A 123,760-nucleotide genomic window follows, 5' to 3' on the forward strand; every position below is an offset into this window, starting at 1 on the left:
GAGCCTCAGACATTTTAGTGGAGAAAGCTTCCACACCCCAACTAAAAAGTCAAAATGGTGGGCAAACAATATGGCGGACATAGGTGGTGCCAATGGCAAGTTGTAGAGCACGTTCAGATGCATATGTCGATGAAGTTTTGTGTTGATCTAACTTATGGTGTGGGAGTTATGGCCTTTTACGCAAGACCCTTTGTTATAGCGCCACCATCTGGCCGACATACGTGATTTTTAGTGCCTGAGTAGTGGGGGGCCATAGGAACCCACCTGCCAAATTTGGTTGCTCTAGGACTTATGGTTGCTGAGCCTCAGACACTTTTAGCGGAGAATAATAATAATAATAATAATAATAATCCAAACAGATACAATAGGGTTCCACCAGCTTCGCTGCTTGGACCCCTAATAATAATAATAATAATAATAATAAAATGCTATTTGATGCTAATAGGTACAGTCCTATTAGCACTGCCATGTTGTCAACGGTAGCACCACCCAGTGGGTAGCACTGTCGCCTCACAGCAAGAACATCCAGGGTTTGAATCCCAGCCTGTGTGGAGTATGCATGTTCTCCCTGTGACTGTGTGGGTTTCCATCAGGCACTCCGGTTTCCTCTCACAGTTCAAAGACATGCAGGTAGGCTAATTGGAGACTCTAAATTGCCCATAGGTATGAGTGTGTGAGTGAGTCATGTTGTTTGTTCAGTGATACATTGGCTACCTATCCACGGTGTATTCCTGCCTCTCACCCAATACATGCTGGAATAGGCTCCAGCAGCCCCCGCGACCCTGACCAGGATAAGCGGGTATAGATAATGGATGGATGGATAGTTGCGCAACTACACAGATATTGGGGAAAATAAAGTAATATGGTAATTATCTTGAAATGCATCTATAATATCTACAGGAATGGAAACACTTCAGGGGAAAGGGCAACCAATCCAGCCCCTATTTCATGTACTATTCAAAGTTACTCACATATACACAGCATTCACTCTATAGAATTGTAAAATAAATAAATGAATAAATAGACAACAAATTATTGATATAAATATGATGGCAAATTACTAAACTTTAATTATTGTTTCACAAGAACAAAACAATCCATATTCCCAAACAATGCTACCAGCCCTACATTTGTTCAAGTAACTTTGCCCTGTGTTTCATCGTCTAATCTTTCATTTGGTTTCTTAACATTTTGCCACCACAAAGACACAAAAAGATATGCAACTTCAGTAATATGAATTAAATATTCTAGAATAATAGGTTCAAAGTGAATAAGACATATGGCTATACGAAGGGCATACAAATCATGCAATTTGATGTTTGAAATTGATCTGATAAACAAAACCCTGTCTAGCCATGTACAGTACAATTCATCTTATATGGGAAAGATAATAGATGCAGGCCTTGTTAGCAACTTTGGTAGCCAAACAGCTCTCCCCGAAGACTGAGAGAGAAACTATAGGAGCTTTGGCCCCTAGTCATTAGACATTGAGGTGTTGGCTCTGGAATTTGCAAAACTGAATTCAATCTGTTCTGACCAGGCAATAAAGTGCAGTCCCGTGTCTTGATGACTTGAAAGAGTGTCCAAATAGAATTATGCTAGTATCAAATTCTGTAAGTTATTTTTTTGATTGCAGCACTTAAAATAGCTAAATTGTTCCTTTAGTAATATTCAACTTTACTACAGCTAATTGCCTGTCCAATGGGGACTATAACAGTAATAGGCTACTAATAGCAAGGACCGTTTTTTTAGAGCTGAAAAATGAAATAATATACCTGTGGTACCAGAATACACATGTATTTGTGAACTAACCTCAATATAAATAGCCTACACGTTAACTATGGAACTGTGAATTTAAGAACACTGGCTAGTGCAACTTTAATAGCAGCCTCCTTCGGGACAGAACCCGTGCTTTGCCTTTTAAGTGACGGAGAGAAGCTGTAATTTGAGAGTCGGAAAGGGGTATCATTAGCCAAAAACCAAGCGTGGTGCTTTTTGCAATCCAGATGTTGAAACAGACTCGCAAAAGACAGCCAAGGACACCACAACATCGGTCTACATTTGAACTGTTTACCCCCTTTGCCTGGAAACATCCTAAAGAACGGAATGACCTAAACTTAAAAAGAAGCTTCATTCTCAGAACCTGGGTACATGCAAACACTGGGATCTGTTGACTGGGAGCAATTCATGTAGGGATACCAACAACCACCGGAATTGGTACTTTACGCAGAGCTGAAATTTTACGCACCATTTTCGAAGTTTTGGAAATTGAATATCCTGTCATTCTTTCCACCGTTATGGCATCTTTGAAGTAGCTACATGTGATGGAACATATAAAGCGGGTTTTTATAAAATAAGATTATTTGACAGCACACTGGATTGTAGTAAATTATCTGTGTAATTTATTAATAGCGAAAAGTGGATATAATGGCTCTTAATTTGTTGCTGACAGCTCTAATGCTTTCATTCCCTGTTTGTGGTGCGATTTTTACTGGACCTTTGCAGCCGGAGATGTCCAATGGCACTTTCCATCACTACTTCGTTCCGGACGGCTATTACGAGGAAAACGACGACCCGGAAAAATGCCAAATGCTCTTTAAAATGACAGACGACAGAAAATGCGGAATGGATGAAAACCAGGATTCCGTCATCCGGGATGATTTCACAATCATTAAGCGACACATAGAAGACGCTGCAAGGGTTTTGGAAGGAGTTGGTAAAAGTATTTCTTACGACTTGGACGGAGAGGAAAGCTATGGGAAGTATCTCAGAAGGGAGACAACGCAAATCGGCGAAGCTTTCACCAACTCCGAGAAATCACTGCTGGAGCTGGAGGTAAAATTCAAGCAGAGCCAAGAGAATGAACTGAAAGAGGAGCACCGAATCAACGACGACTTTCTGAACATGATTGTTCACACCAGAGATGTGTTGAAGGAAACTTTAGACATCTCTATCGCGCTGAAAGACAAGCACGAGTTGCTCTCTCTCATTATCCGCAGTCATGGGACCCGACTAAGCCGACTAAAGAATGAGTACATGAAAGTGTAATGGGCTTTGCAATACGGCGACGTGGGGAAATACTTTGTTTTAACGTTGTATTTGCTATTTACCAAATGTATAAATCGCAATCAAAGGGAAATGTGCTCGCTGATTAACCGATAGCCATACAATAAATTCAAGAAATGAAGTCGACACTAACATGAAACATATAATTTATTAAGTAGCCTGTTCTGATTTGTGCTCGATTTCATATCTATGACCTAGATTTATATACCACGAATATATTTAGCTATGTGAACATTTTATTGTGTTAGTTATTGCAATTCGGGCTATTGCAATTGTTTGTGTGATTGTGTTTGTGAGGTCTATTGTAGCCTTTGGTTAACCACCATTTCAAGTTTACCGTCATGTGCGATAAAGCTTAGAGAGGTGCATTTTACCAAAACCTATTTGAGAACACAAGGGTTATTTATTTTAAAATATACAGTCGTATGACCGAACCTCTCGATACTATTTTGAAGACACCGGAATAAGTAAGATTAACCAATTCGCAGTTTTGACCAATGGGACTATAGACATGTTCAGGTGCTCACAACAACTTCCACACATAGTCAAAAATGTGCGTCAAAAACCGAAAGCACTGACTGTTTTTTTTTTTTTTTTTGTCATGTATGCAACTTAACATAAAGTCATTTGTAATGCAGTTACCTTGTAATGGCACATGAGGTAAGTTTTGAAGTTGTTCAAGATTTAAACTGCATTTATTATGTTTACTGGAAGTAAAAGTAATAATTCAGATTTATTTAGTTGCTTAATCGTAATTTACGCAATTGTAACTTTTAATTTTTTATACTTTTCACTTTTGAATGTTATGTTTCTTTATAATAAGTTTCCATCTGTGCTTTACGCCTTTTGGGGAATGCATACTGTATAATTGAGCTTATGAAAATTATTTAAAGCTGTGTGTTCATATATTTAAGGAAAAATGTGTAATTCCAATGTTGTATTATATGTTTTTCTCTTTACAGTGTATTCTTGAAATTATTCATTTTACTTGTAAAAACAAACAAAAGCAGACAGAGATTATCCTCTAGTCTAACAAGAAACTACTGCAGGCAGGAATATAGGAATGCATCAAAGGAGTAACTAGATACCTGAGTGTTGTTCATATGTAGGCAATGTTCATGGCTGTAATGTGATGTAAGCAGACTTTCACACTGTCTTTCCAAGATACTTGTTTAAAGCTAAACCAGTCAGTGACAGAACTCACTTGTTATTGTTTCCTTTTGCATTAGTTTGCATTAAAGACTATTGTTTTATTTCAAACATTTTGCCCATAACTTTCTCCCAAAATTTTTCAGTATTGTATGAAGACTAAGAAAGGTGTATAGGTATTCCCAATGACATTGGAAATTGGCTACCTTATAAATTTAGCTTGATTTGTTTTATGTTGCTAAATAATGTATTAAAGACATTTTTTCTTGTACTGTCTGTATCTTGTTTTGGAGCATTATACAAAGCAATAGTCTTTGAAGGCTGCTCTGCCTGTAAGCTCAGAAAATGAGTTTTAAGGTATTTAGAAATATGCAGAAAAGCTAGCGATATACCTTTATAATGCTTAATATGCCTTCTACAATGTGAATATTCTATTCCCAGACTACCTTGGCTGGCCGTGCACCAAATTACTATAACTAATACTCGGAGGCAGTACAATTGCCCTATTTAACATAACCTGTGAAGGTAGATGTGGCTTATATATGTCTGCACATGTAAAAGTAAAAGGAAGATTAGTAGGCAGTGTACAACTGTATAATGTGCATTAAAGGTTCATAAGGAAATGGAATGACCATAAAATCTCAAGAGTTTCTGAATCCACAGGTTAAAAGGTCCAGTGAAGCAACGGTTAGCTTAGCAGAGTTGCAGTTTAAATGTATTATGCGAAATAAGTCAGTTTTCACACATCTGAAACATGGTGTTTACCTGTATCTGGAATTTTGTGTTGTGTATGTTGGTTTTTCAATAGACATAATTTCCTTCATTGACCAGCAACTAATAATTTTTTTTGTTTGTGTTAAAACTTGTATTCCAGCAAGACACTTCCATTTACAATCAATGGCCACTTTATTTGGTACACCTATCTAGTACCGGGTAGGACCCCCTTTCACCTCCAGAACAGCCTGAATTCTTCACTGCATGGACTCAGCAAAGTGCTGGAAATATTCCTTAGGGATTTTGGTCCATGCTGACTCAATAGCATCATGCAGTTCCTGCAGATGTTTGAGGGACAAATTCATGCTGCAAACCTCCCGTTCCACCTCATCCTAAAGGTGCTGTATTGAGATTGAATGGATTGAGATCTGGGGATTGTGCCAGCCATTGAATTAAACTGACTCATGTTTGTAGAACCAGCTTGATGCGTGCTTTGTGTCAGGACACATTATCCTGCTGGATATATCCATTTAAAACAAGGTAGACTGTGGCCATAATGAGATGTACATTGTCATCAGCAACAATGCTTAGGTATGATGCGGCATTTCAAATGATTCTCAATTGGTAAAGGGCCGAATGTGTGCCAAGAAAACCATTACAACACCATCAGCAGCCTACACCATTGAGACAAGGAAGGATGGATTCATGGATCCATGTTTCTTTACACCACATGCTGACCCTATCATCTACATGTTGCAGCAGAAATCAAGATTTCTCAGATCAGGCAATGATTGTCCAAACTTTAATCAGGTTATTTGCATTAATGAGCAGGTGTACCTAATAAAGTGGCCACTGAATGTATAGTGACTTATGTACCCATTGAAAGTGTCTGTTTAACCCTGATTATAATATCAAAATAACACTAGAAACCTGGTTTTCTGAGATGACTTCCTCATTGAAAATGTAAGCATAGCCAATCTGTAAAAAAGCTCTTCAAGCATAGGTCATCTCCCAAGTCTCCAAACTGTTTGAATAGACAGCAATTTGCTTATAAGTATTTATGTGAAATTTGTTTTTGCTCTTAACTTGTGTGTGAATGCCAAAGAAGCAACTTAGAACTCAGGATTTCCCAAAAGAGCAGATATTTCAGACAGTTTTAGAAACACTTCACATGTAAGTTTGTAAAGTTCCTTTTTTCAATAAATGGAGAATGTTGGAATGCATTATACATTGTGCATTCTATTTCTACTACCACAGAAAACACTTCTGTTAACCAACAGCATTACCAGTACATTTTCCCACTGATAAAACTCACTGACACATTGAGATCTACACATACAGTAATTGTTGTTTACTGCTTGACACATGTGACTACATGGCTTTTTTCATATCTTTAAGTATTCTATAATGTTGGTGTACTAGTAATATTGATCCTTGAACAAGTTCATTTCTGAAGAAACTTTTGAGTTGAAGGGAATTTTTATCACTTGCTATCAACCTATAGTAAAACCTGCTTGCTTTGCAATCAATGCTTAACCATCTAGCACAGGTATTTAAAATGAAATACTGCAGTTAATGTCTGTTTCCTATATCTACTGTATGTTTAATCTTTTGTGTATGCATGTTTGTATTTTGACAATTTCTTCTCTGATGTTCCCAAGCCATATGAAGGTACACACCCAATTGACCATAATTTCAGAATGCTTCTTTTGCTGGTGCTGAGGTTTGTCAGCACTTTGAAGAGTACTTTCACTATAAATATTACAGCACATTACAGAGCTCACTGTATATCAGTTGACATTATGTTTATAAGTGAATAAGATGCTAAATATTAAGTAATGTGCCCTCAATATGAGTTTTTTCTAACATAAATAATGTTAATCTGACTGAAAAGGTTTTAGCAAGTTATTTATATAACAGTGTAAGTATAAGCCTAGACAGAAGCTAGAATGCCATTAACGATTGTAAATCCTGATGCAGCAGGTATTTGGTGTGTATTTGTTGTCCTCATATTCAAAGAAACACTGTTTAGAAACTACCACAAATTTAAAGGATTTCAAACATTTAAATAGCAGTCAACAAAGAAACGACTAAATGGCACGGAAGGCACTATCTGTTTATGAATTTTATGGCAATGTATGCTCCTATTTGTATAATTAGTCAAAACATTGAAGTAGGTCCCGGGAGACCCCCGTGTATGCTGATCCCTTGATCTATTTACTGTTGAACATGTTTAATTCCCCCCAATTTTTTCCATAAACATATCAACTGGTTTAAGCTCTGTTTTCCAAACTTCTAGCTGGTCTGTGGCTGGACAAAGCTGGTGTCTAGCTGGATAAACCTGGTTAAGCTGCTAGAGTGAGCTGGTGGTCAAACTGGTGGACTAGCTCAGAGGTTTCCAAACTCGGTCCTGGGCCCCCCCTGTGTATGCTTGCTTTTTGTTCCAACTACAATCGCAATCCCAAAATTTTAACAAGCTGCTAGTTTTTATTTAGATTATTTTCATGTTTAGAGAGATTATTTACAATCTTAAACCATTTTCCTATTATGTCTGAAATAGCTTTGCATGCCACGAAAAATAAAATTTCCATGTTGATATTGTGCTACATTGCAAACAATTACATAAAAAGAGGTGACTTGATCAAATGAAAGTGTAAATAAATAGGCTTCTAATTGAGTTGTTGAACTAGTGTTTAATTTATTTGATAATTTTCCCCCCCCTGATATCTATTAGCACAATTCGGCGGAGAGGGGGGAGACTAGCTGACTACATATGCTGGTCAGTGGCTGAAGCTGGTCAACAGCGTATCGAAAACACAGCTTCCAGTTTAGGCTGGTTTAAACTGGAATTTTCAAAAGGGAGATACACTTGCCAGAAATGAACGAAACATAGGAAGATATAATAAGTCCGACAAATACAACATGGCTCCGGCAGGTTCGCTGCTTGCCCCCTTAAATATGATCTCTGAGAAACACTTCTGAAATCCGTAGTAGCGCAGCCCAGACATCACGTAACCTTTCACCTACTTCCACTCAATGCATTGCTTTTTTTAGACTTCCGTGTGAATAAACCTTATTCAAGCAAAGGGCGATTCCAGCAGCTTTCAGAAATGTAAGTCAGCAAACCTAACAGCTTAAATTCCTAAATTAAATTTGATAATTGAACGTCTTTTGCCAGTAAGCCGAAGGTATTTTCATGTGTATTTAAAATGTGTGTTTTTAACAACGTTAACAGTTACCGTTGACTCGTCTTGCTTGGTGGTAATATCAGCTAAATTGCATCTGCACATATCTATCGACTAGACACTATTTGATTCCAGAGTTTTTTTGTTTAAATTCTTAACTAGCTGAATCTTGACATCATCTTGAGTTACTGTCACTCGTGGTTTCTGGTAAGAAGTGATGTATAGGACAACAACGGCACCTAGCTTGCGAAAACTAGAAGTTATTAAAAGCAGGGAATCGATTGTTGGCTGTTTAGATAGCTCTCCTTGCTTTATATTGCTTACGGTCGACACTGTGGTAATCGCAAGATTACCTGTACCTAGCCATGTAATCTAGAATTTAGTTGGTTATCTTGCTGTGGCAGTGTATCGAGGTTCCAGTTTACATACAACGGAGAGAGCAGAAACAATTGGAACGGGGCGAACGCAGGCATTTTTTCCCTCCAGATGTTCTACATTATTTTATCGGCATTATGATTGTTCATGCAATAAAAGTTTAGTATAAAGGCAGTTGTGTTTCTCTCGAAGGAGGAGCAAAATCAAAGGTATGACACCAATTACAATTGTGACTATGAATGCAACTGTGGCATTTGACAAAGTTAAATGGCATGTGTAGCCATTTATAAGCATTTATACGTCTCAATAAAATGATAATTTCTGGACGTAGTCTGGTCTAAGATAAAACACGTTGGATATAAGCAAGAAAATGGTACAGATGGCTTGATAAAAAATTAAAATAAAAAAACCTGATAGCGAGAATGTAGTAGTGATTATGTAAACGAGAAGAGCATGAGCCGGTTATCAGCGATTTGTGTGGCATCCTGGTCACAGCACAGTATGCTTTGCTTTACTTGGCTTCCTAGCAGCCTCAAAGTAGCTACTGTGCAGCCCACGCAACACGCCGTAGTAGGACGTAACCAATGAAAAACACGTTCCGAGGGTTGTGAAAAAAACGCAGAACCGTATAATTTGCGTTGAAGACAACTCGGAACTAGTGGAAAACGAGATCAGAATTGTGAAAAAACCAATAGGCTCTATGCACATTGTGACGTCACAGAAGCGGAAAACAGGCTTGTTTACTTTCGGTTACGGGGTGCTCTATTGTTCGCAGAGACATGACAGGATAATTTATATATTTTTAATAAGACATACAAATAATAATAATAATGAAATAGTTAAATGTATTACATTTAATAAAATGTATGATTAATTAAGTCAATTAAATAGGACAAATGTGAAAATGGCATTTTCAAAACCTTTCAAGTTCCAAAAAAACAGAGAGAACATACATAACGCCCATTGCTGCGTTCTGCAATGCATAATGTCAGGAACTTTCAACTTCTCCGCAAGTTTAATCTCTTTCCAATATGAACAGCTTAAAAGAATAGGATTCACAATGTGAGGCGAAAATTTCTAACGTAACAGCTACAATAAGAGGCAACAGCGTAGCCTTTTTTTTTTTTTTTTTTTACTAATCACTCAGCTAGCTAAGTAGTAACATAAATCATTAAAGGGTTGCCAACTTTGAGAGGTGACAGAGAGAGAGGCTTTTCCCCATTTGAAGTGAGATTGTTTGTTCTACCGGTGGAGCGGTAAGTTTGGGAAGAAAGTCACTCGCTTTACTTGCAACCACTTCTCTCGCATTAAGCCCGTCTGTACAGCGGGATGACAGGTGTGTGGAAACGGGAACTATACGGAATTAGGTTCAATAACCAAATTTCAATTAACCCATCAAATGAATTTCTAGTGAGCTAGAAACAGCTCAAACAAAAACATACTTGCACATTTTAAGTGATATCACTGCGACAGCATGGGAGTTATGCCCTCCCGATTTAGCCATATAGTGAAAGGGTTAAAGGTGCAGTGTGTAGAATTTAGTGGCATCTAGCAGACTTGACAGAAATGGAATATAATATTCATAAGTATGTTTTAATTAGTGTATAATCCCATGAAAATAAGAATTGTTGTGTTTTTGTTACTTTAGAATGAGCCCTTTATATCTACATAGGGAGCGGGTCCTCTTCCACGGAGGCCGCTATGTTGCACCGCCATGTTTCTACAATAGCCCAGAAGGGACAAATGGCTCTAGAGAGGGCCTTCCGCGTTTTTTTCTTCGCGTTTTTAATTTTGGTGGGTGGCGCGAATGCACCGGGTGGAAGATGAAGAAGAAGAAAGAAGAGACTGTCTTGGACAATCCGTTTGTGAAATATGCACGCATTTGTGATGCCTGGGTACCTTCCAAAATAGCTGTGCGTAATATCACACGTGTTGTTTATGGCGTTGTCGCCCTTTTTAGTACAGTCTGGCTTGATTTACAATACATTCATTCAGTAGGTGAGATAATAAGCTTTCTAACAATGTAGGCCTATAACATGTCTATTTTTGCTTTTGGAATAGCTTTTTATTGGTCAGCGTAATCGAAAGTTTTGTTATCATCACATTCACTTACGCATTCACTCTGTGGTAGCAGTAAAAGACGCTGCACCTAACGAAACGTCGTCAATGATTTTTCGTAATTTCTTGGAAAATACTAGTATTATTGAGGACTTCTGGGCATAGCTAAGCCATATGTTTGCTGATAGACCTAGCTGACATTGTTTTCTGGTGTAAGACAGAAGCGGATAGAACTATATCATTGATTTACTGTCTCTGTCTCTATCTATTGAAAACAGATAAGATTTCATCATTGCTATGTAAGTATTACTGCTCAAAATATTTCGGTTATATACGTTATTTTTGAAATTGAGTGTCTTTAAATAGGTTAGTGGTATTTTATAATGAGGATATTTCACACTGTAATGTAAGCGTTGGTTAGTAGTGTAATAGTTTTTGTGACGCATCATGTCTTTCTATGATTTACCATGCAAAGCAGCTAACGTTAGCAATAAAACTCTACTACAATGCGGAACAATTGAACAATTAACAATCATAATCGCTATCTTACTTGTAAGCTATGACCTATAGTTTTGCAGACTTTTACTGTTTTTCTCAGAAACAAATGCTGCAAATGGCATAACGAAACACCTGACAGTGACGTCATAAGTTGGAAATTTCCCACTCGAAATGTCCAAGTTCCGAGTTGTCTTGAACACAGCATAAGAACTAGAAGGGAAACATGATCATGTGGTTCCATTCAATCCTATTCAATTCAATACTTCTGCATGTGGCACCACTGCAAGATGGCTGCCATTGCCAAGAAATAGTGTAACTGATGTGTCTGCCATGTATTTCCTGTGAGTGTTGTAGAAATTCATCAAACTCACTCCAGTGCAAATTTTGTGCCAAAATCCCACATTGTGGTAATCAATAGAAGCAGGCAATGGCATTTTACATTTTCCTGGATAAAAAAATGTTGTAGGCTGAATAGAATAGAGAAAAAATGACCAAATACCACTGTTCCATTGTGTTGACAAAGCGCACTGATCTCTGATTGGTTAAGAAAAAAAGAAAACAAACGAAAGAAACAATGAGATTTGTAACAGGGTCCCAAGGCAGCCACAGAACTGTGGGTAAATTTCTTGCTAGCTACTTGTTAGCTAACAGTTATGACATATTATTGCCTTTGTGTTGTTATCTTGTGCATAATAAAATGGTTTCAAATTGGGTGTTGTCAGACTTTGTAGAATATGAAATGTATCAGTATATTAAGGGTTACAGCATCTAGCTTCTTGGCTACATGGTAGTTTACAAATAGCCTAAGCTCACTAGATAAATATTAACTAACTGTTATAAAGTTTGCCAGCTTAGCTAGGTAGCGGCAATTCCGTTGATATCTTGTACATAATATTATGGTTTCATATCTCAGGTTGTGTTGTTAAAATATAGCCTATCACATGCAATAATGAAAAGTATCACACCAGTAATAGCCTATTTAGACTACTTTTGGGAGTAGCCTACAACATTTGTGTGTTGTTGGCTAAATAGGTTAAGCCTTTGTTCACACTGCAACAATGTAGTCTAATGCCGAGCCATGTGACCAAATCTCTAAACTAAACAGCTCGCTAAGTTAGCAAGTTAAGTAAATGGCTAACAAGTTATTTTAGCAACTGCTCACAGCTCATTTCTCCAGTGATGGTATTTTGGAATAAAGACTGTATTGAAAACAAATTTTTATCGTAAGAATGCTTACTGCCTCAGATAGTCAGTCAGAAAAATCTGCCAATTCTCGCCCGGCCACAGAACTGTTCTGTGGGCCAGGCAGTGTTGACTTTGGGGCAGAAGAGTCCACAGATCTTGTCTGTAGTTGCTGGCTATCTGGCCCCTGTCTCTGACCATTTCAATTGAAAAATATTGCAATGTCCGGGTTAGGCTATCACCAAAACGTGCATGTCAGTTAATACTGAATTGAAAAACTAAATAGTTGGCTCCTGAGGCGATTTCCAAATAGGCTAGCCTTGGATATAAATCCAATCTATATAAGCTACTTGAAGACAGTTTATTCTGTCAATATATTTGAACAGTGACATTCCAAATTTGAGCTGTAAAATAAACTTATTTTTCAGTCTGGGCATTCACATTGTGATTTCCCATTATTTAGGCCTATACAGCACAAGCCTGATTGAAAAGCCTGAGACAGTGGTGGTCGACTACTGCCTGGTCTACTAAAGGCGGCCGGTGAATTGAGAAAAATGTACAAGCGTGTGGCCTAATAACAGTACATCTGAAAATTGACAGTATTCATTTACACTAATTTAAAGTGACTTATGAAAGGTTCATGTTGACTAGTGTTAAAGATTGCAGTTAGCCTTGATAGGCGTGGTGGTGGGTTGGCTCATTTAAGTGACTGGTGAAAACCTAGTGACAGCTAACCAGCTAAAATGAGTCAAAAAACATCTGTAAACATCTGTGATTGATTGACCTTTAGTGTAGTTGGTGGTACTCATAGCGTTAACCAACATTCGTCCCTGTGCTGTGGTTCTAGTGTGGGAACTAGCTGACTTAGCTAGCTAAGAAATGTAGCAAAGTTTATCATAAATTAGCTGTTGTCCTTAGCTAAAAATTGCTGCAGCAGCCATTACACGGTGTGAAAAGGGACAAAATTACAGTGTTCACATGACATGTAACGTTGGCCAATCAGAGGATAAACTATGGGCCGTTTTGAGAGGACAGTTTCCCTTTTGAACCAAATTTAACGTGGCTGTATCATCTCGCAAGTTAGCAGCAAACTAGATAGCTACAGGGCCTTCTTAGCTGTCTTCATAGTTAATAAAGCTACACACTGAAGTGCAAACAATGTTCCGAAGTACACAATCATAGCCTTAAATCCAATAAGGGGTCAATCTGTCCAAATGACACCTGAACCGGAAACGGATGGACGCCTGTGACAAAGTTTTAACTTTCTAGCTTGAGGTGTGGCTTCAGTATTTCTAGATAATCCTCCTTCTTCGTGATGCCATCTATTTTCTGAAGTGCAGCAGTCCCTTTTCCAGCAAAACACCCCCACAACATGATGCTGCCACCCCCATGATTCACAGTTGGGATGGTGTCCTTCAAATTAACAGCCTCACCCTTTTTTCCTCCATATATAGTGCTGATCATTATGGCTAAACAGTTCATGTTTCGTCAGGGAACACTCCTCCAAAAGGCTAGGTCTTCGTCCTGGTGATCACCTGAAAACTTAATTCTGGCTTTTTTTTTAAAACTTTGTTTATTGGGTTTTGCAAGAACATACAATTGTGTCATCAGAGCATTTATAAAAAGTAAAAAGGTATACGTATATTCCCTATAAAAAGACATTATAAAAAAGTGACAATTGCCATATTGCTAAACACCAAAACAGCTTACAGACTGAGAAAACTGAAATAAAAATACATATATAAAAATATATATATGTATATAAAAATACAAAAAAAAAAAACATCAGTCAGCTAATAGTAAACCGTGTCAGTAATAGACACTAATAGTCAGTACAGCAGCATATCACCCACGCCACAACAAACACAATATTGATACCCCTCCAAACCGCAAAAGTTGCTTCAATCAGGAATGATTGGGAAATTTATCCTCTTTACAAATTGGAAGAGTGGACTCCATATTTTCCCAAATTTATTGGAGGAGCCACTTAATAAAAGCCTGATTTTTTCCAATCTAAGAAAATACAGGATGTCTCTTATCAAGTGGGTATGAGAAGGAGATATTGTTGATTTCCAATTGGTCAATATTAATCTTCTAGCCAGTAGGGTGGCAAAAGCTAAGACATCTTTTTTGGATGTAGAGAGGGAAGGTAATGAGGGAAAGACCCCAAACAATGCACGGAGAGCATTTGGTTCTACTTTTCCTCCAGTTATCTCTGATAGGGTATTAAAAATCTCTGTCCAATAATTATGTAGGGATGGGCAAAGCCAGAACATGTGTATGAGGTTTGCAGGAGATTGCTGACACCTATCACAGGCTGGTGATACACCGTCATAGATCTTAGACAACCGAGCCTTAGTGTAGTAGGTACTGCATACCACTTTACATTGAATAAGACCATGTCTTGCAAAAATTGAAGATTTGTGTACATGTTCTAAAATCTCCGCCCAAACTTCCTCTGGTGTTACCTCCCCCAGATCCTCCTCCCAAAGGGTCTTAATAACAGAGTTTAATAACTCTGGAGTTAAAAGATTCATTTGGTTGTAGATATATGAAATTGAGTCTTTCAGAGTTGGGATTGGTATCAGGAAACCATCTAAAATTGAATCATTAGGTAGGTTGGGAAACATGGGGAACGTGTTATGGGCAAGGCTATGGACCTGTAAATATCTGAAAAAATGTTGCCTGGGAAGTCACTGGCTTCCGGTCGCTGCCAGGATCCGATTCAAAGCCCTGACCCTTGCCTACACTGCCGCCAACAGGACAGCCCCCATCTACTTGCAGGACATGACTCAATTCTATGTGCCTGCTCGACCACTCCGCTCTGCAGCAGCAGGGCGTCTTGTAACCCCTCCCACCCGCCCAAAGGGATCACAGAGCTTCTCCACCCTAGCTCCCCAGTGGTGGAACAAACTCCCCGTCCCTCTCCGAACCTCCCCCTCACTATCCATCTTCCGCCGTGGCCTGAAGACTCATCTCTTCAGACTATACCTAGAATAACCACCACCATGCTGTGTGTATATATATATATAAAAAAAAAAAATAAAAAAAAAACCCTTTTTCCTTGTCACTTGTTACATGTTGCCCCATCCCTGCACTTCTTGGTAAATTGTATTTGTCCTAATACTCTAGCTTAATCTTCTGCCTAGTTTGGCTTTGCAGATGTTAGACCAGGATAGTGTTCATTGTTCTCAGCTAGAAATAGCTGTACAAAATAAGTAATTGTACCTTACTGAACCCGTGTTCAGCAGTTGTCTACGATCATGAAAATGCACTTCTTGTACGTCGCTTTGGATAAAAGCGTCTGCCAAATGAATGTAATGTAATGTAATGGAAGTGAAAATCTGTCTCAGAGTTGCTGAAAGGATGCAAAAACATTATCAATATACAAGTCTTTAAAAATATTGATACCAAGATTTGGTGAAATTAAGAAAACAGTCTGCTAGGGAAGGAGGAAAAACATGATTAGCAGCTAGTGGGGCACAAGTAGAAAATGATTGTAGTCCAAAATAGTGCTTAAACTAAACTCAGATCCTAAGAGAGTTTTTAACAATCACATTCTTAGTATAGGGGGGAAGTGGAAGAATGAATAGGAGAGTGTACTAGAGCCTTCAGTGATACAGGTTTGGTGGAGTTTGCCTCTATAACCAGCCATGTCGGGGGATGATCAAAGACCTTATATTGAAGCCAGTATTTAACAATCCTGATATTGGCAGCCCAATAATAAAACCTGAGATTTGGTAAAGCCATCCTTCCAAGTGGCCTAGGCCTTTGCAAGTATTGTTTACGCAGCCTAGGAACCTTCTTATTCCAGATTAACTTCAAGATGAGACTTTGAAGGCATACAGACATTGGAGGAAGAACAATCCAACTGAGGTTTAAGCCAGCAGTTAAAGTCTCCTCCTAATATTAAGTAGTATGACGACATATCAGGGAGAGTTAAGAAAAGACGTTTAAAAAAGACTTCATCACAGTTGGGAGCATAAACATAAGCCAAAACCACATGAGTATTATGAATCTGGCCAGTTACTATAATGAATCTACCATTAGGATCAGAAATAACATTTGAATGTACAAAGGGAACAGACTTATGTGGCAGAATACCCTCACCTCTTGATTTGCCCAGAAATGAGGAATGGTAAGTCTGACCTACCCATCCCCTCTTCAATTTTAAATGATCTGAGGCTTTAAGATTAGTCTTTTGTAGAAAGATTATATGGGCACCCATGTGGTGGAGATGATGTAATACCGTGCTATGCTTTATAGGGTTATTGAGCCCTTTACAGTTAAAACTGGTGAATTTAATGTCTCCCCCGTTAGACAATGCTGTTAAATTAGGTTGGGTCATAGCTAGGAATTGGGAGTGTTATATAAGAACAAGAGTGATGGTCTGCAGCAGCACTCAAAACAGATACCTGACTGATGGAAAGAGAAAAAACAAAACAAAAAAAACCACAAAAACACACATATATATATACCCCCCCACCTACCCACACACAGACTCTGGCAGAAGCATCCCGCCAAACGGGATGCGCTCAACCCTTCCCCCAATAATACAAACAAACTGTCACGCCTCTTAGTAGCTCTAATATCAACCTACCTACAACTACTTTGACGTCCCCTAAGGAAATGTGACTCAATAAAAGTGCACAACAAAAAGCATTAAGTATGCTTATAACTGAACCAGATATACGCAGTTAAACATCTAAAGTGCATATAAACAATCTTATTAAACAGCAAAGGAACAAGCAGCACGAACTTGCAGCATCAAGAAATCGACTATGTCGTTTAGGAGTGGCACCTGCGGTATTATAATTTTTGTAACTGAGGTAATTATAACCATTTAATCATCAAAGGTGCATTCAAGTAATCACAGTAAACAATTTTAGAGAAATAAAAAAACAATAGCAACATCACCTTGCAGCCGTAGACCACTGACAACGTTACCAGAGCAAGGCACCTGCGGTGAATAGGAAATGTAGTCCTTGTAGCTAGCAACAACGGCTAACTAGCCAGTTAGCATATCCGCTAAACAATGTCTGGAGTGACTACTTTTTTATATTTTTCTCAACAAAGTCCAATGCCAATGCCAGATCTTCAAACCTGTGAGTTTGTCCGCCGGGTAAGGTGATGCGTAGCGTTGCCGGTTAGAGACGTCTAAACTTAATGTTCGGGCAGGAGTGGAGCTCCTTCTTCACTTCAGCAAAGGCGGCCCGTTTCCTAGCCACCGTTGGGGTGAAGTCGGGGAAAATTAAGATCCTCCTACCCATGTGGGCAAGAGGAGAGGTTTCCCCAACTCGGCGCAGGATTTGGTTCCGAATTTTAAATAGGTTTACTCGAATGACAAGCGTACAGGGGGGTTACCCATCCTTGGGCCTGGAGCGTAGGGTACAATGGGCCCGGTCCAATACGGGTTCATCGTCAAGTCCAAGTAGGTCTTGTAGGAGTTGGGGCGTAAACTCGGTGGGGCGCGGGCCCTTTGAACCCTCAGGCAAGCCCACCAGATGAACATTATTCCACCTTGAACATCCCTCCAGATCCTTACATTTCTCGGAAAGAGAATCGACCAGGGTGGTTAGCATGCTAACATTAGATTGAAAGTCGGTTAGCTTGCTATCATGGTCGTTAGCCAAGCGCTCGAGGTCTGCAATAGTCTCGCCATGTGAGACAATTTCGGTCTCGAAAGGGTCCAGAGCCACTGTTATCTCTCTTTTAACAGCCTCCGAGATGATGGAATCAAATTTACTGATAATGTCAGAGCGCATTTCTTCCATCATCTGCCTCATGTTCAGCAACAGAGTCTCATTAGCATCTAGCTGCTGTTGAAGTTCTGGCTCAGGAGATAGCGAGGCTTGTTGCGGCCTACTTTACAAGTATCGGATTTCCCTCGACCTGCCATCATATATTGTCCTCGATTGGAAAATAAATTAACTAAAGTAAATAGCTGCAATATTAAAGCTTGATATCGACAAAAGTGCAAATAAAGTATATAAGAAGTCACATTCCAGAGGAGCTACTGCAAAACACATCCTACATCTTCCTTGCTCAGCAGCGCCCCCCCATTCTGGCTTTTTTATGCCGGTCTTAGAGTAGGGGCTTCTTCCTTGCGCAACAGCCTTTCAGGCCATGGTGATATAGGATTCTCTTAATGGTGGATGTAGATACTTTGGTACCTGATGCCTCCAACTCCTTCGCTAGTTCCTTTGTTGTTGTCTTTTCGAACCAAAGTTCGTTCAGCCATGGGAGTTAATTTGTGCCTCCTTTCTGAACGATGCAGTGTCTGTATGGTCCCAAGATTTTTATATTTTCATACAATTGTTTGTACAGATGCTTGTGGTACCTTCACTTGTTTTGAAATTGCTCCTAAGTAGGAACTGGACTTGTGGAGGTCCACTGTTTTTTTTTTTCTGAGGTCTTGGCAGAGTTGCTTGGATTTTCCCATGGTATCAAGGGCAAAAAGGCAGTGGATCTAAAGGTTAGCCCTTAAATACAGCCACAGGTGCCAATTATCTCCCAATTAACTCCTAATTATGACAATTGGCCAATCAGAAGCTTCTAAAATGTAATTACATCAATTTCTGGAAACTGCCAGACTGTTTAAAGAGACAGTCAACTTGGTGTGTGTAAACGTTTGACCCACTGGAATTCTGATATAGGGAATTAAAACTGAAATAAATCTGTCTCTAATCGATTGTTTTAAAATTACCTCTGATGTGAACAAAGTAGATGCCCTAATTGACTTGCCAAAAGAAATGTATGGTAACATGAAATGTGCAGAGTTGTGAAACTGAGTTTGAATATCTTTAGCCTAGGTGTATGTAAACTTTTGACCTCAACTGTATGGAAATGGTGACAGCTTCAGGCAACCAAAGCAAGGCTTCTAATTATCAGCAAATGATCCATATGTAGTTTTTTATGACTTTAAAAAAAAAAATTTTTTTTAAAGGTCATGGTTACGTGAGAACAGTCAGTTTTTTTTGTGTACTAATACGACTATAATGACGTTATCCATCCTTCGCATTTGTGTGGAGGAATAATTTGCACTTCATGCAAGTGTGCATTAATAATAACACTGTTCATCCGTTATTGCTATTTTGTGTGTGGGTGATATTTCATTATAATAATATGTTTGGTTTTAGTTTAATGTAGTGTCATGTACAGATACATTTACCTGTGGAAGTTTGTTCGGGGGAAATTTTCCCGGTAATTTCATATGAGACCAGCACTGATGCACAGTTTGCTCCCTGTTTTTCAGTAATCTCTGCTTTGGTGATAAATCTAACCACTTTGCTACTTATTTGTTTCAGCTTACATGGCAATCGGTTCTGTAACAGGTTGTTTTGGAAGGCCTTTGATGAATATGTGGACGAGTCTACTTGGCCGTTTTTCACTTGGGAGGCTGAGCCGAGGTGGTGTCAGGGCTCTGCAGAGGCAAGGAGAAGGGTGGAGACCCTGGATGCCAATGGGGTGTCGCTGGCGCCAGACACTCACGGCAGCACCCCTTCCTCAGGGTGTTGGCTCTAGTATCAGGCAAGTTCAGGTAATGGATGTAGAGCGGCTGGTTCAGGTGAACTGGGAAGATGGCAGCCACAGCTTTTACCCCTTCGTCTGGCTACGGGACAACTGCCAGTGCCCGGTCTGCACACTCCACTCGGCCAAGGCGCGTAGCCTTCTCCTGTCCCAATTGGACATTAACACCACGGTGGATCGAGTCACACTAATGGAGCCCTCCACGGTAGGCAGCTGCACATGCTGGACATGCTGACGAGATTTCAGTATGGGTTATTTCCTTAAACAAAACCCATTACCAAACCTTATTTTGAGACCTCGGGCACTTTTTCTGCATTTGGTTGATGTTGAATCGGAATGGGACCTTGGCTTTGCCTCTATGTTTCATTTCAGTATGTCTTGGTTTATTTCTTTCTTATGTTTTGTCTGTCTGTTTTTCAGGAAAATGTGGTATGAAGTGCAGTGTCATGTAGCCTATATTATGTAGCCTAAGTTGAAAATGCATATGCCTAAGACAAAGGAAAAAATTATATTTGTGATTTGTGATTTGTAATTCTTAGGATTCCATACTACTTGTTCAGGATCTTTATTTTTTAAAGATATTGTTGGTAAACATGGATTTATCACTTGTACAGTCCATTTAAACATGTGTTTGGGAATGTATTTGGGAATCAGATTTTTATGTTTCATACCCCTAGGTTTCTATTGTGTGGCCTGACCAGCACACAAGTGAATATGATGCAGACTGGCTCAAGAAAAGATGCTTTTCACCTGAAGCAAGACGGGCACAGCAAGAGGAACTCTTTCTTAACAGTAAGAACTTTTTCTTGGTGTGTGCCTTTGGGTTTTAAGCCTGGTTCTGATTTTGTGTATACATCTGAACATGCTTTCTGCAGATTTTTCCCCTGGTGTCAGTGCTATGAAAAACTATTTGCCCCCTTCCTGACTTCCTCCATTATTGCATATTTGTCACACTGAATGTTGTCAGATCTTTAGACAAAATTTAATATTAGACAAATGAAAACTGTGTAAACACAAAACACATTTTAAAAATAATTCAATGCAAAAAGTTATCAAACACCCATATTACCCATTGCCCCCGTTAGTTACTCGATAAACCAATTAACCAAAATTAATTATATAGATAATTAGATTCAGCTGATTGAACACCATCAGGCTTGATTGCAGCTAGCTCTGTTGAATCTAAACCTCACTCATATTGAACCTTACCATCAACGTGAAGTAGTCAACACAAAGTTTCTACAAGCATATTATGCCACAATTAAAGGAAATTCCAGAAGAGATGGGAAAAAGTTGTTAAAATATATCAGTCTGGAAAGGGTTACAAAGTCATTTCTAAGGCTCTGAGACTCCAGAGAACTACAGTGCGAGCCATTATCTCCAAATGGAGAACACTTGGAACAGCGGCGAACCGTCACAGGAGTGGTCAGTCTACCAAAATTTGACCAAGGGTGCAGCAAAACCTCATCCAGGAAGTCACTAAAGATCCCAGACGAACATCCAAAGAACTGCTGGCCTCTCTAGCCTCAGCTAAGGTCAGGTATTCATGGCTCCACAATATGAAAGAAACTTGGCAAAAATGTGAGAATATCAAGTGGAAACCACTACGAACTACGAAAGAGAAACATCAATGCTTGTCTCATGTTTGCTAAGAAGCACCTCGATGATCTCCAAGCTTTTTGGTATAATGTTCCATGGACAGATGAGTCAAAAGCTGAACTTTTTGGACGACACGGGTCCCATTACAGTATGTCTGGCATAAAGCAAATATAGCATTTCACTGTAAGAATATCATATCAACATTCAAATGTGATGGTAGTGTTATAGTGTGAGGATGCTTTTCTGCCTTGGGACCTGGATGATTTGCCGTTATTGAAGGAACCATGAATTCTGCTCTGTACCAGAAAATTCTTAAGGAGAATGTCCCATCATCTGAGCTGAACCATAATTGGGGTTTGTACCAAGATAATGAAGCAAAACACAAGTGTACATCTGAATTACTTAAAAGAATCAAAATTAAAGTTTTGGAGTGGCCTAGTCAAAGTCCTCACTTGAACCATCTAGAGATGCTGTGAGAGGACCTGAAATTACCAGTTCATGCTTGGAAACATAAGAATTTGTCTGAATTAAAGTTCTGCAAAGAAAAGTGGGATAAAATTCCTCCACGGTGATGTGAAAGACTGATATTAAATTTTATCAAGCATTTGGTTGCAATTATTGCTGCTAAAGGAGGTGTAACCAGTTATTAAGTGTAAGAAGACCCAACAACGGCTCCACCCGCTCAGGAGGCTGAAGAAGGCAAGTCTCCCCACTCCGGCCCTCACCACCTTCTACAGGGGCACCATTGAGAGCGTCCTAAGCTACTGCATCACTGCCTGGTTCGGGAACTGTAAAGTGTCTGAACAAAAACAACTTGATAGGATAGTGAAGACAGCTGGGAAGATCATTGGCACCCCTCTCTTCTCCTTGCTAGACATCTATCACCAGCGCTGCACCCGCAGAACCTCCAATATCATAACGGACCCCTCCCACCCCTCCCTCAGTCTGTTCTGCCGTCTGGGAAGAGGTACAGGAGCATCTGTGCTAACACCACCAGGCTGCTCGACAGCTTCTTTCCGCAGGCTGTCCAGACTAGGAACACACTGGGCCCCCCCCCCACAAGCACGCCCACCCCCTTTACTCACCCCTGATCCCCCTCAGCATAGTCACTCACTCCGGTGACTATGCCAGCTGTCCAGACTATGAACACACTGGGGATTCACTCTTGTGTATATGTGCAATTTTAATACACTTTTTAAAAGAAAGGACAATAGTTTGCTATCTTTTTAACCCTATATTTTTTTAGTTAATTAAGACTTTTATAGTAGATTGTATATTTATTAGAGCCTGACCGATATATCGGTTTGGCCGATATATCGGCCATTATTTGACTTTTTTGACGACATCGGGATCGGCAGTTATGCCGCCAATGTGCCCCGATTTTTTAATAAGTATAATAAACAAAAAAACAATGATTATTTATCTGTACTTGTCTGTTTGAATGTTGTAATTGCTATTTACTAGAATTATCCAGTAGAGGGAGCTCTAATACAAGTGTGAACTGCAGCAGCTGACGCGCTACTTCTCTAATAAGACGATTGCCGCAATAAATGTATGTATATTTAGTGAAAGTTTTTAATTAAATGCGTTTATACGACCACTATGTTTATCAATCCTCATTATCAAGCGAGAGAGCTAGCTAACATATTTGGTTCACTTTCGCAAGCTAGCTGGCTAGCAAGCCTTTATGAAGTGGCAGTGAGCACATAAGCAGCGTAGGATCTACATCGCTGTATTCTCAAATAAATAACCAGCCAAAATAAAATGGTGATTGAATGTATCACACATTTGTTTTTTTTTAAATCTGAGATAATGATATTAGCTACTATATGATGCTGTGTAAATAGCCGACGCGTGATTGCAAGCGAGTATGTCATCTAGTCACGCGTCATCGTAGCAAGCTAACCAGACAGTAAAAACGCAGATAAAACACTTCTAACATGGATCATTTTAAGCCATGTTATCTAGCTTTGTCGTGATAACATGAGAGAAGGATTGCTGTTGGAGAAGTGAATCAACCAACAGTTAGTGCGGGTAACCTGCACGAAAGCGCATTGTAGTTTTTTTCACATATTTCATCCAGTCAATTTAATTTAATCTAACGTTACACTTGATTCACTCTTTAGCTCCGCTAGATAATGTCTTACCTTTTGAGATCATGTAGTAGAAATAAAATAAGAAAATATAATTCATTTAACTTACTGAGAATATATAATAAGAAATAATGAGGCTGTGTCAATAGCTAATACGTTATTGCGAGCGAGTGTGTCATCTAGTCACGCGTCAGAGCACATTGTAGTTATTTTCACCGCCTAGTTCTTATGGATAGGGAAGCTCGCTAGATAGTCTTACTCTTTGAGATCATGTAGTAGGAATAAAATAAGAAAATATAATTAATATACTGAGAAGAGATACTAATAAATAATAATAACAAATTAATAACAACAACAACAAAAATAATAATATTCATAAAAATATATGTTTGAAACTGGAAAACTGATTTTTTTTTTAATTAAATTTTTATAGAGATGGCTGGAAAAGAAAGGAGTAAAAGCAAGGTATGGAGTTATTTTGATTTCACACACTTGGTGTTAATATATATATTTAATTTAATATCATCTTTTACTTTTTTTATCTAAAAAGTTCTTTGTGTGTTTTTATTTTTATTTGTTTGCTTATAAGTTAAATGTCCTTAAATATAGAAACTTTAATAAAATATAATATTTTTTTAATGTCGTTTGAGTTCCCTTTGTCTAATATTTCATTTTGCCTAAAGATCTGAAACCATTCAGTGTGACAGATATGCAATAATAGGGGAAATCAGGAAGGGGCCGAAAAAACATTTCTTACAGCACTGTAAATTTTGGTACTAATAAAGCTATTCAAAGGTGTTTAATCCAAAACACTTTAAAATGGCTATGGGCCAAGCAATGTTGGAGATGGAAGAACCTGCCATGAGCATTGCAGCATTGTAAAACAATGTTTTTAATTTTTCCATTGTTGTTTGAATATAACAACGTAATGAATAGGAGAACATTTCAGTGTTTATAATAAGTAAACAATACCAAAGCACAATGACAGGCTTGTTTCTCTGGCTTCAGTCCTTTTGACATTTCCATTTCAACAATGTAAGTTAAAATAAATAGGCTATTAATAATTTAACTGTGACGGGGCTCGGTCTGGTGGAAGGATTTGGAGAAGTCTGGGCCATGTCTACTGGTTGAGTGGGCACACAAACCTGGGTTGCGTTGAAGAATTAGCCCAGAGCTTAAAGGTTTTCTTCTTTCCACCGTTTGTGGCTGAGACCAGGAATCCACACCCTGAGATAAAGAAAGTGAGAAAAGTAGAACCGAGTAGAAAAGCTTGAAAAGCTTTTGCTGTGTTTGGTATATCTTAATGACTTTGTTATTTTAATTTATTATTTTTACCTGGAACCTGCGAGGAGGAAAAGAGATTTGAGCTAAAAACCTGAAAAGCTTTAATTTTTAGTTTATTTTAATTAATTATTTTTACCCTGATCCCATGAGAGGGAAAGGAAATTTTGGTTTATTTGTTCGTTTTAGTGAACACACATTATCTCTATCAACAAATAAAACAATAGTAAAAATCAGGGGTGTCACCCGGTATTTGACCATAATATAACGAGCTCTTTCTAGTTTTTGGCTCTTGAACCTTTTTATGAACTTAATGAAGTATTCAGTTAACTTTTTTACTGGTTTCTCGGCCTATTAACTTAAAAGAAACCACACCCATTATGACCCGATTCTTTTTCAGGAAAGAAAAGTATATAATGAAAAAAATGGTTCAGTTGGAGCACTGGACTTCACGGCTGTTGAAATTACTTCATTAAATTTTATCAGGTATTAAAGTGTACAGCAGTATTGTTTTCAAGATATTCCTTGCCCATTCAGACTCAGTTCTGTCACTATATTGAGGTTAATGAGGCTGCTGCTCTTCAGATTCCCATTCTGGTTTTACTAAGATGGCTTTGTCTAACACATCTACTCCATATGTTCGCAGAAAGCTGGATCTTTTATTTGCCTTTTAAAAAATATTGTATAGAGCTGTGAGAAGGGGTGGGATCGGTGGTGTGTTTTGAATAAGTCATTGGTTTATGTTTCCATTGGCATAATTTGTACAAAGGTCATGGATCATACCTGCACTCGTCAGTGGAGGCTTAATGTTTTTCTCTCCTCCTTACTGTTTATAACAGCTGTAGCAGACAAAGACTAATGGTTTACTCCTTCATTTCTGACTATGAATGCAAGCCAGAAACTGTAACAAGAGCCATATGGCTCTAGCCCTGTTAATGTATCACATTTTCTCCTAACCACTAAACCAAAAGTAAAATAAGTGAATCTGTGTCAATGCTAATGAGCTGTTGCACAAAATCCATTAATAAGAATTGGTTTGGTTAATGTAGTGTTGAATATACTCACTCAGACACAAAATGTACACAATTTTTGGGGCTGTATTGGCTGGATGTTAAAAAAAAGATCTTTTTAGAGTTGTATGTAACATTTTAGAATGTGCAATGACAGCAAGGCCAGATGGTTTAGGCATGTACAAAGTTAGAATTTAGGCCTTCTGTATTTCTACATTGTGGTTTTCAAAACTAGTAATTCTGTCTTCTTTCGGACATACTTGTTTTTGGTTTTCTGCTTTGCCCATATTTTGCCCGAATTAGAATCCACAATTAGTTTTCCTACCCATTGCTATAACCTCCTCAGTTCAGGAGAATGCAGACAAGCATACTATTTTCCAAAACATGAGGCCAGCCGCTGCTTCTTTTGGTTCAGCAGTCCATCAGTCAAACTCCCACTGAAATGCGCTGCTTTTGCAGGCAGATTTTGGGCACCTGATTTACCAGCGGGAGTTGCTGAAACTTAATAAGAAACAGATGTCCTGCTGATTTTAATCCCTCCTCTCTGGGTGACGTGATGGTCAAATGTGCCATTCTGCTGTGGTTGCAGCCACAGTCTGTACTGGCACAGTATGAATTTGATTGTTTCCCACCCTCAAGGTCTCCCTTTGCCAGTCTGGGGGTTCATCCACAGCTTGGAACAGTGCCTCCAATTGGCCTCTTGCTGCATAGCTCCAACATTCACTGATGTAGTTATTATTTTTATCTTACAACCCCTGGCAAAAATTATGGAATTAGAGGATGTTCACCTGGCTTTTTTTTTACTTCGTAGCAAATAAAGAAATCACAGATATGACACAAAACATTTTTTGTTTAATAGCTGGACATTCTGGCTTTGTGGAACATACCTCAAACAAATTAAATTAAATTATTTTAATTAATGGCACATTTTTTTCCAGATCAAGTAGAAGAAAAAAATTTAGAATCACTCAATGTTGAGGAACAAAAATTATGTAATCATCAACAACAAAAAAATCACAATTAATACTTTGTTGCTCCTCCTCGGGCTTTTATGACGGCCTGAATTCTTTGAGGCATGGGCTTCACTAATGAAAAACAATATTCTCCATCAAGCTGGTTCCAACTTTCTCGAATATAGGTTGACAGATCAGCTTTGCAGGATTGGAGCCTTGTCATGGACCAATTTTTTCTAAATTTCCACCATAAATCGGATTGAGATCCGGACTGCTTGCTGGCCATGTCATTGAGTTGATATGCCTTTCCTGAAGAAAAGCTTTAACAATCTTTTCTCTGTGGCAATATGCATTATCATCCTGAAAAATGACTTCATCATCACCAAACCTATTTTCTATCGATGGAATGAGAAAAGTGTTCAAGATTTCAATGTACACCTGTGCAGTGACTGTTGAGGTAATGATTGCCATCTCCCCAGGCCCTTTACCTGACATGCAACCCCATATCATATAAATAAGTGGGGAAATTTGATTGTTTTATTCAAGCAGTCATCTTTCTATGTTTCATTTGAACGGCACCAGACAAAAGTTCCAGTATCATCTTGGCCAATGCAGATTCGTGATTCATCACTGAATATCACTTTCATCCAATCAGCCACACTCCCTGATTGCTTCTCTTTAGCCCACTGTAACTTCTAACTACTAACTAACTGTTTTCTTCTGTTTAGGTGTTAGTGCTGGTTTTCGTTTGGCTTTTCTACATGTAAATCCCATTTCATTCAGCCAATTTCTTACAGTTCTGTCACAAACATTGACTCCTGTTTCCGCCCATTTGTTTTTCATTTGTTTTGTTGTGCATTTTCTATTTTCAAGGCATATTGCTTTGCGTTTTCTATCCTGACGCTTTGACGTCTTCCTTGGTCTACCCATATGTTTTCCTTTTATAACCTTCCCATTTTGTTTAAACTTGCACCAAATTTAAGACACAGCTGACTGGGAACAACCAACATCTTTTGCCACATTCCATGTTGGATTTCCTTCTTGAAGGAGTTTTATAATCCTTTCCATTGTTTCAATTGACAACTCTCTTGTTGGGGCCATGTTTCCTTTCAATTAGCTAAGTCCAACAGCTCGTTAAGGTCTGTAAGCACTCTCTTTTTTTTTGCCATTTTCTCCCATTTTATTCCCAATTTAGTTGTTATACAAATTCCCCGTGTGTATCACAGTCCTGGTCGATGCACTATCCTCTGTCAGTCTGGGGAGGGTGTAGACTACCACATGCCAGCCTCCGATACATGTGGAGTCGCCAGCCGCTTCTTTTCATCTGACAGCGAGGAGTTTCACTGGGAGAGCGTAACGCGTGCGGAGGTTCACGTTGTCTCCCCCAGATTCCCTCCCTGCTGAACAGGCGCCCCGACCAACCAGTAGGAGCCGCTAATGCAACGATCAGGACTCATACCCTCACCGGCTTCCCACCCCCAAACACCAAGCCGGAAGTACCGCTGCCGGGGATTGAACCCAGGCCTCTGCGGTGGTAGGCGAGTGCTTATGCCTCTATACTACTCAGACGGCCCAGTACTCTCTTTTAACTGCAGACTAACATTTGAGTTCAACATTGAGTGATTCCATAATTTTTTCCTCTACTTGATCTGGAAAAAATTAGTGTGCCGTTAATTCAAATAATTTTATTTAATTTGTTTGAGGTATGTTTTATGAAGCCAGAATGTTCAGATATTAAACAAAAATTGTTTTGTGTCATATCTGTGATCTGTTTATTTGCTATGAAGTAAAAAAGCTGGGTGAACATCTACTAAGTGTGGTGATTCCATAATTTTTGCCAGGGGTTGTAGGCCATACAAATGTATTACTAATTTAAAAGATTGTTTTTCAGAAATGTGAGAAGGTCAAGGTTGGGGGTGGGGGGGTTGATGGGGTAAGCTGACCCCTGTGAAAATATGGATTTAGACTGCTGGTATACCCAAGACTGGTATAGAAAAGCCCCTCTAATTGAATTTGTGTAGAGAGGAGTCCATATTATCAGAGTGCTTTTGACAACTGGTTAACAAATGTCCAGCCTGAATTGATGCATATTAAATGTTACATCTCAACTTACTTGATAACCCCTTCTGCATCGCCCCTTTTTTAACACAAGCCTGAAAATGACATACCCAAAATAAAACAGTTGATTTCCCCATACCAGTCACACCACCGTCTCCTTGTTCTCCCTTTGCCACTTCTGGCAGCAGCAGGTGGAAGACTGTAAAAAAAAAAAAAGAAAAAAAAACTACATTAGCTATTCAGTTAACTAATTCATTGATTGAGGACCATTGATTGAAATTTTTATCAAATACCCCACCCCATCAACATGTCAGACATACTCCAAAATTTCACATGCCACATTTGTTATTCAAAATCAGCCCTACTTCTTATTTATAAGCATACTGAATAATGATAAACATATTTTGAGAATGTATTTAGATGCTCATCAATATAAAATGGGATCAAGTCCTTTATTAAACATGCCCTCTCCTGTGGAGTCAAAGCTGTTTTCGCTGTCCTCATCAGAAATATTCACTCAGACAAGTTATTTCTTCCAAGGCCTCCAAATTTTGAGTCTTCTGTTTAGACTTAGGCATTGCAAATAGTTTTTTGTTTTAAAACAACAACCTTTTTAGGTATAAAGCCTCAAGAACTTTTCTTGCCAGTGTGTAACATTTTTAGCATGCTTACTAAAAACATATGATTTGTTTGTGCAGGAGAATTAATACATGTCCTTTCATGCAAGCCTAACAAACTATACACCTTGAGAGATCCAAGGCACTCTTTATGGTAAAGTTAGCCTTTAAAGGAAGCCTTTATTGAAACATGGCAAGAAAAATCAAAATGTGCTGGTCCTACACATTGCGGCCTCACACTTACTTCATCAGGGGTTCCAAAAGCATATCAAGAGGGCCTTGAATTGAAAAATGAAGGGCGATACATTGATTAGAAGGACAATATCAGTCATGAGAATGAAAAATGATAAGTCTAACGTGGAGTTTGATGTTGAATGGGCTTCTATTGGATGGGGCAAAGGGGGGGGGGGTTTGCTTACACGGGTATATCTAAATATCTAAATATTGAAGCAAGCAACCTAAAAACTGTTTGGGGTGTACACAAAAGCCTGGGTAGGTGTGAAAATTACGCCAGAAGTGTTATAAAGTGAAATTCCCCTTTAATCCCAGTCTCTCCTTGGACAAGCTCCGAGATTGAGGATAATGAGAACATTCTTGAATTCTTTCTTTCTCTCTGGTTTGGCCTCTTCATCCTTGGTCTCTCCCTCTGCTCCTGCCTCATCTGGGCATGATACGTTGGTCTAAAATATCAGATAGAGTCGTATCCTTGGTGCGATATTCCTTGTCGCTACTAGGTAGATGGAACGATACGAACCGAATTCTATTGTGGCCGTGTGGATTATGGGAAGTAAAGTGAAGTAAATAAACCTTATTTACTTTATAATAATTTGCTCCTGTTTAAATTTTTACAACTTCTCACGTTTGAGGAAGTTTGAAAAATATAGCTGACTGAGCCGTCTCTGTCTCTTCTTGCAAAATGGCTTTTTGCTTTTTAGCATCTTCAATAAAGAGTTGTATTAAATCTAAGCAACACTTGTTTAGAATGGCTTCTTTTTCTTGCCATGTTTCAATACAGGCTTCCTTTAAAGGCTAACTTTACCATAAAGAGTGCCTTGGATCTCTACCTGTTTGCCACTTGTATTTTTTCACCATTTTGACTGGCAAACTAAACCCTTTTTGATTCATTGATTATTTTCTCCTTTTTCCAACAAGCACCTTTTTGGCTATTATCTTTGTCCATGAAGCGCTCCTTCTCTAACCTTTTTGTCAAAAGCTCAATTGACATATTAATAATATTTTTATTTCCTGAATATGATAAATGTGTTTTTTCCAAGCCATCCAAGAAGTAAATTATACGTGTGTGCTGGAAAATGACCCACTGCACAGCATACAACACTGGATGTGCCCCACGAGTGACTTCACCAAACAAGGGATTCAGGGATTTTCCCTAAGCAGAGCTAGCATCTGTTTTCATAGCAAGTTGATAATATTTGAGATCACAAATGAGTTAAAATTGTGTTAGCATTTGTTCTGTGGTGTGAAATTTGGATTTAAGACGAACGCTTTCAGGCAGTGGGATGCGATTTCTACTACTTCTTGGCTGTTATTGTCTATTTCCAGTATAGCAAAATAAATTGGGGGTGGGATACTGGTGCTATGCATAAATGTTTTAGCTGAGTGTTAGTCCACTTAAAGACATTTCACAAACCCTACATTTCTCTTGTGGAACGGCATGTCGCATAGGGCTGCTTGGAAAAAGTGGGCTCAGCTTCCTCTCACAGACTGATTTAGGGTGGGGAGAGCCACAGAGGGATCATGTGGTGAGGGACCAGCGGCTGACCTCGAGGCTCACGCCACTCTAATTCATACCCAAGATATCTGCCTCTCTTTCTGAGGCTCATTTCCACACACTTGCTCCCTTGCTCTCCTTCCACCCCAAACCCCATCCTTCCACCTCTTTCACATCAGAGAAAAACTGCTTTCCTTCCTGTTTTTCTTTTCCTTTCAGAGGCGTTTTGTAGTGAATTACATAAGGGGCCAGTGGTGCCTGGTTTCTCTCTGTTGTTTTGCTTAACCCGCCAAAGGGGCATGGTTCTCCGTTCATATGTGAAGCAATTTCCACCAGGAGTTCCCTTGTGCCTTCAGACGGTACATTCAACAAGTTGAGGAAGAAACGGGCTAGTTTTCCTACGCAATTTGTTAGTAATGGCTCAATGATCCTGCAGTTCTGGTTTGCCTGCATTCCACCATACATCTGGAGTTGGTTTTGGTTTGAGTGTGTAATCCTATTTTTCAAATTTCATGGTGTATCAAAGGAAAGTTGTTCAAATGCCAGGATTGGTAATTTTCCAAAATCCATGTACAAGATTTGTTTTTGATGTTTTTTGATTTGTGAATATTGCATAGTTTTGAGAAGATGTGTTGTCAAGATGCTTTGGTCAGTATTCTAGTGGTTAAAGCAATGCTTTTGCATGATTAGACGCCTCCCTTTATTTGAGAAATTTTTGAAAGCTGTAATTTATGACTAGAGGCTTGAAGACTGCATGTTTCAAACTCTACTGACCCATATTATTTGAAAGAGTGTGACTATTTCTATTGGTCCAAAGTACATAGCCTGTTTCTCCAGTGAAGCAGGCTATATATTGCTAGAAATATCACATAAATGTAAATAGATTTTTCTACCATCTGCAGGTAATGCCTACAGTGAAAAGAGATATTTTATTATTCTGTAGTAGCCAGAGCTACCAAATCAAAAGCTCCCTTTTAATGCTATTTTTCTCACAGTCTTACAAAGTGACTGCGTCCAATCACAGCTTCTGAGGAACTCTGCTCTTAGGAACACCTTAGGTTAAGCAAACCGTGATGGCACGCTAGGTTGACAGTTGACCCTTAGCAGCTGCCTCTCTGCTATTGTGGATCACCACTGATGAGTGATATATATATTTTTGTTTTCCCTCCCTTTGGCTTCTAATGGGGCCAGCGCCCTTTTGACCTCTCCTACGCGAGCCGATGACGAACGAGACCGTGCTCAGGTCAGAATACTCTGCAGTCCATACATCATACCGTACTAATAAACGTCAGCACCAAAGTAGAATTCCCTTATTTTGTTTGTCTTGTAGGGTATTTTTACAGGAGGAATTGTGCAGAACATTACTACATGGCTAATGCATCATATCACCTGTGTCTCAGATATACTACTTGAGTTATTCCCCATAAATATCCATGACTCTCCAAGTCAGTCCCTGTGACATTTTCCCCCTCCAGATTTTTGTAGCCTTGAGATTGCAGTCCATTTCACATTTTTGCATAGTGTGTAAATGGAGTGCTTTTCTTAAGAAAGCACAACAAAATTGAATTCTTTAAAAAAGGTTTGGAAACACATGGCATATTGCTTTTGCTATGTTCAGCAGGCCAAGAGGTGCAGAATCTCTGAGGAAAAGACATTCCTGTCTTTTTTTCCCTTCTTTCTGAATGCCACATGGAAAAGGAAAACTTCTGGAAATTCAGTAGTATTTACTGAACTGCATTACTGAGATCAGGGATCAACGATACAGGGGCGACATAGCTCAGGAGGTAAGACCGATTGTCTGGCAGTCGGAGGGTTGCCGGTTCAAACCCTAACCCTGGGCGTGTCGAAGTGTCCTTGAGCAAGACACCTAATCCCTAACTGCTCTGGCGAATGAGAGGCATCAATTGTAAAGCGCTTTGGATAAAAGCGCTATATAAATGCAGTCCATTTACCATCCATTTACGATCCTCTGTTGCTCAGTTTGAAGAGCAAAAGCTTGTTCATTAGCACCTGTTCAACCCTTTCTCCTGAAGCATTTATAAAGGCAATTTTCACATCGGTGTACTACTCTTAAATAAAGCCTTACAACTTTGTGGCAACAGACAGCAGAGAACTTATGGCATGATTTGAAGGGCACTTGTGTGCCATCAAGAATATGTATCAAAATTTAGGAAATGCATGAAGAATTATTCTATTATTGAGCCAGTGTCAAAATTATTATATAGAATTCACCCCCAACCTCTTCCCCACAACAGCAAAAAAGAAAATTGTGTAGATAATTAAGAGCAGTGAAATTTTGAAAGGGTTTCTCAAAGATGTCAGAAACCTCTCCAAATTGCACATTTTGGATAATGTTTTCTTCACTCAAAATCACATATTTTGGACAGATAAGAGAGGAGAATCAATTCTAACATGTTTTAACTGTCAATAACTTTAATTATTAACTTTACTATGTTCAATGCTGATATACGTGCATTAGCTATCAGGGATTATAACTGAAAACTAATATAAGTTTGGGTCGAATGTGCATTGCTGTTGCTAACGTTACTGCTGCAAACGTCACCCACCTATTGCCTATTGAGAATGTGTCCGTTAGAAGCTTTGTAAAAGAGAGAGATGGTCTGTATGTATGGCAGCGGGAGTGACCGATTGTAGCTTACATCTGCAAGGATGTTGTTCACATTCCGAACGTGTTAAGCAATGGGAAATTATCCAATGTGAAATCGTAAACATCTTAGAAAAAATGTCTGTGCTATTTGCACAAATAGCACAAGCAACTTGATGAACTACTTGCCAAACTTGATAGATCTTGCTGAAAAGCTGTTGGACGAGTGGCATACAGAATGTTGATGTGGAATAAGAAGAAATAATAAGGAGGACACTAAACTCTCTTTTTCAGTGAACTTAAATGCCCTCCTGTGGGGCCATAACTTTTGTCTAGGATGCCATCTTCATAGTACCCTGTAAATTTGTAAATATACTATGTTTATTTCTTTTTTTTTTTTCTTCTTTCCTATATCACTTTTTATACCGAAAATGTAACTTGTACGTGTAGCTATCTTGTACCCAGTATTAACATCTCTCACCTGCTAAGGGACTACAGATGAAAATTAGCTCTTGAGCTAACTCTGGCACTGTACCATTTGACGCAACTGCGGAAATGTTGATTACCGTGTGTTGTCCCTTTTAAATACATAATAAATCTTTGAGCAAACCTCCACTTTATAAACAATTAATTAATTTCTTTGAATGTGAAATGTCAAAAATATCCATAACAGAAATGGCTGTTCATTTTATCAGGCTGTCTTGGTATATTATTCAAAGTAAAACAAATCTTTGAGAATTAAATACTTACCAATGTGAATGGATGGAACATGGAACACCACACCACCGCATTTTCTTGGTCTCCACTGGTATGCACAAATTTGGCACTGGCGTGCAAATTTAAAAGAAGCATGAAAAGGCCTCCTCTGTTTTTACATTTTGAAGGGTACACCCCAAGAAAGTCTTGCCCACATTTTGTGGGAAAAAATTCTGGACTCTAGACAAATGTTCAGCTCCATGACAAAACCTGTCTTTCAATATGACCTACCATGAAGGTGGTGTCCCTGTTCTTATTCAGTGTAATTGTGCTGATTTTTTCTGTGTAATTGTGATTTACTAAACAGAGGCAGTGATTGATAGATCCCCTGTAATTAATGTATATCCTTGTGACATTTTAGAAGTAGGTCTGTTAATGTTGCCAACTGAATAACATGATATTGCAGAGAACATAACCGTATTAGTCGCTGTTTGGGGGTAAAAGGTAGACCTGTCTTGTTTTGAATACCTTGCTATACATTCCACTGATTCTGTCTCCTTTTCATTTTATGTAAACAACTCTTCAAGCCAACCTTCAGTTTGCTACATTCCTAATATCTCAATCTTAGCTCCTTCGTCCATCGTCGATCTGTCTGCTTTTTTGTTGCTCCTCCCTATCCCAGGAGGAAAAGCCTCTCGTTCCCGAAGGAATCTGTGTGCGCCATTGTTGTCAGGCTGTGGGATCTCTTTTTCTTCAAACAAACGTTTCCTGGAATAGCAGCCGCAGCCCATCACGAGACATCCACCCCCACACTCGTCCAGTGAGGGAGGGGCCAAGCCTAGCTTGATCAGAGACTGGCTGCTCCCCCAGAGAGGCTTCCTAAAGTTGTTGTGCTTCCACCGCTGGTCCCTCACCAGCACGCCCGCCAACTGCTGCGCATGCAGCCGCGCAAACAGTCCACTGTCCCGGAAAGAGGGCGCCTTTTTACTATATTCTGGCAAGTTTTTGTAGGGCTGTTGAGATGGTCCACATACTCAATATTACATAGGGGCTCATGGAGACACCATAAAGGATAAATTCTATGATGTTGTGCAGCTTGTACACTTTATAACAAGCATATATTTCTGTTGTACACGGTATAGGCTGTGCATACAGTACACATTTGTTTTCATATGAGAAAAATGTACTTATGTTTCTATTCACAGTGTACCAACTGCATGGCTGTACATCAGCAAGATAAAGATACACAAACATCTTTTTTTATTCTTTGGGGCTCAGCCCTTGCAGTTGATTTTGCAGATGGGCAATTTATTTCTCTACTTTGAGATATTAAAAATAAGTCAAGCATGATCAAATCTCAAAAATTCATAAAATTAAATAGCCTTTCCAGTACTCCCTTGTGATTTATGGCGTTCTTGTGGTTTGACCCGAGTTAAACTGCCAAGGCTCTGGGCAGCACTGCACAGTTTGATATCAATCACTCTGAATTAAGAATAAAGCAGTCAAAAATACTGAGAGAGCAGAATAAATGGTAGCTGGGTTTGCCAAGAAAGTCTGGTTAATGCTATCGCTGTAGATGTTTTTCTCATTTAATTTAGATTTTTGTTACTCCTCTGTCTGCATTTTGAATGGCTACCTGTATTTTTGTCTTTGCCAGGCAGATATGTAAACCCCAAGTTAACAGCTCAGAAGGTAATCTACAGAACTGTGCTCGCACATAATAAAATAACTTGAGCTGTTTTCTTTTGAACTGCTTTTCAAGACAGTCTGAAGCTAGCAACTGTCCCAGGAAAGGGGTTATTTGCAGTCATTTTCCAGTTTACAGTTTATGTCGGCACCAAGACAAAAAAAAAATAGTTCAGATTCAGAATGTTCCTGCTGTTTTTGGCTGCAGTGCACAGTGGCTGAGCGGTGGGTTTGGGTGGGTGGGTGGGTGGGCCGGGATTTCATCTGCTCCATGAACCCAGCAACCAAACAACTGAACATCCCATGGAAGTACATGCACCATTTACATTTTGATGTGTGCGTGCATGTGTGTGTGTGTGTGTGTGTGTGTGTGTGTGTGTGTACACACATGTAAAAAATAAGGGAAACACAGACCTGAGACATTCTATATGTGAGAGATTAGTGGACAACGTGGACTGTTCATGAAAGTAAGGCATCAAAGTGCACTGTTCAATTTACCATAAAAGCACATAAACACATTTGTTGGCAAAAAAAGAAATGAATAAATGAAAGATCGGCAAGGCTATTGAAGTATACGAATGTTTGAAAATATAATGCACTGCACTTATTTTGTCAAGTTATGCACCATTATTATTTATACTTACATGTCCCATTTTATTACTACTCTAGCTTTATTCACAACTTATTTTGCCCTCAGTTTTTAACTCATGGTATAATACAAGAGCACATAAGCCTCAGTCATATTGACACAATGCGATGGATTATGATCCAGCTAAAGTCATTCATTTGAAATGGAGAGGCTGCAGTACTGGACAGTCATGCTGTTGGATTGTGGTCTCGCCGTGGCGGTTTTTCCTACTACTGTGGTGTGCGGCTGGGGAGGCATGGTGGCTGTGCCAGTTCTATTGAGGGTAGAGATGGTCTGGTATTTATGCACCCAGATGGCTTTGATAGGCTAGCCTAATTATTTGTGTTATAAAGCAATATTGTAGGTTAAAATGCAAGCATTGTAGTCCAGTAAAAAGTGTTTATGTGTTGCTTATTTTACCTTTTTTCTTTTGATACTTTAAAATGGTGTTTTTTTTTCCCAACACCAACACCAACAACTCATGATTTACATGAGGAGCAGACCAGATGCCATGCAGCGTCTGCTTACTTTCGTCGCCCATGTCAGCGGATTAGAACTATTGTTACAGCCATGTGTCAGACTGCAGCTGGTATAAAAGCTCAAATCGATAATGGAATGGAAGCAGATGCTGCATTGCCTTTGCTGTGCTCCTGCGGTATATCGGGCCAAAGGCTAGGCAAGCCACATCTCTTTTTGTTAAAGAAAAAACATGTGAACTAACTGGAGTGAAGTCATCACAGTTCTTCTCTGCAAAATGTATTTCTTTTTGGAGGTAACTGTTAGCTATATAAACATGAAAACCTCACAGCTAACTAGTTAACTATATCTGTGGCTACTGTCAAGTTGGCTAGCTAGCTTGATTTATGATAGTGTTGGCTTGCTGTATGTCTAGAGAGGGAGACGACTAATAAAGTGTGTGTGTGTGGTCTGTCTATATACAGTGTGTCCTCAGTTTACCTTTGCTTGATCATCGGACTCCAGGTTTAAACAACCATAAGAAAATTGAAAGTTTGGAGGCCGGTGCCTCTGTCTCATTGCTTGTTTTGGAATATGGTTTGGGGGTTATGCTCGTGAAAGAATTCAGAAATTAATGAATCAAGAAACAAGTACAGAAATAAAGGCAGAAATATTATGTCAGATTTTATCTATTAAATATACTGTGTACATTCATTTATTTTTGCATTTTTCTTGCATTTATTTATTTATTTATTTTAAATTCTCACATTTTTTGTTCCTCCATTGTCACCTTCAAGGAAAAGCAATTTCATGGTTTTTTGAACAAGCCCTGTCATCTTGTCGCTTCGCTTTGCTGTACATGTGCTGATCCCACCCCACAGGCTCTGTAACCTCCTGCACAACTCCCCACACAAAGAGAATCGCGCTCAGAAACACCCGAACACTTCTTAGAAGAAATACAGGCAGTGGAGCACAGAGTTGGCAAATGTGCTCAAAGAGATTGGCAGAGCATCATAGATATGACTGAGCATATATTACTCTGAAGGTAAAAATCATGCATAATATCAGCCTTTAACATAAGATGTTTAAAAAAATGTACCACTGTATATTTTTATGAGAGGTATTATATTTAAATGGGTACCAGTGCAAGATGACAAAAACAGAGGTTTGCCATATGACCACTTAAATGATTTAATAAATTATTTAATCGTGGGGGGTTCTGGGATAGGCTCCAGGATCCCCCGCGACCCTGCCCAGGATAAGCAGGTATAGGTAATTGATGGATATTTTGGCAATTACAAATAATTTGATGTTAAACCACAATGTAGTTTAATATACACAATGTAGTTTAACCACTCTGTCATTTGCTTTTTCATTAATCCATCTTGAAATTTTACAGCATTTGTACAAAATGCAGATTCACAAGATTACAGGCGCCTTTGGACCAACAACAAATTAGTTGCTGTGACCAGCAAATGTCAATGCGATGCTGAAGGTTCAAGCAGCACGTAACATTGAATCTATTTATAATAATTGGTTCGAATTGGTTGGTTGTTTTCCCCATTACTTTTAACTGTGACAACAACCCCCTTATGTAGTACATTTTTCTGAATGCAAATAAACATGTATGACAGACCGTACCCCAAAATGGATACTCTATGAATGGAAAACCATGTCTGCTGTCCTTTTTTTGTCTTTCTAATGCTGAAGTCTTGAAAAATACCATTTCCTGTCTTAAAAACAGAATTCCTCTCCAAATCCATCTATTCAAGTATTGCTGTTTGCTTATTGTCGGGTTATGTTTCTCTTCGTTTTACTGAAATCTTACCTGGTGTAAACAGCAGAAGGAAATCACAAGGTTTAAAGTCCCATGTTAATTGGCATACTGATTTTAATTCCACTTGAGCATATAATTTTTTAGGACCATTAAATCTTTACTAATTGCTATGGGCCATTCTTATAATAGCCCAACTCCTAAACAGGAGGGTTTAGGAGTTGGGCTGAAGCCTACCATATGCATATCATTTTATATCCGGATTTTAGGTTATTTATTGCTCCGCTGTCGTTCTTTTTTATTTATTTATTTAACCTTTAATTACCCAGGGTAGGTTTATTTGACCAGAGGGAAGATTGCCCCCTGCTGGCCCACCAACACCGCTTCCAGCAGCAACTCAGTATTCCCTGGTGGTCTCCCATCCAAGTACTAAACAAGCCCACACTTGCTTAGCTTCAGCCACTCAGCAGGAGCAGAGTACATGGTGGTATGGCTTCTTGTCTCTGGGTGGAAAAGCCACAAGAACTAAGCTTGTTCATACTGTGAAATGGGAAAAAATTCACGGACTGCAATAAAAAGCACCATTGAAACTTGATATTGTGTCTGTGTAACCCAAGTGCCATCGCAAGGTGAAGGGGATGTGATAATACATCGCACTGCTTTGTTTGATAGTGCACATCTTTACTCTCACAACCAACTCAGGTAGAACTCATTGCATCATATTTTGTATAGATTAGGTCTTGTAATTAGGTCTTCAGATTAGGTCTTCAGACAGTGATAACTTAAGATGTTTAATTCAGTAAATCTAAGAGGGTTAATGCTTGGTTAATCTATTTTTTTTTATTAATGTTGGTTTTGGAGATGCCATCAGTATTCAAAAAGGGTGGCTTAATTTTGCATTAACCCCATGTTAAAAAAGGAGGAAGTTTCATTTGTTTTTGCATTTTTTTGTAAAGACAATACATTTTTATATTATTGTTTCTGACTTGTGCTCACACACACCACCTGGCAGTGATAACTTCAATGCAGACACAATTATGAAAATAGGAAATCTGAGGTCAAGCATTTTTTTAAAAATGAATGATAGGTATGGTCCAACATGGCATGCTCACTGAACAATGGAATGACATTTTTTCAGTAACATTTGTGTACAATAGATTGTTTTTCGTGATCTACCCAGAAACCAATCATCTAGTACTTCTGGTTCAGTGGATATTTATTTTAAGTTGATCAAAGTTCTGATTTAAACTGTGCTTGCATTTAGTCTGACTCTTCATGGGCAGAATTGGAAAATGGGGGATTTATACACAGAAACTGCTTGGTGTGTCATAGCTTTCTCGAGTATGAAAATAAAGAGCTTCTGGAACGTATTATATGCCCACTGTCGAGGTCCCTGGAGGCCCAGTCATACGGCTAATTTTGTGGGTCCGCCCACATGCTGTACTTTATTCTGGTTAACATAGATCAGCTGTGTGACGGTTTTCTGGGCAGTGGACCAATTCAGCACTTCCTTTGCCCCATAATAGTTGTTGGCTGTTGGCGAGGCAGACAAGGCTGTGTTTTGCCTATGTGGCACACAACCTGGAAGCTGGCTTGGTTTCTTGAGTGTTTGTGACAAATTAACAAATAACAAATTAATTCTGGTAAATGGACTGCATTTATATAGCGCTTTTATCCAAAGCGCTTTACAATTGATGCCTCTCATTCACCCATTCACGCACACACTCACACACCAACAGGTGTGAAAGGCTGCCATGCAAGGTACCAATCAGCTTGTTGGGAGCAATTTGGGGTTAGGTGTCTTACTCAGGGACACTTTGACACGACCAGGGCGGGGGATCGAACCGACAACCCTCCGACTGTCAGACAACCGCTCTTACCTCCTGAGATATGTCTATGTCTGTCTGAGTTGTGCACCAACCTCCTTTGAGATACCATGTGAGGCTGAGGCAGATGAACAAACACCCAAACGGGACACCAGCCCACAGGATGTGTCTTTTTAAGCTTCCGTACCAGAATTTCCAATAATGTTGCAGTTAAATTGTGAAATGGTTGATCTCAGGACTTATCTTAGCACCTTAAAACCCTCTTTAAACCCAGGGCTTTTTGTAAGAATCTTAAATAAACCCCATTATCTCAAAAGCTATATACAGTACAGATATGGTTCAAAGCTTGAAATAAAGAGCACATTTGTACCAAAATGACCAAATCTCACACAGGAGTCTCATTCAGTAAACATACAGGACATATTTATTATTATTATTATTATTATTATTATTATTATTATTTTCAAGATTACCATGAAATTAATTAAATGCAGTCCAGTGTAATGTACCTGGGAGTTTCTTGATTAACAAGGGGATAGTCTGTATGAAGTCTGTACAAATACAAGTGAATATAACTGATAGGTCCTCTCAGTGGGTTTTCTACCAACTTATTGTTGCTAATTGACAGAATTAGCAGCAATAACTAAGGAGTGCGGTACTTGGGAGGGGCATGACAATGGGTCAGTACAACTGAAATACAGGGCAAAGGGTCAATTTTTCCACAAGAGTAGACTATTTACATAATCTCTCACAAACAAGAACAACTTGTTTTGATGCATGGAAACCTAAAATCCAGGTGAAAATCGGTTTAAACTAATCAGCTCCTTTTTTAAAATCCAGGTATTTTTCTGTGAAAATTGGTAAAAACTGTAAACAGTGACCTTTTTCTATGTACTAAGAGTCGATTCACTTGTTTTGACTGAGGGTGTAATTTGTTTACATAAGTAACAGTAGAGAAGGATTATCAACTGTCTTGTTGCAGACATTTTTTGGATTATGAAATGTCGTAATCATCCATCTGGGGTGAGGGGACTGCCTTGTTTTTTTCTGTTATCTCCAGTGGTTTTACTGATCAAGACAGGGTTTTTTTTGCAGCAGAGTGTATGCTTTACAATGGTATGTGGATTATTGTGCAGTACAGTGCAGATAAAAGCAATCATTTAAGACAATGTTATTTTAAATGCTGGCGTCTAATTTCATGGCCATTGTGCTTTAAGGGTTTTCAACTCTGAACAAAAAGAACAGTCTTGTCAGTCATGTAATGTCATCCAGATTGTTTGACGTAAGGACTGACGACAGTAGAACAAAATTTGAAAGCCTTGACTATTGTTACTATTTGTAGGACATTGGGTGAGGTAAATGAACACCGTTTTGGAAGGGTGAGTGGAGTATTTCAGTGTTTAGCCTGCATGCTGTTTATTTAGTTTAACCTGAATGTACTGTACAGCAGTGTTCACTCTGGTGCTCCTGGATGGCATAGCATGGACAGGCCTCCCATTTTGCTCTGCTTTTGGAGAAAAAGGGTTGGTTGTGCTGCATCATCACATAAACACTGGAGCTTTGTGAATGATTGGCACACGGTTTTCATTAGAAAGCTTCTAAAATCAAACTTCCATGCAGCTGATTGGCTATACAGGCAGCCAGTGAAAGGCTTGCTTGTGAAAGCTGAATGTGCTCTGTTTTAAAGATTTAAACCATCAGCCTGGGTGCCCCTTTCCTGTTGGAAAGACAGGAGGAGGAACTGAAGAGCACTGTCTTGTTCTTGTGTGTGTGTGTGTGTGTGTGTGTGTGGGCGAGACGCCTCTCTCCTGCACACGTCTCCAGTTCATGCAAGATCAGTCTTGATGTAAATGGAAGGATTGGTTACACGGTGCAATTCCAAGTGTTCCTAAGAGATCCTGATTACTGTACTCCCTTTGACATAAAATGTAAATCTCTAGGATACCGCCAGAATGGAGCTTTAAAAAAATGCTTGGGTGGACAATTTATTTTTGGAATGAAAAGGAGATGGGGGGATGGCCAGCACAACTGCCTCAGGCTAGACAGAACAGGAGTCTGATTTCCTGTGTCTGGCTCGCCCGCACACCCCTCTTCCCCTCAGAGACCCGAGGTTCCGTGCTCTCCGCACTCTGAAAACTCTCGCCAGCTGCCTGCCAACAGCAGGAGCTCTGCGGGTCGGGTTTCCCGGTCGAAAAAACCCCAAGAAACAGAGATGGAGGGGGAGATGGAGAAAGTGTGCATTTTTACTGCTGTGAAAAATCCATAGAAACAGATGAAGTGAGGGACCAATGTAGAGAGTGCGCACTTTTAATGGTCTGAAAAACGTAAAGAAAAGGCCAGAGAGAGGAAAGTATTTTCATGCACGCATTGGTCATGGTACTGTCTCCCAGACTCTCTGACAGAAAATGAGAAAGCTGTAAATATGTGGTGCAGGACTGCCGTTACATGCTAGGAAATCATTATAGTGGACTTTCCATCTTGAAGAAAATGAATAAAAAGCATTACATGGCTGAAAAGATGTGACAGACGAGCCCATAGCATCTGGTATGACAGATTCTGCGGGTTTCACAACAGGAGTCTTTCCACATGAATGAGCACATCCTAGAGCAACTCTGCATCCACTTCCTAGAAGACCTAAAATGTGAATAGCACAATTTGTAATTTGGCCAGGATCCATCAACATTTGCCCTGACTCCAAATTATTCTTTTTTCTTAGTAACTCCTTAAATCACATGTATAAAAAAATAAAAAAAAAACTTGCATTTTTTGTTGAGTTCAGGAATGTTCATTAAAATGCAGACCTTTGGCAGAAATGGGTGACGTAAGTTGATTGATTAGTGGTTGTTTTCCAAAGGAGGTGCATTAATTTGTTGTACGTATGTCTTAAGGGTTGATGCAGAAAGTCTGGCCTTCTTATATATGAATAATGGGGTCAGAAACAGCAATCCACCTTCAGAGAGAGTGTTTGTGTCTGACTTTCCATTAATGACAGCACGGTCTTGTATGTCAGCAGTTCACCACACGTGGGTTGTCTACAGTTTACAGTGGTCATGCCATCTTCAACAAGGAAGGGCCAAGTGTGAAGGGAGATGCACATTTCCAGAGGATTCCAACAGATGTCTTCCACCTTCAGTGGAGATGCCACAGATCCATGTGTGGAAATCCCTCGCTGCGCTCCACTTAACTAATGACCAGGCAATCGATCACAGCCCCCCTTCTCTGGATCCCAGCCCCTGGCACCTTGCACTGCCAGAATCTTTGTTTTTTTTTTTTTAGCCCAAACATATTGCTGATTATTGGAACAACTGCTTGATGTTGGCGAGACTTCAGCTGCCTTTCACCAGATTGAAAAATGAGACTTATTCTGCGAAACCGAATGGAACACTGCGCTGAAATGTTTGTCCTTCCTATTCCTGCTGTGGATCATTCTTCTGTTTCCAAGAATCCTCTGAACAACCTTGCTCCATTTTCACATCACGTCTTTATTTCTTCATTCTTGGTGAAGTTGATAAGGGTATACCCCCTCCGCCCCTCACAGCCAGGTTTTAACCTGCGTAAGATTACATTATTCAATGAGCCAGCTCCTGTGGCACATTAGTTCGTATGAAATAGCCTAAGTAGTGTTGACACATTGATCACAATTCCATAATTGTAATGTAATCGTTGTCTTGATTACTGAGTCTCTGCTACTTTGGCCTTCAGTCCCCATTACTGAATATCTTTGAGAGTCTCGCTGTTTTTTTCTCCTGCTTTGTTTTCTCTAGTCAAGATTCCCATGTGCTTATTACAAAGTGATATTTTCCTGACACTGCATCTCTGTCCTCTGCTCTCACCTTTTGATATATTGTTGTTATTCAAGACATTTGATGCTGTGATAGTGTTACCTCAGGAAACTTGGTCAACTCTTCTGAAAGAAATGCCTTGGCCCAATACTTTTCTAATGGTAGATTCATATAAAAACTATCTATCTATCAAAAAATATAATTAGATAGTGACCTTCAACTTTTCTTGTGTATAAATTCCTGATGTAAATGAAAAAATAAACACTTAATGCCAGTGAAGATAGTTTTATTTTACTTGTGCACGTCTGCAGCATAACAGTGATGACATATGCATTACATCAACTTTAGACATGAGATACAATGATCCGATACAATGATCCGAAAAATGCTTTTTCTCATTTTCACAAAATGATAGATGTTTTTGTATTGTAGACAGGTATAGAACAAATGCATGGGATATTGTCGGTGAATGACTTTGTATTTTACATTATTTTAAATATTTATCATTTTGTAAAATTAGTCTGTATACTGTTTAATTATCATAATTAATAATTAATGTGAACATACATACCCTTATAGGAATAAGATGCTCTAATGTGACCCAGCTGTACCTGAATTTCAGGTGGACAAAACACAACTGCTTTTTGTGGGTGTTTTGAAGCCATGTAGTAACATTTGGCAAAGAGCCTTGATTTCAATCATTGCTAGAATAATGCTGAGTAACTGCACAGTAATCATCTACTTTTTTAAAATTTGAGTATAAAACATACTCATGATTGTCATTGTTAAGTTAAGTTTAAGTTTATTGTCATTCCTTCTCTTTACAGGTTATGCAAAAAGCATGAAAGAGATATAGTGCCCCCGGGGCCATAGTGCAACACATAAAAACAGAAAATTCAACAAGCAATAAAAACAAAGCAATAAAAACAGAACGTACAACAATAAGAGCAGTAAACTTAAAACTTCACTGAAGATGAAGTGTAAAACAGCAGAGTGTCCGACTGTTAAAGTGCTGAAGTGCTTATGTAAATCTAAAACCGTCAGGTAGGACAGTTCAGGAGACCAACAGCCTGTGGAAAAAAGCTGTTTTTGAACCTGGTGGTTCTGGTCTTGATACTCCTCAGCCTTCTTCCAGAAGGCAGCGGGTCAAACAGTCCTTGAAAGGGGTGAGAGGAATCCTTCATGATGCTGCGGGCTTTTCTTTTACACTTTTCTGTGTAAATGTCCTTGATGGCAGGAAAACTAGTTCCGGTGATGTACTGGGCCGATTTCACAACCCGCTGCAGGGCCTTCCTGTCTGCAGCTGAACAGTTCCCATGCCAAACAGTAATGCAGCAAGGCAGTATGGACTCTATGGTACACCTGTAGAACCTGGAGAGAATGGATGTGCACAGCCTAGCTCTCTTTAGCCGTCTTAAGAAGTACAGGCATTGTTGTGCCTTCTTCACTAAGGAGGAGGTGTGCTGGCTCCAAGAGAGATTGTCTGTGATGTGCACCCCCTAGAACTTAAAACTGTGTACTGTCTCCACAGCTGTACCATCGACCTGTAGGGGGGAGTGAGTCACTCCGGCCCTCCTGAAATCGACAATCATCTCCTTCGTCTTGTCAACATTCAGAGAGAGGTTGTTGTCTCAGCACCAGATCTCAAACTGTCTCACCTCGTCCCTGTAGGCAGATTCGTCGTTGTTGGTGATGAGCCCCACAACTGTGGTAGCATCAGCATACTTGATGATGTGATTGCTCTGGTGTATAGGGGCACAGTCGTGGGTTAACAGTGTGTACAACAGTAGGCTCAGCACACAGCCCTGGGGGGCTCTAGTGTTCACAGTAGTGGTAGTGATTGTGCAAATAAACTAAACTCAACACCAGGAAAGTGCAACATTAGTTCTCCATTACTTTTTCATTTTTGCAGGATGTTGTGATTACTCTATATTCTGTGTAATTACTGCCACATGTCCATTTAGATAAGAGGTCTGCTACATTACATGATCATAACAATGCTGCAATTATTTAAGAAATATGCAGGGTAAAATGCATCTTATGGAACTTGGGAAGGCTGGTAGATAAACACACCGAGGCCCCGAATGGTAGTTCTATAAAAGTACTGTTATGTTTTATTTGGAGAGTGTAGTTATGCTATTCATTTACAACATGGGTTCAGTGTCATATTTATGGGATATGTATCTAATCTCCATTCAGTTAAAATGTGCTCTTTAAATTCACATTGATCCCTTTTGGTTATACCAAGAACAGCTGATCACTTATTTGCAAAGGTCTTCACATTGATGTGTATAGACTAGACTTTCAGTCTTCTGTAGCAAAGCATTAATTTTGAAAATATGGAGAGAACTTTGGAAGAAAAACAATCCCAAAATGTGCAAAGCAGCTGTGTTTGAAAGAAACACTAAGAGGGAGACTATGGCAAAGTAATTACAGCTAAATCCAGAGAGTCTTTTTCCACTGGTGCGAGTGGAGCAATGCGGTTCCCCCTTACGCAGCGTTAAGACCCAGGTGCTCTATTAGTCTAGGCAGAAAGAGGCTGATTGAAAACACACGTTCGTTATATAAAGATGTCCTGGCTGCGTGTGGGATCCCTCCAAATGTTTTTGTTATGATTGGTTGTTTGTCTTTTCAGCTCATCCTTCACCTTAGCCTTTCTTTGGTATTCATTTCAAATATGGTTGTGAATTTCGTTTAGTGGTACTGGGAAGTTAGAGGGAATAGGTACAGGGAACTGTAGAAGAATAATAAACAGCAGAATGTTGCAGACAAATCCATGTAGGGATTGCAGAGCAAAGACCCTCTAAATCAGGGCTACCTGAGACACTCAGGGACAGCCACTGGCCAATAGATTTCCCAACTCTCTGTAGGCCACTAATATTCTCAGAATACTCTGAGAAATGGGGAATGGAAACTGAGTTGTTTCAAAAATGCTGAACTCTAGAAACATTATTCCTGGAAAGGGACGTTCCATCTTGTGGGATGTGTTTCATGAAATATGATTTTTATTGCACGTTTTTGCTAGCAGTATGTGATAGGTTAATGTTTCAGTTGGCTTGAATTGTCGCCTCCACTTGGAACCCTGCCTACAGAAGTCTGTGATTCGTCATAAAAAGTAACTGACCAGCACTTCCTGGGAAGTGAGATGTGCTTATCTTGCATGAAATGATCTACCTAATAAAGTTTGTAGTACCACAAAGTTTTGAGAATGACATGAGGCTACTTCAAAACAAGGCATTCAAGCATTCTGTCTGCTGGGTGAATGCTTGCATACACCGGTGGTTCCAAACCCTGTTCCTGGAGATTTGCCATCCTGAAGGTTTTTATTTCAACCCTAATTTGCCACACCTCATTCTGCTAATTAGCAGCTCAATGAGATCTCTAAGTGCTGAATGAGATGTGCTTTATTAGAGTTGGAGTGAAAACCTACTGTAGTTCTAAAGGAACAGGCTGTCTCTCTGGCCATTGTGCCACATGTATTGAAACATACTTTTTTACGTGAGCTGATTTTTTTTGTCCTTTTTGGTGTGAAAGTCCAATAGCATTGTCTTAATTGCAACACAACTATTTACTGCAGATAAATATTTTGAATTGCATGTGTAGCTCTGCTTAGACTGCTTAGGTTTTGTTTACCTCCTGTTTCAATATTCAGTCACGCCACGGTGTTTAGAGATTAAAACGTGGTGGTGCTTATTGTAATGAAAACAGTATTGACTCTGCTGTAGGTGTCTCTTCAGGGAATCACCGTGCCTGTCTGCCTTTTTATTCTTTGCAATTTTGTCACATTCAGTGCACTGATGATGGTCCATTAATAGAAATGTGAAATCGTGTGCACATTTTTAGCCCCAGTCTTGGCAAGATGTTCAGTGTTTTTCATTTCAGAAGTTACTTTAATCACATGCACTGTCAGTTCTCTTTTTCACACAGCAGTATCTGAGGTGGGTCGAGCCTACTTAAAGTGTAGTGTGAATTCAGGTGTGAATAGCATACTTGCGGTTGTGTGATGCATTATGTGTACTGGTGAGTAGAGCAACACAGTGCTAGTACTCGGGCTTGGTCCTATCCGTTGCTCAAAAAATATTTGCTGCCCTTCATTAGTTGCTCAAACCGCTTGTCATATATGGTTCCTTTGAACGTTGCACCTTTGGGTTCTTAAAGCTTAATATAGGACTGATCTGCTGTTTCTGCTCAGCCATACCACAAGGTATACTTACATTTTCTGAACTTGAAATATTTTCAGTTGGTGTTGTTGCACATTACACTGATGTCCCAAAGTCAGAGAATAATTCCGCCTGTTTGTGTTGTGGAAAATTCCTGCAGCAGGCCAGTGTAGGAGAGCCTGACATTAGCAAGAGCCAACAGGAGTTCACTGAACTCAGCAAACCATTAAATGTGTTTGCAATGGTCAAAATGCTGGGTTTCAGTAAGATGTGCCCTATAGTCTGGCATCACAGGGCTGTGCATAATTGGCCATGCTGTAACAATACCTGGGAGGGAGGCAGGCAATTTTCAGGCAGCTGACTCCTTTGGTCCACTGGATACCTGCTGTCCACCTGCACCAGTTACACATGAAATGTGCTCCTCTAGCAAAATGACTTGGCAGACTACAGATTTAAAGGAAGCACTGGCTGGAAACTTGTACTTCGAAGGAGAGCATATGCCGAGTACATCGCAGCAACGTGGTGGGTCTACAAAAGTGAGGGGAATTTAGAATGCTAAATAAGACATATTTACTTAAAACAGACACTGTGGAGGAAAAAAGATGAATGCAATGCAATGTGAATGGCACCACAATCTGTTAGCATTTTGACATCTGATGTTAAGGGTGACCAGAGGGTAAATCCCACTTTTTGCTTCGTAAATGGAGTTTTATGTGAAAGAGATTTGTAAAGCACTAATCACATTAAAACTACCCCATCATGGATTTAGTAGAACATTCCTGTTCAGTTTTTTTTTGTTTTGACTACATTGGATTTTTTTTTTTTTTATGAACATGAGCTTAAAGTGCAGACTGTCAGCTTTAATTTGAGGGTATTTACAGCCAAAATACTAGGTGTGTCAAAATCTGCTGTTTCATACATTGTTAAGGAACCAAGATCGCACTGGTGAGATTAGTCATAGCAATAGCAAAAGACCTGGTTGCCTATAGAAGACCATGGAAGTGGAAGACTGAAGAATACTTTCAGTTGTGAGGAAAAAACACTTTTTAACTGTCAAACGGATCAAGAACATTTTTCAGGACATAGATGTGTCCGACTACCATAAAGAGAAGACTGCATCAACATAACCTCAGAGGGTTCATCACACGTTGTGAACTACTGGTAGGCCTCAAGAACACAATGGACAGAATAGAGTACATTAAAAATCTGTAGAGTCCTAGAATAGACTTTTGGACAGCTGAGACAAGTGTTAACCTGTACCAAAGTGATGGAAAGAGGAAAGTGTCGAAGAAGAAATTAACTGCTCATAATCCAAAGCACCTCACCTTATCTGTGAAGCATGGTGGAGGTAGTGTTATGGCTTGGGTGTGTTTAGCTGCTACTCAAACTGGCTTCTCTTTATTGATGAGTTGACTGCTGCCAGCCACAAATTCTGAATAGTACGCAAACATCTTATCTGCTTAGATCCAATTAAAGGCCTCAAAACTTTTTGGACAGCTCTTCATCCTGCTGAAAAGCAACCATGGAGTTTTTCAGGGCTAAAAAGTGGAATGTTCTTGACTAAATAAGTCAATTGTCTGACCTGAATCCATTTGAACATATGGTTCACTGAAGACAAGACTGAAGGAAAAAGTCTCCCAAATGAAACAGAAATTGAAAATGGCTGCAGTACAGGCCCGGGAGAGCATCATCTTGGTGTCTGGTGATGTCTTTGCATCCAAAAATTCAGGCAGTCATTGTATGGTAAGGCTCATGTTCAGGATTGTTCTACTTCCTACTCCCCAGGTACATTTTGGCCTATTTGCCAAAATAAATATAACCACTTTTTTAAGGAGATTATGCAGACGGTTTGTATTAAAAACAGTCAAAATGGCAATCTACAGCTCTGGTAAAAATAAAATGAAATCCTTTATTAAATCTGCCAGTCATCGCTGCCAAATTATGGACAAGCTTTATCTGAATGCATTCGACCAATCACAGGTGTGAAATATTCTTTTAAACTGTTATTTCTTTTTTCAGTTTTCTGTCATTTTCAACAACTCTGCCATGACTGTTCCACAACTTCAGCCAATATTTCCTGTTACAAACACCAGCCTCAATTATATATCATATTATAAGACTTTTATATTATCTTCTGGTCAAACCTTTAATGGCCTTTGTGTCTTGTGCTCCATACATTTCTTATTCTTAAGTTTTCTTTTGCAAATTAAACCAATTTGGGTGGCTTCTTGAATTTGTTTTAGGCTATGGACATCCTGCTTCGATGCCAGTGCTATGTCACACAACCGATTTAAGCAGCAGAGGCCCTGAAAGGCAAGGTTTAAAAAAAGTGTGAAGTTGTCCAAAACAGTAAATGTTTATCATGTACATGACTGACTTCTGCAAAAAAACAATTTACACCTTGCCTTTCAGGGCTTCCATACTACACTGAAAAAAATAAAAAATAAAGTTATCTCATACGCATGGGATAATAACTCATACATAAAACATATCTTGTATGTATGACAGATTGACTTTTTTTGGCCACTTTTTTTTTTTAACCACAAAAAGTTTTTTTGCCTTTCAGGGCTTCCGTAGTGTAGTCTTTGCCTGGTGTAGAAAATCAGTTAATGCTGATGTGTCTACTTCTTTTTCTTCCTTTCTACATTTTAGATCGTGTTTACTGGGGCTCGGATCTTCAGATCCCCACTGCCAGCTTTGAGGAGGTGCTTCATGATGACAAAGCTGCCCTGGACTGGCTGATGGAACTGCGAAAAGTGGGCATCGTTCTCCTGAAGGGGGCGCAGTTGAAGCAGGGGCAGGTAGCCAGATTGAGCCAGAGGATCGGCTACCTGAGACTGACATTCTATGGGTGAGTTCTATTTCTTTCTTATCTGTTCCGTTGGAAAGTTGAAATATCTGTCTAATATCTTTCATGTGTTCTAATATCTTTAGTGTGTTCTCTGCTATATACCAAGTTCAGCAGATGATTCATTATTGGTGCTTAGAAATTTGAATGGATTGTCTGTATCTTCTGTTTTATGTAGGATGTTTGACAATTGAGATAATTGAATTGTTTAACTGTACAGTTTCTGCCAGAAATACAGTCAATATATACTGAAAAACATGCACTGTCGCACTTCAACTCCCAGCCAACACCGAGAAAGGGCACTGTAGGTTGATGCTGCTTACCTTCAAGCAAACAAAACACACACACACAGCTCCTGGGGGTGCTGATGAATGTCCTGAGAAAAGAGAAATGAGACGGAGGCCATTAGCTGGAATGTGAGTTAACTACCAGTATTATGATACTGGATGTATAGTATGTCAACTCACAGTTGTTGGTGCTATGATGAGATGTTGCTCCAGTCGAATTTTAGTAATTTATTAACTAATAAATAGCATAAGCTGGATAGGTTGCTAAAAATATTGCGCTAAAGCTAACTGAAGCAGCAACCTGAAAACTAGCTCAAATGTCAGTGTCAGTATTGGATAAAAGCAATAGGAGCCTGTAACAAATGGCCTCAAAAGCAAAAATTATAACTACATTTGGCTATGTGCTAGCATTGACATTAGTTTTTATGTTACATCACACTAAATTAATTCAAAGAAATTAAGGCTAATAAATCATTATTGTTTACGTAGTTATACTTTCAGCAATTTACCATAACATTAACAGTCAGTAAGTTGTGCAGGAGTGAGCAGTCAGAAGACTGCCCAACTAAGAGAGAACATGTAAACTTCTTGTCTTAGATATTTTATGGAACAGTACACTCTCCAAATGAGAGAGAACTTTATGAAAACTTTGTGGCTTAGAACCCTTTATCTTTTATGGAACATTAGGACATAACATTTTATTTATCATTTCCCTTTTTTCAAGGTCTGAGCCATCGCTTGAATATTGTTTTTAATGTTGTTATGAAAGATACAGTATATACTGTTTGAATAATAACAAGAATTTTTAATTAATTCAAGCTTATCGTTTTGTGTTTGTTAAAAGCTATTTCAAAAATTTCTATTTAATTTGGATATAGGGATTATTAAAAAAAATTATAACAATATTGAAATGGGGACATAACTGCTCAGTGCTACAATATAACATCCTTTCAATGATTCACAGGTTGTGCATTTGTCATGTCCTGAATCTATATACAGTCATTGCATATCAAGTATAGACAGTACCTTCAAAGACCCCCAGGGGTCTACAGGCCTCCTGTTGAAAACCCTAGAAAACTTATGTGAGTCATAACTGGACAAAACACTGCAACTTTAACAATTTAATATTGTTCCCATTGCAAAATGCTGTGTTCGTTCACTGATAAATGGAACTTTGACATTAGTTCCATTTAGGCCTACATTATCTGCTCGTCAATTTAATTTTTTTTCTCAACCCTACGTTCCACTTACGTTCCCTTACACCTTTCCCTGAGCTGTTTTTTTATCATAATTCTTTTTCACAACCCTTAGTGTATAGTTCTTCTCTACCCTGCCTTGACTGTGCTTTCTGTTGTTTTACTCCCATAAAAAATGTAGAAAAAAGAAAAGGTGGTCGTTTATGTCTGTGGTAGAATTTTCCGTGCTAGACATTGCAAGACTGTTTATTTGAAAATAGTGACATGCCATTTGTACGAGCCGCAAAATAATGATTAAACAAAAGAACAATCTGCATTGCGTAATCGCTAATGTGAAATACAGATGTTGTTTGTAGTTGTACTGACTGTGGTAGCGCATTGACAGCAAGCCAGCTAAACTGCACTTGAATCTCGTATTACATCTGAAGTAGAAAGTATCACTTTCTTGCTTATATTATGAGGTTTTAACTTTATTGACTTTTTTGGGTTTCACAGTGGTGAAACACGGCTGCCCATTTGCAGGCCTAAAGTTATACCCTTGACTTGGTCATTTGTCCATCAGATCAACATTGCATTTCCCCATCAACAGAGACTGATGTTCCATTGAAGATAAAACATTGGGAGAAACAGCAAGACATCTGATGACATCATTTAGTATTTTTGAGTGCACAAACTGACAATATTGAGTGAAAGTACATCCAAAATGCTCGCCAACATGTTGATTCTTTGGAGGTAGTTATATGTCTTCTGTAGTTTTCTGCCAAGGATGAACTAATGAGAAAGAATCACCGATTGTAACGTGGAATACATTTGCTATAGCTGCAATTGGTAAAATACAATAATCAGAAAAATGGCGAACTTACAAACTGACATTCATAGTTACAGCCTGCATAGCTTGCAAGCCACACCTACCACACCTACTGCCTTCCTCACATTATTACAGATGTGATATAGAATATGTAAGGAGTGACGTCCACCCTGTGTTGGTTCAGAAGCAAGACAATAATGGATAGGCCAGTGGTGCTCAATAAAGTGCCATGGAGGGCTGAGAGTATGCAGTTTTTCATTCCTACCAATCACTTCCTGCTGATTTCACTAATTAGTTCCCTCCTCTGGTTGAAGGTGACTAAAATCAGCAGGTGTAGCGATTGGTTGAAATGAAAACCTACAAACTCTCAGCCCTCCATGGCACATGATTGGGCACCACCAGGATAGGCAATCACTGTAGGTAGTTGAGTGCATGGTTGATAAAATTGCCATCCAGTAAGTAATGCTGTCTGGTGAGATCGAGTGACAGCCTGGGTTAGAGTCCATTCAGTTTTCTGTTCAGGCAATTCACAAAATGAATTGCAATTAAATTTTCTATAAATTGAAAAATCCTCACAAAATATATTCATTTTTCAATTCATGTATTGAACTTCAGTTGCTTTTGTGGATTGACCGATGTGAAAGAGGACATTGCGGAATGTAAAGCAAAAGCAGATGTAGCCTGGGTCCACATGGACACTTAACTGTTTTGAAGGGTTTTGAAAGTAGAGGCCACCTGACAAACAACTGAGTTGGTGCAAACCTAGATCTTCTCAAAGTTACAGCCATTTCAAGACAGTTATGTAATTTTATGCATCCATCCTATATTTATTTTATTTATGTATCCTTTATTTTACCAGGAAAGCCCCAATGAGATCTCATTTTCAAGGGCGACCTGACACACTACACAAAACAATATCACAAGGACAAGGCAGATACACAGGCGATAAGACAGGTTGTAAAGATATGCAGTGGTTAAACAAAATTAAAAGCAAGTGCACTCCTCAGTTACTGTGTAGTTATTGTGTTAAGAATTAAACATTTAAAACCAGAGAGTATTAAGAGGGTATTAAGATTGACAGGTCAAGTTGATTCTGGAGGTTATTCCCGCTTTTGGGTGCATAGTAATTAAGAGCCTACTTCCCAAATCAAGGAATCTTAAAAAGCAACAAATACCTGGGACAAAGCTCATAGGTACTCAAATTTAGTAGATAGCTTAGCTTAGAAGGGAGCTTCCATACGTTGGCTTGATGAATAAAAGAGATGGGAGTGAATGGGCCTAAATAAATTAAGTAAAGTTAAACCATTCATAGAGTACAGTGATGGTTTAGCGATTTGGCATTTGTGTTGACATGCAATGCGCTGTGATGCACTCTTGTCAAAGGCCTGTAAAGAAGTGTAAGGAACATGCATGTACATTATGCCACCATAACCAATAATGGGTAAAAGTGTAGATAAAACCAACCTTCTCTTGGCTTCAAACTACACAAGATTTATTTCTAAAGTAGAAGCCCAGTTTCTTAATCAAATTGTTATTGTGGGTTTTCAAACAGTGCCATCCAACCAGAAACCTAAATACATATGACACTCGTTCAGTTTATGTATTACTATGTAATACGCCAATTTGCATCTCCTCTGCATTTGGAGTATTGGACCTAGCAAACTACTTCTTAATTTAGTTTGATACATTGAAGACCAGATGACGTTCATTAAAAGCAGTCTGAATAGAATTAAAATCAGATTGCAGGTCTTGTATGGCTCGAGCTAGTGAGGAGGCACGGCAATAAAGAATAGAATAAGCCTATTGTTTAAATAAATTGTGAAAAGAGCTGGTTCCAGGACCAATCCATGAGGGACACCTTTAGTATACAAAATGTTTGTCCTGTAGAGGACTGTAACCTATCACCTGTTTTCTTTGTGCCAGAGGGCCTCAACCTGCAGAGGACTAGTTTGCAAATTTGCATCAAGGAATGTGAAGGGAGAATGAAAAGTGGGAGTTTTGGGAACAACTGGAGCTTTATTACCATTACCAAGGTCACATTCCAGTTATAATCCATTGAGTCCACTAAAGCATCTTGATTGAGTGGACAGGAGAATAGGGGACCGCTTTGAACCCTCAGGAATCGGATAAAAACGGCATTGCATAAAATCCTATTCATTATGGCAGCTTTATTGTTTGTACACACTTGGCATAGCTGTGATATTGTGGAATTACAGTAGCTGCTATTGTAGATGAATTGCATGTGAATTTGAATCGATTTAGATACAGTCTGCATTCCAAATTGGCTGTCCTGTTCCTCCAAATGAATTTTTAATGATTTTTGCCATTGTGGTAATTGTATTCCCATGGCCAGAGGTATTTCTCCACATTGCTGGAGGGATGGTGTATTTATGGATCCAGGGAGAGATTCCTCCCTCAAGCTCAGGAGTGCATGAGGGAGCCCAGGCTGGCTCCAGGGAAACGTCCCCAACAAGCATGACGGAGCACAGCTCGGCTGACAGAGACCAGATGTGAAGGTTGGAACAGAGATGAAAAAAGGCTCACGATTGCACCCGAATAATAGATAAATCTTGAGCCGTAGAACATACTCACGCATTCCTCTGCAACATACTTTGTTGGAAAGCAGGTCTATGGATTTTGCAGATGTACCAATTGCTCAAATGGGCCTCTTGAGACAACCTGAAATATGAGGAGTTATTTTTAAAATAAGTTAGAACACAATCGTGACATCTCCTTCCAGTGAGTGACTTGAGTCTGCGCCAGGTGGCACGCTCACGATAAGAGGTCCTTAGATAAAAAGGGCAGTTACGAAGGACCTTTCCAAACACAACGGTCCTAATTGACGTTCACAACTTCCTTTTATCAGCCTTGCATTTGCACGGTCTGATGATAAGCGAGCGTGTGAGGAAGTGAAAGAGTGGAGAGCTGGAAGAGAATGCCATTGGCTGGCTGAGCGCATTCTTTCCAGATTAGAGCATGACTTAAAGTGTATGTGGGCTATCCTGCAGCCAGAGGGGAAGCACTGACTGACTTACTTCAACAGAGACTATGGAGCGACAATGGGGTGGCTGCAGAGGAATTACTGTGGATGGAAAAATATACGAGAGCCAATACTTTATGTAGTCAATGCAGGTTCTGGAACAAAAGGCATCTATCGCTGAACTGATATTGGAAGCACACTGACGTTGTTAAAAAATTGTTTGGTGCAGAAATGCGTAATATATCTAATGTAGCAAAACGCAGTGATTAATTTTTAACATTTATCTAATTGGATAAATGAGATATTGTATCCATCATCTAAAATCATAGTTTATGTGGTGTTGAAGCATGAGTCATACTGTAGCAAAATTGAATGTAAATTAGGTAAATGTCTGCATTTTTATTTACGATATATCACAATCATCCACTCAAAACACCTTGTTTTAACTGGTCATTTTTAAATGCTGTGTTTCTGCAAACATCGAGGCTCTCAAACCTTTTCTCACTAATTTTTTTGGCCTTATACTGTTTTCTGTTTAAAACATCCTCATTTCCCTGTGATTTGTGTTTGATGGCCTGTCTTATCGTCAATTTTTAAGCATGAGGGCATTAAAATGAGATGTCTTTATTGCCTCAGTCACTGTGGCTCTGTTGTTATCCCATTTACCCTTTGATGTCGTACGTGATGAAAAATCTTACAGTGCTCCAGACACTGCTGCATAAAGCACTTTTCCAAAATGTGTGCTCCGTTAGGCAAGTGGTCACGTAATGTGCAAGTCCTGGAAAGAAGTGCACAGCCTGCTAAGCCAAAAGATCCTGGGAGACAGTAACTATTCTAACTGATTCAAGTGTTTGAAACCGCTATCCATAGCAGAATTATATCATCCCATTGTTCTTATTTAAAATATTTACTGATGTCAACAGAGTAGTTATAGCTTTTTAAATGAGATCGAGACCCTGAAGCGTGAGACTGAATGATGTGGATAGTCAACCTCACCAGTACATTCTCACAGTTAGCCTTGTAAAGTGACCTCCCTATCCCCCCAGTGAGAGCTTTTGGGTTTGTTTTAAGTGGCAATTTCCCTGTCTTCTTTATATTGTAAAAGAGATGGTTTGGGTCATCCTCAGCTTTTTGGACATCTTCTCCTAGAGAAACCACATTACATGTATCCTGGACATGCATACATTTTTGGGTAACTTAAAAGGTTTATGTAACTTAACATTGGATTGCAAAATGTCAAGTGACATGAGAAACCCAGATACAGTGGGCAACAAATACGGATGCTTTCTGACAGCGGTGTATTGTTCTGTATTTCTGACAGTTTGTACATCCCCTGGGACAGTGGACCTTCCAGCTACCTCAACTTTCCATGTGCTTTCCTTTGACACTTTATGGGGTAAAACAGTCAGTCGCACTTTGCTCAAGTCCCACAGGATCACAAGGGTTTCTGGTTTTTGTTTCAGCACTGTGTGGGAAAGCATGCCAAGTCAGTTAACCGCACAGACAACTGCCCTGCTCCCTCTGTTGTTCAAAAAGCATACTAAAATGCTCACCAGAATATGTAAAGTGCATGCAGGCAACTTTTCGGCTGTTTTATCTGATCCTGTGTTAAATGCCATTTTCAGAAAATCAGTTCACCTTGGATTGGAATGGATTGAACCTGACCATTTCGAGAGTTGCTGAATTATTAGATTGGTTGCTCCATCGACTAATGATTCAGTGTTCAAAAAACAGGCTTATTTAGATCAAATTCTTAACAATTCCCATTTTAAATTGCATGGTGCAGTGTACATTAGAAACATATGCATAAACCTTTGGTTTCTGACCCTGATAGCTTTTGTGTATTTCGTCATTTCTAAGGCAAAATAATGACATTCATCTTATTAATGCACATGATATGAACATCTTTAACTTTGCTATCTGAGGTTTATTGCCTGTAATCTGTCTGCTGCAAGTACAGCCTCATGGAATTGATGTTTACAAATGATTAATTGAATAAACAAACTAAATGTATCAAAGTAATCTGTCATTGTAATAAGCCAAGACAGAAGCCATGTTTTTCTAGCATTCCGAGTTGCATGGTGGTGCGAGGCTAAGCCATATAATTTAAAATATAGTGATGAAGTCAATGATTACTTGAAGTTCATGACACAGAACATTTCATTATTTTACCTTTCAGGACTACAAACAGGTGGGAAACATTAGACAATGCAGTGGGTTCAATAGAACCACATGATATTCATATTGTTTGCTTAGCAAATCAAATTCATAGACTAAGGCCTATTCTCTTGCATTTTGGCCTATTATAAATAAAACAGACAGTGGCCAGTCACAAAATATTAAACGGATATCTCCCTAATTTAAACAAAATAGACGTTTAAATTAGTCAATTACAGACGTGGCAGATGGGGAAAGGTGGGTCTACAGGTCAATCATTTATATGTCACGTGTTCTGAAATAAATACTTCCACAAAGGATGAACTTGTGTTTCTTTGCTCAAGCATCATTTGGGAGCCTCCTAACTCTTTCAAGGGACATTTTACAGGTTGGAATGTCTTTAAAGATGGCTGTCCTCAATCGATTTCAGGGTCAGGCAAGGACTAAGAAGACTAGGACAGATAAAATAAGCAATTGGACTGAGCCCTAGTAGTAGTAACTCGCTTCCTTGACTAGCTAGCCAGCATTGACCTGGTAGCTCTTTGCATGCAATATTTTACGAACGGCACCCCATATTTTTCATGTTCTTCTGTTGTTCAGGCACACATGGCAAGTCCAGGACAAGCTGGGGGCGAATAATGTGGCCTACACCTCTGGGAACCTGTCTCTGCATACAGACTACCCTGCTCTGCACCACCCACCAGGGGTGAGTCTCACTCCACTACACTCATACACACAAGCACATGCATGCACAAGCACATGCACACATACACACACCGACGCACACACTCACTTACTCTCACACACACACATTTTCTGTGGCCCACACACATACAGACTACATGATATGTGCCTTTTTTTTCTTTTTTTGCTGCTCTTATCCAGAGTGACTTTCATTATATGGCTTTCATACAAACCATTAATGCAGTAGTGCTATACCATTCTACACTTCTAGACTATCCTATTCCTGTCTTTAACTATTTTATTTCACTTCTCTATCCCTCTTAGAGTAATACATCTCCACCTTAGTAGAAAACCAGATCAGAAAATCTGAAATTTCTTTCAGTTTTAGCTATTTTCATTCTTTTAGCTACCACAAAGCAACATGGCCATCATTTGCACTGTACAGGTAACAACAGCCTCTCATTGAGCACAATGAGGTAGCCAAAAGCGAGGTTTTTAGGAAGCGAAATAATGTGACTTTTAGATATGTTTGTACCATGGTTATTATTGTTGGCAAACAATACCGTCATAAGACCATGATATGTGTGTTTTTAGTATATTCATGTGCATTTTCAAACTGTAGGCCTAGGCCATTTCTGATAGTTCAGCTACCTTTAACTGGGAGTAACCATTATTGGTAATCACTTGTTCAGTAGGTCAAGATGAATTTAGATCTGTGAAAATAATCATAATTTGGTAACTCTTGATCCTAATCATTTTCTTCCAGACATCTGTAGCATTACAATCCAAGTCACCCCAACTTCCAAGGGGTAGCAATTCTTAAAACGAATAGAATCATAGAACAGATCCACCAACTAAATAAATATAAGTGTAACTCACGCAAGTTGCTGTGGGTTTTTCTTTAAGCCAATTTTTAGTGACCTTTTTTGGATTTTTCTGCGTTTTCCACTTTTTAGGCCTTCCGTGCATTGATTCTTATCTTTTTTTAATTAGCTTTCTTTCTGTGCATTTTTATTTTTCTTTCTTTATGGTCTGGGTATGGTTTTCTGATTTGCCTTCTGGTTTTCGGTCTACCTTGCTGTAGCGCCACCTTTCCCAACTTTGAAATTTTCCTTTTAAATTATAATCACTGTCCAGCCTCTGGTGTATTTGCATTATAGCGGTGTTCGGTCTAATATACTCACACCCTCAGACCTGTTTGATTTGAATTTGCCACCCTGAAATTTGTCAGCTGGTGGAAACCCTCCCCTTCTCACCTTACTCTTCCTTCCCTGCCTCCCTTTCTTCATTATTTCATTAAGTTACACATGGGCTATTACAAACTTTTTCATATTATTATTTTAATATTATTCATTGGTTAAGTGTGCCTCCTGTTCTTTTGTGTATTTATATTTGTAACCTACCATTCATTGTATTGTCCTTATTGTTATTATTATTTATTATTCCTGCTTTTAGCTTGTTGGTAATTTCCGCCCCCTAGGTCCAGTTCCTGCACTGCCTCACCCAAGCGCACCAGGGTGGTGAGAGTGAGGTGGTGGATGGCTTCCATGTGGCCAATCAGTTGCACTGGGAGAATCCAGAGGCTTTCCACACCCTCTCCACACTCCTGGTCGACTTCACCGATAGTGGAGCTGACTACTGTGACTTTGCTGTGCAATCCAAGAACCATATCATTGAGTAAGTAAAGCCATTCAATCTTTAATCTGAACATTATGCAAGGGCAATGACTGTTAGACCTCATGGGTACAGAAAGTAATCATATTTTACTGAGTCCTCACTTTTCCAGGCACACACATATACACTCACCGGCCACTTCATTAGGTACACCTATTCAACTGTAAATTGCACCTTTTAACGCAAATATCTAATCAGCCAATCACGTGGCAGCAACTCAATGCATTTAGGCATGTAGACATGGTCAAGACGATCTGCTGAAGTTCAAACCAAGCATCAGAAAGGGGAAAAAAGGTGAGTTAAGTGACTTTGAACGTGGCATGGTTGTTGGTGCCAGATGGGCTGGTTTGAGTATTTCAGAAACTGCTGATCTAGTGGGATTTTCACGCACAACCATCTCTAGGGTTTACAGAGAATTGTCCGAAAAAGAGAAAATATCCAGTGAGCGGCAGTTCTCTGGGCGAAAATGCCTTGTTGATGGCAGAGGTCAGAGGAGAATGGCCAGACTGGTTCGAGCTGATAGAAAGGCAACAGTAACTCAAATAACCACTCGTTACAACCAAGGTGTGCAGAAGAACATCTCTGAACGCATACCACGTCAAACCTTGAAGTAGATGGGCAACAGCAGCAGAAGACCACACCGGGTGCCACTCCTGTCACCTAATGAAGTGACCGGTGAATGTATATATATATATATATACACTACCGGTCAAAAGTTTGAGAACACAACCGTTTTTCCAGTTTTATTAAAATTTGAGCAGTTCAAGCCCAGTGAATGACCTGAAATGGTACAAAGGTAAGCGGTAGACTGCCAGAGGTTTTAAAAAAAAGTTTAGGTTACCAAAAACTGAAAATTATGTAAATTTCAGAGGCCTTATAAAGGAGGCCTTTTTCAGGGAGCAAGTAATGGGTTAACAACTTACAGCTTTTCTGCAGCAACGGAAGTAAATTAAGCCTTGAAAGTTTATGCAAACAATTACAACAGGTATCCCAACTTTTGTTGACTACTTACAAACCCTCTGTCTGTATAAAATCAGTGTTGGAACAGGCTGATTAATTTTCATTTCTGAGCTTTATGACGGTCAGCTTAATTTGCATCAACACTGCTGTCTTCCTCATGTTGTCACACCCCAACAACAATCTTCAAAGGCAATTGCAAAGTCTAGAATCAAAACTAGACATCAACAGCTCTCTTCTGCATTCACTAACGACACAAATGAATACACCTGCCTAACGAAACATATCTGTGAAGCCAATTCAACAAATACTTGTTGTACCTTAAAATCCGATATGTATGAAAATACCCTCAAATTAAAGATGACAGTCTGCACTTCAACCTCATTGTCATTGTATCCTTTCAAACTCAAAGTGCTAGAGTACAGAACCAAAATAACAAAAAAAGTATCACTGTCCAATGAATTATGGTGCTATATATTGCTATTATAATGGCGAGAAAAAGACAATTAACAAAGGAAGATAGACAGGCCATTATAGCCCTTAAAAGTGTAGGTCTTTCCTTTAGAGAAATTGCAAAGAAAGCCAAGGTGTCAGTGAGTATGGTTTCCTACACCATCAAAAGGCATTTGGAAACTGGAGGAAACTGACAGGAAGAGGTCTGGCAGACCCAAAGTCACAACAGAATCAGAAGACAAGTTTCTGAGAGTCAACAGCTTGCGTGATAGGCGACTCACAGGACAACAGCTTCAAGCACAGCTTAACAGTGGTTGAAATAAGCAAGTCTCAGTTTCAACTGTGAAGAGAAGACTTCGAGCTGCAGGATTGACAGGTCAAGTGGCAGTGTGAAAGCCATTGCTAAAATGGCAAAATAAGAAAAGGGGGCTTGCCTGGGCCATGAAGCACTGGCAGTGGACTACTAAAGACTGGAAGAAGGTCTTATGGACTGATGAATAAAATCTTCGGTTCATCACGCAGGGTTTTGTAGGCCGTCGAGTAGGTGAAAGTATGGTTCCTCAGTGTGTGACACCAACTGTCAAACATGGAGGAGGAAGCGTGATGGTCTGGGGCTCTTTTGCTGGATTCAGAGTTGGCGACTTTCACAGAGTGACTGGCACCCTGAACCAAAAGGGCTACCACAGCATTTTGCAGCGCTATGCAATACCCTCTTGTCTACGCCTAGTTGGTCAGGGGTTCATCAAAAATTGTGGTTGAAAGCGCATATTTGATGACCATGATGCTCGTGCATTAGTGCGATATGTAAAACAGAAGAGCAACTCTTGAGGGTTCAGTGGTGCAAAAAATATAGGCACTGCTCGACAGAGATGTGGAAAAAAGTGATATGGTAAGATGAGTCATCAATCACCATATTCTAGACAAGTGGGCGAGTACATGTGTGGCATACACAAAGAGAACAGTACAGGCCTGAATGCTTGACCCCTACAATGAGGGGGTCCGGTGGCTCTGTTATGCTGTGGGGGGCATTTTCCTGGCTTTGTATCCACTTGTCCCCTTAGAGGGAAGGGTCACTGCAAATCAATACAAAATTATTCTGAGTGATCATCTTTATCCTATGATGAAACATTTCTGTCTTGATTGGAGTGGTCTCTCAGGATGGCAATGCCCCCATTCACAGGGCATGAAGGGTCACTGAATGGGTTATGAAAGTGACCCTTGAATCATATGCTATGACCTTCGCAGTCCCCAAATCTCAACCCAGTTGAACACCTTATTATATTTAGTAAAATCTTATCTACCTTAAGTTTTTTAAAACCCCAGGTGGCCTAATACCTTTAGCATGTAGAGCAAGTACAGTACAATAGGCACCAAATTTGCAAGAAATAAGAAGATTTAGATGTGCGGGGCAAAGGAAACATTGTGGAAAGAAGGTTATTTTCTGTGAGAAGGTGCAAAGACGCTTATGATTTCCAGGTGCAGTGTTAAGTACATACTCAGAAAGCGCCTGCTGATGGGCAGTAATGTTAACAGGAGAAGACCAGGAAGATCAAGAGCCAGTAGACAAATATCTTGTGTTTTCTAGCATGAAAAACCATCCTAAAAGTGCACCACAAGTAGAAGAACTCAATGCAACTAGAGAGAAACCAGTTCCCCTGACTACAGTGAAACAGCAAGGATGATCTGCTAGTGTTAGAGGATGTGCATCAGCAAAAAAGCCTTGGTTAGTGCTGTTAAAAATAATAGGCTCCAGTGGGCCAAGCACCATCTGCACTAGACCACAAAAGATTGTGAAAAGGCAGATGCACATCCTTTTAGATGTAGAGGGATGTCCTCCCCAAGCCTCTGGTTTTTTTGACCATCTGTACCGATTTGTGCCGTGTTGTGGAATTTTGAGGTGGACCAACTGGAATGTAGGCCTTTGTAAAATGATAAGATGAAAAAACACAGGGCCAAGTTACTTGAAATAATTTAGGAAACATTGGGTAGCATTGCTTTGGAATACAGCTTGTTTAATCTGTACAAGCTAAAAATGTTCTAGTAACTTGGCTTCATTTTCATATCAATACTTTCAATGGCAGGCATGTTTGATTTTGCTAGTTTGAATTCATAACTTATAGACAGTGCTTTGTATGTGTGAGTAACTTTCCATTTTTGTATGCTGAAAACGTGCTTCTCTTCAGATTATAATTTAGCGTGGTCTTTTATGTTAATGAAACATTCAAAGAACAGCTTAGTAGCTACTAGTTAAGCAGGCAACTAGTTAGCTGTCCAGCTAAACTAGCTACACCTCAGTAACGTTAGATTGATTTTTTTTTCTGAAATGAGCTGAAGCCACCTATGCAGATGCTTTAATAAAGCTGTGTAGCTAAATAGTCAGCCAGCCAGCTGTATGAATGAAAGAAACATGGCTATGTAGCCAGCTACACTCTTCTTTGGTTCAAAAGTAATGATTCCAAATTCCAGTCTGAGGTTTACTGCCCTACCTTGGTCATGTAGCTATCTGAATCAATATTATGAGGGGTCTGCATGTGAAATGATAGATAATGCATTTAAATGAAAAATGAAGGAGCTTCCTACAAACATTATTCACCTGTTAAAGCAACACTTTATTTTTTTGGCAATTATTCATTTGCAAGCAAGCTCGCTTCCAAATAAAACCAAAATGGTGACAAGTTCCTACAATGTCCTTTTGCCTGATATCGATTATCCAGTAATTGGCTCATTTCAAGATGAGATTTTCATTGGCGGTTGTAGTTAAATGTCCAATGGGGTGAATTATTGATAGTGGTAGTGGAACATTTGTAATGATGTAATTGGCTCTCTGTGCTTTGCAGTGACGTCCTAGTTCCTAGCTGGATTTTTAATTAATTTATTTTTTTTTTAACCAGACCTTGGATACGAGCTAACTCTAAACAAAATTTCAACTATATACTGAGACCAATGGAGCTTTCTTGGTTCGGATTCTGGTTTGGAGCCATTCTCTGTGAAACGCTTCTTTACTTCACTCCATCTGCCACACTGTTGCTTTTCACTCTTTTTCTGTTTGCTAGCCGCATCTGCATTTCATTCTGCCACCTGCAGTGATGGTTATGATCTGCACAGTGACTCACGTGGAATTCCATGGTAACAACATCTCTGCTTTGGTGCTGTTCTAACCAACAGCAGTGGAATCACTGAAAAGTTTCCAGTCATTTTTTTCAACAGTTTTTAGTAAATAATGCATGATTATTTTTTACACTTTTGACTTGTATTTGAAGGCCAGTTTGATTGGTTTATTACCTCTAAGGAGGTTAATAAACCAATCAAAGTGGTCTTATATTAGCATATGGATATGCACAGGATTTATGTAGCGTGTAGGTGTTCCGAGATACCCTGCATTATTTTACATATTCGCTCGGTGAAAGTTTTTATAGACAGAGTAGCTGAAGTGACTGTAGAAGAGTAGGGAACAATGCAGATCCTGTGACTTTCTTTTTGGCAAAGGCTGAATCTTTCTGCATTTTGAGCATTTTAAGAAATGTTGAGGATATTGCCATCTATTGGCCGAATAGTAAACAGACCATTAGTACATGTGTAGAACTATTTACAGGAGTAAAAATGATGCCTCCACAACTGTGTGTGTATCTTTTACAGGCAAATCAAGGCTTTCAGGCTCTTCAAAGATCACAGTGCCTATTATAGAGTGCTAATAGTTCTGCGGAGTTAGTATTTGCAAAGAAGGGGAAATCACCGGGTGGTTATTAATGTAGGTGGCAGAATAATGTGCCGATGGCCTATGGTTTGAAAGGACAGGTTCAATGATTCGTATGTAAATTAGTTTTAAGGAATTCTTTTTAAAATGGTTTGTTTTATCAGTGATGTGAACTTGTCAACAAAAATGAAAATCAAAGCACTTTACAGTGATAAGGGGGAAACTCTCCTCAGCCACCACCAATGTCTAGCACCCACGTGTTTGGTGCATGGCAGGCATTTCATGTCAGATCACTCACAACACATCAGTTTAGCCAAATAAATTGAGTAAGATTAGGTGGCAGGACCAGGTTGGGATTTTAGTCAGGACACCCCCTCCTCTTTCCAAAGAATGTCATTGGAATGGCCAATGTGATCTGCAAGAGTGTGTCTCCTACATCGTACTGCACTGCACTGCACAGTATGGAGTTTATTTGACCATAGGGAACGTTGCCCCCTATTGTCCCACCATCGCCATGTCAAGCAGAAGCTTATTTTTCCCGGAAGTCCAGACCTGCATAGCTTCAGGCATTTAGCAGTAATATGGTACATGGTGGTGTTACAGTTCTCTTCTGAATTGACAGCAACTGTCTTACCGTTAATGAGTAAAAAAGTTTGGCAAGTAAGATAAGGTGAACCTTTCGTGAACCTGTACTATGGGGTCCTTCGTAGAAGATTTGAGCTGTTTTTTGATTCATGCAGTGTGGACTGCGACGGACAGGTGGTGAGAATCAACTACAACAATGCTACCAGGGACTCGATACTGGACATACCTCTGGAGCAGGTCCAACCCTTCTACTCCTCTCTGAAAGCCTTTGTGGATCTCATGTACCAACCTAAAAATATCTTCACCTATAAAATGGAACTAGGTCAGTGTTTTTTTTATTTTTTATTTTTATTTAATTTTGATTCTGTTAAGTAGAAATTCTAAAACCCATAGCAAAATGGGGTTTAAAGTAGCTTTATGTATTCACATGGTAATTTTGTTACCATGTCAATTTATTCAAATATGGCTGTAGCAATACAATAGGTAGCCATAAGGACTTTCAGTACATGACTTATCAGATAATTGAAGCTGAATTGTGACTATGAACCTGTGAGGGTTTCTAGCTCTGAAATTCTCCCAAAATGTTATTGATTCCATTGGCAGTTTGCCGGAATCAAATGGTGATTCTAAATTCCAGATGTTGTTTTTTGTGTGAATGTGATTGGCAGGTGATGTGGCCACCTTTGATAACTGGCGCTTGCTCCACGGGCGAAAGAGCTATGTTTCCCACACAGAGAACCTGAGGCATCTGGAAGGAGCGTACCTAGACTGGGACGAGGTGATGTCTCGTCTGCGGATCCTCCGTAAGGCTATTCGTGGGGAGACCTAAACATTCAAACCATCGAGTCTCTTTCTTTTGGTCTGAGTCCTTTAAATTGGCATATGGAGCATCTGAATTTCTGTCCTGTTTTGAAAAAATCCTTAATAATAAATGAAACGTGACAGATATGTTTAGCCCAGTTATTCTCCTTTCCTCGTTATTTCCCAGAACAACTAGTTCATTTTTAATTACAGTGCAATTTTTGGAGTGTCCTTTGCATGTAGTCTTGGGTAACTCCATTGGGAGTATAGAAATTGGCTTTCAACATCATTCTTTTCTTGAACAGCTAAAATATCTTTCATCCCTGGTATCTTATAATGTTTGGTTAGCGGGCTCCTTACTTATTCTATTTACTTGTGTTGCACAACACACTTTCTACTCCAGAATGTTCATTGCAGAAGGGTTTTGATTAGCCTATAACTGGGGAACTATTATATAGTAGGCATAAGAGCCATATTGTGATAGAACAATTGAACACTGTACACCCGCACATCCTCATATCTAAGGATTCCATTACAGAAGCCAGCTGGAATGCAAAGAGAACACATTTTAATAATCTCCATCGCTAATATTAAAATGTACATAAATATGCAAAATAAAAATTGGTTTTTTATCCTCATTTGATGAAGTATGAAATGGTACCAAAGCCTGAAAATGAAACTCTTTGGAGCCTTTAAAAAAGGACACAAACAATATATGGACAAATCTTATATTTAAGATCTTAATTTTGTGTATTTTTTTCTGCTGGCCTATTTGTTACTATGGTGTTTAAATTCATTTCATGCCCAGTTGTAGGTTTTAAGTCCTCAATTTGGTAAATTATTATGCCCTGTAATGGGTAGCCAGCCATATTCAAGTGTTTAAGGTAACTTGCCATTTAGCTTGGTAAGAAAATATAGCAGTTGAAACTTATCATGCACACTGCTGTTGAGGGCGGCATGATGGTGCAGTGGTTACTCCAGTTTCCTCCCGCTGTCCATAGACATGCAGGTTATGTTAATTTGAGTCTAAATTGTCCTAGGTTTGAGTGTGTGATGACTTTGTCAGTGAAGGATGTGTGTGCCCTGTGATGGACTGGTGAACTGTCCTGGGTATATTCCTTCCTCTCACTCAATGCATGCTGGGACAGGCTCCAGCACCTCCCGCGACCCTGACCAGGAATAAGTGAGTATAGATAATGGATGGACAATGCTGTAACTGGAGCTTTAAATTGATTATTCCATCTCTTATCCTTAAATATCTCAGAAGGATAACCATAATTGTGGAAATCCAATACAGACTTTCATGGCTGCAATCTAATTTGTATGTTACACTGCCAAAACATTGCTGCAATATTTAATATGGCTGTTTTTAATGTGACAGTAGTTCTGTAGTTATTCATTGCCTGAAAGAAAGAAAGAAAGAAAGAAAGAAAGAAAGAAAGGCACCTAATGCAGCAATAATTTAATACCCTTTTTAAAAATATAATTGACTATAAAAAGGGACAATAATATGTAATATGGATGTGAATTAAATTGAAAGCATTGAAAGTGGAGTGCTGCAAATGCGCTTCAGATGTCTGGATAAGTGACATGGAACATTACAATACAACCCTCAAAACACAAAGATTATATTTTAAATTACAGTGACCAGGTTTCCATGCTTTCACCAATTACAACCCTGCTGATTTCCCGTTATTCCATAACTGAACAAAATTATATTAAAGAGCTTTAGTTGAACCCTACTGTTGCCATATATTCTCTGCTCCGATGCTTTAAACTTGTGTCTGTTTCCTCAGCAATAAATCTTTCCTTTCACAGTCTTACTACATCCGCGATTATAATAGCAATCCACCAAGATGCAAATGCAGGTGGCTTTAAAGGGAATGGGAGATGACACTCTGATTGGTTTATCGCATGTTATGTTTAAGTGCCCATTTGAACCTGGCACTTTACTTTGCACTCAATTATCTGCCATTAAACTAGCAAAAGTGGATTTTGACACACATTAAAATTATGCTGTCAAACAATGGGTTCATATGCTGTTTGAATTGTAAAAATGGCCAATCGAGCATAAAAATTTATTTTTTAAATGTGAAAGAAAAAAGCACTTTATTCTTTAATTATCCATCAGGATAAAATTTTCTTTTAGATTTCAAAAAGATGTCAAAAGTTCATGTAAACAGTGCAAGTTTTTCAGCTTGACTGCTTTCATGTTTGTGTTCCATAAAATGCATCTATGCTAGTTATGTCTCTCGTTGTACTGGTTAGCCGCCTTTTGGACATGCAATTAACACAGCCTGAAAGTTAGTCAAATTCTGACATGTAATTCAACACTTAAATATTTGAACTTTTTTAAAGGAATATTTGAATGTAATTTTTGGCCAATGTTGACAGCCCTGCCCTAAATGCACTTGCGCCATGCACTCTTGACCATGTGCTAAGATTGTTACAACGGAACCCTTGCGTTTACTGATCATCTGACTTAACCCTCCTGTTCTGTTCATTTTTTAGGTACAGCAAAAATGTTCCCGGGTCAATCCCCATACAGGGGGGGTTTGCAAATACATGAAATGAACCATTTTCATTTAAAATGTTGATTACACTAATTAAGGCCAGTAGAAGAAGTTTCATACTGAAAAAATAATTTTAAGTATTTTTCCTAGATTTTCAAACTTTAAAAAGGGTCAATTTGACCCGCAACATAACAGGAGGGTTAAAATCTGCAACATTGTGGGCTCCACCCTCTGTCATTGGAGGGAATAGCATACCTGGAAATTGAGCACACCTGAGGTTAATCAGGCAATTAGAACCGCTATGTAAAGAGCCTGCTTGAATGCACCAGTCTGGAGAGATTTGTTGGAATTCCTTGTTTTGTGATGTTTATTTACCTACTGTAATTTTGCATGGTAAAAAATGTGCAAAATTATGATACTAACTCAACTTCAAGTTAGACATGAAACAAGTCAAGTTTTTCGTATAAAGCTCCTCTAACACATTCAAAGTTAATCAAGAACAATAATGAGCCACTCTAGTGATCACATCACCTTTAACTCTGAAGTCAGAAGGCTCATAGCCATAGGTGTGAGTATAGCAGTTAGCCTACGTTTACAGGCCAAATGTATAGGCCAAAATACAAAATAAAGGGCATGTTCGTTGCGGACCAAAGATGCTTGAAAAAGCAACAGCTTGAATTATTATTTCTGTCTCGTTTTGTGTCCATTGTTGATGGCGACATGGCCGTGGCGGCATGGTTGTTTACTTTCGTATCTGTAACCAAACCGTCGTGCACTCATGCGGGTTGTTTCAGGTATAAACCGTGTAAACTCAGGTATCGGATATGGGTCACTTTTAAAAGGAAACAGGCAGTCAGAAAAATTGGATGTAGGCAAAAAATCAGAACTGGGCATCAAGATATGCGGTGTAAACATAGCCTTAGTCACAAGGCTGGGGACCAGAGGACAGTATCTGGAATTAAGAGTTTAGGAGTGAGTTCAGACAGGGTTCCTGTAAAATTTATTTTGATGACATATAGCATAACATGGGGATATTTTGGCATTATGCTTCTGGGAGGGAGAAAACAACTTTTTGCCTTGGTAAACAGCATATTCCCAGCGTTTACAGATCCTACCTAATAAGACAGGCTTCATTGTGGAGAAGTACTCGTTTGTTGAAGCAGCACTAAGTCTTTAATACATTCACAGACATAACATGGCTTGTCTACTTATAGTCTGTAAAGTACAGCATGTATTTGTGTTATTTTTGGTTAAATGTTCACTTTGTAGATGACTGCTTATAGCATTTTAAAAACTGGAAAAAATAAGTGAAAATAGAACTATGTCTTATGTTTTTTTTTTCTTTCTTTTCTTTTAATGGCTATTGCTTGTTCATTCGGTTCAATGTAGATCGCTTTAAAATGTATGTTATATTGATTGAGATGGGACTTGTCAATCATACACTCAGGTGGTTCCATTCAGGTTATTTTCATAATGGTTATATCATAATAGCCTTCATAATGAATGTTTTCTTTTTTCACAAACTAGCTTGAGCTTTTGTCTTCACACTGTTAGTACTCAGGAAACCAGCTGTTAAGCTCTAATTGGCAGATTTTCTTAGCATTAGTGCTGTCACTCATGTAATGACTATGCTATCACACTCTGAAAATGTCCAATCACTTTTATTGTATGCTATCTATTATAATGTTAATATAAATAGTTTGATATAATTCACATCCTTCTTTGCATTTGTCAAAAGATGTGAGCTGGTGACAGTTTATAGTTGTACATTACTGCAAATAACCCATCTTTTTTAAATTATGACTATGATTCATTATTACATGTGTGATATCATGATCCACTGCTGAGAAGAGTGTCCCTGCCTTTATGGACTAGTGCCTTATTTCAGTTTTAACATAATCATAGAGTTTCAGGACAATTCAGGATAATTGTTTTTATTTAGTCATCTTGTATTTCATCTGTTCTGTATGTAGCAGATTGACAGAATATTGTTTTGTTTTTTTTTATTTGGTGCAGTGTATATGATATAAAAATCAGGACAAAAAATTATGAACATTAATCACAGTTTGAAACAAACATGGTGGCAGGAGGGTCCTGTGTAGTATAGTAATATGCGTGCAATTTATATGTCTGCTGCACATTTATGCATGACTTTCTGTTTTGAGAACCTAATAAAAGTTTTGAAAATATTTTCTGCAAAATTATTTGTGTTCTCCACATTTATGATATATGGTTTCTATGTATAGTACCCTTTGTTTAATGTTTTATGTTTGAAAGCAGATATTGAGAAGGCATGAAGAAAAACTAAAGACAAGTAAGGCAGCAGGCCCTGATGTCATAGATCCATGAGTACTCCGAAAGATAGAGGAGATAATCTGTAAACCTCTGATGGGTAGTTTTATGTACTCTGAAAACTGGAGAAATACCTGATGACTGGAAGCAAGGTAATAAAATGCAGATATATAAGAGGGGAACCTTATTTATCCAGGAAACTATAGGCCTGCCAATTTAACTTTCATTTAATGTAAAAATGTATCATTATGGACAAGATGGAATTATTCCTTGGAAAAAAAGGTAGAACACAAAGAGTAGTAGGGTGGCTCTTATCTGGGCTACTACGGGAAGTGGTGTTCCGCAAGCAGGGCCAGACTGTCCATTAGGCAACTGTAGGTGATCGTCTAGGGCGGCAAATTGGCAGTGCTAGGACCCGGGGCGGCAAGCGCCTGGCCTGCTGTAGAAACAGAAGCTAGTTGCTAGTCAAAACTAGGAGTGCATCCCAATACTTGAAAAATGTTTCCTCCTTTCCTCCATTACCACCTTGTCTCATCTGCACTGTACAAAAATTAGGTGTTCAGATTATCTTAAAAAATAATAGTAAGGTAACAGTTTGCATGGATCTTTTTCAGTTGCTTTAATGTGCTGTGTTCTTAGGTAAAATTAAGTTATGCGTCATCATTACAATTATACAGTCAAATTAAGTCAGGACTATTATGATTCATGCATTACCACAAAGAAGACTTAAGGTTAAATCAATATATTGAGTGATTCCAATTAAGTTCTTTATGTTGTGTCAACTCAGGAAGGTCCATGCAAACTGTTACCTTCATTTTCTTACTTTAAATGTAAGCCTTTGTCTCTGCTAAAATTAATTCTTTCAAAGAGCTCAAAGGGACATTTATCAATTTATTGAAAAACATCTTTTTTTAAACAGTCATACACAATAACTGACACTTTCTGCCTCAAGGGAGACTTGTTTCAGGGCAAACAGAAAAAATACATGATAGACTATTGTCTCAAACTAAAGAGAAAAATTAGCATTGGTAATTCCTCACATTGACTGAACTGCATGCCTCTATAACACACCGTTACAGCTAGCTATGTTCAATGCAATTTACAGTAATGTTAGCGTTTTCAGCTTTCTAGTTAAGATTTCCCCAACATTTTAACTAATACCCAACTTTCCTAAAAGGTACATATCAGACTTGAAGCCTTACCTTCGGTAAATAACCAAGTACAGTTCAGAGTAAATTCAGCTGAATAGCTGAGCTGCTTTGTGTCTTGTCTTTGCAAAAGTCTGCGACTGTTTGCTATATTCTTGGAACTTGTGTGCAGTTTGTGAAAGATTTGTTCCTTTTGAATTAATCTTTTTGGTGAACAAAAGGAACTGACTCACCTCCATGTACAGATTCGTTCCTTTCGTTCAGCTCTCAGTAACTTAAATGGGGAGAACTTGGCATTCACTGAAGCTGCAGCTACTATTTAACCATCACTTGAGCGAGGCGTGCTTTGCTCTCTGAGCCCCTCCCATCGGTGTGACCGAAGCAACAACAGTTCAGTTCCTGAACTTAAAGCGGTGGGAACTGAATCCGTGAAGGAACCGGACGTTCTGATTCTTTGGGTCCGGGTCCGGAACTGGAACGAGTTTAAGACTAGTCGCCGCAGCCCTACGTGTCTTCCTGTTTGATCCACTAGCCTATATAACATCTGGACCAATAAAGCTACAAATTCATGAGCAATTGTCCCGCACTGCTAATTAATGTGCTTTTTTAAATAAAATAAAATAGCATATAGCCAACATTATATTGTTATCATCAACCCATGTCTTTTGCAAATTATTTAGTAGGCTAACTTGTGCCACTGATTTGCGAGCTAACAGTAAACACTACTTGAATAAATTTCAAGAAAATATGCCAATATAGGCTATTAATTTTTAAATTGCCTAAATGTTTTGAAAATATCTGTGAATTGCATAATAACATGGTTGGCCTGTGCTAGGGTCCTGTAGGAATTCACATGCAAAGTATGTCACTTTTCTTGCAGGAACTGAAGTTTGAGGTCGAAATCAGTCACTGCATGACTCTCGTTCTCATTCACTAGGAACTGGTGTCAGTGAACGAAGAGTCAGAAGTTGGAACCAGTCACAGCATGACTCTTGTTCTCATTCGCAGTAGTCAGGACGAGAGCTGTGAAGGAACCAGTGAATAAATCCAGGAACAAATTCTTTTAGGGAACTGAGTCAGAGGATTTGTGTCCCTGAAAGGAATGGGAACGCCCACCACTACTTCTTGACCACGATCATAGAGCGTATATCATAGAGTTCAGTGGCCACAACAAATCCACTGTTGTAACTGTACGCGTAACTCCATCACAGCATTGGTAATGGATAGACTCGCGATACCAGGCTCAGGTAACTGAAGAAAATGTGTTCAACCAAATCTATTTCCTCTACTTGTTACTCAAACGCAAGCAAAAATTATTTGATTTCTAGACTTATACATTGAGTATAGTCTTCTGAATTTATGTTTAATGAACATAAGACTATCTGGAGAATACGAAAATGATGATCTATTAAATAAATCATAATTTGTAATTCAGGTTTTATTTGCATAACCCCGGAATCATTTTTTTACAGTGCGTTGCCTGGAAACGATCTTTGTGTCCTCCCTCCCTCCAATGTCCCAATATAAGAGGAAATGAGTGAAGTGGCTTCTCAGATGCTCGTCTCCTCCCAGAAAAGGATACATCAATGTATATACTCCCGGGGAAGTCGTTTCACATTTCTGGGTGACATCATCATGCTCACGCCCAAAGAAGTTAAAAGACCATCCCATAGAATCTGACACTATCCAAACTTTAAAGCGCCAATGGAAGAGAACTTAAATTTCCCTTGTTACAGATAGAGGTATGAGGAGAAATTTGGATATCACCCAGCAGCATTTCCAGAAGAAAAGCAAAACATATAACATTGTTTTGTGACAGATACAGATGGTCCAACACAGCAGGAGAATGGAGATAATAAATAAATAAATCAATAAAATGTAGAAAATACCTAAAACATGCCTAAAAACCTAAAAGTTACTATCCTAATCATATCCTGCCCTCAATATTCCCCATCCAAGACACTCGTTAAAACATTCGATTGTAGCAGGAATAAAAGAGCGCCTAAACCTCTCTGTAGAACACCTTGGGAAGACAAGCCTCCGACTGAAGGAGCTTCTATATTGGGCAAGGAGGTGCAAGGGATGGGAGGCATTGTCCAGTATCAAGTGGACTTTTGCCCTCTTCCTCATTTGCTATTTGGGGGTTCAGGCCTGGTATTTACTCTGTTTGTCCTTTTTGCTCTGTTTCTTGCCTTGCTACTCTGTAAAGTGCCTTTGTGACATTTTTATGTAAAAAGCGCAATACAAATAAAATTGAATTGAATTGAATTGAACTGCACAACTTCCTCCGAAGTGTTAAGCTGCAATCCAGCCACGGAACCAGCTTTCTTTACCAGCTGACCCAATCAGCTGTCAGTGATGTTCCCTCACCACACATGCATAAAAAAATAACACTAGCCATAACATTCTGATAAAACATTCAAAGCAATTTGCTGCATACATAAAAATACCTCAGTTTCTGAATAAAATAATGTCTGCTTTGACCTTTTTTTTCAAGCTGCCTTTGTATTAACAATCCAGTCCAGCTTGTTCACACCCAAAAACTTAAGGGATGTCACAACCTCCACCTCAGCATCCTGAATAAACATGGGTGTCAAAGAACTATTTTTTTCTTCTGAAGTCCAGAGGTCTTTAGTTTTATTGACATTAAGTTGCAGGTGGTTGCTACTGCACCAGTGTACAAAGTCCTCAATAAATTCCTCTTCCTCCTCCCTGTTGATGCATCCAATGATGACTGTGTCATCATTGGAGGAGGCAGCTCCCAGTGCTATAATGGAAGTCAGTGGTATGCAGGGTGATGGAGAAGGAATGGAGAGAGCACCATCCCCTGTGGCACTTCTGTGTTACTAATCACCACATCGGATTTACTGCCCAGTACCCTGACGTACTGTGCTCTTCCTGTCAGTGGTCCATGCCACCACAGCACTTTCCAGTTGCATTTTAATGAGCTTCTCTTGTAAAACTAGACGCTGAATTGTATTAAAAGTGAAAAATCTAAAAATAAAATCTTCACTATACTGCCCAAGTTTTTCAGGTGTGAACAGACAGTACGCAGAACAAATAAAATGGCATCCTCCACTGCAGTGCCTTCCCTGTTTGCAGGATGGAGGGGGTCCTACCATCCCACCAGAGCTTTCAGATGACTCAGGACAATCCTCTCCTGTGAATTTATGATGTGTGATGTCAGTGCCACCAGCCTGCAGTCTTTCAAAACCACTGGACATTCTTTCTTTGGTACAGGTACAAAATATGAAGTCTTCCGCAGAGTACTGTAGGTACTTTCTGGAGGTTCAAAGAGAGCCTTAATAAACATACAAAGACAGAGCGAACTTATCTATGCATGATTTGAGTAAATGGGGACTAATCCCAGCCTGGTCCAGCCAATTTACCAGGGTGTATTTTCCTCAACTCCACCCTGACCTCCTCAGCAGAGACATGTAGACGTGCAGAGGAGGTTTTGTTTGAGTCAGCTATACATTCAAGCAGGACCAAAGGTAGAGGGCATGGTGGGGGCTGTTTACCAAATCTTTTGAAGAAATGATTCAATGTTTGCTTTCTGTCTGCCTCCTTCATTCAAAAACCTGGCTGGTTTATAGCCTGTAATTTTCTCCATCACCTTCCGTACTTCCTCCATGCTGCTGTGTTGCAATTTAGACTCCACCTTTTGCCTGTAGCTGTACTTGGCCTCTAATATTTTTCTTAAATATCTTTTGAACCCTTTTTTCTCCTCCCTATTTCCACACCTAAAAACTCAATTCTTTTCTTTTAATATATTTGACTAACTTGGTTATCCATGGTTTGTTGTTTGCAAAAGCACCTTCCTGTTCTGGTAGGCAGCACATTGTCTGAGCAAAAATTCAAATAAACTGTTATACAATGCAAGAGTCCATCTAAGTCCTCTGTGGTGCCAGGAAGGGAATAAGGGTGCTGCCCACCAGGGGGCAACACCAGCCCTACAGACAGGTATGGCCACAGCTGTAGTTCATTGCAATCACATCAGCTGTGGCCTATTACCTAATTATGGGGTGTATAAAGCCGTGTTTCCACCAAAATTAAAGTAGTGGTACAGCCACCGTTTGCTTTCCTTCGAAGTTACTGCTAGCCGAGCAGCGAAGTGTGCCCTCCAGATGCGAACCATGCACCATAAATTAGTCCATAGTCTTCCTGGTCTTTTCGTGGAATTGAAGAATGGCAGTAAAATGGAGTAAAATTACGGCAGTCTGAAAAGCTAAAGGGACGATTACTAGAATTAACCTGTTATTTTACCCTGACAAAAAGTGCGGAAGGTGATTTCCAGTTTGCTTTTACTGTATCACCAATGTGAATTACGCAGAACTACCGCATACCTCACATAACTGTATCAAACGTTTTGAGTCAATTACAACGGGCTAACAAAGAAAATCCGGAAGAAAATATTCAACAACCGAATTAATCCGTTTGAATGTTTTGGTAGCCTACGTAATATGCTGTCCCAGCACGAATGCTTAGCATTTTATAAAACGAATACTAAAGCAAGAAAAGAACAGAAGAGCACACGTTATAATTCCAAGAAGTTGGCAGGCTATAACCAAAACTAGGCTACTGCGCCGCATAACATACAAGTTTGATTTGAAGTTATTATGAAAATAAATTGGTTTGCGGCTGCATATTTTCAAACATGGCGGGTGAAAATAAATACAAAAAAATGCTGCGAGTACTCGACCAATCAGAAATGTTCAGCGCTGCAAGCTCCACCCAAAAGGTTCCTATACTTTCGGAAAGTACTACCCCCCGAGCAGGAACTTTTTGGGGGGTAAAATAAAGCCCCAGGAACTAAATTTAGACCCTGACCCATTTAGACCTCAAAATGGCTCCCAGGCCTAGAGGTGAGGAGTTTGGGAGCTGGTGTATGCGGTTTCCTTTTCTTTGTAGTTTTGATTGCCAGTTAAGCCATTCGTTTTGTTGAAGATTTCTATTGTTTAATGCTTTGGGACAAATAAAAGGTGGTAAGCCAACACTTTGCTCTCGTGTTTTTCCGGTCTGTTGACCACATGAGCAGTGGCCACCCCCAGCCCTGCCTCACACTGGTGGAGAATGCAGGCATAACGCCCCTGGTGGACAGAGATTTTTCTTTTTGTAATTTCTTCCAGAATTTTTGAAAAACTTTTTTTCTCCTTTAAAAAAATAAAATAAAAAATGTAATCATGTCATGTAAGAGGCACCACAGGTCCAGAAAGTCACTGCAGGCCAGCTTTCCTCCCAGCTGGCCATGTAATGAAACTTGGCCCTTTATCTGGAAGGTTGTAGAGGTCTGCCCTCTGGATTATCTGGGGGATGTCCTCTGCCTTGGTTGCTGAGGCCTACCCCAGCCCCAGGATGGACCTGGAGGGGTGACCCACGGAGGGCCTGGGTACCTGCTTGGGCGATGAATGGAATACCCTCGAGTTTGATGAGGAAGAGGTGGATCCTTGTGGTGTGAGTGGTGTGGAAACCCTCACCACCATGGAGACCGTGCCCTACCAGTGGACCTGCCAGAAGCCTCAGCTCCACCACCCAGTCCCAAGGTACCACTGGAGGCCGCAGCTCCGCTGTCCGGTCCAGGGGAACTGCTGGAGCTCGCTGCCCTGTCACTTTGCCAAGAGAGTCCTTCAGAAGGGGCTCCCCCACGGACAGCAGCTGAGGGATGAGTGACCTTCGCTGCCAGCAGCAGCGGACCCCTTGGACACAGTGAAAAACATGGACACATGGAATCCTTGCTTGGCAGAGCCCTCTTTGCCCAGGGACTGATGAAGGTCTGACATTTTCTTATCTATCAGTGATTACTCCGGATTCATGAAGAATTCACAAATGTACTGAAAACAGTTTGGCCGTTCTCTTGCTGTAAAATTGAAAAAGGAAGTGACACAATATAGGTGTTAACTGGTATCCTGGTTGTGGCGATAGTGATGGTGTCTCATGCCAAACAAATTTTAATCTTTCGAACTCTGTGGTGGAACCCTCAAAGACCAAAGGTGAAAACTGGATAAAGGACATAAGTAATTTTTTTCTCCATGGAGAATTTATTTTTAATTGCAAGGGAAATTTTGTCAGCTAATTTTAGCTATTTTCTATCTAGCTTATTTATAGCCAGTTAGCCATTTAGCATATCTACTAACGTATGATATCTTAAGGATGTTAATGAAAGTGTTGCCATTGTTCACTCTTAAATTTTAAGTGTTTTACACATACTATACAATAGTAGACAACTATCAGAAATGTTGTGCAGCTTGTAAAGAGGCTATTCCTATTCATTTTCTTACAGTAATATAATGTGGGCTACACTATTTAGCAAAATCTAACCTATCTAGCCAGATGGTTACATTCTATGTCAAATTTGACATCCAGAAATGTCCCTTTCATGTTCTTTTGTCTCAGTATCCAATGTAAAAGACAGGTGGTAGTGTGAGCTCACGGCTACAGGTCACTGAAAAAAGCGAGTAGCTACACAAACTCGGAGGTTCAAAATGTTTTCACGGTGCAGTGTTATGTTCATTAAAAATGTTTACTTATGGACAATTTATTAAAACATTAGAGTAGTTTAGTAGTTTGCATGTCTACCTTATTAAAATGTACGCTACAAATCCACTGTATATTGACTTTATTTTATCTTGAACCCGCTTCCTCTTTTGATTTTTTTCCTCAGGAAAACAATGAAAGCTTAAAATATGGCTGTTTTTGTTTACGTTTTGTACACAGAGGTGCATAACACTACTTCCTCCTCTCACTGTGAACCATTGTGAATGGTGGGAGCAGAAATGGCAATAATTATTTCCCCCGTGTTCTCGTAGCAGTGAGGGACTGCAAACAACCAATGATCATTCAGTCATATAAAGTACCACCAATAAACATGTTACATTTTTTGCAATCATCTCATTTTTAAACTTCCGTAATCCTTATGCAGAAATGGATAATGAGGAATGTATGGAGCTGCGTGAAGAACGTGTTTTTTTTAAGTTTCATGGTAAATGGTAAATGGACTGCATTTATATAGCGCTTTTATCCAAAGCGCTTTACAATTGATGCCTCTCATTCGCCAGAGCAGTTAGTGGTTAGGTGTCTTGCTCAAGGACACTTCGACATGCCCAGGGCGGGGTTTGAACCGGCAACCCTCTGATTGCCAGACAATCGGTCTTACCTCCTGAGCTATGTCGCCCCATGGTGTTTCAAACTGCAGGATAGAAATAGTTTGTGGCTTGGTGTTCTTAGCCATTTATAAGTAGCCTTAAGTGTTTTTTATTTTTTTCATTTATTTGTTTTAAAATTGTTTATTTTTCTTTTCATAATCCAGTATTTATTGACATTTATTTACATGAAGTCACACAACCAGGTGCCATTGACCCACAATAGTTTGAAAAGTTTGAGTTACGGTATAGACACCAGAAAAGAGAGGAGGTGGCATTAGAAATGGCACATTGTTCTTGAATAAATACTTGAATCATTTTCAATTACCTTGCTAACAGCAGATCAAAACATTGGACAAAATACACAACATTGCATTCAATGAACACTTTTTCAATGTGAAGATTACCTCCCGTTAAAAAATGTCTGTCCAACAAAAAACAGCCTTCATTCATACACTGGTATTGTTTAAAGAATGTAGCCTACATAAATAAAATATCAATTGATGTACTGGCAACAATATTTGAAAATGGTATACATTAAAGGTCCAAATTGAATCAAAGTATAAATGGGGATCTTTGGAATAAGGTTTTGAAAAATTACTCCCTCAGCTCCCTCCTCTCTCTGAATTAAACATTTACAGTGCCAACCACCCTGCCAAAAAAAGCCAAACCAAACCTGAAAGTTCTAACATGGAATGTTTTGAGTCTGTACCATTCGATCAAAATGCAAAACAGCCTTTTAAATTCATGTTTACTCATTTCTATTTTTCCTGTCAGGTAGGTGAAATTTTGTGGAAACCTCATTTTGTCCTGTTGATGCAAATATCAATTAATGCCTGCAAGACATATTTTTAACCTTATAGACCAGCATCAGTGCCAAGTGGGTGGGATTATATCGACCCAATACTGTTTCTTGGTCTGGAACTGACAATAAATTGTATAATGACTCCTCTGATTTAACTTTAGTGTTTTGTGTGTCTTTCTCACATGCAAAATGCTAATTTATGATCTTCAAGAATTGTAATATGTGTACTCTGCATGAAGCAGGACAGTCAAAGATCTATGTACAATGGATATCCAGAATACATGTAATTTTTCCTACAATGGGGATCTGCATTTCATTGGAAAGCCACCTGACAACTTCATATTTTCATAGTATGCAATATTGTGGAAAGGACGTGGATCTCATCCTTAAAATTGATGTAACCCACAACTGATAATCATTCCTAATAACCCATACACAGTAAGCTTTTCATGATTTGGCTCTGTACTCCACAAGTTTAGAACAATTGATATGTGGTTAAAATGGGAATTCTCTGATTTTATTAATGGGTTTTATGCAGTTTGGTTTCGCCATGTAGAAATTAAAGCAGTTTTTATACACAGTGAACCCCTGTCACCCACCCACATTCAGGGCTCCATGATGTCTGGGAGAAATGGCTTCATGGGTGGTTATGATTAGTTAGATGCGTTCAATTGCTTCCTTAGTGCGGGTATATGAGAGATTTCAGTATCTATCCTGATTCTAGGCTTTGGATTGCCTTTGGAGTTTGTTATTGGTGTTCGTCAACATGAGGATTCGAGTTATGCCAATGAATGCCCAGGAAGCCATTCTGAGGCTGAGAAATAAAATAAAAAGAGACATGAGCCAAAACTAAGGCTTACCAAAAATCAACTGTTTAGGCTATCATTAAAAAAGAGAGCACAGGGCCAGGTTGGCTAAGGAAGACCTCTACAGTTGATGAGCAAATAATTCTCACCATAATGATTTAAAAAAACACAAAACACCTGTCTGAAAACACTCTTCAGGAGGCAGGCATGGATGTGTAAGTGATTACTGTCTACAGAAGACTTCATGAACAGAATTAATTAATAAAATAACTAATTAGCCTCAAAAACAGGATGGCCAGGTTACAGTGAGTTAAGAAGTACCTAAAAGAGCCTGCAGAGTTCTGGAAAAAGGCTGTGTGGACATTTGAGACCAAGATTCACTTGTATCGGAGTGATGGCAAGAGCAAAGTGTGGAGGAGCATGGTTACTGACACATCGATGCCTGCAGACATCTTCAGGAGCAGACATCTTTCTTGGCCTACCAGGTTCTTTGTGATAACTGAGCTCACCTGTGCTCTCTGTCTGATGTTCCAAACAGTTGATTTTGGTTAGCCTTTAGAGTTGGCCTATGTCTCTGACTATATCTGTCTTATTTTTCAGCCTCATTATGGCTTCCTTGACATTCATTAGCACATCTCTGGTCAAATTTTGTTGTAAACATTATGGTGCCCTGAAATAGGGGGCTATGTATAAAAAGTGCTGTTATTTTATATGTGGTGAAACCAAAATATATATAAATACCCTTAAATAAAAGTGGAGAATGTGCACTTGAACCACATGTAAATTGTCTGATTACAAATAAAGCCAAAAAATCTCTTTCAATCATTATGGAGCTCACAGTAAGTAAGCTGAGAACCACATGTGAATCGATTGATTGCAATATATATACACACACATACATACTAAATTTCCATACTAAAGTGTGTGGACACCTGAACATCACGAGTTGGACCCCCCTTGCTGCTGTAACAGCCCCCAGTCAAGTTCTTACCCACCAAACTCAGCAAACCATTTCTTTATGGACCTTGCTTTGTGCATGTGGGTATTGTCATGCTGAAACAGGAAAGGGCCTTCCCCAAACTGTTGCCACAAAGTTGAAAGTGCACAATTCTCTTGAAGATCCCTTCACTGGTACTAAGGGGCTTAGCCCAAACCATGAAAAACAGCCCCAGTCCATTATTCATCTTCCATAAAACTTAACAGTTGGCACCATGCATTTTACCAAACCCAGATTTGTTAGATAATGATTAATCACTCTAGAGAATGCGTTTCCACTGCTCCAAAGCCAATGGCAGCGTGCTTTTCACCACTCCAGCATTGCGCATGGTGACTTAGGCTTGTGTACGGCTGCTCAGCCATGGAAACCCATTTCATGAAGCTCTTGATGAACAGTTCATGTACTGACATTGTTTCCAGAGGTAGTTTGGAACACTGTAGTGAGTATTGTAATAGAGAACAGATGATTTTAAAGCACTACACACTTCAGCACTTTGCGGTCCCGTTCAGTGAGCTTGTGCGGCCTACCACTTCACGGCTGAGCTGTTGTGTTGTGTTATTCCCACAAGTTTCCACTTCACAAGAACATCACTTACAGTTGACTGGGGCAGCTCTAGCAGGGTAGAAATTTTGACGAATTGAACTTGCGAAGGTGGCATCCTATGACAGTTCCACGTTGAAAGTCGGTGAGCACTTCAGTACGACCCGTTTTTCCGCCAGTGTTTGTCAATGGAGGTTGCATGGCTGTATGCTTGTGTGTGGCTGAAATTATCGAAACCACTCATTAGAAGAGGTATCCACATTATTTGGAAATGTGGTGTGTGTGTGTCTATGTTTGTGTGTGTATTAGCTTGTACAACAGGGGTAGGCAATTCCAGTCCTGGAGGGCCGGTGTGTATGCAGGTTTTTGTTTCCACGAGTTACCCTGGCTGAATGAGCTAACTGGCCGTATACACCAACACTGGTTCACCCATAGATGAGATCACAGTAAAATGTTTCATATACTGTAGGGACGCAAGAACAGTCCTCGGCTGTCATTCGTGCGCTTATGAAGAAATGTAGCTAAAATGTCAGATAGTGTAAATGTTTGGACTAATTAAGTAATTATGGCCAAAAGTTGGCATGGAATCCAGAAACAAATACATCTGTTGTTGCCCATCTCTGTTGTAGAACCTGAATTTTTTTTTGAGCCATCAAATTAGTCTTTCTTTATATTTGCTTATATAAATTGTTTAGACCTTTAGGAAACAAACACAAAGAAAGAGAAAGCATTAGAACTCAAATACAAAACCCATGGACAGGTCCATATCTATACCTTCATGAAAATGGACAGATGTAAGGCATAAAATGTATAATAACATTGTCCACTGTTAAGTGCAGAAGATTAGCTAATTTAAGATGCAGCAGAGAGAGAGAGGAATGAAAGATGAGATGGTCTGCAGTTTTCAACTGCCCAGTGTGCCAATTTTGTCTAGAAACACACTGAGCTGCCCTTTTTTTAAGGTTAGCAAAACTAGCCTTGTTGCATTTTATCTCAATTCTGGTGGAAGTATTTGAGGGCAGGATAGTTTGATTTAAATAAACAAGATATTGCAAAAGTTATCACATTTAACACGTAATTTCTCACCGTATATGCAGATTGTTAAAAGAACTGCATGTTGGCAATGTAAAAAAATGCTATTACTGACCATTTTGTTACTAAAGGGTGTACTTTTTAGCTACTTTTCTGAAGATAATGCTGTATGTGTATGCAATAGAACAGGTGATCGTTCATTTGTGGGTGGATCATTTCCAAGTTGGATTTTGGGCCAAATACTGGAAGTAGATACCATGTATTGAATATGTGTACATACATGCGTCTATGTGTGTGTGTGCATGTGCATGTGTATGTGTTTGTGTGTGTGTGTGTGTGTGTGTGTGTGTGTGCTTGTATTTATGTATACCCTGTATGTAAATGCTCTATATGTCTTTACTTTCTTATATAAGAAAGTGATAATGAGTAGAGTATTGTATGTGCACATCTCACACAAAGACACCTTGATCGTCTCACTCAAGAAAACAAAATCTTGGGAGTATGAACAGTACCCCCCTCCCCTCCCCACACACACATACCAAAAAATAATTAAGAAAATAAAATAAATAAAAAATAATAACTATAATTCAAATCATGGAATTCAAATGTCGCTATAGCCTCTATCAACACTTCTCGCAGAGATTTATTTTTAATCACTTAAACCAAAGTGATTATTGGTTATTTTCCATTATTGTGTAGTTTTCCAAGTTGCTGCTGAGGTTTGTTCCAGGTTTTCTTTGATGCTGCATCTTTTCATGCTTTTTCATAGAGTGAGTGGAAATTGTTAATTGCTGTTGGGGCCATCTTAGGGCCAAGATTGGCATGTTGAGTATCATACATACAAGAGCAGATGGGTTTCTCACCTGACACTCGTCTGAGTAAATTTGAGAGAATGAGGATGGGAAGAGGGAGTTCTCGTAAACATAGCCAAACATAAGTTTTTTTTCCCACATTTACTCTCAATCACAGGTGGAGCTCAATGTTCATGCTCAATTCATGTTAAAAAAAATGACTTGAGAAAATGTTTACTTCAACCCCGAGGGCACACGTATCTCCATCTACCCAAGCCACTAAATATCCAGACTGCCTTACATTTAAGATTACCTCATAACAAATGGAAAAAACATTCTTTATACAAGAACTATAAACGGAGACCCGCTTCTACATAGAAATGCATTTACACATACTGTATCTTAGAAGCACTGAAATGTTACTCTTAAAAGCTGAAAACACATTTTGATCTTTATATTTTTTCAGTTCCAGTATTCCCATTTCCATTTTGTGCTTTGTATATTCCACTTCCTCAATACCACTGCAAGGGGTTTGTAGAGGCAGCTACAACAGCTAGACCCCCAATTCCCTATGTAATCCAAGCAATATAAGTTGTCCTTTAAGACATTTTAAACAATACACAGTTTATCCCAGCATAATTCATTTCTTTTTTTTTGTGTATTCTGCGAGCATTAATAAACACGGAACAGGTCACCCAACAAAAGAACAATCTGACAGGTTTACTGCCATAATATATATGTTTTTTGTTTTGTTTTGTTGCTTTGTTCAGTTTTTGAATACTGAAGGATCTATCAGTTCCTGGGAAAACATATTAAAGAGAAATGGAGAGCACCATTGCAACACAAATGCTTTTCCAAAATAAATAAATAAATAAGTAAATAAATAAATAAATAAAAAGGAGCCACTCCCACTTGGTTTGAAAGTGAGAAAAGGTCTTGTCCGGATTGTGCTGAGCAGCAGACCCAATGAAAATTGGGCACTGCTGATCTGAACACTTCTAGATGGTGTGGAGGTTTGGCGACAGGGTTTCCCTCCTCCTGCAGCTGTCCAGGTCACTTTGCTTTTCAATGTCCTGAAGGAGAGGAAAGAGAAATGGGGCGAAGGAGAGGGAAGGTGGGGAGGGCACCGACTGCTTGTGCATTCTGTGGTCTGTCACACGGTGCCGTTCTCTTGCCTGGGCTTGTGTACCATTGTGCGGGGGCTGTTAAGGGAAGGTGCTAATGTACAAAGGAATCCGGCCAGCAGAGTGAGACCCAGCCCCCCCCAGGCACAGAACATGGACCAGCCATATCCATGGCTGATATCCTCTGGCAACCCATACATGTAGCGCGGGTAGCGGGACAGTTCAAAGTTGATCCCAGCCACGCAGGTACACAAGGATATAATGCAGCATGTTCCTGTTGGAGAAACAGGAGGAAAGGATCATGTGAGTAAACTTGATTATAACACACAGACTGTCTTGGTATATAGTAGTTGTCAGTCTTGCACTTATAATACTGTATCATGATATTGCCTAACAATAAAATGATTGAACTTGATTAGCTGTTTTCTGTCACCCCCAAATGTATAGTTTTTATTATTTTTTTGCATATTCTGTAATTATTTTTTACATATACGTGTATATTTATGAATATAACTAACATGCATTTTGGAAAAAGCAGATACAGGGTCTCCAGGCCTTTGACCACCAAACTTAAAGTTTAGAAACCAAATTACCAAAGGTTTCTGGGAACAGGGTGGTCACCCGACCACTAGATGGCACCATGCAAACATACTAACAGAAGCAGTTATCCTCACAACAGATGGTGTGTAAAAGACATTCCATCACTGGAATCTGGGGATACTTTTTTTTTTTTTTTTTAAAGCATCTGACAATCTATTATCAAGCTAAACTAATTGCAGGACATTATGTAATCAAGGCACTCTATATTATACTTTTAATGTATTACACCAGATAATCTGCAGGGCTGTGGGTCAAAAATTGGGCTGATGAGGCGTTAAAACCACAGAATTTTTTCACAAAATCTCCGATTTTTATGTGTAGTGAGTCCCTCCTTAATTACACTTCATATCCAATTTGACCAAAATCACATGTAAGAATGATACCAGTCCACATATGAAAATTAATTCAGTCTTTTAAAATGGAACATATACCTCATTACCCAATGCTCTTGTGTACAGAGGGTAGTTTCTAGCCATATTTTGCATGGAACCTGATGGTTCTTAATAGCTTCCCAATTTTGCAGGAACTAATATAATCGTGTTGGATTTGTTAAGTGCACTGATATGTTTTTAAATGACATTTAAGGCAATTTATATATTTTAAGTACATTAAAATCATTGAGGTGTTTCTGAATTGTGACCAGATTAGAGAGGGACATATTTCAGTTTTGTAGATAGAATCACATATCCAGTAGTATGAAAATATTATTTTCTGATTTTCAGAAGTGTATGATCATAATTTCAGAACAAAGCTTGTATTAAAGACAATATGCTATATACATAGCACAGTAAGAGGCAACCCTGAGTCAATGAGGTAGACATATTCATTGATATATACAAGTGTGTATATGTGTGTGTAATTGATGAATTAATGAATGAATGAATTAGTTCTTTAAACAAATGTTAAAAACACGATGCTAAAACTTATTTTACAGTGTTGAGCAAAGCCTCAGGGAGCTTAAATGGAAGAGTGCAGCAGGAAAGAACGTGATGGACTCTTTGCCCACTGCACCATCTGGGGACCCACCTGGAATCCCTTGTACGACATGGATGCTTCGGTGAAAAAGCCTGACTGAAGCAGTTTTGGAATGAGAGTAAAAAACGCGCACGTGTTTTGTCTGCTAGTACAAATCTCTCGGGAGCGATGCTCTCTGATTCCCGAGAAAGCGCTCGGGATGCAGAGGGGAAGAACTGGCTTTGAAACCTGTCATATATCTGTCAGTTTAGCTGAAGACTGTACGCAGCGAGCCGTCCTCTCATACCGCATCGCGGCTCTTCCTTTCACACAAACTGACAAGTGTGTCAGCAGGCCGCGCAGGTAAGACGTGATGTGATGGTGGAGGGGGCCAGTAGTGTTAAATCGGGAGCGTCAACATGAAAAACCTGTCTCTTCAGCTGGCCTTAGAAACGTGACTAGCATGCTGGCCAGAAACACGATTGCAGCATAAGGAGGCGTAGGGATAAAAATACCACCGGAAACGCCTCACTTGGAAAGCAAGGGTTGAGTCTGCACAGAAACCCGCGAGAGCGTTTCATATCAACACCAAGTTTACAGGAATGAGCCAGACAGTAATTTATAGCCACACCCTAACATAACCTTGATGCAGAGTCCTACAGGGATATATCACAAGTTCAATCATAGATGTCAGACTGCATCCAAATAAGCTTTACTTTTATTACTTTTTTATTATTATTTAACAATTATTACTTTTATTACTTTTTTAAAGTATATTACTACTGTATTAGTTTTACAGTTAGATAAATATAACCCCTTAATGAGTATCCTATCATTGAAAAAAATGCATTACACTCAGTAGATCACCTACAGTGAAATGTAATATAATTTCATATAATATAATTTAATAGTATCGCACCCTTAGCATTTATTCAGTTTTTGATTAGGCTGCAATTTGGTACATGAACCTGCAACCTCTTATTAACAGCCCAGATATCTAAGTAGTACAATCATTACTCTGCGGCAGGAACATTTTTGTTAATAGCATATGAAACAGTTTACTGTTCATCTGAAATCAGGAGTGAATTCTGTAAACGTTAAGGCTATTTCATGGTTTTCCCTGTTAGAGCAAACAAATTGAGCTGGCCAAAATTAATATGCTTTACATGTTAACATGAAATGGTGGATGATGCACCCAATTTAATTATTCCTTGGTCTCTCTGGGGTACTTCAGCACAATGTAATAAATAAAAACAACTACATAATTTCTTTCATCCTTTCTACATTCTTTATTTTATTGATCAATTTTAGTATAAATCACATAATATTCTGACCTAAACAGAACACCAGTTATTTTGCTAATTACCTGAAATATTTAGTTTATGCTGCTAGCTGTTTGTTGGGTTTACTCCAAGATTACAGACTGCCTGTGGATTTCTTGAAGGAAGCACTTATACATTGGCTGTAGTTCAACATCATATATTTTTCACTATAATTACTCTGGATAAGAGTGTTTGCTAAATGCTGGTATGGTAGAAAATAAAGATTGACGGCAGCATCTGTATTCAGCAATCAAATGTCTCCTGGAAATGTGAAAGAATAGCAAGGGACCTTCAAGGACATGCTGATGTGAAATATGCATTACAACTCTAGCAAAGCTTTGTTCTCCTTTCTAAAAAGAGTTAAACTGGAAATTGAGCAGGCGCACATATGTAAAGGCAGCCATGCCCCAGAGCTAGTACAAAAAGAGCAGTTCTCACCTCCCATGAGGAAGAGTAGACCTGCTACATACTGCATCAGATCGTGTTGCTTGCAGCAGCCCAGCACCCCGATGATCCACCCGAAGAGGATGATAGAGACTGCCATGCCTATAAAGCCGGCAGTCATTCTCCTCAGATCTGCAGAGCAAAAAGATAACTGTTAGAGGGAGGGGGGAAGGAATGAGAAAATTATCATACAAACACACAAGGAGAAAAGATACAAATAGCCCCTCCCAACGGAGCGACATAGCTCAGGAGGTAAGACTGATTGTCTGACAGTCGGAGGGTTGCCGATTCAAACCCCGCCCTGGGCATGTCGAAGTGTCCTTGAGCAAGACACCTAACCCCTAACCCCTAACTGCTCTGGCGAATGAGAGGCATCAATTGTAAAGCGCTTTGGATAAAAGCGCTATATAAATGCAGTCCATTTACCATTTACCATTTACCAACACCCTGGCACTTTGTACTAGGCCAGGGGTCTGTAAGCCTGGTCCTGTAGAACCACAGGGTCTGTGTAATCTACCGCTATAATTGTTAAGTGCCCAGTAATAATGAAACCCAACAGATCATGAGGCTGTCCAGTACCAGGGTTACATATCCCTCCACTAGGCAAACATCTGGACCCCACACCAATGGTATTATGTAATACCATGATCCCTGTGGCATTCCGTCCGCCGGAGAAGCGGACTGGTCTCGGCTGCACTGGCTGGTGGAGAGAGCACATGCACCTGGGCCGCGTTAGCTCATCAGCCCAGGTGCTTAAAGGTGTGTTCCTCTCCACAGTTCAGGGCCATGACCGGGAGGGAGCTCACACCGAGAGTGTGTTTCTTTATTTATTTTTTGTTGGTGTGTTTGTCAGAGCACAGAATGAAAGTGAACCGCCGCTGAAAAGCAGGAGGAGCTTGTCTGCTGAAAAGTGGGCCAGCTACGAGCGGGGAACTAGAAAAGTTACCACTCAGTTTTGCTTTCTTTTGTCTATTTTAGTTTGTTGTTTTAGTTAATTGCTTTTGCCCAGAACCTGTGAGGAAGAAGGGTCAAGGTGTTTGTTTATTTTATTTTGTGTCTGTGTGGGTGCACTCTTCTCTCCCTACATGCAGCAACCAACAGTGTTTCCGGAACTGCCACATCTCCCTCCCAGGGGTGTCATGCTGGCATGTGACAATCTCACACTATGTGCTCCCAACTTTATCCATCTTTTTATGCATGGCACATCTGCCACATGCCTATATGACATATTATAATATAACAGGCTTGCACTTCAAGACCCACACATGTTCCGTGCTGTTAATGTGGCAGGTCCTTACTGTGAAATTAAAATACAGTAAAACCACAGAAATACAGATGCAATGGGAATGGATGTTGTTGGAACCCTGAAATATTTATCTTTCATGTCAAAATAGACTACAAGAATTTTCATTTGAAACTTCCCTTGGTTACTTAGATGCTATTCAAGCTGTGCTGTATTTAAAACAGGATCATCTATTTTGTAGCTATGAATCATAATCATAATAATAATCATAGAAACAAATAATCACACGCGTAGCAAGCTGGATCTCAATAAAACATTCATTTTTGTATGCAGACTTTTAGAATGAAATACATCTTCAATGAAACATCTCAGTTTCACTCACTGTGATGTAATTAAGTGCACTAGCAGCATACAAATAACATGTCTGTATATGGCATCTGTTAGCAAAAGAGCACAATAACCATCTTGCAAACTCTAAAATGAAAATTTATAAATAATGTATGTGTATCGAGTAGAGTGGAACCGAAAGCCACTGACTAAGAAAAGCACCAGGTAAAAGGATACATGGGCTGGACTGTGAGCAGGCTAGAGATGATTCTTGACTTGTCAATACAGACATTGAAAGGGGAGCACTGGTCTGTCTGCAAGTAGGCAGTTTCAGACAGTGCAATTCAACTTAAATTGCTTCTAGCACTGTTAATGAATAAATGCATCTATCAATGTGTCAGGCACTGAGCTGATACCATTGTATTTGTTTCACTAATGCTGCTGCCATGGAAACTTGCTACCCTCAAAAATGTGCCAATTTTACATGGATCCCTATAGATGCAGTTATAGAAAACAGGAGGGTGTCACAGTTCCTGCTGCACAACAGCAGGTGTCTCCCTAGTGTTGTTGTGTCCTATGTTTCTCCCTGATTGTTTCATTGAGTTGATTATTTTGTTAGTCAGTTTCATCTATGTCGAGTTCATTTTTGGTATCGTGCTCTTGTGTTTCCCTGTAGCCTATATATAGTCCTTACTTTCTTTGCTTGGTCTTAGTAGTTGTCTTGTCTGCCTCTTGTGCACAAGCGTCTCAAGCTTCTTGTGTTCCTGCCACTCATAGTATTAGTTTCTCTAGTGTCTCGTGTTCCTGCCGAGTTGTCTGTGTTTATGCTTTGAGCTTGTTTAGTTCCTAGTGTGTTTAGTTTGCCTTCTCATGCGCCTTTTGATTTTTGTCATTTTACTCCTGCCCCCCAATTCTGCATCTGCATTGGGCATTTGCTGGTCAGAAGAATTTAGCTCTGAAATGTGTCAAAGTTGAACATGAAGTGCCGTAAATTTTAACATTAGGCTAAATGTTGCACAGTAAATACATCTATATTAATCCTGTTGATTAACCAATGACTGTACTGTAACAAGTAAATAAGCCTAATTAAGCTTATTAACTTGCCTAGCCCATTTCATAAAACTTGATAAATTCGGCTATTATTATTTCGGGAGTACGAATAATTTTTAAATAAGTCTATTCAAATAGCCAGTGAACACACATCCTACCAAAAAATATACTTTGTGTGTGTAAATGGTAAATGGTAAATGGACTGCATTTATTTAGCGCTTTTATCCAAAGCGTGTGTGTGTGTGTGTGTGTGTGTGTGTGTGTACGTACTATATATATATATATATATATATATATACATATATATATGTGTACAGACAAGTGCCAAATTAAAAGAAAAACCAACATAAAGTGTAGTAATGTGCTGGGTCACAACAAGCCACCAGAACAGCTTCAATGTACCATGGCATAGATTCTACAAGTCTCTGAAACTCTACTGGAGGGATGGAAAACAATTCTTTCAAAAGATATTCCCTCATTTGGTGTTTTGATGATGGTGGCGGACAGTGCTATCTAAGACGTCAGGCCAAAATCTCCAGGTGTTCAATAGGGGTGAGATCTGCTGACTGAAAAGGCCGTAGCTTCAGCCAACGTCAAATCCAATATGGATGAAAATACCCTGAAATTAGGGCTTAGAGTTTGCACTTTAGCCTCTTTGTCATTGTATCATTTCACAAGTGCTGGAGTATAGAGTCAAAAAAACCAACAAAAAAAAAGTTCACCACGTATATCATTTATTTAACCAGTCTTTAGATTTTTTTGTTCACGCAAAAATATTATAGTATACAGGATTCTCCCTCTTGCACACCCCCAGGGCCTCTGGCCGAGGCGGGAGCACCGGTTTGCTCATTTCCTTGTCCTGGAAGTTCTGTGTCCTCCCCAGTCCTAACCTTATTTCCTCCTGCTTTTAATTCCATACCATTACTGGACCAACCAACTAGAACCTGTATTCACCAGAAGCTGCTCCATTCCCCAACACCCCTCCATGTCTCAGACCACTTCTTTCTTTCTTTCTCCCTCTCCTACTTACTCCCCCACAATTAATTTAACAGCTCACCCACAGTAACTTTCAGGAGAAATCTCTCTACTCTGTCACAATCCTTCCCCATCTCCACTGCTCTCTCTACACTTCCCCTTCCTGCTTCTTTCTCTAACCTGCCAGTTGACCTTGCTACCTCCACCTTCAACTCCTGCCTCTCCCAGTCCCTCAACTCACTTTGTCCTCTTGTCTCCAAACCAGCACGCTCTTCACCCCCCTGCCCATGGCTGACTGAGTCACTACGCACCAGCAGAACATCACTGCGGGCTGCAGAGAGGAAGTGGAGGAAATCCTGATCCAGCTAAAGCCTCATTTTTCCAATCAAAGATCAGTACATGTGTCTCTAACCCACGCAAACTATTCTCCACCTTCTCTTCCCTCCTCATTCCTTCTCCACCCCCATCTCCCTCTTCCCTTTCCGCAGATGACTTTCTGGCCACCCTTGAAAGAAAGGTGGCTACAATCTGGAACTCCTTTGCCCATCCAGTAAGCCCCCCCAACCCCCCGGGACAAACCCATGGCTACACTGGCCTCCTTTGAGATTCTGGAGGACTCCAATGTACTACAACTCATCACTTCTCATCGTGCAACCACCTGTCCACTTGACCCCATCCCATCTACAGTCCTCCAATCCATTTCCAGCGAGATCCTTCCCTATCTGTTCTCCATTGTTAATTCCTCTCTTGCCTGTGGTCACGCTCCCTCTGATTTTACGATGACTCACGTTACCCCACTCCTCAAGAAACCCACCTCAGACTCCTCTGATATAATGAATTATCGACCTGTATCGCTTCTACCTTTTCTGTCCAAAATCCTTGAGCGAGCAGTGCTCAATCAACTAACCTCTTTTCTCAATCAGAACGACCTGCTAGACCCTCACCAGTATGGCTTCCGAACCGGGCACTCAACAGAGACTGCCCTCCTGGCTGTGACGGAGGCACTCGCCACTGCAAGAGACTCACGCCTCACTGTCCTGATCCTCCTTGACCTGTCTGCAGCATTCAACACGGTCAACCACAAAATACTCCTCTCCACCTTGGCTGAGATGGGCACTGCTGGGACTGCCCTGTCTTGGCTCACTTCCTATCTTGCACATAGGTCCTACCAGGTCACCTGGATGGGGTCTGCCTCTGCTTCTCATCCCCTTGTTATGGGAGTACCGCAGGAATCTGTACTGGGTCCTCTGCTGTTATTCCATATACAACAAATCTCTTGGTTCAGTTATTAATTCACACGGCTTCTCCTATCATTGTTATGCAGACAACACACAACTCTTCTTTTCTTTCCCCCCCTCTGCCTCACAGGTCGATGATAAGATATCTTCCTGCCTGGCTGACATCTCTACCTGGATGGCCAGCCACCACCTGAAGCTCAACCTCAACAAAACTGAGCTGCTCTTCTTCCCATATAAGACCTCCCTACTATGTGAGCTCTCAATCACCGTTGATGGCACCACAGTGACTGCCTCTCACTCTGCAAAGAGCCTGGGAGTGGTCCTGGATGACCAGCTGGACCTCAAGGAGCACATCAAGGCAACATCACGGTGCTGCAGATTCCTTCTGTACAACATCAGAAGGATTCGACCATACCTGACTATGCACTCCACCCAGCTGCTTGTCCAGGCTACGGTGTCCTTCTGCCTTGATTACTGCAACTCTCCCCTTGCAAGCCTGCCAGCTTGTGCCATACAGCCACTACAGATTATTCAAAATGCCGCTGCCCAGCTCATCTACAGCCTTCTCAAATTCTTCCACGTCACTCCTCTGCTGCGATCACTCCACTGGCTACCGGTTGCTGCCAGGATCCGGTTCAAAGTCCTGACCCTCGCCTACACTGCAGCTAACAGGATGGCCCCTATCTACTTGCAGGACATGATTCGATTCTATTCGCCTGCTCGACCACTCCGCTCTGCAGCAGCAGGGCGCCTTGTACCCTCTCCCACAGGAATAAAGGGATCACAGAGCTTCTCCACCCTAACTCCCCAGTGGTGGAACAAACTCCCTGTCCCTCTTCGAACCTCTCCCTCACTACCCATCTTCCGCAGTGGTCTGAAGACTCATCTCTTCAGACTATACCTGGACCAACTACCACCACTCTGTATATTTCACTTTAAATCCCCCCCTTCATGACACTCGTTACATGTACCCCCATTCCAGCACTTTTTGCTAATTTGTATTTGTCCTAATATTGTAGCTTGTTCTTCTGCCTAGTTGGATTGGCAGAGGTTAGGTCAGAATAGTGTTCACTGTGTGAACTAAACTGTGTTCTTGGCTAGAAATAGCTGTACAAAATAAGTATTGTATCTTATTGAACCTGTGTTTTGTAGTTGTCCATGACTATGAAATGCACTTTTGTACGTCGCTTTAGATAAAAGCGTCTGCCAAATAAATGTAATGTAATGTAGTGTTCATGATGTATTTACATTACATAACAGTAGCTTGTCCCTTTGAACCCTGACAGTCAACTTATTCAATTGAATACCATCCAAGGTATTTAACAATATGAACTCAGTCTGTATGAATGAATAACGTATACAGTACAAATAGGAACATTGGGATACTGGGAGTCATTATTTTTTTGGTGGACTGATGTTAATAAAAATTATGTGCTCCTAGGCAGTTACAGTATGGTAATGTGTGGATAAATAGAATACTTGCAGAAAATGTATTCCAGTATCAACATACCATTTTTCTTTTATCTGTCACTAATCACTCTTTGTATATTTATGATTTGACAATAAACATCCGGTGTCTAGTGTCACTGTGGCTTGAAGGGTGGAGGACGGGAATAACCCTACTGTTTATTTACCTTTTGTGAATGTCTCCATAGTGTGCGAAATAAATATTCTGAAAATGTTCTCTGCTTATTTGCTTGTTTTGTTTATTTATCTGTTTAGTTCTGGATACCAGACGATCCCAATCAATATCCAGTACCCAATCAAGCCATTGCCATAATAACTGTGTTAGATCTTTAATCTTAACAATTAATCTTACGGCAATTGTTTCGATGGATGTACAGCACTGTAGCCAGTGTGTTGGTTAATATTGTTTCATTGTTAATGCCTTTCATGTTATTATGGCATGTGTATATGTATGTGGTCACCTCTGCTGTAATATGACATGCAGAGGCCTGGTTGTACACTGCCCCATCTGGAGATAGTGTCACGTAACTGGTAGGGAGGACCCAAACGCAGAGGGGAAAAAAACACAAACTCAAAAAGGGAAAATTAACAGACTTTACTTACACGACAGGGGACAAAAAAAAAACAGGAAACCAAAAGGCCACGCAGGGCACTTCCAAAAAACACAAAACAGAAAACTCAAAATTCAAAACACACACAGAGCAGAACACAGGTAGGACAGAAACCAGGCAGGAACTAACAGGCAGAAACACACAGGCGGAAACACAGTCACACACACAAGCAGGTCAAAACACAGGCAGGCAGATACATGTAAGTCCGAAACAAACACTAGAACGAAACAAACACAAGGAACCAGCACCCGAGTCAAGCGGACAAAGAACTTAAATAGACAGGGGGTAACAAGACACAGGTGAACTCAAAAAACAATCAAACCAGAAAAGGAGGGGATAACAAGACACAGGTGGGAACAATGATAGAATAACGAGACAACAATAATACAATTAACAGGGGGGAGCAGGACACAAAACAGAAGTGCCGCCATCTGGCGGCCCAACAAGGGAAACACAGACAGGAAAACACAGAACCATGACAGATAGGGAAAATTCCTTTGAGACCCTGATAAGGTGTCTGGCTGATAACAAGGACGGTGGAAAGGAATATTGATTAGGTAGCAGTTTTTTTTTCACATGAAAAGACATCCAAATACTTAAAAATAAATTAAGTTATCGTTTGCTGGTCCTGCCACCTATTTTCTACTATGCTCATGTCAAATGTTCCAGAGAGAACACTTATTTGAACAGACTAATTAGGATTTTACTCCTAAACCAGCTGTAGCAAAAACAAACTGCTCCTTATAACAACTTGAATCTTTACTTTTGTACAGAATATGGTATATTTCCAAATATAGTTTATGTTATTTGATAAAATGTGAAGTTACCTATAATTGAACAGGGTAGTATTATTATATTCTAATACTACAAAGCTTCTGCATCAGTGAGGAGATTTTATACACAGAGAAACATTTTTTTCAAATGCATCTCTAGGCAGAGGTCAAGAGGAAGTGGTCAAGAATGAGAATTGGCAACTTCATTGTTGATTGCATTTATTAGTGTAACATTACCAGTATTGTAGTTTTTGCATTCATATAGCCTTAATGTTACCTCAGGAAAGTATGGTGTAAGGTACAGTGTATATTAACCAGAGTAGCAACCTTACTTTACTCAATCCCATGCTCTCAAAGAATTTATTTATTTGTTTTCTTATTTGCACGAATAAAGAATAAATGCAAGTACACAAATTAATGAAATCAAATGTGCTGTTGGAAACACTACAGGCCTTAGCTTATACTAGTCCCTCACCTTCGGAAGCAAAATCACGTTGCAGAACAAAAAGGATTACTTTAAAAAAATTTTAAGAGAATCATAGCAATAGTAAGAAAAAGAATTTTAAAAAATAGAAAAAAGAATAGATTAGTGAAAGAGGGGAAATACTCTTATACCTGTGTTTGAATACTGCTAGGGAGGGGGAAAGTACTTCAAAAGATGATCTTGCATTTCATAGCGATGTGTGGTAGTGCAGGAGATAAAAATGTTCTGATTGCCTTGTTTGGATATCTGAGTTAAGATTGCAATTGAGAAAACATGAGTAGGGATTGCCTCAGAAACATAGATTTGTACATAAAGGCACATATTTGGAATCTGTCAGTATCATATATTAACAAATATGAATTGTTTTACCATTCCAACACAGATGGTAATCTACAGAAATTATTAATGGATGATCATCAGAGCAGAGGCATTTTTTTTTTCACAAAAGCCCCAATCGATACCATCCAAACTACACTACATTTCCACAAGTATGTCGACACCCCTTCTAATTAGTGGTTTCAGCTATTTCAGTCACACCGACTGCTAACAGGTGCAAAAAATCAAGCATACAGCCATACAATCTTCATTGACAAACATTGGCAGTAGAATGGGTCATACTGAAGAGCTCAGTGACTTTCATCGTGGCATTTTCACAGGATGCCTCCTTTCCAACAAGTCAATATGTCAAATTTCTGCCCTGCTGAGTACTTAAGCGTGTAGCATGTAAAAATCATCCGTCCTGGGTTGCAACACTTACTAATGAGTTCCAAACTACCACTGGAAAAAACTTCAGCACAAGAACTGTTTGTCAAGAGCTTCATGAAATGGGTTTCCATGACTGAGCAGCTGTACACAAGCCTAAGATCACCATGCACAATGCCACGTGTCAGCTGGAGTGGTGTAAAGTACACCACCATGGAGCAGTGTCTCTGGAGCAGTGGAAATGTGTTCTCTGGAGTGATGAATCACACTTCACTATCTGGCAGTCTGAAGGACAAATCTTGCTTTGGCACAATACATAGTGCCAACTGTACTGTCCTGAATAGTGCCAACTGTAAAGTTTGGTGGAGGAGGAATAATGGTCTGGGGCAGCATTCATTGTTTGGACTAAGCCCCTCAGTTCCAGTGAAGGAAAATCTTAATGCTAAAGTATACAATGACATTCTGGAGAACTTGGCGCTTCCAGCTTAGACATTGAGAGAGCAAGAGGTGTAACAATGGCTCTAAAATGAAGGAATTGACATGGCTGAAATCGTGATGGGAAAGATTGTCTGAAACTATAGGCACAACTGAATAAGACAACTGGTTTAATTCAGAACTGGGTTCTTATACTAGCTGTGCTCTTTCAGTAAAACAAATCTTGTTCATATTATACTGCATATGAAAATAATTGAGAAGTGATTAGTTGAATAATATATGTAGATCACTGGGACAAAGTGTTCTGCACCTCAGGCAGCATAGTACAAAGAAAGCTAAGAGAAAATTACCCATAGCCGGCAGGTAATTTTATCTTTGGGTGTGTAGCTCAGATTCCTCCTTTATAACCTCCAGTAGTATGATTATTGTGTGGCTGTACAGCCTGCCGGTATCCTTTCACTGTTTGCTGTCCAGTTAACTGAAAGAGGGCCAGTCTTGGATGAAAGACCCTCTCCTGTCTTATTCTGTTTACCTGTGTTAGTTTTACCTTTGTCCACAGTTTCTTCTTTTGGCTTTGATGAATGCTGCCACGTTTGGGAGAAAGAACGCCTTATTTACTATACTATTTATAGAACATGACCTTAGCTATATCAGTGTTCAGCAAATTACTACCTGCTTTCAGGAGTTCTTTAAATCTACACGCAAGGAGGAGAGCTGCAATTAAAGCATACTTAATAAATTAGATGGAATGCTTAATTGACCCAATTTACAATATTTCCACCTGGTTTTATCACAATTACCCCAGGAATGCATAAGCGTGAACAGATTTAACCATGTATCCAAATAGAAGTTGCAGAGCGACATAATCTCTACAAATCATGTTCTAACAGTGATATTGACCCACTGGAACCACTTAGTAAACCTAACATAGATATTGCAACCTTGTAGCAGCTACGTATGTGTTCAAAAAGTAGATGTAATCCTTTAGTAAATCTGGCCTGGAGCCTTTCCAACTGAAGATGGCAAGCACTATCATGAGAGTAAAGTGAGTAATATGGGTCATGTTTTGTTTGTAAAAGCGCAGAAAATGTACAGGTTTTGAAGAACAATGGCCCTGCTTTGGTGACAATGGGAGCGCAAACTTGCCTGGGCACTAGCGGAATTGCTCATTTCAAATATTTTTGGCCTCCACCATGTCTGGCACTTTTGTGGGCCTATAATATCTGTGTTTGCATCAACAGGGGTTGGGTGATTCAGTACAGGGTGTATCAAAGAACAAAAATAATAATAAATATTGGTTATGCTAAATGTATGTTTAATAGTACTAATTAATAACACACAACTTATTTAGTGTGCAGGCTATATTGCAGTTGATGATGAACACTGACCATAATTACAGGTTATAAATATATTAAAATATTTTTAAAATAGTGTATAAAACTAAGTTTTTCATCACAGAGCAAGAATTGCCCCAACCTTTTAACTCACAAAGTTATTGAACAGCTCACTGTGTCTCTGTATTTGACATGCATGTATTTTTCTTTAACTTAGATAAAGAAACTTGTTGCATAATGTTTCCGTTTTTGAGAACCAAAGGGAAACAGTTTATTTGTGTTACATGCATACATTTGTCAGATATCAAAGCTTTAGGTTGTCCTCTTTGAGAGTCAGGCAATATAATTTCATTGACAAACCTACTCATAGTACACATAGTGTCATCTGTGACTGTTTGGCCAAACATGCTTTCCTTCTATTTGTCTTTTCTCCCCCTTCAGCAAACAGCAAGGAAAACATCCTTGGGGCAATTAAGCCATGTTGCGGGTCTCATCTCTAAACAAACCTGGGGTGTCCTGGAGAGTCTTCTCTCCTTTGAAAGTCCTATGGCTTAATTACCTACCAGAAGATATACAGGACACCCAGAGTTCACCGTGGCTAAGAGAATGTCGCACAATGACTAGCGAACATTCCTTTGATTTTAAGAATGCAATCTGTGACATTAAATAGAAATCACTGAGTGAAAATATTAATGTCTACGTATATAGCTAATGGTTGTTGAGGCCAAAGAAGGTCCAATTTCAGGAGGACACCAATGTGGTGCAATTTGGTTTTATTACATGAAAATAATTTTGCCTGAAGGTGGAGATTACAGCTGGCCAGATTGATAATTATTTGTCTATAAAATATCACCACGCTTGTAAGAAGAAAAAGTACAATTCCATTCTTTTAAAGATACATTCCATAGCTGAGCTGGATTACTTTCTAAGAATTTCATGTTTGGTCTCATTATAAAGGCAGTAAGATGATTAATATTTTTATAATAATATCATTGTGCTTAGCCCTGCTTCCAACAACATAAGGCCACTTTAATGAACATTCAGGTAACAACAACCAATGAAACTGTGTATGTAAACTGCATTATTGCATTGTTATATTATTGTAAGAGTGCTGTAACGAGGTTATAATTGGCTGATACAGTTCCTATGATAAAGGCCATGATGGGGACATACAGATGATTGCCATGACTGGGAAACAGACTCACAATCAGGTGTGTCAAAAAACGCCTTACATTTTCTGTTGTGCAATATTTGTTGTGAGAAATAAATACAGGCTCGATAACAATGTAATTGTAAATAATTATTACTACATGAAAACTAAAGAATTTAAATGTAAGAATTACAGAAAATACAGAAAAGCTCCAGTTATTTGTAATGATGTTATTCTCTCTTTCCCCCAACCCCCACCTATCTACAATAACCTTAATACTAATGATGCCAAGAAACTACTCCAACAAGGTACTCCATTAAAACTGAAAAATAATTATTTGCTCAACTTAATTGTCAATACAACATCCAATACAGATGTACAGAGTAAAATTTCCAGTGTTAATTCAACTAAATTGACTGAACACCTGAAATGTATGGAAACGTGTGGAGCTGTGAAAAATTGAGTTTGAATGTCTTTAGCCTAGGTGTATGTAAACTTTTCTATAAATGAAATTAAAAAGTATATGTATATAAGAAGTCACCAAATCTGTTCAATGCGCTGAAATTAAATTTCAGTTTCACACAGATATTTTCACTTCTGTGACACTGTTTCTGTAAGGCCCCAGCCCCCTGTACAGAACAAATGTAGCAGCATAAATCAAAGATGACCCATTTTCTTTGCTCTGTAGTATTCAGTGATTTGCTGGTGAGAATTCAAATGCCTGTGTTCTAACCAAAAATTGTAACATTTGCAGTTGTGACTAAATATAGCAACTTTTCAGAACCAGTTTGCACATTTTTTTTCTAAATCACCTCATGACAAATCTAAAGCTTTTCAAAGTCTGCCAGGCAACTATAAACTGAAGGAGATAAAACATCATGAATGTTATGCACCCACGTCATCACTTCCATTAATTATCTTGCTTGCAAAGGTTGCATTTAACTGGCTATGGAAACACAAGCGCAAGAACAGGATTTCACAAGTGCAGTAATTCCCTTGAGCAGAAAGGTATGGTCTCAAAGAGGAACAGTAAGTGCATGAAGTGCAAACTTGATTAACAACTTGGCAACTACCATTCTGTACATTGAATTCATAAAATAATTTTAGTTTTTTATAGCTTAGTTTAAAACTTATCCAGGCCCCGCTCTGAAAGTTAGGCGATACATAATTAAATACATTCATTACTGTATTATTCCAATAGTCAACTTGAATAAATTGTTACATTTTAGTTATGACTTGCATCGCTGTTCTTTGTGTCACATTGGCAGTTTGAATATGATTTTATCCCAGTCAACTCCTCGGCAGATAGGTGTAGAATGTTCCCAAGCCAAATATTGGAATGTTTAGGTTTGTAGCTAGGTAAGCTGTTAATCTTAGTTTATTTTAGTTATTGCACTCGTGCCTACTTAATTATTGCTTTTATTATTTGCATAGAGTGCTTTGTTGGTGCTTTTGTTTGTGTTGATCAGATTAACCTACAGGGTCCAAGTTAAACTATGCGGTCACTCCCTGCACTTGGAACTATACTTCCCTCTAGGGTTTTCAACACACTCGTTCCTGGTTATGGTTATATACTTTCTTGTATGTTGCTCTGGATAAGAGCGTCTGCCAAATGCCTGTAATGTAATGTAATGTTCACAGAGTCAGATATTATGGAGATGACAATTCCCCAACACACACCAGAATGTCACAGAGATGATTACTTACGGAGCGCGTGCCACTCGTCCTGACGGATGGTCTTTGTTATGTTGACAGGCAGGTTTCGGGGGAGGGTGGACGAGGAGTAGTGGTACTTCACTGGAGTGCAGCGCTGAATCAACCCTACAAACACAAAGAGCAAAGATCGCTCAGACAAAGGAAAATGAAAACATAAACCGTTAAATGCATTTTTAAATTATATATTTCACTTTACAGATGATTTTGACCTGCTGTCCTTTAAGTTCTGAAAGAAATACATGCATGTTAGTTCTGTAAATCAAACATGAAATACACTTCACTGATGGAGGTTATCCTTTTCCACACGTTATGTTTTAGTATGTGCTAAGCAAAATAATGAATAAAATTCAAGAAACTACTCACCATATCAACATACATCACCAAGAAATTATTGAATTGATAATAAGTGTTCAAATTGCAGTTATATTCAGGCATTCATTTTTTCAGTGTTTGTACATCAAGGTTTAGGCAATGAGTCGAGGTGATGCCAAGTCATCACAGTCACAACTGACAGTAAACCTACAACATAATTCTAAGTACTATAGTAGATGCCAGAAGGAGGTTTATGATGTAGTGCTTTAAGTAGCAAATGGGCTTGAGAACATAGCATTAGATATAGCATAGGTAGGGCTAGTAACTTATCATAAATGCTTCAGCAGTCAGCATCAGATGCAGGTGTGTTTTCAGAGACTCTACTGTCCTGACCATAATGTGGAGCTCATTCCATTGGAGGGCCAGAATGGAGAGGAGCCATGACTGAAAGGGGGCCCCTTTAGGGAAGAGAAGGCAAGGGGTCCAGAGGATGTGGAGCGGTGTCTGGCAGGAGTGCAAGGTTTGGTAATGGAAGTGCAGTCTCTGCTGCTGTACCACTGGCTAGGACTAGATATTTGTATTAAATTCAGGTCACAACTGGTAACCAGTGGAAGGAGACAATGTGAGGTGTGGCAAGCCCTTATTTTAGCTGATTATGGGTAAGATGAGCAGTAGTGTTCTCTATAAGCTGGAGGCGCCTGATGGTGCATGCAGAGAGACCCACAAGGGGAGAGCTGCAGTAGTGCAGCAGTAACAGCACAGAGGCATGCACAATGAGCTGGAAAGTTTAGAGCCTGGACAATTAAATAGCGTTCTGGTAGGAACCAAACAAAAGTTTGATTCCTGTTTCTGCTACTGAGGGATTTTAGGTACACCAGTCTTATTACTATGACAAAGTCATTTCTGTCATTAGAAATGTCAGTGTACGTGTAAAACTCTCACCCTCCCTTGTTTGAATTGGGATCAAAATGGTCATCATCATTACCATTTTCATCTACATCATCACATATATTTTATCATTATTAATAAAATCTATATTAATTAAATTCAACATTACTCTCTGTGGATACATTACATGGTCAGCAGAACCAGGTAGAATCAGAGATGAGACAAGTGAATGTGCATAATGGCCACACATATCATTTTGAAAGATGGGATGATCAAAGACTGTATTGCATGTACAGAACCATGGTATACCTCTCAGTCCTTGTTTTAACTGTAAAAGCTGAACAGTGTTAACACAACCAACAATAGGCCATATATCACTTCTTCCCTTTTTCTTTATGTAACAGATTGTGTCAGATGACAATTCTTAGAGCACACAAGAATAAACCAATAGTCCAAACTTCCAATGTGTCTGTGTCAGTAACTCCATCATAGATCTTGATTAGCCCTTTGACATAATCAGGTGACACATTAGTGAAACAAACTTTTCTTTGCATTCTTCATTAAACCTCTTTGAGAAGGCAAAAAGTCCCTTGCCAGCATTTATATCTTAAAATATGTTTCTCTCTCCCATGGCTGTTATTTAATATATATATATATATATATCAGCAAATGTTCCAAAACAGAGCCAAAGCAAAAGAGGCCTGTTCAGCATTTCTCTGTCTTTTCAGGCAAGTAGAGTAAAGGGCAGTATTGCTTTATATCTATCTTGTCTTCCCACTATATTAATTTCTTAAACAACCATATTTCCAAAAATACTGGAAACAACAGCTGCCTGCACCGAAAGATAATGGGCATATCTATAATGGGGAATTTGTTTTGTTTACTCAGAAATACTGAATTGGCTAGAAGAGACAATTTCACAGGATGTGAGAGAGGGAGCCTATTGGTGTTTTATTTCATATGCTTACAAAAAAAGGCCCACTTATCTTCTTTCTTTCCTATCTCATTTGGATAATTTAGGTCAAGGCCTATTGAATGGTTGTTGACTGGGAATAGGTTGTGTGGAGGAAAATAGGTTAAGGAAACAGAGGCAGAAAACAAGAGTCTGGGGGAGTCAAACCATTCATTGTTCTCCTTTGTTCTGGGCTTTAGTTACGCTGTACCTTTTGAAAGAACTGCGAGAGCAAGGTAAACATCCAATCAACAATATAGGTAGTTATTTCTCAGTGCTGTGAATTTGTATTTAAAGTGTTTCATGTTTACATAAAATCTTTCATTAGGCTATATTAGTTGCATTTGCATTAGTGTCCACATTTGACCCTGTGATCTAGTGGGCTTATTTGCATTCAGTTTGTTTTTTTTGGTTTTTTTTTTACGGTGAAATTTTAAATCAATCTGGTCACACAATGTACTATTTGAAAGTGTTTACTCACTGTTCTATTTCTATTAACAATTTTATAATGTCAATGTTTTAGTGATAATATTTCCTTCTTTTGTGACATGTGGGGGGGCAGAACAAGCTTGGGGGGTCCTCACCTTCTATGCATTTTGGACATTCACAGCCTACACAAATCTAAAGTTGGTATCCTTATCACGGTAAGGATTTAGCGAACAAAATCCACAGTAATTGTTAGATCCACCAGCCTAGATATAACTTGTAATATTTAGGGCAATTTTGACTCATGGAAAACAAACCCTCAAGGGTCAACTTTCACAAGAGACCAGGATTATACATGCAGTCAAAAGGGTTCAAGAATAGTAACCATTTTATTTTGGGTATGTCATTCTCAGGCTTGTGTTACAGAAGGGGTTAAACATATTTTATCAATAAAAAAATAATTTCCCCAAAAACAAAGACTAAAAAGAGGTTATATACAAGAACATGATGAGAAAAGTAGTTACAAACTAAGAACATAAAAGAACCTGTCACTTTTGTTTCCACAGATCGCACAGCCTCAGTAGTGTTTGTAGTGATTGTAGTGCAGATGCTAGCACAGTTCAGATGTCAATAACACAGTTCAGAGAAGCAGAAGGAAATACACACAGTAGACAGTATATGTGACAGCCTCAGATGCTATGAACAATGCTATCCAGGTCCTGCTATGGCCCTACGATTTCAAGTCCTGGGGCTCATTCCAATGGCTTATTTTATACGTTGTTGTCTTCTCGTTCCTTGCCTAACCTGAAAATCGATTGAGGTACACCATGTTCAAGGACATTCCAACCTGTTAAATGCTCCTTGAAGGAGCTAGGAGGCTTCAGACGGATGCTTGAGCAAGGAAACATAAGTGCATTGTTTGCAGAAGTATTTTTTTTTCGGGACCATCAATGATCAACCAGTGGATCGACCTCTCCCCATCTGCTACATCTGTAAATGACATGGCTTCTAATTGACGCTTGAAAGAACAAGGACATTCCATTTTTTGATTCCTCCATCTTTGCGTCCTTTCCTTGGTTCCTTTCCTTGCGTCCTCTGATAGATGGAGCTAAGAGCTAGGAAAGGATGCAAGGAGAGGAAGCAAGGGGGTAAAAAAATAAATGATTGGAATACTGTTCCATGGTCTGTGAGGATTCCATTTGTCTCATTGGTCACAAACGGATTCCTATTATGGAAAATATAATGCAGTATATTAACCAAAGTAACTTATCTTAATCCCACCATAACAGAATGAAAAGCCCATTGTGTTCTGTCACTGTAGATTGCAGGATGTAGTCAGATATGGAGATTGAGATTGCTGCTCTAGAAGTAGAGCTTCTGGGGCTAAGAATCTACATTGTGTTCTTGTTATTTGTTAAATAATTCTGTTAAGGTACACATCAATATTGTGTTGCCTGTAATATTGTTCCTTTGCACTGAGAGAAGTCCCATGGACTAAAACATTTGCTTTTTGCAACTTCCACTTTGCACTTTATTTATTTATTTATTTATTTATTTATTTATGTACTTTGGCTCCTGCAATTCTAAATGAACTAAAAAAGAAGATATATTTCCAAAAACTAACTCTCTTTGTCATTCTGTCCACATCATTCTTTTAAATTCCAGTGGGCACACAGTACTTTGCATCAACAAGTATTCTATTTACCAATTATTTACAAATACCTCAAAGAAAACGTCTCCCCGAAATAAATGTTTTAAATGAAAAAATATTGATTAGTATCTGTATTTGACCCATGTCTGGTGTGTTTGTTTGTCTGTGTTTGTGTTACAATGGTGTGTGTATCTGTTCACATATACACATGTAAGTGTGTGCATGCATGAGTGAGCTTCAAAACATGTATGTGTGTGCTTCGAAACATTTATATACAAATATGATAAAAGAACCCATTTTCAATAGCAGTAGTATATTCACAAAGCAAAAACATATCAATTGGAAAGAATAGTCCATTTTAATAGCAAATCTTTATTACCAGAAACTTAATACACAAAGTGTGTGTGTGTGTGTGTGTGTGTAAGACGCACATTTATGTGACAAAGTGTGTGTGTGTGTGTGTGTGCATTAGGGGTGTATCCGAATACGGTATTCGGGAAAGCACAAATAATACGATGGAAACAGATATTTCTTCTACCCGAAGTTGCTCGTTATTATTTGGATTCGGAAAAAAAAAAGAAAAGTCAGCTCCATGTCGAGTTCTCATAGCCTCTATCTTACTGGCGGCACCAGTTACGCACGGCTGCTAGCTGTATCTGTAACTCCGGCACACAGCAGCTGCAGTAGGCTATATTATAGGCTTACCATTATTAGCCTACTGCAGCTGCTATGTGCACAAATTCAGCTAGCTAAAGAGATCGTATTCATTTAGATAACCGCTAATTAAAAGATAATGCCCATTCTGTTTGCAACATAGGACTTTGATTTCACTAACTAGTCACTTCATTCACTACACATTATTGAAAAGTGATCGCTATATTCTGTAGTTGCCCCCACCGAGTCAGCACACAGCAGGCAGCAGGCTGAGAGCTGACCGTTCCCGGCTATCAATCAGGGAAACTCTCGCATAGAGGAGGAGGAGGCGTCAGGTGCGGGAGCTAGTGAGACAAAAGCCTGGTGTGGCAGCTGGATTTCTTTCAAACCCCCACAACCTATATATCAAAATGAATGTATGTGTTAATTTCCTCCACTTAAAAAATAAAAATATTGAAAAAACCGACATTTTACCTTGTATTTCAGTCAATATTCATCCGTTTAAGATGTATGCTGTATGTATCAGCCATAGGTCTTGGCTAACTAATTATTCATTGATCCATGTTAGGGAGGCATAGCCTTACAAAAAAAGCTCAGTGAGAAAATGTTTAAAAGACTGTTCTGATTTATAAAGCTTCATTTTACTAGTTAAAACTGACTGGTCAGTGTCCCCCAGCTAGTTTGGGGGGGGGGGGGTTCAGATGGTTTGCAGTCTATCCAAACTTAGTTCAGTAGGGGAAAAAAAAATAAAACAGGCAAAAAAAGTATTACTGTTATGTAATTATTGTTGTAAAGTCACGTTTCCCTAGCGAACTGCAGTAACGTTAAGAAACGCGAACTCAGCATCATTGGAATTTAACATTATTCCCTTCAACTGAAGGATATTTTTCTATATATATTTACTGTAAATTGTTTCTATTTCCAATGCAAAACAGAATCTTTCGACTTATATATATATATAAATATTTTTTTTCAGTTTCTGATTGTTCAATGTCCCCCAGTTAAAGGGGGTAGGTGGTGGTGGGGTTCAGACAGTTCATAAAACTTTAGTTAAAAAATTAATTAATTTAAAAAAAGAGAGAGATGAAAAGTACAATATGAGGATGTGGAAATATATTTCATAATTGATTATATGCCAATATTAAATCAATTTGATGCTTTGAAGGCACAACAATTGCATTGCCAATAAATATTAGGTTAGAAAATACATTTGCCCGATTTAATGTGACTTCCGGTATAAACACGCCCACTTCCGGTGTTTTATCCGAATACAGAGACAGATACAGATACAGATAATTTTGTTGGTTGAACAGATACAGATACAGATAATGACGCCTCTGCACACCCCTAGTGTGCATGAAACTGCACATGTGCTTATTTAATCCATGTTTCACTCTCTTTTCTCAGCTCATGTTAAAAAAAAAAAAAACAATGGCAATTTTGTAGCTGTGATCTTTACACACTGGTGCTTTGGACTGTGGGCAGCAGCTGCTGACCTTTCGAGCCTTCACACCTGGAGCAGATGTGGCACCTGTTCCTCTTGACCTGACTCTGCCTGGGTTGGCCCTGTGGCTGAGTGGTGGCTTGGTTTTCTTTTGTCACCCCACATCTTCCCATTGCCTCTACAATGTTGCAATGCTCATTGAGGCAGCTTTCCTTATGCCAATTCATTTGAAGATTGTGTAGACATTCAGAATCACAAGACATTGTGCCACAGTGCCATGGGCCACTCTCCATTTGTAAATCAAATTTTATCATGAATTAAGAGAATCGTTACACCCCTAATTAACATAAAATATGTCAGGTGTGTCAGGCCGTCACTTGAAATGTATGGTGCTTCCCATAGTAAATATATTCCGGGTAATATCAAAAATTTACGAGAATCAAAATTCCTATGACCCGTGTTATGTTATATTGGAGTAGCAATACAAAACCTCCAATTATGAAAAAGTAAGAAAGCAGAAATTAAATCAATGATATGTTAGCATCAGACACCACATATTTGTTTAATATTTTGACTATCAAGTAGTTCAATACAATAATTTCTTTAAAGAAATAGGAGAAACACAAACTCATGTCACTTTGACTAGGAAAACAATCTGTATTTGGGTCATTTCTGACCCCACTCATAAACTTGGGAGTAGTATTAGAAAAGTGTAGTAACTAAAAAATTATAAATAAAAATGTGATTTATAAACACTAAAAGCAAGTTATTTGAAGAATACCAAGAACATTAAATGAAAAATTGGTTTATTACAAAGAAGAAGCAAAAAAACACTCAGCAGGGTTATGCATTGTAGCTTGTACATTCTAGGGCTAATACTGTATAAATAAAATGTATAATATATAGCATTATACGTTTTATTGATATTAATTTTTGGTATAGTCATTTCCAGTGCATCACCTCTGTGGGACTATTAGGCCACAGTCCGCTGTGGAACAGTCTGGGCACAGTCCAGAAGCTGACACTAACCAGGCTGTAGGACATAGGTGTTACCGTATATAATATAATTTGATAGTAATAAGACCGCAGTATGCCTGTTGCCTGAGTCCTCAGGCATATGAAGGCAATATAGAGCTGGTAACAATGGACAGTCCACATTATGCGTGAATATTAAATAAGATATTTACAATATGGTGTATGTACTAAGAACTACAAACTACAATAAACTCTGCCTACAGGATATTATCATGTCATCCTGGCTCCAGGATATCACTATGCCTGTGTTCATCCAACAATATGATAATATGGTCATTAGGTGATTTCACCAAAACACCAGCTTTAAGGATTTAATGAGACAAGAAGTATAGAATTAACAGTGAATTAAAACATGTTTAGAACTATTTCCATTATTGGAAAAAACGATGCAACATACCCCTTTCAGAACTCATTTCTTACACATCAATATCAAAGTCCAATTTAAAAATGTGACATTTAACATATATTTTAACAAAATGTTATAAAATGTAATACAGTATCAGTAGTAAAAAGTGCATTTTTTATCTCAAAGTCAGATACCCCATATTTCTCTACTATATTTCTTTGTGGTTTGCAGTTGTTATATTTTGTAACATCATTTTTTCTGGCATTCTTTTTATTTATCTTTGTTCTTTAATATCAACAAAACAAAATATTTTAAAAAACGGTTGATTGAGCCAGATATGTGAAGCAATGAGGAAATTCTTACTTTACCATTCAAAACCTGAAATACCTACAAATGTATGTTATAATATATTGGTTCATTAAAATGACTTGCTAGTTCTTAGTTATGGAACCATTGCTTTGTCCAAACAGATTTGTATTTATCAAAGGGTAGTTGACCAATGAGGAAACACAGGCCTACCCTACAGAGCACCTTGGAATGATATATGCACGATCACAAAGTCTTCTAAGCTTTTCAGTAGAATTTAAGTGGCATTTAGTTTGATGAATGAAACTGTTTTGTACGTGACATGGCATTTGGAGAAGGTTCTCATAATATCCATAAAATAATTTATCAAAATGACAAAAGATAATCTAAGCATCTAAATCTGAAACTTCACAGCAATTTGCACTAGCTGTTATTATCAATGTCATCAATGTTCAAATCAAGTTTTTATTTTTTAATGTATGTTCTGGTTCACTCAAACTGTATTGCTACTCTCATCATGCTCCTAAAGATGTTTGATGGTCTAGTTCTCTCTTACACCTTGTGTCAAAATCCCGTCCCGTCATCTTGATTATGGCTTCTAGTGACAATAAACACTCCAAATGAAATGTTGGATTGCAATGGCAGCACTTTAGATTTGCAGCCACTGCGATGTATATTAACAAAAGAGTCAAATTTTGGGTTGTGAGGACACTCGCTATTTTCATATACTCGTCAAAACTTGTTTTAAAACTAATTTTCTTAGTTCAAATATATATATGATACAGTGTGTTTTGGGTCTGTAATCCAGCACACTGGGATTTGAAATGAAACAATGAATATGAGGTTAAAGTGCAGACTGTTAGCTTTACTTTGAGGGTATACACATCCATATTGGAGCAAAAGTAACTGGATAAATGAACACAACCTGAAATGAAGTTATCATATTTAGGACATGTTCCAAATCCTTTGCATTCGACGCCTGCCACCCATAGGCACTACTAGGCACTGGGTATCTTCCCTGGTGATGCTCTGTACTGCAGTCATCTTCAGTTCCTGTTTGTTTGTTTCAGTCTTGTCTTCAGCAAGTGAAATGCATGTGCAGTGTGAATTCAGAATGGACATAAATTTTTGGCCCTGAAAAATCCCCTGGCCTTGACTGCTTTAGTAGCATGCCTGGGGTCATTGTACTGCTGCAAGGTGAAGTTCTATTCAATGCATTCTGAAGTATTTGGTTGCATCTGAGCTGATATGGTGTTCCAGTATACTTCAGAATTCATCCGGCTGCTGCCGTCAGCAGTCACATCTTCAATGAAGGCGAGTGAAACAGTTCCAGTGGTAGCCATATATGCACAAGCCATAACACTACCTCCACCATGTTTAACAGATGAGGGGGATGCTTTGATCATGAGTTCCTTCCTTTCTCCACACTTCTCTCTTTGCATCCCTTTACTACAGGTTAATACCTGTTTCACCAGCAAACCCTAACCTGGCTGTGCTGTTCTTGAGTCTTACCAAGTGGTTGGCATCCAGTCATCTGATATGGATAATACCTTCAAATTAAAGCTGACAGTCTGCACTTTAACCTCATGGCTCATCCACTGAAGCAGATGCTGGAATATTCAACTTCTGCAGCAAGCATTCTTAAACAAACATTCAGCTCAGCACTCCAGTTTATAGTCACCAGTTTATAATTGTTTACTGTCTTGAATGTGGGCCAGGGAATGATTTCACTGGGCATATTTTAAGTAAGGTTTTGCAGTGGCCCCAGTGGGAGATAAGGTTTAAGGCTCTGCACTACATCTTATGTAAGCCCTGAAAGGCAAAGTGATTTTTTTTTTTTTTTTGCAGTAAAAGTTGGCCAAAAACGAAGTTATTATCTCATATGGAAGAGATGACAAAAGTTATTTTGACAAGCTTACATTGAATCCTTTGGGGCTTTTGCATCTTCAGCACCATGACTGGAGTTCTGGCATATACCAATAACAGTCTGTTCTGAGTAATCTTCCCAGAACAAAATTCAGGCCAATCAAAATCCAATTTAGATTTTTTAAAATAAAAAAATTGAAATTTTTAGAAGATTAGAAAGGCTAAATAAAAATAGTTTTTTTTTTTACGCACCTCGTCAATGGTAAGCCCCAGCTATAGAAGCTGTTTTGGTGGATTTTGCAAATTGTGCCCCACCAACAGAGCACCATGACATATATCACATGTAAGCCTGGATGCTTGTCACAGGTGTCACACATTCTGTGATTTTATCATTTTATGACAGTTCTGTGACTTTGAACATTTTTTTTTCCATTTCCATGATTTCCTCCTTTTCTGTGCTTTCCGTGATTTTTCGGCAGTTTGAATGGTAACTGTCAACCTTAAAGTAGACTACAGTGTATGAGCCTAGACATTTTTAAAATATTGCTAAATGCTGGGAGAAACAAAGTGTAAACAATGTATACAGATTCTGGAATTCACTGGAATCAAGATTGTCGTCCTTGTCAGTTGCTGGAATCAGATGTTTGACGGCCCCTGTCAACAATGTTGATGCTCAGCGCTCCTTCAGCCATTATGGTAACATTCAGTGACAAGAGGTGTTCCATCAAAGACCAAACCTAGCAATGTACAACATGGTGTACCAAAACAAACATCAAAGAGATGAAAACACAAACACGGCAACCGTTTTACTTCAGTAATGCAATGTGAGCATGCTCTATTTCAAACAATGTTCTGTTAAATTAAAGGCCAAACAGCATACTCTTTCCTTCCGTGATGACCCAAATTAAGCGATTAAAGACACCATTTTATCAATGTATTTCACTTGTAGGGTATTTGTTCATCAAAGCTGGTTACTGCCCGCTTGTTTCTTACAAAGATAACAAAATGTACACATCTACTGGGCCCACATTACAGGTATTTAAATTTCAGTGTAGTCATCTGGGCCAGCACAGAACTGAAGGGTATTCATAAAATCAAATGTAGAAGCAAACCATGCAAAAATATAAAAAAACTCCTGTCATAAGACTCAAATACCACTGTCCATTAGATGAATCATACATCTGCTCTTACACAGTAAACAAGAAATTAAGCTTAAACCGACTGTTAGCAGAATGCATTTTACTCTGATAGAGTATGATCCCTATTGGACTGTTGGTCATACTTCATATTTTACTGTGTAAGCTCAGATGAAATCATGATTGCATGACACTGCCCAATATATAAGCACACCCTGTAGCTGTACAGAAGGCCTATCACTAGATCATTACTCTAGTCAATCTGACTAATGCTCATTTTCAAACACAGCGGACATATTTGGTACTTTGCACTATGACTGGCAGTGAGCAAACTTACAGCTCTCTCGTTATTCCAAATGACACACAATGCTCAGCAGCATATCAAGGGTGCACTAATAATGCCTTTTAAAAATGCTTTTAAACATCATTTGACACAACAACATCTGGCACTGGGTGTGTAACTGCCAACTTTCCACCTCGTAAGGAAATTAGCTGTGCTGAGAAAAACAACTTGCCCACACACATTCACACACTGTGAGGACAGCTCCAACACGACATGCACTGTCTCTGGCAAAGTGATAACAGTATAAACTTTTGCCCCAAATGTTTGGTGTCATATGCCAGGAAGAAAGGATACATGGCAGCAAGTTGTGAAGATATTGCACGATTACATATACAATTCTAATAGGTTATAGCCCAAGGACAGTCGGCACCTGATCCTGGGCATAAATTGTGAATATACATACATTATATACTAATGAATTCATAATCCATATATGTTTAACATATATCCTGTTTTGAAAAAGAAAGATTTCATTGGTATTACAATCCCAATAACATATTTCAATACTGAGAAGGTTGTTTCAAAGTAACCTTTAACTTGTGTAAGATAATCCACTGAAGTCTCAAGCAGCAGCACATCAACCATGCCTGGTGCCCAGACAGTTTTGGTGAACTTATCATAAGGACAATGTAGGTTATAAGCATAAGCAACAACTCGTCACCACTGATTGGCATATTTGGCTAATCAATTATTGAATAGAGGCTGGGAGTGGGCGATCAAGAACTATTTCAAACAAGGAGACTTGATTAACAATACAACTGTTTCCTGGCTAGGGAACTGGAACATCAGACCCCGTATTGATGGGCAGACTGGTTGATTTAGGGACTACAACAAACCACGCTATTTTGAATATAAATTTGTTTCCCACCTCAGAAAACAATGTCTGAAAAAGGATATTTAAAGCCATCCATTCCTGAACAAAAACACATTTTTTGACGTACAAAAATGGCAAGTTACTCATGCGCACAAAGAACTGTCTATTAGTCATTAATAATAAAAAAAATCTAGGCTTCAAATCTAGGCCAATATTATTATTATTATTATTATTATTATTATTGTATGTATCGATGTAATTCACAAATTAGATTTTGTTATTATTTTACATTGTAGAATAAATAATACTATTGTACATATTTTCTAAACTTTTATTCTCAACATTTTTTTAATAGGCCTAAATATGTATTTTTTTGTCTGTATTTATGTATTTATTGAATGTTTCTGTGTATAAATGTGATTGTTATATGCTGCTAGAAACAAATTCCCTATAATGGGAGGATAATGAAATGTTCTATCTATCTCTTTACATATCTATTTACAGTATCTATTTTACAATCAGTATTTATTTTAAGTTGCAAATATACAAGAACTTTCACATTTTGTAAAATTAACTTGACAACCAACTAGAGCTTGTTTAATTTCTGTGACCTAAAATATCCAATATTGTTTGTTGTAACTTGGCCTCATTTTAATATCAATACTTTTAACGGCAGGCATAGATCTTGATTAATTAATGACTTATAGACAGTGCTTTGTATGTGCAAATAACTTACCATTTTTGTATGATGAAAATGATCAGAAATCATTTCACTTTTTTGTATTTGTGTTTATGTGTAACTCATAATTCTACTACACATAAATGTATGAACCACAAGATAACTCAAATTAGAGAGAGACATGCGTAGTCATATAAAACACTACATTTCCAAAAGTATGTGGACACCTCTTCTATATTAGTGGTTTTTATTATTTCAGCCACTCCCATTGCTAACAGGTGTATAAAATAAAGCATACAGTCATGCAATCTCTATTGACCACATTTTCCAAGAAGTTTGTAAATTTCTGCCCAGCTAGAGCAGCCCCAGTTAACTGTAATGCTGTACTTGTGAAGTGGCAACATATAGGAGCAACAACAGCTCAGCCGCAAACGATAGCCTACACAAGCTCACAGAACACGACCAGCAAGTGCTGAAGGATATTATGCGTAAAAATAATCTGTCCTTGGTTGCAACACTCACTACAGAGTTCCAAACTACCTCTGGAAACAACGTCAGCACATTAACTGTTCATCAAGAGCTTCCAGAAATAAGTTTCCATGGCCAAGCAGCCACACACAAGCCTAAGATTACCATGCACAATGCCAAATGTCAGCTGGAGTGGCGTAAAGCATACCGCCATTGGACTCTGGAGCAGTGGAAATGCGTTCTCTAGAGTGATGAATCACGCTTCACTATTTGGCAGTCAGATGGACGAATCTGGGTTTGGCAGAATGAATTGTGCCAACTGTAAAGTTCCATGGAAGAGGAATAATGAATGGTCTGGGGCTGCTTTTCAAGGTTTGGGCTAAGCCCCTTAGTTCTAGTGAAGGGAAATCTTTATGCTACAACATATAATGACACTCTAGAAAATTGTGCAGTTCCAACTTTGTGGCTACAGTTTGGGGAAGGCCCTGTCCTGTCTCAGCATGACAATGCCCTTGTGCATAAAGCAAGGTCCATAAAGAAATGGTTTTCTGAGTTGACTGGCCTACACAGAGTCCTGACCTATTCCCCATCAAACACCTTTGGGATGAACTGGAATGCCTACTGCAAGATTTGTTTTTTCACACAAACTAGTCAACCATCATTAGGCTACTAATCATAGTTAGATCACTTGGTTATTGTTTACATTTGGTAAATTAATGTTGGATTGTAGGAACTGTCTAAAATGCACACTGAAGGCACCTAACACAACTGAGACAACACAGATTTTGTGGTGAATTTCATCTGTGAAATTGAGATGACAACCGTTCATTTATATTTGTATTGCATACATGGTAGACCTATGTTTGTAAGTTAGTTGATCATCTATAGGCTTAGCTATCATTAATTTAAAAATGTGCTTTATGCAAGGTAGCTACAGTAGCCACGTTAAAATAGTAGACTATTATAGTAGACTAAAACTGTAGACTATAACTCTTGGTTGGGGTTTGGTTTAACTTACAACAATAGCTTAGGTGGGTGAATTTCATGATCTATGATGACAAAGAAAATGATGAAAATGATGCAACTGACTACTTTGATCTTACTATTTTTGCGAGATGTTGTTATTGACAGATGCAACTAAATGTCCAATGGGGAGAATGGGACTGGAGCATTTATGATGATGTAATCGGCTGAAAAACAGAAGGAAAAATGAAAAATAACCAGTTTGGGGTTTTACTGTGTGGACATGTGGAGTTGTTTTTGTATTTTGTCGTTTACATGAGGTCAGAATATACAGAAGTTAATGTTCTTAAGGGCAAAGAGTCTGGTCATTGTGGCTATTTCTGTAGGAAACCTTGAATAGTGCCAAATTCTTGGTGCTGTATAGGTATGGGGCCTGCCGCCCCACCAAGCTGTATCTTGGCGTGATGGCAAACCTGCTACCCCAATCATTTTCATCAACATTGAGGGACCTTCCTCTTTCTTCTTAGATAATTAGGAAGAGATGCGTTGAACCCATGTACACTTGTTTGTTTGCGCTTAGAATACGTTCGACAGACTCACTAGACCTGTTCGCCCATACACGTAATTTTATAGTGCTAGGCTTGTGGAAAACCAAAAAAAACAAACAAAAAAAAAAAAACATGTTTTTAACCATACGACAAGACAAGCAATTGAAATATTTCGATTGGATTGTGTTGCAATTTTTTAACGAACATTTACTTTGAAATATTTTACGCTCGCATCCGACTTGCAGAATTTAAATCAGGAAACATAACCCGTGTGTAGACCCTACGTGAAATATGCTATGTGGTTGAATTAGGTTTAACGGAGTGCCATTTGCAGTCCATACACTATGCGCTGAAATCTCTACGTACCCGGATGTTTATAAATTATTCAGTTTTTATTTTTTTTTCTTTCTTTTGAAGCAGTGAAGATATCAAGTCAATTATAATACCCATAGTGTGTTTGGAAGTAACATATGTCACACGCACACGGAAAAAATCGATCGGACCAAATGAGACAGCTCCTCTTAACGCGACAGTCCAGCCTCTCAGTCCCTGGTACATTCTGTGCGCCAACACGTAATGACAGCGGGGATGGGCGGTAAAATTCAGCACCACGGATAGCCAAGGATTTTCTTACCACTATCATAAAGCTACGTCTCGTCGTCAGCACCACGCAATGAGCACCTCACCACGAAATAAACAATCCGTCCCTACCACTAAAGCAAAGGTGAAAAAGCATTAAAAATGGTCTTTGTCCTGAAATATTATGCTCAATGACATAAGCCACATTCTAAACACACATCGTTCAGATACGGGATATACTTATAGGAACAGACGTTTACTTTTTCACACATAAAATATATCTAGGCTGTACAAGCACGATTGTAGTGTGTGAACGATGCTGTGCTAGGCGCTATGCCAATAATTTGCAGGAATCCAAACAGGTATAAAAACGAAATTAATGTGTGTGAATTGCGGTCCAGTCATTCCTCGTCCACTTTAACATATAATTCTTTAGCTGATGCGTTGATGGGCATTAATATCGACGTAATATTTATATCAATGTAGAAATCCTAACCTTTATAGATGAGGTCTTCAGTCTCCAGGTCAAACCCTTCGCGATGACACTTTCTCCACAATCCGGAGATGGTGGAGTTGAACTGTCGACTGCAGTGAGACTCCATTGCTGAGGCAGAGGCCAAGAAGTGCCGCTTAGCCCGGGGTAGGGCTTCAACACTTACCCCTTTTCCTTTTCTATTGCTGTCGTTTGGAGGCATTCGGAGGGGAAGGTTGGAAATGTAAATGTATCCAGGATCATTTCTCTTGTTGGCATAATTCTTACACCGTTCCCGGTGCCTCCTCGCATCCGTCTCGTACCAGTAGTCAGTACAGATGGCCATTGCTAACAATCCTAATGCACAAAACGCCAAAAACAGTCCAGTACTGGTTAAAATCTTCATGGCAGCCATCTTCCTCCCTCGCTGGAGACTTCAGATAGACGCAAGACCCTTAATCAACGGCCGCGATGAAATATCAAATCAGAAATCACAACAGCGCTCAGTGCTCACCGGACATGTTGGTCGCGGTCCGAGGAGCCCCACTCGGGCTTAATGCTTTCTTTTGTTGTGTTGCTTCCAGACAGATGTGATATTTTACACCATCTGTGTGGGTATCTGTGCTGATCCAGGATGGATGGCGACCAATGCTGTGAAGAGAGGTCGGTGATGCAATACTTTCTCTCTCCGCTTGGGATTTAGCGTGGCAAGGAAAGAACAAAGCGCTGAGAAAACCAAAAGCACATTATTATTATTATTATTATTATTACTATTATGTGCGGTTTTTAATAAAGGATTTTACTGAAAGATAGTACAGTTATTTGGTTTCAATGTAACATGAAAATGAAAAAATCTGGAATAAATATGTTTGTGTCATGTACATTCCACAATGCAGTTTACATTTTTATTTAAAAGCATTTTATTTAAATGAGAAACAATAAGATGTGTGTTTGATACGTTTTTGTAATTGTAGTTCAATGTGGCTTATACAAATGTGTGATAATTAGTATTGTATTGTCCAGATATGTTCAGTGAACGTATTTAGCCAAAGATATCCCATTGAATCATTGGATACTTTTATATAATCAGATTAAATAACATTGTCTGCTTTAACTATTTTAATTACCAATTTCAATTTGTGAGAATAAATACTCTGGGGCATAGGCAAAGCACAGTTTGATATACCTTGGTGGCTGGCATAGACTGGACCAGTATAAGTTGCCTGTCACTGCACATTACATTCTAGACAGTGACATTGAGCATGCACATCTGAAGCACTTGGATGAATTTTAATAATTGCAATAAACACTACAGCAGCTACCTGGGATTTCAGTGAAATGAGACAGTGCTCAATGTGCGTTGCACACATTAATATGAGCATTCAGTCATTTGTACTGAAGCTCTGAATGAGTGCTCAGTGTGTTTAAATGATTATTGGATTACCATTGGGTTTCCAGCTACCCTGCTCATACCTTGATATCTTATGTGCCAATATGGCTGTGTTTACGCAATCAGGCTTATACTGTATCAGAAGAGATGACAATAATGCTTATGTCAGGATATGAAAAATTCTCACACAGCAACCCAGAGTGTGGCCTTGTGTGCATATAACAACACATACTGTATCTGCCTTCATGATGGAAAGTGACAGTATTATTACACAGTGATAAAAGTCATTTAGTCTCAAAACCACTTTAAAATATTGACATCAATATTTTCCAGTGCAGTTGCCTCTTGCATGGTTGAAGGTAAGATGTCAGAGCCCCTGCAAATAGTCATTTAATCGAAATACTGTACAATTAAAACCAACAAAAATGAAAGGGGCTCTCACAGGATGGAAATTTCCAGCTGTGATTCTGAACCCTGCATTACTGATTGAAAGGAAATAAAAGTTCAAGAGCAATGCGAAAACAAGGTATGTCTTTGAACAAGATGGTTGGGCTTTATCACTCCATTTCAAAAACTTCTGATGTGAATCTTTTCACAGTGCCATCTCTGAATCATTTGCTTCAGCTTTACAATCCTTCTCCGGGTGTGGCTGCACCTGAATGATTTTCACTCTGTTCTTTTTGCATGCTCTTACACTGCAAAAGCTGCCTATGCCAATGAACACAGGGGACAAAATAAATGCCACCACCAAGAGCATTAAATGTTTTCTTGACTTAGGAGATAGAGTGAAAAGAGCACGATCCAGGACTGAGAGAGTGTGAAGAACTGAATCAGTACCAGCAACATTTACAGCCTCACACACATACACACCGCTGTCACTCCAGACCAGATTATCTATCAGCAGCTCCCCCCTTCCCAACACTTTCAGCCTTCCTGGTCTTACTGTAGAATCTGTGCGTTGAAGGTTTGGCATGTTCCAGATCACGTGAGGAGGGGGGAACCCTGAGGCAAAACAGGGCAGGACAACACTGAGGCCAGCAATTACACTGAAATTTGTTTCCCTGTCTTGAATTTCTGGCGGCTTTGCAAAATCCACTTGAGCTGTACCATTGATGGACATTTGTGAATTACTGGCCACGCAATAGTAAGTACCTGAGTCGTTATGGCTGACTAACTCCAGAGAAAGCTGATGGCCTGGATGCTGGGAGCCCAAAGGAGTGACCCATTTCACAGAGGGTTCTGGAAAACCTGTCACTAAACAAGTCAAATTGAAAGTACTATTCATTTCCACGGCAACATTCCTGTGGGGTATGGTCACTGAAAGGGATATAAAAATGTTCACAGACACCTGCAGCTCATGCACGCCAATCTCGTTCACAGCTCTACAGGTGTAGTTTCCAGGAATGGCTTCCACCGTTGGTAGCATCAAAGTGTGACTCAGTTGCGATGGATCAAACACAGACTTGCCTGTTGTGTGATTAGGAAGGATCCAGTGCACCTCTGGATCTGGAGATCCGGTTGCTTTGCATTTTAAGCACAGGGCCTCTCCCCCCCTGCCCCCTTCTTCCCCTGCCTCACATTTACTCGCTTCCTGGATCTGGCTGATCTTCGGAGCCCTGCACGGCAAACTGCCAACCGCCTCGAATGCATTCAGTCCCCTCTGCTCTGCTGGGCTGTGACAGATGTAGAGACGATGGAGGCTGCTGTCCACTATTGATTTTATCTCAGTCAACCAGAAATTAGAGCAATTGCAACACCATGGGTTTCCCTGGGCAGAAAATGCCTTGAATGGTCTGGCTTCAGAAAAGAATCTATGGTTTATGGCCTGTATTTTATTGTTTGACAAGGACAAATACCCCAGTGTGGGACAATCTGAGAACCATTGTGTGTTGAATGAAGTGAGGGAGTTATTCTGTAGATTTACAAGCCGCAGGTTTCTTAATTTCAGAAACGCTAAAGGGTGAACTGATGTGATGCCATTTGCTTGGATGTAAAGCTCCTGTAAGACATGTAGTTTAGCAAAAGCGCCCTTTCCTATGTACTGGATTGCATTGCTACTCAGATCCAAAATTATTAGAAAAGGTACATTTTCCAGAGTGCAGCTGGGCACTAATCTGAGCTGATTGTCACTTAAATCCAACATCTCAAGAGCAGCAATCCCATTAAACATATCACAGTGAATATCATATATAATATTTGCAGAGATGTTTAATGTTTTTAATTTTGGCAGCTGGAGTATGTTGGAACTCAGTCTGGACAGATAATTCCTTGACAGGTCAAGAACCTTCAAATTAACTAGATCAATGAAAACTCCCTCTTGGATCTTTGTGATCCTGTTCTGGCTCAGATTGCAGGTATGCAGATGGACCATTCCAACAAAAGCTCCATCTTGGAGCTCACTGATGAGATTGTTGAACAGTGTTATTGTTTGAAGAACCCTGAAAGGCTTTGTGACTTCTGAAGGCCAAAACGTCAAATTGTTGTTTTCCAGCTTTAAAGCTGTGAGGATGTAGGCACCTTCAAATGCCCCTGGGTGAATTGTGTGAATCTGATTATTCCCCAAATGAAGAACTAAAAGTGATGAGCAGCCAAATAAAGAGAAAGGTTCTAAAGCCTGAATTAGATTAAACTGTAGGTTCAGT

At 39.1% G+C, this 123,760-nt stretch overlaps 3 protein-coding genes and 1 long non-coding RNA gene across 5 annotated transcripts; 2 read left to right on the top strand and 2 right to left on the bottom strand.

Annotated features, from left to right (window-relative positions):
* The first annotated feature begins 1,962 nt into the window (after positions 1-1,962).
* LOC118227033 (fin bud initiation factor) lies at positions 1,963-4,491 on the top strand. 2 transcript variants are annotated; one of them, XM_035417115.1, is made up of 2 exons: positions 1,963-2,217; positions 2,506-4,491. In XM_035417115.1, the coding sequence occupies exon 2, from the start codon at positions 2,512-2,514 to the stop codon at positions 3,046-3,048; it is 537 nt and encodes a 178-aa protein (XP_035273006.1). In that variant the 5' UTR covers positions 1,963-2,217; positions 2,506-2,511; the 3' UTR covers positions 3,049-4,491. The 2 variants fall into 2 exon arrangements, with proteins under 2 accessions (XP_035273006.1, XP_035273004.1); XM_035417113.1 differs by having other exon boundaries at positions 1,963-4,491.
* A 3,297-nt stretch (positions 4,492-7,788) lies between these two features.
* bbox1 (butyrobetaine (gamma), 2-oxoglutarate dioxygenase (gamma-butyrobetaine hydroxylase) 1) lies at positions 7,789-67,996 on the top strand. Its single transcript, XM_035419234.1, has 8 exons — positions 7,789-8,041; positions 19,535-19,962; positions 20,435-20,549; positions 51,363-51,561; positions 59,587-59,692; positions 61,151-61,347; positions 67,189-67,355; positions 67,702-67,996. Exons 2-8 carry the CDS (start codon positions 19,540-19,542, stop codon positions 67,860-67,862), a joined length of 1,368 nt encoding a protein of 455 aa, XP_035275125.1. The 5' UTR covers positions 7,789-8,041; positions 19,535-19,539; the 3' UTR covers positions 67,863-67,996.
* LOC118228038 lies at positions 24,160-35,317 on the bottom strand. The gene is made up of 3 exons (XR_004765396.1): positions 34,453-35,317; positions 28,862-28,950; positions 24,160-24,676 (listed from the first exon to the last, which is right to left on the bottom strand). It is a non-coding gene; the product is annotated as an uncharacterized LOC118228038 (long non-coding RNA).
* Positions 67,997-85,731: 17,735 nt separating the features above from the next.
* Positions 85,732-120,143, bottom strand: LOC118226744 (transmembrane protein 178B-like). The gene is made up of 4 exons (XM_035416581.1): positions 119,753-120,143; positions 103,838-103,951; positions 90,336-90,473; positions 85,732-87,295 (listed from the first exon to the last, which is right to left on the bottom strand). Exons 1-4 carry the CDS (start codon positions 120,141-120,143, stop codon positions 87,051-87,053), a joined length of 888 nt encoding a protein of 295 aa, XP_035272472.1. The 3' UTR covers positions 85,732-87,050.
* Between the last annotated feature and the right edge of the window lie 3,617 nt (positions 120,144-123,760).

The sequence above is a fragment of the Anguilla anguilla genome, chromosome 5 (assembly GCF_013347855.1).
Source record: "Anguilla anguilla isolate fAngAng1 chromosome 5, fAngAng1.pri, whole genome shotgun sequence".
Lineage (NCBI taxonomy): Eukaryota > Metazoa > Chordata > Actinopteri > Anguilliformes > Anguillidae > Anguilla > Anguilla anguilla.

Excerpts from the sequence above, each read along its gene's own strand:
- LOC118226744 (XM_035416581.1), bottom strand. The coding sequence starts at position 120,143 with ATGGCTGCCATGAAGATTTTAACCAGTACTGGACTGTTTTTGGCGTTT. Across the intron at positions 103,952-119,752 it reads TGAAGACCTCATCTATAAAG|GGTTGATTCAGCGCTGCACT; the intron begins GTTAGGATTTCT and ends TTGTGTTTGTAG. Across the intron at positions 90,474-103,837 it reads GGACGAGTGGCACGCGCTCC|ATCTGAGGAGAATGACTGCC; the intron begins GTAAGTAATCAT and ends TTTGCTCTGCAG.
- bbox1 (XM_035419234.1), top strand. The coding sequence starts at position 19,540 with ATGGCAATCGGTTCTGTAACAGGTTGTTTTGGAAGGCCTTTGATGAAT. Across the intron at positions 19,963-20,434 it reads CACTAATGGAGCCCTCCACG|GTTTCTATTGTGTGGCCTGA; the intron begins GTAGGCAGCTGC and ends TCATACCCCTAG. Across the intron at positions 20,550-51,362 it reads AGAGGAACTCTTTCTTAACA|ATCGTGTTTACTGGGGCTCG; the intron begins GTAAGAACTTTT and ends TCTACATTTTAG.
- LOC118227033 (XM_035417113.1), top strand. The coding sequence starts at position 2,428 with ATGGCTCTTAATTTGTTGCTGACAGCTCTAATGCTTTCATTCCCTGTT.